The sequence below is a fragment of the Seriola dumerili genome, unplaced genomic scaffold (genome assembly GCF_002260705.1).
Source record: "Seriola dumerili isolate Sdu_G_001 unplaced genomic scaffold, Sdu_1.0 BDQW01002174.1, whole genome shotgun sequence".
Classification (NCBI taxonomy): Eukaryota; Metazoa; Chordata; class Actinopteri; order Carangiformes; family Carangidae; genus Seriola; species Seriola dumerili.
Genome location: NW_019176429.1, coordinates 151,989 through 296,167, shown reverse-complemented (window position 1 = coordinate 296,167; position 144,179 = coordinate 151,989). Strand labels below are relative to the sequence as shown.

Below are 144,179 nucleotides of genomic sequence, written 5' to 3'. Positions count from 1 at the left end.
GTTATCTCAGAACTAAGACTAAATCTAACAATAGAGGACAAATAACACTAGACACCACTTAATTAATCTTAATTTAAATGAACACTATTTAAATCCTGGATGCATATCATGCCACAGCAGCATTTGACAATACAACAATCTACAGTATGTACTTCTGTTAAAAGCTTCTTTTCTAATATTAAAATCATTAGTCATGTGCAATGAAATAAAAACATACTGATCACATAAAATAAAACGTCAAATCAATACAATAATATTTAAAGGTGTGCGTCAGTGGAGGTTATCAGCAAAATGCCTTTTTCCAGTCTGAGCTGAAACTGTTTTAGGGCCCAGTTTCTCCTGCAGCTTTATTAACGTAGGACATGAAATGATCGAATGAATTTCAGTATAAAAAAGTTAACATCAGTAGGATCTTCATGTTTACAGTCTCTTATGATCTATTTAATTGTCTTATTTTCAATGACTGGTTTTTCAATACAGCGATCCTCTGGTTCTGGATTATCAGCACTGACTGTCGTGCTGATAAAAACACCCACACACTGATTAATAACTGATTAATCATTAATAACTCAAAGCGTTTTTCACCTTCAATTTTTCTCAGAGGTTGTGTTTTTTGTTTTCCTGGTTGGTCATTAATGGTGACTAACTTTCTAAAGCTGAAGACTAAACTGAGATAGATTCAACAAGAGGTCTGAAAGGATTCTGATTAATAAGCAGATTGGATCATTTCAAAAGCTTGAAAGGAATGAACAGATTCTGTGCTGTGCAGAAATAACTGTGCTCCTTTGAGTTTTGTCTTTGCTCCAGTTTGTTTTCATTTAGAGGCGCTGGTGCCTCTAACAATAAATAAATCAATAAATAAATAAGTCCTGAAATATGAAAATTAGCTGCTTTTCCTGCTTGAGGAAAAGCAGTGGATTGTTGGTGGGACAAAACGAGCAGTTTTATGACGTCACCTTGGGCTTGAGGAGATTATGATGAGCATTATCAACCATTTTCTGATGTTACAGACAATTAACAATTAACTGAAAAAATAATGAACAGATGATTATAAAATGATAATAGGTTTCAGCCCTCGATATGTTACTGTATGTGGAGATGGAAACGCAGAGGAGGGAAGATTGTGCAGCACACAGTTATGAGTGAGAGAGGAAGAGGAGATTTTGTTGTGCCTCCTCCCAGGAAACAGCTGGACTCTGTTGTATGTTAACTGGCCTAATGACATTCTATACAGTCTGCTGCACAGTCAGCTCCACTCCAACAGTGTACTCACAGTCAACAGCAGAGATCCGATCTGATTATTTCAATTTGCGAATGTTTGCCATTTTCTCATATACTGTGTGCAGATGTATGAAAAAATTGTGATACAAAAATGATTTAATGTACTAATAATGTTTTACTTCCTGTGAACATGTTATTTCCCAGTATGCATTAGAAAAGGTTTTTACAGGTCATCTCAGGGCTGATGTGAACGCACCTGAGCCTCCTCCACACAGCTGTAGAAGGCCTTCGTCTCCGTAGAGCACACACCGTCCACAAAGTTGTTCTGCTTCCAGCAGGCCATCAGGACGGACATCTCTGTGACACAGGTGGCCTCTGCGGAGAGAAAAGCTTCACTTTAATCTTTAATCCACTTTGAGAACTTCCATAATTAACAGTGTGTTAACGAGCTGCAGGAGGTGAACGATTTAAACAGATGACTGCTGGTTTGAGACTGCAGGTGTGATACAACAGATTTATAGGTAATAAACTAAAAGTCCACAAAGCAGCCCTTTCTAAGCCATGTATTTAATTAAGTGTCACTAATTACTCATGTGTAGTTAATTAACATTCAATCTGCTGTTATCTGGCCAAAGATGGGTTTGTCAAGGAGACATACCACTCTCAGTAGGTTAATACACCACAAACACAGGCCTGCAGTTTCATTTATAGAACATAATCAATGTTTAAATGACAATAAGGGTCAGACAAGTTCATCTTCTGTTCAGCTTTACATGTTATTATAAGAAAACTAAATCCATGAGATGCTGACTCACACCTCTAGCCCAAATAAAACTCCAGTCACTGTCTGCCCCCCTCCTGTTGGAGGACCACTGGCTCTAGACAGCTCCAGTCAGAGGAAATGAAAAGTTGCTGTAGTGCAGGGCAGCTGAACCCAGGAAATGGGCAAATCCTGTTTATAACTGCCCAGGTCTAACAAGCTCTCTATTGGCTGTGTACATGAAATCCACCCCAGCTCATTCCTTTGTCAGGGAGATTGTATGGCGACATTTAAAGCTGTATTCTGATGATTCTGATGGACATCTTTTTTTTAGTTCACCCAAATCACTACTGGGCCTGATCCTGTGTACCTAATATACCACTGTAGTATGGCTGTTGTGAGATTATACTGTATCATGGGTCTCAAATTTGGAGGTTGAATTTGGGATCAGTGTGGTTGGGTCTTAGGCTGATTCAGTCAGAATCTGGAAGAATTTAACCTAAAAACTCCACCTGAACCAGACAGTTACGAAAACACTTGTGGCTGAGCTGTGTTCAGAAGAACACAAGAGGAACCGTCATGTGCACATCTCCTGACTGCACGAGGAGCCGAAGGACTACACAACTCACTGATGCATTCAAGCCCAAACTGACACCTCACACTTCAGGTGGGTAGGAAAAGAGGGGGCGTTTGTTTTCAGCTGTTGCAGCCTGTACAGGAGCTCCACACTCTCTTCAGTTAAAACGCATGTTGCCTTCCATATGCTGTTCCCTGTGTATCTCACATTCACAGTGTATGTGATCTCCATAATGTGTGTCCTATGATGCTGACAGGAGTGAACTCTGAAAAAAAGAGGTAGTGATGTTGGGGTGATGGTGGGGATAGTCGAATAGTTGGGACACATACCACATGGGCTCAAATGCCCTGAGCAGCGAAGCCCCCGGTTTGACCCCAGGCCAGCCGAACCATTTGCTGCATGCCATTCCCCTTGTCCCTCTGCCCTTTTCCTGTCTATCTCAACTGTTACCATCTAATAAAGGCAAAAAAGGGCCAAATAACTTGCTTTGAGCTTTTCCTGTTTCCCTGTCTGTCTTCATGTACTATTTCCTATTACCTAATGTGTTCATTCAGATCCAGGGCACCATGCACTGCACCTCTGACCTTCTTTAAAATTTGTTTGTAGGGACATCCCAGGATCTGATATCAGAGCCAATCAATGTACTCTAATCAACTTAACAACCCTTACTTCCTGTTCCTCTGTCCACACCAGAGGGAATACACTAGCCATAAAGTGATATTTCATATTTGCTATCTATCACAATGTCACAAATGTATGGGAAGATGTAATGTAAGATGAACAAACTGATGATCAATGCAATGAGCTGTGTTAGGGTTTCACCAAGTTACATTTTAATTTTTAATACCAAAGTATGAAGGATATCAATAAACCAGTCAGGATGATCAAGTATTATTTACCCAGTGTGAAACAAGTGTAAATTCATTGACATTTATTTAGATGGGTGAACCAATTAAAAATATAAGTAATTAATTTAAGGTCAAATGTCTGGAAAAACAGGACTGGAGATTTTGCAGACAGGTTTTACAACAATCACAAAACATTGTGTAACTAAAGTTATAAAGTTATATTATTGAGGAAATATTCAAGTCTAAAATGGTAAATTAAATATAACACTTGTTCTGAGGAAATGAAAGCTCTTTAACTTCCTGCAGACCCCCACTGTTAATTACATCAGAAAGGTAAACATGTTGGACCAGCATGGCTTCAGGGAAATACTGGACTCACAGGACCTTTGAGTCGACAGGTGTTCATTCACTATAACAGAAACATTCTTATGGGAGCCAGTTTCACAAAGACAGACTGTGGCTTAGATAGAACAAACAGTCAGACTTCAGATAAACTGAGTCTCAATTCCTCTGTCGCACAAAGCAGTTTAGTTGTTGACTATCTTAAACTGGTCGGTGGTACAATGAATTCTGGGTAAATTAAGACTTCTTTTTTTTTTTTTTTTTTTTTTTTTTTTTACAATAAAATAATGGCCGACCGAGAAACCGCATCCAACCACTGAGCTCTATTTACCCCGGCAGAAAATGTTGTCTTTAAAGGAATCAACAGTTACAAGGACGTTTTATTTTGGAAAGTCAGTACTGAGTGAAACACTAACACTCCTTCCCTTCGCACTGCTCTTTCCATAACAATGTTATCAAACCACTAATTATGAAACATTGTTTCCTGTTTTTTGTTGCTGTTTGGTGCTAGTGGTCAGCGCCGGTGTCAGTGATTGTTACCATGGTAACATTGGTCTTAGGTTTAAGTTAGTCTGGGGTTACGGTGTCTCTTTTTGGCCTTTATTTTTGTTAAACAGTCATACTTGCAGTCTTACTTACTTGATTACTTACTTAGACTAATGTATGAGCAGAATGAAGACTGGACCAACACTACAGACCAGTCAAAAACATCTTTGTGAAACAGGCCCCTGTTAAACTATGATAAACTGATAAACCACATCTATCTATGCATCGTGATACAACTGTATCTCACACAGTGTGTTTGTCTGACCGACTTATATAAACATATTCGTTCGTGGTGCATCTTTGTCTCTCTGCGGTCAACAGTGTGAATGAGAACAACAACAGGCTCTGAGGACACTGGCCTCTCCCTCTCTGTATTCCTACCTCCTTTCTTGAGTTTGCGGTTGGCTACTGCATCTCTCAGAGCCAGCGTCCTGTTGGGTTTCAGCACAGGTCTTCCGTCCTGTCTACTGAGAAGCCTGCTGACCTTCTCCTGGAACAAGATGCCTCCCTGCGCCGCCATGTTGCCTCCTGAACTGTCACCTGCTCCTCACGACCTGTGGCTGAGCGTGGAGGGAAGCTGAAGGAGGGAACAGCTGAGACTGTGAGCGAATAGAAAAGATGAAGAAGAAACCGACAGTCTTCACCTCAATGCCGCACTCCTTCACCGAGTTCATCTGGGCAGCGCCATGTTTCACCGTAAAAAGCAAGTCACTGTCGTAAAACCAACGTGCAGCCTGCTTCCTTCAGCCACTGCCGCATTCAGGTGCTGTCGTAATTCTCAACTCCAGTTAAGAGCAGCACCTGTAAAAGGAGAGAGGAATATGAGCAAAAAGATGGAAATCATTTAATATTGGAACATGCTACATCAAGACATCTTACCTGAGATTCCAAATTTCAATGCAGAACTTCATATGAAAAGGCATTATTTTAATCTGATTTAAACTTGTTTTATCCTAGTTTCAGTTTGGTAAAGCACAGATATGTCCCAGCTTTACTTTCACAGTGCTTATGTATCATCAACTTTAAATTCAACCCAAGACAAAATTCTTGTTTTCCATAATCCATAATTCCTCCTTTTGAATGAATTTAAATAATAAATAAATCATCACAGGTAATGAATTTGAAATGGATGACAGAAAAAAATAATAATGGAGGTTTTTTGATCTATGATTTTTTGATAATCTCTATTTGTGTTGATGTGAAGAAAAAGATACATATAATATCTGCAATATACAATATAGAATGATGTCTTTTAATTCAGGTATTGATGCAGTGTTGTCCTACAAAATCCCATTTTGTCATAATGAAAAATTAACATTGATCATTACAGTGCACAGCCCCATACAGAAATGTAATATATAACATATATGTCCCTATATCAAGAGTTATGTTGCCATATATGTCATTTATTAGGTGATATATTATTATCACATATATCCATTCTCTGGATATATGAAGATATAAATTTATAACATATATGATTGTTTGTAATTTGTATGTTGTACATGTATTAAAGATATTTATATGATTCATTTTTATATGGTACAACATGTTGTTAATGATATATAGCCTATGTCATTTATATATGCAAGTTCATTAAAACAACATACATATAAAAATTCTATATGCTTATATATACTGTTGTTCATAAAGTTGGAATAAAATATTTTTTACCTCTTTCCATGAAATGATTGTGACAATGTGATTTATTTCATTTCACCTGGGTAATTTGGACACATAATGTAATCATTGCACCTGGTCAGAAGTGATTACTGATGCATTTAAATAGGAACAAACAGAGGATTGTGTCTGAAAACAAAATTATTCCAACTTTATGTGCAACAGTGTATGTTTTTCTTTTTAATTTCTCATCATTTTAAACATGGCTATCTTCCCATCCTGGAAAAGTGGTCTCAGACTTTTGGACCCTCCTGTTCATAATATCAACATATATACTGACTGACAGGCTTTGGGATGAATACATATTTACATAACATACAGTATGTCTACAATATTAGTATATGTACATAAACATACATACATTTCTTGAACATCATACAACATAAGGACATAAATGCATTTCATCGTCCTTATTTTTGCAAATGTCACTTTTTTTACACAGGCCGAGATCTCACTGCAACAGACATTTATCAATTTGACATGACGCACACATCTTCATCTTCATCATTTAAAAAGGAGAGACTGTCTTAGCAATATATTTCATATCACTCCATGGTGTTAGAGTGCGTTATCATTGACAGCGATTGTGAAAAGATTGTGCACAGTTTCCTGTGGAAAGAGTCCTCTGCTCTATGTTCTTCTGGCACTTGGCCTATGGCTACATGACATTCAAGGAGAATGCAGGGCAAGTCATAACATCAGCCTGTGTCTGAGGGCATGTTCAACGTGGCTGCAGCGTCAGCATGTATTAGAGTTGGTGCCATGTCAAATGAGTTCAGGTTCGACTTTATAACATCTGAAGAAACAACACACCCACACTCTGACATCGTGGCGCTCACATTTCTGATGTTTCCAGTTCAGACAGATATGTATGGGCTAAAGTAACAAAACTGCTCTGTTACACTATGTACTGTAGATCACTGGCTTACAACTGTGACCGATTCAAACCATTCATAGAGATGAGTTATAATTAAATAATAAATAGACCAACTATCAAATATGGTAATGACACTTACTTTTACCTCTGTAAGAATACAGTGGAAGTCCCTGTTTCACCTGTGTTTTCACACACTGTTATCAAACAGTTTTTCATTTCCACATCCAGCAGTTACAGAGCAACAGGATCATTCATGTGGAGCAGTGTTTGTGTCGACCAGATGAATCTAAGTCTAATATTTCCTCTCTTTTAGCTCTGTGTTTGGTCTCCACCAGCTCCTCTTTAGCTGCTAAATGCTCCCCTCTGTTCACCAGCAGCTCTCTGACTGTTTGTCTGCTGTTTGCTGCTAAGCTGGTGGTGGACTGTGGCTTTTTTTTTACAGCCTGTTCTCTGAAAACAAAACTTATGCTATGAGAGTGGTGAGAGTGAACCCAAACAGTAAAATTGTGTCCACACAGATAAACTATGAGCCTCCATTAAGCTGTGTAAAGCCAAGGTGAGCTGCAGATTCATAATTCTCTTTAAACATTGATTATTGTCACTTTAATTGAATAATCAATGATAATAATAATTCATTCATTTGATTTGCTTTAGATGTCCTCTGAGAAAATCCTTTTTTCATCCAAAGCACAGTTTATTCTCTTGTGTTCACCTTCTGTCTTCGAGATTCCAGAGGTGGCACATTCCTGCCGCTGTTCTCTGTGTCTCTGCACGTTCTTCACCTGGAGGAAATCTGCTCTACACAGCTGTCTCTGCACTGCGAGAAATATGGGCTTGATACTGTGCCAGGATCAGTTTATCCACATTGATTTGACACTTCTGCCTTAGATTCACATCCAGGCACCAGTACAGCTGCCACAAATCAAGATCATTTCCTTTTCTTACCTTAATAATAATAACTTTATTTATATAGCACAGACACAAGGGAAATAGCTTTACAGAGACATATAAGCAATATGTTTATTTTTAAGGTTGACTATTTACATATTTATGTTTATTCAATTATTATTTACATATTTACACATTTAAATATTTACACGTGCATCTTTGAAATCAGTTACAGTAACCTGACTCAATCTCTCTAGTTTTCCTTGTATTTACCTCAGTCTAGGTCCTTCTAGCTTCTGATTGGTTAAATTAATGACATGTGACTTTCAAGACAGGAAGTGTTGTCGTATTGAAGTGGATGAAGTGTGACTGATCGCCTCCAGCAGCCAATGGGCCCTGAGTGCAAAAGCTCAGTCTCTCCTGGTTTCAGCCTGGACCTCAGAGTTATAGACCTCTGCTGGAGGATCTCAGGCTGCATTCAGGCTCTTAAGGGGATTAGAATATTGGAGATATAATTAGGCGCCAATCCTAGACACACTTTAAAAGTAATGAATTTTAAAAGAAATTCTAAGACGTAACTAACCAGTGGGTTAGGTATGCTAAAATTTGCTTTATATGGATTCTTTTATTGAATGTGGTGAGCACTCCTGCTGCAGCATTCTGGATCAGCTCAACAGGAATAAATGAGGCAGTCTCCAAGTTCTTTGTGAATAAAAAACATAACATTGTGTGAAATATTGTGAAGAAGCTGTACTGTCAAAAAGAGTTTTCAAGCAGGGTTGTCAAAAACAGGTTGCCACTAACAACGGTTAGTTGTTAAACTGATGTTATAAAACCAGTGGCTTGTGCAACATTGAGAGCAACCTGCCACTTCCCACATAATCTGATGTGGCAAAAACAATATTTAAATATATTCCATAGTCCTTGGTTGTCAAAAAGAGGTTTAATGCAGGAGGACAGAGAACCAAGGGGAGAAGTGAGGGGAGATGGGGTCATTGGAAGAGTCTGGACCTATGATATCAGCTTCTGATTTTTCTGAGTTTAACTAAGGAAGGTTTTGAGGAAACAAATTTTTAACACATGCTGTGTTGTTGTGTGGAGTCAGATCCGGGGCTTCATCCGCATAAAAATGGAATTTGATACGGTGCTTCTGATTTTGCCCTAGAGGTAACAAATAAATGGAGAATAATAAAAGGCCAAGGACGGAGCCTTGCTGCAGCAAGATCTAAAGGCAACAAAACAGATGTTTGGCCACAGTTGGCTGCTGAAAGAATATCATTAAGTACTGTAAGAAGTGCTGCCTCAGTGCTATGGCCTGCCCTGACTGAGATTTATCAAAGAGCCTGTTGACATTCATATAATCAATGAACGGCTCAACATCTACTTTTCTTGACATTGGCCAAGAGGGGGAGTTTAGATATTGGATATTGGAAAGAGATGACATCTTAAGAAGTGATTTAACTAAAGTTGAGTTAAAATATTCAGGCACTTGACCAGATGAGAGTCAGGAACTGATGATGGCTAGGATAAATGGAGAGAATGAATCAAATATTTATTTGAAGAAGTGAGATTTAAAAAACACTCTCAAACACGCTCAATTAAAAGTCAGGGAGGGTTTGGTGTGTGGCTAACAATATTGAAGAGTTGTCTGGAGCTCAGTGAAGATCAGAGAAATACTATTGTGTCAGTTGATGTATATCTCCATACCATATTTACATACATATATAGCTGTACTGTCAAGTACACACGTTTATATCTCCAAACACATAAACACATACACATACATACAGACCTGCACCTACATACATGCATACATACATTCATACATATCCATATCCATATCCATATTCATATCCATATCCATATCCATATCCATACACATATACAAAAAGGAAAAGAAAAAGTATTTAAAGAATAAAAGGCTTTAAAATTTTATTTTAGAAACAGACCTGCTGCTAGTTTTATGTTACAGCTTCATGTGTACTACTTGAACATGATCCGTCTGATGTTTCATTGACATTTGTGTCAAATATAATTAGTCAACTTCCTTTGCTTAATTTGAAGAAGGACCATCTTTTTTCCAGCTTCTTTTAGTTATTGTTGATTTTGTAAGTTACCATTTCCATATTATATATATCTTTTACTGTTTCTAGCCACGTGTTTACCCTGGGAGGTTCCATTTTTTGCAGCCCTTTGTTTCTTGTGTAAGAGCTGCGATTCTCATGATCCAAAACACATATCATTTTTTCTTTTGCAGGCTTGGTGTGTTCCTAAAAGAATATTTTGTTTTTCTATATGCCCTGAACGTCTGTTCTATTGTCTGTAAAATATGCATTTTATTGTTAAGGCAAAGCTGCGAGGATGTTTTACTCCTGTTAAGCCTCAAAGGAGCAACGTTCACTTTCGGAGTTAACAGAAGCAGAACAGAATAGTTGAGGTGTTCATTGAAGAGCTAAAATGGAGGTGAGAAGAAATGTACTCACTGATGATACATTAAAAATAAATGTAAACAAAGTGTGAGTGACTTGTGCTTTGCAGGTATTCGTATAGTGGAAAATGAGGTATTAAATGAAATAGGTTTATGGTCTGAAACCTCAAGTTTTCTACATGAGACTTTATTTAGTAAAGACCAGTAGATCAGAAAAGATCCAGATTGCAGCCCTTGTGTGTAGTTCAGATAGAGTCCAGCAAAATTAAAAGAATCCACCACACTTAAAGTGAAACCAGCAGTGGACTTGGATTGCCTGTTGGCTGTACGACAATACAAAGAGTTTAAGGGTTGAAATGAAGAAAATAAACCAAGATCAGATCTAAAACACCCAAATCAACACTGCTAAACCATACACCCCCACTACAGTTCCTCTGGGCTCATTAAACAGAGTGGTGGTGAACAGCATCTGCTACAGCCTTTCTTCGCTGTCGGACTTGGACCAGAAAAGCCACACTGTTTACAATACTGCAATCGTTTCCGCAAATAACTCAAAGTTCTGCTGAAGTTTTATAGATCGTGCCTGCACGTACAGGAGCAGTGTGGACAGTATAGGATGAAGTTCAGGACAGGAAGGATGTATTCAACAACGTCTAAAATTTCAACACCAGAAAAACAAGAGGTAATTCCACAGACCTAATTATTGAATCACCAGTTAAGAGGGACTCCTCCTGATTCTGATCTCCTTCCACTGGGGAGGCTGCACCACGGGGCTGTTTCCTCATAGGAGCCGTGGGGTCAAAGAGAACAAGAGAGACACCATGAGCTGTATGTGCATGTGACAGTAAAGCTTTTATTTTGACATGCTCAGCCACGTTGAGGATAAAAGATAGACAGAAGCATGAGTCACCACAGAACTATTCTTCTTCTCTTACTGCAGAGCATGAAATAGAAGCAGATAGACACGACTCAGAGCGTGTTGTGGGTTATCAGCAGTAATGATGGGGTGGTAAATCATTTCTGTCACTTCTTCTGCTGGCTGACTGCAGTGTAGGAACCACAAATGAATAGAGCAGGATGAGCCATTGTTTCAATCAGTACATTATCACCATTAACCTCAGGCTTTGTGAACTTCCAAACTAATTCTAAGTCTTTCTGATGTCTCAGTGCAGAGCTGCATACACACAAATGATACAGCGCTGTAGGTTTTCACATACTTTACACTCAAAGTCATATTGACAATAACACAAAGGAAAGCTTAAACAATAAAAATCAGTGAATACTTTAGTCTTTAGACCTTGGAAAAATTTGCAGGAAAAAGCTGCACGGTAACAGGACCGGATGATGGTGGATATGGAGAGAGGATGGGAGCCTGGGAGCATTTGTGAAGAGACATTTTACACCTGCTGTGTAAAACACTCAAGCATGTGGCTCAGTGTTTCCGACGTTTCCTCCGCTAATCATTGATACTCAACGCAATTTCACCTGTCAACTTAGCACAAGCAGGTGGTGGGCGGGGCATAAGGCTTGATCCAGATTTTTCAGTGAGAGAGTAAGAGGAGATGAGCTTCAGACACAGTTTTTATGTGTGAAAACCATGTTAAACAAAATATGAATCATAGCAGAGGATTTTTACAGAGTTTAAAACATGCCTGGAGGAACTTTAATATCAACAGAGAATTTCCAAAACTTTCCAAAACTGGCAGGATGAAGCACTGGAAAAAAGTCAGGAACACGAGAGGGAACAAAGCAGGAACATAAAAAATAACTCCAAACAGGTTGCAAAGTAAAACACTGGTGAACACTGGGGAGCACACCCGAACTGACAAAGAGTGAGGGAAATAAAGAGACTTTAAATCCACTAATGAGGGGAGACAGGTGGAACTAATTAGGGTGCAGCAAGCAATCACACAGGTGTACAGGAAGTAAAATCATTAGACACACAAGGAAGGTAATTACAAAATTAAACAGGAAATGATGACAGAGTTCAGGAAAAGTCACTCAAGTGGCAGACATATACACGGATAGAGAAACTGTACATCTGTGATAAGCTCTAATGAATGCTGATGTACTGTACTGTATCAGATGTCCTAAATATTACAAAGAAAGGCTCCTGTGAGAGTGTTAAATTATTGCTTTTAGACGCTGCCTGAATTTGTCATACAGGACTAACTTCCTGCCCCTCTGGATCAGGACCTGTTACATGCTGAAAACAGACAGAGCCGGGAGACTGAGGAATGCCTTTCAGCATCTCAGCACTGCCTTGTTTGTGTTTCTGTCTCTCCAGCTTTAACATGACCTTTGACCCCCCCCTTCTGTCTTGTTTGCCTTCAGCGCTGCAGAGCCTGATTCAACCCTGAAAGCCCTCTAAAGATCTGCATATTTACCCGTGCAGCCCGTGGAAGGCCGGGCTGGGTCACTGCTGCTTTGTTAGCTCTGACGAGTCTCAGATACTGCAGACAAAGATCTCAGAAGCTCTGTCTGCCCCAAACTAGAAACAAAAAGCAACTGTTTCATTTCATCATTTCAATCCTTTTTTTGTTGGCAATTACAGCCCTTTGTCACTGCAGGAACAAAACATTTTGTAACGTGTAATTATTTTTACAGCTTCTGCTTTTATGGCACTGTAACATCTGTGTGTGTTCCCAAAATGCATCAGCATAACAAATGAAGTGGTGAAATGCTTCTTTGAGCGCCTCTTTCCCAGTTCATTTGGGAATAGTATTGTTGTTTGAAGGCTGTGCAGTCGTACATGACTGATTGATTTTTGGTCTACAGTCACTCTCTGCCATTCATACCACTTTACATTTGGAAACATGTCAAAACAGATGCCAGAGTCCTTACAAACTCACACACACTCTCACACACTCCACTTACCATAGAACATGTGTGAGGGCACTATGAGCTAAAATGTTGTTTCACTGATTATAAGTGGGCCTGATACTTGGAGTTGAGCATACCTAGATATTAAATAGAATAAGACTAATTATTTAATTATTATAAGATTATAATCAGAGTCAAGATACTTTATTGATCCCTGCAGGGAAAACACTTTGTTACGATTGCACAAATCAGTTAGGACAGAGGAAGTAAATAAGTAAAAAAAGTAAAAGCTATTATAAAATAGTAATAATAATAGATATACAGCGAGTAAAGAAGATAGAAAAATGTGCGAATGCATATGTGCAAAAAATAATGTGTGAGGTTGAATCTCCAGCCCTCTTTGACATTAGCATACAGCAGGTCCAGAGTCCTGTCTCCTCTGGTAGTGCAGCCCATACACTGAGCGAGAGTGGAGACAGTGTTGTCCAGTTGTCCCCAGAGGAAAGGTCTGGGGTGCAGAGGTGGAGTCTCACGGTAACAGAATGGATGATGTCATATAATAATATGACAAAACGACAGGCCCATGTGGGCTGACCATATGAGTCAACTGTGCTGCATGAGGAGAGAGCTCCCTGCTGTGTGTGTGTGTGTTTGTGTGTGTGTGTGTGTGTGTGTGTGTGTGTGTGTGTGTTTGCCTGTCTTTGAATAATTAATGGGGGCACAGGGTCTGGGGAAAGCAACAGCTGGTATAGTGCAGAAAGGGAAAGGAGCAAGTTTGTGTGTGTGTGTGTTGGAGGTTGGAGGGTATTCACCTCGCCCTGCACCCCCCCCCCCCCCCGCTGAGTGCCAGTCCACAACCACAGCTGTTAGTAACAGAGAGAATGAATGGAGTAGCGTGTAAAGTGTGTGTTAAGGTGACAACACATGATGAGCAGTGATGAGCAGGGTGACAAGTCAGTGCTAAGAGCTCAGCCGACACTAATACATCAGTATAATCAGACAGCTGTCGGCTGTACTATTAGCAGTAATACAACACAGTCCAACAGGCTGCACTTTGTTGCATAAGCTCTAAGAAATCTTCATTTATTGACCTCAATGGAAATATTTCAAATTTTAAATGCACAGCTAATATTTCAAGAGTGAATACAACGTTATTTTATTTGAAAAAGACATAAAATCACCAGACCCAAATGAATGGATCGATCCGTTAATAATTTAAGTCCTGATGCAATGATGTTGTGACTTATTGTGTGCAGCTACAGTACTTAATTAACAGGTCACACAATGGACAGCTCTTGCTCCTGAAATGAGGTTTGATACACTTAAAGGGCGAGTGTCTGGGAGTTTTCCTGCATATGTGAGAAGAGTAGAATAAAGGTGATGTCACTTGAGGTTGGGGTTGAACACTACAAGTCTAAAAAGTAAAAAATCTAGAAGTGAGCTTACCAGACCTCTGGAGACTGTTCCTCATCTCTACTACAGGCTCCAGGATACATTAGCCCTGCATTAACCCTGCTAGCATTACACACTGACAATGCCACATCAGTGCAATGCTAACATGGTGGCATTTTAAAGGAACAGTTCAACACTTTACTTAAATTCTTTCTAAGAGTGAGATAAGAAAATGAATATCAGTCTCGGGTCTGTGTGTTAGGTTTAGAGCTGGGGTCAGGACATGGTTAGCCTAGCTTAGCATAAAGACAAAGCAGAGGTAAACAACTGTGTCTGTTTGGTTTAGACACACTAGATTCTTGATTAAAATCACATAATGTCTAAAAATGTGACGTCTTTTTTTTAACCATTAAGCAAACTCACATCCAGTATGAGCACAGGTGGATGATTTAAACAGTCATTGCTCCAATGAAGAGAGATCTCAGTTTGTTTGTATCAGTTAGCTCTGGTAAAATAACATCAGGGGAAGTAACATGCATCTCATAAATCTTTCTTAATAAACATCAATTTGACATAAACAATTTCAGTAACACTTAAAGTTATAATATGTAACTTTTCCACATTAAAATGCGTGTGTGGGGCTCTCCTCAGGACCTTCTGCGACTCTGTGGTGGCCTCAGCCATCTACTTCGCTGTGGTCTGCTGGAGAGGGGGCAGCACTGACAGGGATAGGCAGAGGCTCAACAAACTGATCCGGAAAGCGAGCTCTGTCCTGGGCTGCCCCCTAGACTCCATTGAGGAAGTAGGTGACAGGAGGATGTTAGCTAAGCTGACATCCATCATGAACAATAACTCTCACCCTCTGCATGACACTGTAGGGTCTCTGAGTAGCTTCTTCAGCAGCAGACTTTTACATCCTCGCTGTAAGAAGGAGAGGTTCCGCAGGTCCTTCATTCCAGCAGCTGTCAGACTCCACAACTCCTGCTCTTCCTGACCATGTGCAAACTTGCACTTTTTCATGTACATATCGTGTGTATTGTGTATATTGTATTTATTAGTGTATATTTGGTGTATTTTTGATGTATATTTCCATAGATGTTTATTCTATCGATGTTTATTTTTCTGCTGTGGTAAATGAATTTCCCAGTTGTGGGATTAATAAAATTAATCTAATATAATCTAATCTAAAGTCTAAAAATGACTCGATCTATGCTATATATTTTTTGAGTTGTGTACTTACATTTTCCCAATTGTTTCCAGTAATTCACAAACAAAGATAAATACGTAATTTTAATCATGGTAACACTCTGTGTCATTTGGTGTACTGTCAATGACATCATATCCTGTATGAGCATAGGTCAGTGTTGTAGTTTCCTGCCAGGAGCTCAAAATGCACTTTTATCAAGTTTTAAGCCACATACACTTTTGACACCTTGGTGGTTTTCAGCTCTATATTTGAACCAGATGAAGGATTTTAGTCGTCGGACGTCTGGATCTGAAGTTATCAGAGAAACAAGCTGAGGAAATGTTAGACAGCTCAGCTCCCAGCTGCTGGAGACGTCCTGTCCTGTGTCTCTGAAGAGCGTCAGTGATTCTCTGAGTTTTAAAGTCAAACTGCTTTGTTCAGTGTTTCTACTGGTTCTAATCTCCTGGTGTGTTTGTTATGGAGAGGAGGACACCTCTGTGGATAATTCAGCTGCTGCTAAAAACCTGCTGAACGTCTGCTTCATAAGTTATCAGAGAAACAATCAGAACAAAGGTTAGCATCAATCTCAGCTCCAGCTCTTCCCTGAGTCTCTGTCCTCCGTACAGCGTCGCTCAAACACTGACTGTAAATGTCAAACTGCTTCATTCAGTGTTTTTGACGGTTAGAATCACCAGGTCTGTTTGATTTCCTGAACCACTGACTGAAGGAATCCAAACCGGGAGGAGCTTACTGTAATGGTGGTGAAGACAACTGATCCCATGCGATTTCATGATGTCACCTAACACCGTCTTTTCTAATTGTTTTGATTGAGAGAGCGCTAGAGGCAGAAGACTGTGCATTTAACACACATTATATTACAGACACACAATAAGGTCTGTGGGCTTTAATATAATGCATGGCTGTTCTCCCCTCTTACTTTTTAATTACACAGTAAGAAATAGGTTATTGACACTATGTTTCCCCAAGCCACAGTTTTGTTTCCCAGTAGCCTGCTGTACCTGAAGTACCCATTAACTATCTACAAGAATACTTGGAATTTAATTTATTCCTCAATTCCTCTAAAATGTCCAGTTTGCACTCCCAGAATTCATTTTCTTCCTCTCTACTTACATTTAAGTAGCGGTAAGAAAACATCAGTATTTTATTTATATGTAATTCTTACAATGAAACTGTAGATCAACGGCTGTATTATAGAGTGTCACCATCATTTCAGATACATATGCTGCTTAACTGGATCTGCTTCCAGGGCATCTTGCTGACTAATCAAATCAGCTGCCAGGAATGTAGCTGCTGGCTCCACCTGCTGATGAAAATGATGAAACATGGTTAAAGCTTGAGAAGAAATGTTTTCTACATAGCTCCAAGGTCAAGAATGAACTTTCACACTTTATGGAAATGTGTTTTGCTGTTACTGCGGCTTCAGAGAACTGAATAAACTGGACCTGAATTAAGTTTGAAATGAGAGCAAGAACAGATAAACAGACCAGTAAGAAAGAAAGAAAGAAAGAAAGAAAGAAAGAAAGAAAGAAAGCAGAAAGAAGGAGAATAGTTGCCAGTACTTTTGGGGAAGTGAGTTGGAGCCAAAGGGAGGTGAAGGGCAGAGTGGTGGGAAAGCATCAGACTGTCTGACAGACTGAATTGATTATCCTGAGAGGAGCATTAGCTAATGAAGCGCGTGTCTGTCTGGAGAATACCAGAGTTTTCCTCTGAGAAATCTCCATCCTCCCCCCTCACGCACCAACAACTGCTGCATCACTGCTGCTTTACACAGGGGCAACAACATTCACCATCCACATTCATATGCAGATATAAGTAGCCATGAGGAAACACATTCGCTCAGAATAGACAGATGCAGTGATCTTGCATAAAATCACAGAATTTCTCTCTGAAATCTGCCTTAATGTCCCGTTCATGAATAAAACTGTTACTATAATGTGGATTAGTATGAGTTATGCTCCTGTGTGACAAAGAGGAGCTGTCTGAATACTAATAACTTGTGCCACCTGTTCAGGAGTCCTTGCACTCAGGTATTTGTGTAGTGATTTCTCAAATAGCTTTTCTTTGGCACAGAAGAAAACAATTTGGCATTTAACATTTTGGCAGATATTCTGTCTTTAAAGAAATGCCACCATTTGTTTTCTTTCTAAGAGTTAGATGGGAAGTCCATTATTAGTCTTAAGTGCAGAGCTGGAGTCAGGATGTGGTTAGCCTAGCTTAGCATAAAGAGTGGAAGCAGGGGGAAACAGCTAGCCTTGCTCTGCATAAATACACCTATCAACACCTCCACCACCAGCAGCTCATTAATTAATGTCTCATTTGGTTAATTAATCTGAACAAAAAGAGAAACAACGGTCGGTGGTATCTGGAAACATGTGCTGTAGACACTCCACACAATCACTGGACACATGGATCTAAGGTCTGCACATATTCAGGATCCACAGAGGATCATTACCACTGATGTTGGTGACCACCCGACCTTTGATGTATCCATCACCAGGCCCACAGTTTCACTTACATAACATGCATAAACCTCAAATGTTTCTTTGGTGTGTGCGAACATTCATGCTCCCCAGAGGACGATATTACTGACCACCTGATATTTTTTCTTTTGGTACCACAGCGTAATGTTTTTTTTCTCTGTCTTATCATGTAGGCTGTATGCAGTGAACAATACATTCTTCTAATTCCTAAGAGTGGTAAATACCTGGAATAGCATTTGGACTGAGACACAGGAGCGTCACTAAAGAGGCCAGGCAGCATGGGTAAACTGCCATAACTGACTATTTATCGAGAACATGTGGTGAAAAGAAAGAAACGCAGAGGAGAGGACATACAGTGTCATGTCTGAGATGCCTGTTGGACCACTGGGAGCATCCTACCTGTGGACAAGATAAAACAAACCATACTAAAAAAATGTCCCACCACAAATCACTGTCAATATGGCATCACCAGCTGTAGCACTACAAACAACAAGAGACTGAATGACTGTAAAAAGCTGCAAACTGTCTCTACTTCAACCTTAACGATATTATTTGTTACTATGATAGTCCAATGATGGCGCTCTTCATTATCTACTTAACTTCAAAATCCAAATGCTGAATTCTATATCCACAAACAGAAATTTGCCAAATCAACTCTTAAATGTTTTCCTCCCAGAACTGAATTCTCTGCTCGAGTCACTTGGTTTATTAAACAACAAAAAGCTTTTGGAAATTTATAAAACTCTTTCCCTGTTACCTCCGGCTGAATAAGTAAATATTTGTGTATTTATGTGCTTTTTTTCTTTTAAAGGAATTTATCTTTTTACATTTTCATTTTTTTTTATGTTCACCTGTTGTATTTATGTCATTTAAGCTCTGGTTTTATGTGCTACCTACAGCATAAACAGACCTTCTACCGAACCTTTGACCTTTGACCTTGGACCAAACAAGAGAGTATAGTATAGTACCGGAACGAGGAACTTTTTGAGGAACTATGCGCGTTTCCACCGCAGGTACCAGGGTCTCAATTTACTTCAGAGGTAATTGATCGACCCCCAAAAAAGTCCCTGGTCGAGGGGTTGTACTTTCCAAAGGTTCAGGAACTTTGGGGGGTGTGGTCTGCAGTGCCGAATATTCCTGACTGGTCGAGTACTCGCTGCATCTTATTTCACCTGCCACGACCACAACAACCAGAGTGGCTAGGGTTGCCACCCGTCACGTATAACACAGGATCATCACGTATTTGAAAATAAAATGCTGCGTCCTGTATTGAATATATACAGGACGCAATTTGTCCTGTATTTTCGTTCATGTTATGAAGTGCTGTGAATAATGTAATGTCAAGTAAAACTTAAGCTACTTAGGTTCTGCATTTCCACCACAGCCTACACACAGACAACAATGGACCACAGGAACCTTGTACTTCCTGAAGGAAAGTACCTGGAACTACATACGTACATTCCAGGTACTTTTTGGTTGAAACACGACTTATGAGGGAAGAGAGAAGAGGCAACATTATGGGTAATGGGTGTTCGGCCTGGAGCACTTCCATTGTTTTTGCTGATTTTGTTTTTGTTTTGTCTTCCTGTAGCTTTTTTGTATTTTTGCATGTGTTTTTGAATCTTCATCATTTCTGAATTTTCAGCTTGTTTTTCCTAATGGAAGTGTTTTGGGCCGTTGCAGCGCAAATCAGTGGAGTTCCCCTTTAAAAACGTGTGTGGAAAGGCTCATTCCCTCAGAATGAATCCCCAGTGCCTTCTGTTACTCCCCCTAGAATAAAAAGTGTGTGTAGAGAGTGTGTATAAATGTGTCAAAGGAGCTCTTCATGCAGTTCACTCATGGAATCTGAGCACAATTAGATTATCTGCTGTAATAATTTGGTTAGCCAGAGGGGAGCACACTCCCTTTAGTATAGGAAAACATCTCTACTGTGTTGCATTACATTATCAGACTGTGTTCCAACTATCCGCTAAATGTTTGACATCCATTAGATTATCCATCTTTATGCTTTGCCTCAGACGTCCACTTTTCCCAGCTCTACTGCTGCTGTGGTGCTGCTTCTTCATCTATGCACCTTTAGAAATGATTGATTGATGTATTTCAGGATTGATGCATATGGACAGGTGGACAACTGCTGCTGCTACAGGCACCAGTCCAGTGGTGCAGTATGATACACTGTGGTGGAAGATCATATTCATTTATTTAAGTAAAAATACCAATACAACAGTGTAAAAAGTGAAAGTACTACAATCATAATCCCAGTGCAGATGTATGATTTAACTTCAGAGTGATAGTTTTCAAAACTGATTCATCTGATCTAATTTAATCTACAAAAATGGATCATAATTTATTATTATAATTATAATAATTAATAATAGAATTAATATTATAATTTGATCATATGTTTTGTATGTTAAATCTTAATCTGCAAAGTAACTAGTAACCACAGTTTACAGATAAATGTAGTGAAGTAAAAAGTACACTAATTGCCTCTGATACGTGCCATAAGTACAAAGAATAAATGGTGTTACACAATAAAAAAAAGTTTGCCAACACTGTTTTCCCCCAAACTTCACTCAATATTTTATTAGTAGCTGATTCAACTGGCAGGCTGTATTATAAAGAGTTATTGTATAATCTTTAGTATTGAGTACTGTAAATAGGTTTTCTGGCTAGAGAGCATCTGTGGCCTGACACTGTCAATAAGATCTATAACTGAGGTTATGAACTTAAGTCAGGGTTCAATAAATTAAGCTCTTAACTGATGCTCTAATTGCATTTCCTCAGATTTTCTCACTGCTCTTAGTCACACGACTATCATGCTCTAGCATTTACAGCCAAAACATAACTAGCAAAGCTAATTATGGGAGCTTGTAAAAGGTCACATTATGTGCCACTTTAAGTGTAGCTTTTTTTTATAAACAAAAAAAAGAACATATTTATTCTGGTGCAGACAATGACGGAAAGACGTGTAAAATGAGTGGAGAAACAGATGACAACACCCCCATCCACAAGACACCAAATTAGGGAATATCTTCCAGAAGAATGCCACTCATCCCCTCAGTGATTTTGTGTATGTGCGTGTGTGTGTGTGTGTGTGTGTGTGTGTGTGTGTGTGTGTGTGTGTGCATTACCTCACCTGAGGTTTTCTCAGGCCGTTTAAAAGGAGGGTTACATCATGCCTTGTTTTCATACTGATATCCAGATGATGTAACTGGGTGTAAGCCAGGATGGGGTGGGGTTTTGTGATGGTGACCACCACATGTAGGACCAGTCCTGTTTACTGTCCTCCATGAGCAGATAAAGGCACAAGCACGCCCCCTGCTGTACAGAGAGCAGAAGAAGCAGAAATCCAGCCGTTAGCTTCCCTCTCTCTCAGCTTTCCCAGCTGTGGTTTTTGCCTCCTGTGAGAAACTTCACTACTGACTTTGTAAATGAACTTTTTTTTACTTTTAACTTTCTAACTGTTTTTTGATTTATTAGTTCTCAGTAAGCAATCTCAGGAAAAGGGGAGACAGAGGAAGAGGAAGGAGGGGGAAGAAGAGGAGAGGTCAATGTAAGACAAGACTGTAGACAAATGTGATGTCTCCACAGTTTTATGAAGAAGTTGTCAACCAAGCACACATGCTGTGTGCAGTACAGTCTTTAAAGCTGTACTAGTCAATATTTTCTACATTAACATGAGTCAAAAGTATGACATAAACAGTGACGAACCCACAGAGGACCAACACCAGCTCTGCAGAGCTTTTGGGCCTTTGAGCTCATGTACTTTTGAACACTATAAAATGCAAAACAAAGATCACATGACCAGTGAAGGTAGCTGATCTAGCATTAGTGCCAACAAGCTCCACTGGCTCTGATTACCTGTTTAAATCTATGTAACATGAGCTAAACAAGCTCGCCTGCAATAAGTAGCTTTCAGGTGTGTCCATCTGTCACGTGACCTTCACCTCAGTGGTCCCTCAAGAGGATCCACATTGCCTCACTTCTCCTGAAGCACACTGAGTCCACCGACCTGGCCCACCCAGTTTGCATAATGAGATCACAATCAAGATAGCAATGTTGCAGATTCAAGATAAGGCCTGTGATAAGATGTGATTATCCAGATACCACAGATATAGACAACTTGTTGATACCAGACGGAGATGGAGTCAGGGTGCCAGATGTGGTTTTATCTTGTGGTGGAGGTTCCTCTCTTCCCAAGGGGCCAAAAAAACAGAACAAAACAAAAACCAATAATGTGTTTAAGCATTAATATTATGACTATGCATGTTACCTGAAGTGAAGCTAAGCTAAGCTAAGATTGACCACTTACAGAGAAATGCTAATTATATACAGAGACAGAATGTCTTTTACTTTGAGTTTTAGTGAATACAGTATGTTCACCACCAGTGATATAAAGTGCATCAGGGATGATGTATTTTTAAAGGCCAACACTTAAGTTACCATAACCCTGGTTCCCTCGACAGAAAGCTTAGCATTATTGCAGAAAAGAAGATCTGTGGCAAACAACAGTTTATGATCCTGACAGCTTTTGTTGACTTTATGATGTTTGAAGCCTAAATACAATCAGTAGAAGTAAAAAGCTAATGTTAGGCTATAAACCAACTACATCACTGTCACATGATGAGGGAACAGGATGATAAAATGCAACTAATTTAGCTGTTTTAGGACTCATTCCTGCAGCACTCTACTCTACTCCACAGAGTGGCCACTAGTGGTACTCTACCTGCAGCCACTGTAGGAAGGCATCAGTCATGGTGGTGGTGTTTTGTTTCAAATGGAACTCTGTATTGGGATAAAGTCTATGTACACTACATATCCCCATGAGAACAGCTGACTGCTCACTTTAGGATAGACACTCCAGTTGACCCAGACATCCTCTTCTCCTACCCACACAGAAATAATACTGTTCTCCAGCTCTTCTATTCATTTACTGTGGTGCCTGCGTTGTGACACATTGTGACATTTTCCAGTCACAACCCCCAGCAGGAAGAAGTGTGTTTGTGTCACAACTCCCTGCTTTGTATCTCAGCCTCAGCTTCTCTCTGTGCAGCTGATAATCAACTGATGAGCTTTGAATAGACTTAGAGCGAATTAGGGAGAAGGGAGAGAAGGCAGCCTGCACCCGAGGGAGACAGAGACAGAGTGAGAGAAGTGAAGGTAGGAGGATGGAGAGGACTGAGATTCAGAGGCATGAGGTGAAACTGTTACTGTTGGAAAAAGAGATGAACTCTTGTACAGTAGCCGATTTAAATTCTGATTTTAAAAAAATTAAAAAAAATTAAAAAACATAGGTTGGTTGTGCAAGAACCTTTTTTACAACCCAGAGTTATATTTTATTTTAACATGTCACATGACACAGCATCAGTCTTTCAGCAGCACCTTCTAGTGGCCATTCTAATCATGATGGAAGGAAGTCAGATGATATTGTTATAGAGTGACATCGTCTGCACAGTGACGAAGTCCAGTCAACAAAACCCAGTTTCTCTTAACCACAACCTTAACCACATGTTAATCATTCTGTCCATGATGACAAATGTCCAACAGTGAGTCAGTCTCCATAGACTCCCATGTTAAAATGTCCAACTTTACGGCAGAAATAAACATGTTTACAGCCTGGTGCAAAAACAGTTTTGGTCTCTAGAGCTAATTGAGACAACAGGTGGTGAATATTTATGTAACTCACTCTTTTAAATCTTATTCAGGCTTAAAAAAATAATTGAGGGGGTGACAGATGGGTGCTGTCACAGTTGGCTAGCTGCTCAGTGTCTGGCTGCTAGCTGTCTGCTCGGCATTACATCATTTAATTTGAGTCGCTGAACGTGACATCTCGGCCATGTTTGTGCCTTCTGGAGGATTCTTCATGTAAATATCAGACAGATAATTTGTGCTGGTTAGTTGAACAGAATGTGAGGAAGTGTGTCCTCCTGTATTTTGAGGTGAGTAAAATTCTGCTCTTATTTTATTTATATGTTAGCTATAATTAGCAGGTATCAATGTCTGTGCTCATCATACCTGGCTTGTTAGCTTACCACGTTAGATAGCTAATTAGCCTTGGGTTAGCTGGTTGGTGAGCTTCGAGCAAGATGCCCAGCTCTGCTAACAATGCTAATGAGAGCGTTTGCTCCCAACATGCACTGAAGTCTCAGCTCCACACAGGCCCCTCCTCTTTGTCCAATTTTGTTTTAGATGGGAATTAGGGGCGGAGTCAGACACTGCCAAGATGGAGCAGCTCACTCTGAGCTTCAAAACTGCTCTTGAGAAATCTGTGAGTGACTTCACAGAGGCTACGTCCATCTTTAAGTACAGTCTACAGTCCAGAGTGGAGCTGAAAATAACCAATGACTTTTCAAGTCATTTTTTGTAGCTTGTAGTTTGTAAAGGCATCACAGTTCATCATTCTGATTCTACTGTCCTCAGTTCTGCAGTACATTCAGTGTGCTGCTAGTTCAAGCTGTTACGCTCAGTCCAGTACAAAACAAACAGTTTCTGAGTAGGTGGTCTTATCCATAGCTAAATATTATTCCATTAAATATTTCTGTAAAATAGAGGGTTTTTTTCTTTCAGTGTTGTAAAAAAAATGACAATGAGTGAGAAACATTATATTGCATTCAAAAAACATTCCAGATTTTAGGCCGTTTATTTGTCTTTATTTATTGTCTATCATGTTTTTATGTGCAGTAGATACTCTTATCTGAACAATGAAGCTTATCTGAATTTGTGAATTGAGAAAGAGAGAGAGAGAGGGCGAGAGAGAGAGAGAGAGAGAGAGAGAGAGGAAGATCAAGGTGGGAACAGAGAGCAAATGAGCAGAGAGAGAGAGCGCAAGCGCAGTGGGGGCAGGGAGGATGGAGAGAGAAAGAGGAAGAGAGAGAGAGAGATGGATAATGGGATCGAGGGAGTGAGAGTGAGGAGTAGAGAGAAACAGACAGAGTGAGAGACAGAGTTGGGGTACACCTGACCTTAAGAGGGGAGGGGAGGGGAGCTCCTTTGCTTGCCACACACCCAAACACACACACACACACACACACACACACACACACACACACACACAAACACACAAACACACATACACGCACACAAACGCACACACACATAGACAGTGCTAGCAGGCAGAGGCAGTGAGCCAGCCAGCAGAGAGCCTGCCGACCAGCAGCCATGACAGACACCGGTGAGTAGCCTCATATCGAACATCCACTGTGCAGTTGTATGATTTTAGGCATCACACAGCAGGGAATGTGTGTGTTTCAATGTGTGTATAAGGGGAATAGCAAAAGATAGATAGATAGATAGATAGATAGATAGATAGATAGATAGATAGAGTCAGTCTCTAATACACACCGCCTGTAACATCATTGTTTCCAAATAGTAAAGCAGGGGCTCCTCTCTCTGTTTTTTTTGTTTGTTTTTTTGCATTGCATTGCATTGAATTTCAAATATTTTCATCTGTGTTGGTGCAAGGCGTGGAGTTGCACCACTCCCCAGTGTCAGTCCAGACAACCCCAGCAACATCGAGCTGTTTGTGTCAGTGGCCAGTGAGAGTGCTCTGTTTAGCTCCAGAGTGGAGGAACAGGAACTATTCAGTTGCCTTTGGCTGTCACGCATTAGAAGCTGAAGACACACCACCACCCAACACCCCAGCCTCATCACAAACTACTGCTGCTGCCGACTGTTATTCGTCTTGCTAACTGCTGCCAGTGGAAGCATTGCACATTTATTTAAAATGATCACAGGGGTGAATCAACAGCTCCCTGACAGTCTGAGCACCACTAAACATAAGAAGCTTCATGGGATTTATTGCTGGACTGTTGTATTGGATTAGATTGTGCACTTGTTCCTTCTATTACATCCAAACTGCTACATATATGTGTGTTACAGTATGTAGACAAGCCTGTATGTTTGTATATGTGGAAACATGCAGAGTAGTTGAAGACGCTGTAATAAGCACCCTGGGGACTCCCTCACATCTCTCTGTGGGACTGATTAGTAAATTGCTCGCCTGCTCTCTTGTCAAACACACATGGACGCATGAACATAGTCTCGCTCTCGCTCTCTCTCTCTCTCTCTCTCTCCCTCTCTCAGACACTCACACATACACACTCACAAGGACGTGGGGGTTAGATCCCAACCTTGCAGGCTGTCTTAGCCTGATAGCCCCCTCCACTCAGGCTATTTTCATTCGACTTACAACGGATTAGCTGAGGTGATTACCATCTGCAGGTCTCTCCTCACTCTGTGTGTGTGTGTGTGTGTGTGTGTGTGTGTGTGTGTGTGTGTGTGTGTGTGTGTGTGTGTAATGCATTTTATTGTATGTACATTTGTGTATGCAGCTCCTGAAGCTTGCACCTGAGCTGCCAGCAATGGACCAAATGATTGAAGATGTCTCAGGTTGAAAGGCTGTAATCAGACTGAACTAACTAACTGAATTAACTAAAACCACAGATTACATTCACCAGCAATGTTGTTCTCACTTCCTGTTTCTGCCTATGGCATATAGGGTAAAGTTAAGGTCAGAAAAACAGAAGAGGTCGTGGAAAATAAATGAGGGTTAAGGTCAGGCGACTGAAACACTTGGCTAAGTTAACTGCAGGGCTGTGACAGGGGCAGTCTCCTGAATGAAAGTCAAGCGTGGTCATAGTCGACCTCCACACATTTACTTTGTGCCTTGTGACGTAACGGGTGCACTGCTTCCTGTAATGACACTGAATGTTTGTGATGTTTTTCCTCTGAGGGGCATGGATGTAGGGATATATGTATATTACGTTCTAATCTGCCCTTAAGAGTTTGATATTTCTTATAGTGATATGAGTTGATGGTGGAAAGGTCAGGAGGTCAAAATGAACATATCCCTTCATCCTCTGGGGGTGAGTATCCACAATAAATTTTGTGGTAGTCTAATCATTCATTTCAAGATATTTTTCATGTTGTATCTATATCAGGATGAAACTTTGAATGGTCAGGGTCAGCAGAATTATCCAGGATCATTCCCCGGGGTCAGTGAATATCTATACCAGATTTTATAATATCCTTTCTAGTAGCTGTTCGACCTCTTTTCCTGGACCAACCACTAAGTGCTGGACCACTAATATTGCAGAGACAGGGCGATTTCCAAACTACATTGATTCAGTTGTTATCATGAAGCTTGTCTTGTCATGCTAGTCTGTATGGTTTACATTTATTGGTGGGTTTTGCTCCGATATTATGATCTACGAATAGTTTTTTTTAATTATCCTCTGTGCTCAAACATATCTACTGTAACACATTAAGCTAATGTGTTACAGTAGATATCAGCTTTCCAACAATAAAGCAGACATGTTACAATCATGAATTCCACTGACTGATCATATTTCAACCACTGGTGATGAGCCACAGTCTATCGAGCTGCTCTGTTTTCCCGGCTGCTCAGCAACTGCAGGGAAGAGGAGGAGCACTTCCAATACACTGAGCCTTGCCTCCATTACAGCAAATAAACTACATTGATTCCATGTATCATTATTACTAAAGGAGGCAGAGGAATAACTAAACGTAAGACACAGCGAACAGAGAGAGCAGGAGAGAGGACATCAGTAACAAGGCTTCGTACTAACGACTATGACCAACTCTACATATTAAACAGAGGGAGGCAGACATAAAGACCTGCCTCTAATAAAAGTCTGTGACGTTCTGGAGCTGAAGTAAATAAAGATTAAACTATTGTGGATCCAGACGGAGGCTGTGCTCTGTGTGAGAGACTCAATAACAAAGATAATCTGTCTCTGGCCCCGGTGGTTCACCTGGTGGAGCATGTCATTTTTGCTTAGTCCTTGCCATGGTGGCCCAGGTTCAAGACCGGCCTGTGGCACTTTGTTGCATGTCATTCTCTCTATCTCTTTCTCTCTCTCTCTCTCTCTCTCTCTCTCTGGCTGTAATAAAGGGAAAAGCCTGAAAAATTAAGTAAAAAATAAGAAAGACAGTCCGTCTCTTCTAAGGTTCTCTCTGAGTGACCATGTTACAGTAAATCCATCTGAAATCACAGCTCAGTCTTTCTTTCATATATGTGTTTGGTGATTTTGTCAGACGATCTCACAGTTATAAAATCAGGATTTGACCATAGACAGTCCAGACATAACACTAGGTCTAGACCTAGTCTTGTTTATATTTGCCAATGTAGAGGTGTGGGGCATCACGTTGGTGCAGTGATGAGCACTGTTGTCTCACAGCAAGAAAGTTCTCGGTTCAATACACTCAGATATATGAGGACTAATACAGTATTTACAACTCATTCAACATGAGTGCAGGGTTGATGAAGAAATAACCACTGAACACTTTAGTAGTCCAAAGGTGGAGTATTTATTTGCACCAGGGGTTCCCAACCTTTTCCTTACCTTTTCATACTCCACTTGAAAATCTCAAAAATGTTTGTGATCCACATCCAACCAAATTACAATACGGAGGCCAAATAATATGTTGTCAGAACATTTGTTATTATAATGATGATGATCAAACATTCAGGATTGAACTGAAAGCAGGGAAACATGCAGGAAGCTCAATTTTTCTTTTTTGTTTGATGGGGAGAGATCACCATCTGTCTCTGTCTCTCTTTCCTCTTAACTCTTCCTGTTGCTGACAGCTGTCCATTTTGATCCTCCAGTTTTTGCCATAGATGCAATCTTTTAGTGCACAATCAGACTAGGATTGCAAACAAGTAGGACGTGCACAACGTAAAAGTTCCCATCATTGGCTTATCACAGTGATAGGCCTTAATATGAGAAAAAAAAACAATGAAAGAAGTTTTTAAACATTTTTTATGTTTTTAAAGATCATTACATTTTGAAACATTTAAAACATTATCTATAGTTTTATTTTTTATTATTAAATTTTGTCACCAAAATTGTACTGTTTGCAAATGCTTTGTTAGCCCACTTGCAATACCTTCATGGCCCACAGGTTGGGCATCAGTTGCTTCATTCATGCCTCACAATCACCAGCTGATTCACAGCTGAGTGGGCATCAGCTGACCAGTCCAGTCTCATAGGGTTCATGCAGCCAATGCTATTCTGACACTTCCAGTTATAACTCTAGTGATACACATATGCTCACACCATTTGCTGTACCTCATACACTTCCTGCTAATGTTTTGTTTTGTTATTGTTCATTTATGCAAAATTTAGTGTTCATGTGTTTTTGTAGGGGGATAAGGAAGTCTTTTAAAGCTGCCATATTGTTAACTTTTATTGTTGTTGTTGTTGTCTGGTGGTGGTGGTGGTGGTGGTGTGTGTGTGTGTGTGTGTGTGTGTGTGTGTGTGTGTGTTGCAGACTCTCTGAGTGAGGCACTAAAGGCTATCAGTGTGAGCACAGAGTTGATTGAAGAGGAGCTCAAGCCTCATTTGGACACGGTGCTGACTTCTCTGCTGGAAAAGAGTAAGTCATGTCACACACCTGCACCATCTCACACAGCTTAGCTCTGATGTGCAGGTTAGACTAAACAGGCCATGATGGTTTTTACTTTTCCTTCTGTCATCTGTAGCTCAGCCCTTTCATTCTGCAAGTGAAGAAAGTTGTGCATTACTAGAAATAAATATTCATGCTCCCCAGAGTGTTCTGGGGAAGATGAATGTGGAATAAGGAATATGAAACATTGCTGGCTTCATGTCAGCTCTCACTTCTCGATCTGCCCTGTAGTTTCTCTGATACATTCACTCATTGTCTTCATTTCCACTTTATAATAAGACCACCCTTATAAAGGATTTATAAATAGTTTATAATTAGGTTATTCATTTGGTTGTTAACACTTTAAAAAACATAAATAAACAATTATAAACAAGTTCTCACAGTTTTCATACATTGATGCAGGCTCACTATTTGGCAAGATCAAGTTAATGCTTTCTACTCATTAATTAGTAATTAATTACTCGAAACGCGTTGGCATCCATATTCAAATAAAGGATTTTTAGTTTCACATATACAATCGGAAGGGCCCAGATTTTTTTCTGACTGCCATAGTACAGTTTCAACTTTCACAATACTTATTACACTGGATAGTTGTTTTTTCTAGTTTATATGATTTTAGAGATGTTTGTAAGTTTATGGTTCAAAAAGCTAAAAAAAAAGGATGAAAAGGAGATATATCTGAAGGTTACAAGTGGGAATGATTTTCTTTTCTTTTAGTTACTGTATTGATAAGAATGTAGGCAGGCATATACAAGTCTGTTCAGTCACTACTTAGTACATAGGCCGATCACTTTATTTTTTGTTTTTGTTTTTTCTGTCTATATTGTTTATATTTACTGTATTATGTGTGATTACTTAATAAACAACGACTACTAAATCAATTAGGCTTCCTTTTACCAGTTATAAATTATAGTAATTCATTAATAAATGGGGATGTGTTTTACACTTTACAATACGACTCCTTTGCCAGTTAACAATGTTAGTAATTCATTCATAAATGGTTGTAAAGATGAGATACCAAGAAAAGTGTTGTGTTCTACCTGGAATGCTAAAGTAAAGAAGAGACCAACCAGCAAAAAGCATCTCCATGTTAATCTCCACTGTGCAGAAGAGTCTGATCAACAGCTGTGATTATAATGAGGACGGCTGCTGAGAGCATGTCAAGGTAAACAATACTGGCACGCCCTCAGAGGATGAATCTGGTCATGTGATATGATCATGTGATCTGCCATAATCTGATCTGTCAAATGAAACGATTTGACCATTAAGATGCTGATGGTGGTTCATTGATAGTAACTGAACAAAGGTGATGAAGCAGCAGCTACAAATGATGATGGAGAAAACGATATGAAAACAAAAGATATGAGGCTCAACAGTACAGATACATGTGTGCTCACTATTTGGCAAGCAACAGGTCACTGTCGCCCATTTTTATCTACTGTGTTATAACAGCTTATAAATCATTTATAAAGTGTTAGCAAGCTAATTAATTAACTAGTTGAAAACCTTTCACAAATCCTTTATAAGGGGAGTCTTATTGTGAAGTGGTATCATATATTCAAAATGAAGGCACCGCAGTCCAAAATGGCTCTACCCTAATGGCTTTTTGCTGTAGCCTTACAGAAACATTGCAGGTTTGACCTCATCAGACTGATTTTTAAAAGCGACTCAGGCGCTTCAGACATGTGACCTTCATCTAAAATTGACATGACATAGGCAGTAGTAGGTGTGTGACTGAAAGCCAGTGCTTTACATTAGCCTGGATTTTGTGTGCAAATTGAAAACTCGTTGTCAGGGTGATACAACTAACCAAATTAACTGCTTATTTTTGCTGAAAACAAGTATTAATATTATTATTTAATATGTTCTTAATGGAAAGATCCTCAAAACCACCAGCAAGACACACTTCACAGGAATAGGTGATCTTGGATCCTGAACTGCTTATAGAAAAAACTGTGTTTCATATTCTGTGGTAGAGGCGATGCATGTAGCTGCCCTGAGGCCTCAAAACTCCAGGGACCTTAAAGGCTCCAGGCTTTTGGTCAGCTGATTGAGCTAATTCAATTTGGGAATGTGTAACATGTCTGACATGTCTGGTCCTAGGTACCTATCTATAAAACATAAGACCTTCTTAAAGTACATGTTGCATCCGGCCTGTCACCTAAATAAAAGTGAAAGTGTGACGTTGGCAGTAGAGAAAAGGTGAGGAGGCCACCAAAACCATCTGTGACGGTGCCTTTTTTAATGCAAACACCTGCAGTCATCAAAGTCACATCAGAGCTTCACTGTGTAAACTCAAAACCCCACATATCTCTAGTACAGGCTGTGGTTTGAATTCCTGCTGTTGTGTGTCCACAGAGAAAGATGCTGCTGTTGACATTGCCAGAAGTGGGATTCTACCCACGCTGGCCCAGGCCTTACAGAGGAAAAGCAGCCTGACCTGCCAGGTGGCTCTGGTGGTGGCAGAGATGGCCCGTGAAGGTACAGTGGGACCCTGCTACACTGGTCATTAGCTGTTAGGTTTTTGGAGAATAGAAAACAAGATACTATACTGCAAATAGTGATAAAATACAGCAGGTTTAAGTATCTGCTGTACATTTAAGGGAAATACCAGAGTTGAAGAGGTAACGTCTCATGGTTGTGTGTGTTGTAGCTGCAGTCAGGGAGCCGTGCATTGAGGCGGGCCTGGTGAAGGTGCTGGTTCCCCATCTGAACAGCAATAACCCGGAGATGCTGCTGAACACTGGCCGGGCCATCGGGCGCATCTGCTTTGACAACTGTGAGTTGGTGTGACGGTGCTGGCTCAGTCACAAGGCTTTACTGATGATGAAGAGTGTGCTGATGAAGCAGAGGCTGTTCTGTTGAGGGTGACAGAGGCTGACAGTCTCTCTGCATCTTTAGGTGCTATGTATATGGCTTTCATTTTTTATTACCCTCCGTTAAATGTGATTAATTGTATACAATTGTCTTGGCCATAAATTGAAACACTGACCTTAAAGAAATGATTCTTTTTGTATTAAAAACAAATACCAGAATAAATCAGTCACTGTATTCTTCATCGCTTCCCCTGTCTCTCTCTCTGACCTCCCACCCAGCGTACCAACAGGACCAGTTAGTCCAGAGCGGTGTCATCCCCAGACTGGTGTCCATAATGAGGGAGTATCCAGAGAATGACCCACTGGTGAATGTCTGCCTGCTGGCCCTCTGTAACCTGGCTGACATGGGTGATTATTTAGATTTTATTCATTGTAGTAATTTATCATTATTTTCCATGGTTTGAATCACACTGTCTCAATATTTAGACATATCATCTCGCTCTCATGGGTTTCCCTTGTCACTCATATAAAACAGACTAAGTTGCTCACAGGTACAAGGGTGGAGTAAATGCTGGAACACACTGTCGGTCAGTGAGGTTTTTAAAGTGTTTGCGTACAGCGCTGAGAGAAAGCAGTGGGAAGAAGCAACACACAAACACAGATCTGATTCACTGCTTCTCCAACTCATCTCATCTCTGAAGATGTCAAACAATGAGTCTGAGTTACAGCTCACAGTGAAAACACCAGGATGAAGCAATAAAGCTTGTCTCAGAAGAACAGAGGTTTTAAATACACTGTTGTTTAACCCCAATCAAGAGGAGGGCAGGAAATCTGCTGCTGTGTTCAACTGGCAGTAGATGTCAGCTGTGTGATGACTGGCAGTCAGGATAATTAGTTACCTCCAACGCTGTCCATAGTTATAGACCCCTGTGTTTGCAGACTCTGCGAGAGAAGCCCTGGCAGAGCAGGACGTGGCAGATGTGCTGACGTTTCAGCTGAAACGGGCGCCTGATGCCGAACGCCGACATGTCATCCTGGAGATACTGGGCGCACTGGGCGAGAGTGGTAAGACCTTCGGGGAGGAGGACTCACTGATGAAACTCTGACTTGATATTTGATCTGAGATCCATATGAAAACCTCTCAAGTTGGGACTGATAAAGTCAGGCTTCATCAGAGATTTTCATTATTGTTTATACTGAGGTAGCCTTTACTTTCATATCTAAAGCGACTGGGGCTATGATTAAAAATCAAACCCCCACTTGACTTGACTTATATTTAATATAATATCAGTTAAATACTGTCCACTGTCCGCTCTGCAATAGAGGAATGCACAATTCAGATTATCAGGGATAAAAGAGAACAATAGCTGATAATATTCATTGATCAGAAGAACATAGGAGACGGGGGTCGGTTGAAACACAGATCAGGGACGGTTGCAACTAATTAAAAATACATTCGATTTCACTGAAAAACTTTTGCTTTTTGTCTCAATTTGTACAGTATTCTGAAAATATGCATAGTTGAACAATAATATTATAGTATTATTTATTTATTTAACAATATTTATCAAAGAACAGTTATTGAGTTTTGTTTTGTGTAGAACATGGAACCTACCTTCAGTCAAAATGGGCACAATTTATTTATTTTATTGCTTATGATGAAAAGAACAGGCAAATATATAAAAGACCATGTGAGGCTAACAAATAATAATTCAAATGAGCAATTATTGTTTCATCTGTTTTGCTGTGGGACAAAATTATCCTCCTATTTTCTCTATTTCTAACTAAAATGTTAAACACACTGTTGTGTGGGTCTGTGTTGATTTGGCTGCTGAGCTTGGAGACAGTTACAACCGTCTTTACCTGGTCAGCCATGACGGAACATATGTGCTAAACACACTGACACATGCTAACCGTGTCACTTACAAATCAAACAAAACAATGATTCAAAAGAATTGATAAAACGCTCAAGGACAGTTTGACAAAAATATAGCTAATGAAAAAAAAATTCCTTTCATTCCTCTGACCTTTTTTTTTTTTCAGTAAATGCAGCAGCAGATGTTGAATGTGTCTTCTGTCTTGCTGATGGAAGGAGGGTCTAACTGAGAATATTTAGTATGTGTGAGTAGCATGTTTCTGATTGGAGGAATAAGACTTGTTCCAACCGCCCCCAGTCTCCCGTAATTATCACAACAGACAACTGTTCTCCAGCTTCAACAGCAAGGACAATGGTTGCATCTGCACTGCTGCAGCTTTTCTTGATGTTGTATTTTTACTGGTAGACAGTGTTAGTTTTTAAAAATGCTTACAAAAGACAGTGGTAAAGCTGACCTGGTTGTCCTGCACCACCAGATGCACTGAAGCTGCAGTTTGCAGAGTCAGGAGTACCAGAGGCTTTATCAGAGATGATCCGGGGCCTGCAGGGAGGTTCTGACCCCCATGACCTCTGCAGCATCAAGATCGCCTCCAACCTCATAGTGTCCCTGCTTTTAGGAGGTGAGTGATGCAGGTCCTTGTCCTCATGGGACATCTGTGACAACAACACTGTCTCAGTGTAGGTATATCATTTACTATTTTTTCATGTGTTTCTGTCTTTCACCTCATTCAACCCGCACAGACAAAGAAATTTGTGATGTGATGAGTCTGGTTTAGGTAATCAGAAAATCCTGTGCATGTAATTTACTCTGTATTTTCAGCTTGTCAGTTGAAATAACACTGACTGTCATGTCTTGTCCTCTCTCACTGCATCCATGCATGTCTGTGTGAATGCACCATAAATGTAGTGTGGACTGAATTTCATTAGCTGTCATCTAAAGAAAGAGACGGAGGAGGAGACAGAGATAGAAAAGTGCAGAGGGTGTGGGCCGGGCATGACATAACAGACCAGCCAGGCAGGTTGTCTCCAGTATTATCACAGCTTTCTGCCCCATTTATCTGGACAGAGTGACCTTTCTGGGTGGTAGTGTGTCACAGGCTTTATACAGTCTTTGTATGTCTGAAAGCAGAAATCTCTGAAATCAGTGCACCACTGTTGTTTTATTACTGATCTGTTGCAGCAAATCATCCTCACATCATCCACCATATATTATTATTGTGTCTCTGCCAGATGAGTCCATGCAGAAGTGTTTTGGTGAGGGGTCAGGACTGGTGTATCAGGATGTGCTGTCCTGGCTGCAGAGCTCCAACACTCAGCTGCAGCTGTCCGGAGCCTTGGCCATCGCCAACTTCGCCAGAAATGGTGAGATGTTTATCACAGACTGCAAAGAGATTTGTATCTATGTTTGTCAGAGGAAAAAGCCGCAGCCCATTCCCTGCTCAGCAGCAAACACACTCATTCAGAGAGCAGCTGGTCAACATAGTGAAGCATTTAGCAGCTAAAGAGACCCAACACAGAGCTAACAGAGAGGGGACACTGGATTAAGATTCATCAGGTTGAAGTAAACACTGAATGATTTTGCTGTGTCAGCTTGATGTGTAAATAGATGTGTAATAGACTGTTTGCTAACAATTTCCCCATCTCAACTAAGGTGATGATATGTTCATTTTCAATTAACTGTTTATCTCCTGAAAACAAGTGGCCAAAAATCAGTTATTGCAGGTTTAAGATTTAATATCTTCTTAATGGAAAGATCCTCAAAACCACCAGCAAGACACACTTCACAGGAAGAAGCCATCAAAAACAACATTGATTGATTTGTATTGATTTCATATTCAGTGGGAGAGACAGTGCATGTTGCTGTCCAGGGACCTCAAAACTCCAAGGGCCTTACAGGCTCCAGGCTTTTGTTTTCATCAGCTGACTGAGCTAATTAAATTGTTTGGGAACGTGTTAACATGTCCCACATGTCTGGTCCTAAGTATCTATCTATAAATAATAAGACCTTTGTCCTTAAAGTACATGTTGCTAATTCTTGTTGATTTTTTCTTTTACTGATGTTTATTGATTTTTACTGATCTTTATTGATCTTTATTGATTGTAAACACACACACACACACACACATTTTGAAACAACTTTCCCCTCCTTCCCTCCCTCCCAAAATCAGCTTTTATGACAACAGTAATGATGCTTTACAAAATAATAATTAATATATGACTTAAACATATATCAACGTGTTTATGTGCGAACTTACATACTTGCAAATCTAAATAAATAAATAAAAGGGTACAGTCTCATTTGGTAAATGTCAAATTCAAGAAATTGGGTTGTCAGGTATTGATTCCAAGAAATTGAGAAATGAATCCCATATTTTATGAAAAATAGGAGTTTTTTGTTTGATGCATGTAAGCCTTTCAATCACTATGCAAGAAGAAAGCTATTGATCCAACGACCCCAAGATGGACAACAAACACTTTTCCATCTTATGGCAATAAGACGTTTCTCTCATGATGGCAGCGATTAACCAACTTACTGTCATGAGTTCTTAGGGACAATGCTTTTGGAAAAAGACAAAGAATAATCTCCGGGAGTACAGGGATCTTTCTGTGGATTATGTTGGACATTATGTTAATTATTTCTTTCCATTCTTAATTTAATGAGTGTCATGTGTGACAAGTTCCCCAAGTTTGAAACCAGCACCTAGTGGCTGTTAGAGGAACTGCTGCTATAGGCCATTCAACATCAACATGTTGCCTTAGACACCAACATCTTTAAAAGTAATACAATATTACTTCATTTGAGTTTGTGTTAATTAAACTGACCTTGTGTGAGTTGGGATTGCATGTCTACACTTTGATGTGGTGTACTGTAATGTCACACACTAATCAGGTTCTGAAAGTGTCGGTTTTGGCCTGTTGTGTCTCTGTCAGACAGTAACTGTGTGAAGATGCTGGACCTCGGCGTGGTTCCTCACATCCTGACTTTGCTGGAGCAACATGTCGATGAAGGAGATGTGTCTGTTCAACACGCTGGACTGAGCGCGCTGAGGAACCTGGCCATTCCTGGTACTGATCAGAGTAAAACAGTAGAGATATGGCACCACTCACCAAATGTCAAAGTAATTACTTGAAGATTAACACTGTAACTTATCTTTGAAAGGACAGAGTCATACATGCTCGCACCAAGAGTCAAAAAAATACCTGGGTCAGGCTGGACGCTAATGTCCTGAATGTGTTTTGTCATTATAAACCATACAAAGCAATACATGTAAACACACACACCGTCCACACTGAGACACTCAGGAAGTGCATCAGTACCACATGTGTGTGTTTCAGCCACTAACAAAGTGCGGATGCTGGAGGACGGGGTGACTGAGAGGATAAAGACCCTGCTGCGCTCTGACATGCCGCCGGTTCAGTTCAAACTGCTGGGGACACTGCGCATGATGGTGGACGGACAAGGTGAGATTAACTGTTAGTTTGAAGAGTTTTAAAATTCACATACGTCGTAGAGGTATGTAAGACAGGCTGTGACTGTTGCTGCTGTGGCACCATGCGTAGGCACCACTCGGTCGAGGCAGATTTCCACAATATTACATTTCAATAACTGACAGTTCAGGAGGTCCAGTGGAGCGTGTAACAGCGTGGTGTCAGTTCTGATGGGAGCCTCTGTGAATGACTGGGTCTGGGTTTGTGTGTGAGTAGGAGAAAACAAGAAGTGGCCAAGAAGTGGCCACAAGCCCTCTTCCCACCCCACAGCATCAGACTGTTGTTTGAGTTGAGACTTTAAGTCTTCACTTTTTTTTCACCTGTACAACTCAGTGGCAGCCTGTAGCCAGATTTCCTGGTTTGTTTTTGATTTTGTTCTCCTCTGTTAACGGTTTTCCTTCTCTCTGCTGTGTGTGTCAGAAGAGGCAGCCTTAGTGCTGGGGAGAGATGCTGTGCTGCTGGCTCGGGTCATGGAGTGGTGTGAGGCCAAAGACCACGCGGGAGTCCGAGGAGAAGCCAGTCGCTTACTGGCTGCCTTCATCAGACACAGTCGCAGCCCAGTGAGTCTGTTTATTTTGATCTAGGTTCAACTAACGCTCACCGTTGATTCATGGCAGTCACACCCAGTCTGTTGGAGTTTAATGTGATGACACTTTATGTATATGCGCGCACACACAGACACACACACACACACACACACACACACACACACACTAACTATCTGTAATGGACTGATTTCCTCTCTCTGACAGGAAGTTGTTTGTGCTGTGGCCAAAGCAGATGGGGTTCGGCACCTTATCTCCATGGCAACAAGTGAACATGTCATCATGCAGAACGAGGCCCTGGTGGCTCTGGCGATAGCATCTGCCATTGACCTTGGTAAAGCAATTTCAGATGTTTTATGTAAAGTCAAAGGGTCTGGGACTGAATTTATCAGGCGTGTCAGAGTCACTGCTAGAAAGAGACTTCATCTATATGTGAACTCTCAGCGAGGCTGAAGAGTGTGGCCGTGTCTGTCCTTTATAGCAGACCTGCCTGGAACAGGTAAGGGCAGCTCTGCAGTTCTCCTCAATCTTGTCAGAGGTTGGAAGTAGTTTGGACAGTTGAAATAGGTACACAAATGCCAATTAGAACAGATTTTACCAGATGCTTGCCAAATATGGGCCCTGATGTCATCAAGAATATGATGTTAATTATAGAGTTAAAAGTACAGGAAAATCTAAATTGTGAATTTGTAACTACATTGTGATGGTTGTCTTCCTAGCAGGTCATAGAAATGTCTATTCTATTCTATTTCCTTGTTCGCTACGTTTGTGAATAGTTGGACAGTATTTCATCACACAGACTAACACGGCTGGATCTCTGGATGTGTAGACTAACTAACATTTCCGGCTCCAGCTCCAAGACCGTAGTCAGAGAGCACAGGGGAGACTCATGTGCTAGTTAGCTAAACGGGTACTGTACCTGAAGGTTTAAGTTAGAAAATATACTGTAACTGAAGGTTAAAGTTGGGAACTAGCTAACATTACTGTTCCTCCAGGTAATAAGGATATATAAATATTTCAACCTCATTTGGGGGGTCAAAGTCTTAATCAAGGGGGTCTCTCCCATCATCCCCGTAATTCAACCCCTGGTGATGCTGCTCTATAGTGTTTTCAGTCGTGGTTGTTAATGGCTCATCTGGCTCAGACTTACAGTTTATGACTAATGTGACCTTTTCTCTGTGGACACTGTTTATATATTATAATACATCTGATCATCATTTGATGTCCCATACCGTCCTGCTGTTTAATCACTGTTGAGCAGTTATTTTAGGTTTTATATAACTTCACATGCTTTGCACAATACATCATATATACTGTGCATGTAAGAAGGCAGTTCTTCAGAACCAGCTGATGCTGATATGAGTCAGGCAAGTTTCTTAGTTGTTCGAAAAAGAAAAGAAAGACAAGCCTGTGCGTGAGGAGCAATCAGCACCACAGTGGTTGGACAGCTCCACCTCAGGCTAACCACGGTTTATTATTGGCCCAAGACTTAAAATAAACACTGACACGTGTGTATGTTCCACTATTGTAGCTAATGTACGAAGCAGAAGCAAATAACCACCCTGCACATAAATAAAGCAAACTGTTTGCTTGTATAGCATCAAGCACAAAAAACATTACAAGGGAATACAGAAGCTAATTAACAACTGAATACAACCATGGCTCTTTGGGGCCACTCCAGCAATGAAACTACAGCTAGAGATGACATACAAGTGTAGCCAGCTGCAATCAATGTGCTACACTTCCATCTACCAACTAGGGAGCAGAAAAATCAGTTAGAGTATATGATGTAACGTGTACATTTTGTTTACTCATATGTGTCTCTGTGTGTTTGTGTGATCACTGCAGAGTCGATGAAGGATCCCTTTGGGGAGGCGGAGCTGTTGCCCCTGCTAAAGAAGATGTTGGAGGATCCTGTGGGGGCGGTCGAAGTCAAGTTCAGTGCTTTAGGTCTCATCTGCAGTCTGGCTAACTCCAGTATGTGATCGATTTTTACACAGAATCTCTGTTCCACTGCATATCTCAACATGTGTCAGAGTGTGAGAACAATCTGACCACAGGAGCTGCACCATGCAAGTCTCATTTAAACTTTAATATGTAAATAAGGCTCTGATTTCAATCGAGAACCCAATATATTTCTTTGTATGTTAAGAGAGAAGTTGGTACTTTGTAAATACAATCACTGAGCACTTTATTAGGAATATCTGTACACCTGCTTATTCATGTAGTTATTCAATCAGCCAATCATGTGGCAGCAGTGAAGTGTATAAAACAACAAAATCATCCAGTGAGCAGCAGCAGTTTCTGTGAAACACCTTGTTGATGAGAGTGGTCTGAGGAGAATGGGCAGACTGGTTGGAGCTGACAGAAAGGCTACAGTCACTCAGATAACCACTTTTACAACTGTACTGAGCAGAAAAACTAAAAAAAAAACAAAAAACAAAAAAAACAAATCCTACACATCTCTGTCAGATCCAGATCATTTTCTGGATCAAGTCATAGATCTCAACAAAAGCTGGATCTGGCACTTTAACTGGATCAGCACCTGAATTTAATAAGTTCTTCCATTGGTCCATTCCCCATCCATCCACCAAGTTTGGTGAAAATCAGTTCAGTACTTTTTGCATGAAACCAATCAACAAACAAACACTGGTGAAAACATAACATTCTTGGAGGAGGTAACAACACGTCCAACCTGGAGGTGGATGGACTACAACAGCAGAAGACCATGTCAGGTTTCACTTCCTGTGGAATCCATGAATCCATGGAGCCAACCTGCCTTGTGTCAGCAGTCCAGGCTGGTGGTGGTGGTGTGATGGTGTGGAGATTTCGTCATGGCCACAGTTCACCATCTTCTAATGGCTATTTCCAGCAGGATAAACTGGTTACATCAACATGACAGTGTTGAGTGTCAGAGAACTTCAGTGCCCCCCCCTCCCAGTCTCCAGACCTGAATCCAGTAGAACACCTTTGGGATGTGGTAGAACAGGAAATTGGCAGCTTGAATGTGCAGCTGATGAATCTGCAGAAATGATCCATGACATGAGGAACCCAGGAACTACCCAGTGTTAGCGTGCTGTTCCTAATAAAGTGCTCGCTGAAGTCTCTTTAGAACCAGCACCCAGTGGCCGTAAGAAGACATACTGAAAGCAGCATACAGCAGTCAGCTCTCAGGTTGCCTCTTTAGGTTTAGATGTTCTTTCTAGAGTCTGTTGAACTAATGCATTAAATAATGATCATCAGTCCTGACTGTATGTCTTCATATCTGTTGTGCTGTCAAGGAAAAAGCAGCTCATCTTATGTTTCTCACTTTAAACGACAGGTGGAAAGGTTGTGCATGGGATACACAATCCACACATGAACACATGAAACAGCTTGAATACATCTGCACATTTTTACTTCTGCTGCTGTTTGCAACCCATCTCACATGAGACTCTCTTCTTCTTTCTCACCCCTGTCTGCTCTAGGTGTGATGAAGGAGGAGTTGAACTCTGTGAACATGAAGGAGAGCCTCAGTAAACTGACAGATCATAGCAGCAGTAAACTTGCCTCACAGGCCAGCTCCATACTGGCCACCCTCAGTGACACCAGCTAAACCAGCACACTGCAGCAACACAGGATCTCATCTGCTGTATGGATTTCTCCAGCTTATTCAATAACATGCTCTAATTCAAATGATCTTACTGCACAGATATTATTAAATATTCAATTGGCTTCTAAAAATGTCACCTGTTTTGTGGCAATAATTACTAATTAAATACGCATATGACTAACACTCTGTGCCCCCAATAACAGCCCCCGCAATCTGACAACATACTGTCAGATTTCCAGCTCTTAAACCCTGAACAGAAGGAGGGCTGAAGGTGTGAGTGCTGGCCTAAAGGAAAGTGCTTCATTCAATCAGCTTCATGGTAACCTGTCATCAGATTGTGATATTTCTCATATACAAATGTACAGTAAATGTAGCGGTGGTGGTGGCGGTAGAGGAAGGGTCAGTGGATTCACCTTCAGGGGACAATTATTATCCAAAGAAACTATGAAAAATTACAGTTCATAGATTCAGAACTGATAATTACATTTTCCTTTGAATGACAGTTGACACCTGAAACAGGAAGGTCAAAGAGGCAACTAAGATCTGGATGTGGCATCATTCAGATAGAGGGTCAAACATATTCGTACAAATTATTTCTACTTATTGGATGCAATAACAGTATACACTGAAGTTTGCACTGCTTCAATACTTCAAAGCAACTATCAGACTTTCAGTTATGGTATCTGTTCCTTAAGGAGCTTGTATCAGTTTGTTTGTTCAGTGTTGTGAACTAAAGATGATGTTCTGTGAGACTGAGACTCTGACCGCTACAACGTTCAGCTGCAAGTAAATCATTAAAAGTTCAAGAGTCTCAGGAGATTCAGAAATGTACTATGATATTTTGAAAACACACCCAGAATATGAACAAAGAAACAGCAAAAGGTTTAAAACAGTTTTAAAGTTGTGTTTTTGGACATTTTGCCTTTGTTCTGATTGTTGGGGTGAGAGAGAGACAGGAAAGTCAGGGAGAGAGAGAGGGAATAGGCAGCAAAGGGCCATGGGTCGGATCGTAGGTAGGACTAAGTCTTTGTGGTACTCGCTCTACCAAGTGAGCCACCGGGGCACCCCACAAAAAGTGAGTTGAGCTAACATAGTTCACTTACTACATTTCCTTCAGAGCTTTCAGCTACATCTGATGGCCTTCTGCAGTGGTTGGAGTTTGTCTGCTGTCATGGAAATTGTTCACTTGTCATCATATAACCTAAACATGGAAAACAAATGTGACTGTGTTAAGTTACTGAATACAAGGTGTCAACTGCTACAAAACAAGTGACACACTTTATAAAGTTTCAGGATTGTGCAGCAAAATTATTTGACTTAAAAAATTTTGAATGATTTTTTAATTTTAATGACTCCCGTCACAAATAAAATCATTGGCTGAGATTGTTGATATTAAAGTGAAGGGACGGTGCTTTGGGCTTGTTTTCTCACTCTCCTTCCAAATCAGTGGGGCCAAGTTTACTTTAAGACTGAAGTATCTTTGACCTGGTCCATCACCAGAATTTTTACAACACAACCAGCTCATCAACCACCATCAAAGCACTTTAAAGCAGACTGCCCGGTCTGTAATTAACCACTGTCATTCTGATGAGTAGAGCCCAACAAAATTAATGGAGCCACGTTAACAAGCAATAAATCTGCATGGCATGGCCTGCTGTAGTCCCTGAACCTTTATGGTATACTGGATGTTGTCTGTCAAAGGGTCCTGAGCTCCTACTGTAAGAACTGTAGGCTGCTGTGCATACGTTGGGGATGTCTATCTGAATGTTTGTATCATGTAACTGTGCAAGCAGGAGTAGAGCAATTTCAAACATAGTTTATGTGTAACAAAATCAATAATTGATAGCTCTAACTGAAGGTGCTTTTTGCATCTGTACATGTCAGACTGAAGTGCTCTGATGTCACAAACATTGCCATATGTGATGGATGGTAGAGATCAGATAGATTCACAAATTTAAGATGGCTGTGTGGATGTCATACTGGTGGTGTGACAAATAAGAAAACGGTTAACTGACAATGTTGCATCATATTCTTTAAATTTAGGTTTAGTTGAATTGAACAATGGACAACGGCTGACATGAAGCGTCCAAAGCTGTTTGCCTTTTCAGGCACTTCAGTAATATTAAAGGTGCTATATGTTTGTTTTTACTCTCGCTACATAGCCAGAACAGCTGTACAGCATTAACAGCTGTTTACTTAAGAGTCCAGAAGAAACGTTGTAGGTTCAGCTTCAAACTTCGTTCCTTTACGCACTTGCGGTGGAAAGCAACACCAGTTTTAATTCTAGTTTTGTTTCTTTTTCTAGCACTTCTTTTCTTCCTCTGAAGTTAGCATGCTAACCAGCTAGCCCCAACCTGTCCCATCTCATAATATTGTTTTTTTTTTTGAGTCACTGTAGCATCCAGCCTGCCCTTACACTCACTCAGTATGAGATGATTAAGAAATAACGCTAACTAAGGCATCGACGACTGAAGCTCTTTGCAGAGAAAACTTACATATTGCACCTTTAAGGGACAAGTCACATAAGTCAGAGCTTTCAGAAAATTCAGTTTGCTGGTTGTATTTGACATTCATGACATGAATGCATTAGGTTTTATCACACCAGAATATAATGGGTTTGATGGTGGCAGTACAATTAGTGCATACACTCGATCTGGCAAACCTGTGATGAGGTGAGCCACGAGCAAACAGTGTTAACTGACTGTGTTAATCTAAAAGTGGGGCAGCCTCACTGACCATGATGAATAAGCTGTGTGAAAATCATCTCATTTTAAACAGTTAATCTCTGGCATAAAAAAATCCTGCATGTCAGACCTGCATGTCAGCCAGTCCATCAAGACAACATTGTACGTCTGCATCTGCTAAATCAAAGTTACAGACCAGACGTTCATATTAGTATTTTCTCATCTTGGTTCGGTTCATGCACAAAAATGACTTTGTTAATGGTGAAACATATAAACAACCTGAGGTCGTGTTTATATTAAACCAGAAAAGCCTGGCTGCTGTGCTGCACATGCAGGATAACTGAGGAGTCTGTGGGAGACAAGTCTGATTGCAAACAGGCAATTTGCTAACACTTCGCATTAGTTTTGTCTTATTTGGAAATACTGTGACCTGTCATGAGCTGTTGTTATGAGCAGGTGAAATTACTTTTGCAAAGACCAACAGGCCACAGTGTCAGTTCTACAGCAGTTAGATCACCACTGACTCAGCCTGTGTGTTTATTTTGATCTGGATGTGATGATGATTTGTTGTTGTATTGTTCCATTCACAAGCACATCGTATCAGCTGTGGTTATTCTGCTAGCATTGCTGCAGTGATGTAGAAATGCACTTAGGTTAATGATAAACAGCTGGAACAGTTGGGTGTGGTTACAGGTGCTACACACCTGAAACTTTTAACCAGAACGGACAATCAAACACTGCTTTTCAACCTGATTTTAAGTTTGAGGATGATGTGAATGAGGGTAACAATGATAGGCCGGGAGGGTGGTGGGGCTAGAACCTTCACTCTAAAGGTAACTTCCTGTTGTATGTTATTTTCCATCTGACAGAGGAGTCCTATAGAAGCACAATGTGAAGAAGCCACACACACACACACACACGTAGAACTGCAACCATTAAACATTTGTATATACAATAATTCTACTACTACACCTGTACAACCGTGCCCTCAGCACTTCAGTGTGCGTTTATAGTTCAGTCATCAGGGGAGGGGAGAGCATGTTTGTTCTAGACAATATAATGTGAAAAAATCTGTCAATGGACAAATGGAAACAGCTTTGCTGTAATGTTTCATGTAATATCTGTATTGACATATATTCTGTGTACATAACTAGATATCATTTAACATTTGTGGACAAATCTGTATATTTTTCAGGGAGGGCAGGGAGTTTTGTTTTAGAGAGAGCAGAATAAAGTTAAGCAATGTCTTCCCCCAAACAGTGTCTGCAGTGTATTTTCTTTCATTCTCACATCTTAACTTACAGATCTTTTTTTGTCTTTTTTTTTTAAATGCCTTTGTCAGCTGTTTTAAATAGGGATAATCACTATAGGCCACACATTCATCAGACCATTCATTCAAAGTAACTCACACATAATCATCCACTGTGTTGGTTATTCCCAGGATAAAAGAAATATCTCTATATAAGGTGCTTCTCAGTATATTCAGTCATATTGAAATGAAACCATATTTGAAAGGTGCAAACACATCACTACTACTGAGGACAATTAAGTCTATTCATGAGTACCCATACAGAAATGTAATGTATGACATATACAGTATGTCCCTATGTCAAGAGTGATGTTGCCATAGATATCACCTTTAAGGAGATGTATTATTATCACATATATACATCCTCGGGATATATAAAGATATAAGTTCATAACATATATGAAATACCCATAGTAACATTTGTATATCTACATATATCAAAAATATCTACCATTATTTTTTTGTATGGTATAACATGTTATGACCCTACTGTATATAAACTAATATCAACATATACTGACAGGGGTATTTTTTTCTGGGAATTCTGGGGGTATACGAAGATTTTAAACCCACAAAAAAAAATTAGCACACAGTGGACATTTTATGAACTGATGCCAGTAGTTCAAGTGTGTCTACTTCACGGCCGATGAATATAGAATGATTTTCCCTCCCTAACTTTATTCGTGGCAGTGTGGAGATGGGATGTAGATGTTCATGTTGTGAAATAAAATAAACTGAACAGATGAATTGATAAATAAAGATAAAATGATTAAAAATAATTTAACAATTTTTGAGGCTTTGTTTTTGATGTCTTGAGCTGGGACAGAGAGAAGAAACCAGCATCTGTAAAATTCTGCTCTAAGTTGCCTGTCAGGCTGCACTGAGGGAATACTTTCCCCTCGCTTTAACGCGTCATCATTATAGGAAGTCGGATGATGACACGTCGAGATCCAAAGTCTCATGACTTAATAAGGTGTTTGCAGGTGAGAGACAGCGGAATAAACCAGAGCAGTTTCAGCTGTTGATATGTTTGTTTGAGTCGCTGATTTTATTGTGAAGAAGTTTGGGTTGCGATCAGTCACGTGGTTTCATGACAGCAGTCAGCAGGAAGTTCACTGCGCTGTGCACAAGTGTGTTGTTTGTTTGTGTACACGAAAAACACAATGTGTCTCCAAAGGCATTTTCACTATTTGGACGCTAGTGCATTTTTCATGCATGTAGGCTACCGATAAGCACAAATGTAGTGTATGCATAAATACACGTGCCGCCTATGGCCTCAATAACTCAGTAAGTCACACTGTACAGTCAGTTGTAACTGTGAGTAATGAGTTGTGGTCAGAAGTAACCCTGAAGCTGGAGGAAATGTAACTTTAGCAGCTTCAGAAAGTTTTCAGACCTCTTCACTTTATTGTTGTAGATTTAATGTAAAATGGAGAAAACTGCTATTTTATCCATCAATCTACACCCAGTAACCAATGATGACAAATCCATTAAGAAATAAATCTACAACACAATAAAGTGTGTAAAAAGTGGAGGGATCTGATTACTCTCTGTAAATCTTATAGAACAGTATTTTAACTTTGATGTTAAGGTGACTTCCTGTTCTGTTGTGGTTGTTGGAAGTGTCCACGATGACTGAGGTGAGCCATCAGCAGTGGGGAGAGGTGTCCAGCCAGGGCAGTGTGGACCTGTGGGTCCTCCAGTCCTCCCAGGTGCGGGTGGAGGTCCTCACCCTGGGTGCCATCATCAGGTCTGTGTCCAGCAGGAGGAAGGATGGTCAGATGGAGGACATAGTCTTGGGCTACGACAACCTGGAAGGTAGGAGGGAATATACCTGCTTGCACAATACATGAGACTTGATGAAGAATATTAAAGATGAATGAAAATGGTCAGATTACAGACTTAGACGATGATTGAAAATGGTGCTCACTGTAGCTCTCTGTTAGAGCAGAGCAGATTTCTGGGTCAGGGATTTGAAACAGTCTGTGGAGGTTCCCTGCCTGGGGAGGGAAATGCTGATCTTAGAGGTTCAACGTAGAAATAAAGTGACTTTTGTATTATTACAAGTATCTGGCGCAACTTCACCTACTGCCAAGGTGCATGGAGAAAGCAAAAAGTCCAAAGAGGTGAAAACTCCAGCAACACTCGCAGAATACAGAAGAACTATCTTATTAGACTGACACGTTTCAGCTTGTGGGCTTCAGGGTCATCACAAAATACATTAAAAGCAACAGTTTAACTGGGTAAGTATGACACACAAAAAATATCAAACAACCAATCGGATGCAAACACATAGACACACATCCAGTACATATCTGCCAATAGGGCTTCTACAGAGGTGGGTTGGGCATATGGCCATGTGGCTTTAGGCCAGTTGTTGTCTCAGGCTAGTAGAAAGGTAAGAGGAATGTCCAGTAGAGGACATGGGTGAAACCATATTTAGTTCATAACCTTTAGAAGTTCACCTAAAGGTTTTGGCACTGTTTGTACTAAACACCCACCCCAAATACACGAACTTTATAAAGTGCTATACATATAAAAGGTAACAAGATGGAACATAGAAAGTACATCATACAAAGTTCATCATAAAATGCATAAATAAACATCCATGGTTTGGATGTATTCATGTTTCTACCTGTACAACCATGCTCCAAGCTATGGAAGCTGAGAAAGGCCATACCCACAAATATTTTTTAATATATTTTTATTATTCTATTATCTTAAGATAGTGAAGATTTGTTATGTTGAGATCACTGAATAATTATCCCTTCATCTTGAGAAAACAAAGCTCCGCTGTCTGTTATCTTGAGATAACAGATAACGGAGCTTAATTATTCCGTTATCTTTATCCGGGATAAAAAAAATATTTGTGGGTATGGCCTTTCTGAGGCTTCCATTCTAAGCACTTCAGTGTACATTTATAGTTTAGTTTAAACTGCTGCATTATGTCACACACCATAACAACAGTATTTGCTTGGTCGCTTTGAATTTGATCAAAAACATTTTAGGCAGCACTTGAACAGGGGAACATGGTCCACCATATAAATTCTCTTCCACATAGTCTTTATAATAAAACTGTGTGAGCTGCATTTGATAGAACAGTAGTGGGACATACAGTGGAGGAAATAATTATTTGATCCCCTGCTGATTTTGTAAATTTACACCCTTACAAAGACATGAACAGTCCATCATTTTTATGGTAGGTTTATTTTAACAGAGAGAGACAGAATATCAACAAAAAATCCAGAAAAAAACATTAGATAAAGGTTATAAATTAATTTGTATTTGATTGAATGAAATAAGTATTTGATCCTCAAGCAAAACGTGACTTAGTACTTGGTGGAGAAACCCTTGTTGGCAAGCACAGAGGTCAGACGTTTCTTGTAGTTGGTCACCAGGTTTATGCACATCTCAGGAGGGATTTTGGTCCACTCCTCTTTACAGATACTCTCCAAATCCTGAAGGTTCCGAGGCTGTAGCTTAGCGACTCGAAGTTTCAGCTCCCTCCACAGATTTTCTATGGGATTAAGATCCAGAGACTGGCTAGGCCACTCCAGGATCTTAATGTGCTTCTTCTTGAGCCACTCCTTTGTTGCCTTGGCCGTATGTTTTGGTCATTGTCATGCTGGAAGACCCATCCACGACCGATCTTCAGTGTTCTGGCTGAGGCCAGGAGGTTCTCATCCAAGATTCCACGGTACATGGCTCCATTCATCGGCCCTTCAGTGCAGTGAAGTCTTCCTGTACCCTTAGCAGAGAAACAGCCCCAAAGCAGAATGTTTCCACCTCCATGTTTGACAGTGGGGATGGTGTTCTTGGGGTCATTCATTCATTCATTCATATTCTACCGCTTATCCTCTAGTAGGGTCGCGGGGGGGCTGAAGCCTATCCCAGCATCCTTTTCGGGCGAGAGGCGGGGTACACCCTGGACAGGTCGCCAGTCCATCGCAGGGCACACAGAGACAAACAACCATTCACTCTCACAGTCACACCTATGGTCAATTTAGAGTAACCAATCAGCCTAGTCCCCATTTGCATGTCTTTGGACTGTGGGAGGAAGCCGGAGTACCCGGAGAGAACCCACACAGGCACGGGGAGAACATGCAAACTCCACACAGAAAGACCCCGTGTCTGAGCTGGGACTTGAACCCGGAACCTTCCTGCTGTGGGGCGACAGCGCTAACCACTGCACCACCGTGCCGCCTTCTTAGGGTCATATTCAGCATTTTTCTGCCTCCAAACATGGGGAGTCGATTTGATGCCAAAGAGCTCAATTTTGGTCTCATCTGACCACATCACATTCTCCAGAGCCTTCTCTGAATCATTCAGGTGTTCATTGGCAAACTTCAGATGGGTCTGTACATGTGCCTTCTTGAGCAGGAGGACCTTGCAGACACTGCAGGATCTCAATCCATCACGGCGAAGTGTGTTACCAATGGTTTTCTTGGTGACTGTGGTCCCAGCTGCCTTGAGATCATTAACAAACTCCTCCCGTGTAATTCTGGCCGATCCCTCACCTTTCTCAGAATCATCCTTACCCCACGAGGTGAGATCTTGCATGGAGCTCCAGAGCGAGGGCAATTGACTTTTATCTTGTATTTCTTCCATCATGCCAACAGTGGTCTCTTTCTCATCAAGCTTCTTGCTGATGCTCTTGAAGCCCATTCCAGCCTTGTGCAGGTCTACAATCTTGTCCCTGACGTCCTTTGACAGCTCTTTGGCCCATGGTGGTGGAGAGGTTTGAATGGAAGAGATTGATTCTGTGATAGGTGTCTTTTATACACATAACGAGTTGAGATTAGGAGTACTTTCCTAACGGGACAGGACTAATTTGACTGCCTCATGGGCACACAGCCGCTCTGTGGGGGTCAGAATTCTTGCTGGTTGGTAGGGGATCAAATACTTCTTTCACTCAATCACATACAAATTAATTTATAACCTTTATTTAATGTTTTTTTTCTCTCTGTTACAATAAACCTACCATAAAAATTATGGACTGTTCATGTCTTTGTAAGGGGGTAAACTTACAAAATCAGCAGGGGATCAAATAATTATTTCCTCCACTGTATGTCCAGGGCTGAGGGAGTGTACGTGAAGTGAATGTTAGCCAGGCGTTAGTTTGGTGAAGGTGAAGAGGAGTAACCTGTGCTGTGTTGTCAGGTTATGTGTCAGATAAGCGGTACCTGGGAGCTGTGGTGGGCCGTGTGGCCAACAGGATCGCACGGGGGCGCTTCGTCGTGGAGGGAAAAGAGTTCCAGCTAGATATCAACAACGGGCCTAACGCACTGCATGGAGGGCTGCGGGGCTTCAACAAGGTAAGACTCAGAGAATGAGTTTGTGTCTCATCAGCTCCAATACATTTGTACAAATCTTCTATGTATCACTTCTCAGTTGCAGGTAAATGACTGAGGCATGACAGTCTGTCCTAACAGATGTACCAGTTTGTGTCTGTAATTGTTTTCATATTACTGTGAACACATAAAGGAATAAAGTGAAATGAGCGTCTGTCTAGAGAGATCAGTTTTTTATGCCAGGCATTTGCAAGCATTATGGATGGTCAGACATCATCTCCAAAATACCCGTAATCCCTTGCATTGTCAGGTTAGCGTGCTCTCACTGTGCTATGACTTATTGCTGCTAGTCTTAAAATGACATTTTTCTTACCTGCCTGAAGCAAACACTGCCTGGTGTAAACTCACTCAGTCACAGCTTCTTATTGTGCTAAACCACAGCACACTGACATCATACACATTCTGCTGGGTCTCTGATCTACACCCTTTTTAATAGATTTAGCCTCATAAACATCAAATCATTTATTTAAAGTTCCTCACCAGACATGTTTGAACTCTGCAAAAATCCTCTGCTATGATTCATATTTTGTTAAACATAGTTGTCACACATAAAAGTGAAGAAAACTCAAAAACTGGGTCTGAAGCTCATCTCCTCTTACTTCCTGATTGAGAAATGTGGATCAGGCCTTTAGCCCCGCCCATCACCTGCTGTCTCCAGGTGGACAGGTGAAAGAGCAGAGAGTATCAAGATGGTTAGAGGAGGAAACATCAGAGAGACTCAGCCTCATGTTTGAGCCTCAGTCAGACCCAGACTCAGAGGAGGAGTCTGAGACCAGAACCAGAGACTAGCAGACGGATCAGAACAGTTAGCATAGGTAGCATCTTTTATTTGTTTATGTTGTTTGTTAGCTAGTAGCTGACAGAGGTTAACACAGTGTTAGCGGTTGTGCTAATGCTAACTCTCTCTCTCTGTACTGACAAGGTTTGAGGTGTATTTAGCCCCGCCCCCCATCCCCACAAGTTGGCAGGATTGGTTCCTGAGGTTTGTGACATATGAAACCCTGGCTGTCTGAATCTGTGTTTATGAGACTGTCATTGGTTCACTGCAGTTCAAGGTGGAAACACTCAGTCATGGTGTTGATGATTATTTCACTCTTCATATGTCTTGTATTATATAAAACATCATATAGATGTTAACAAGGTTGAACACTGGATTTGGAAAAGAAAGAAGAGCTTTGGAAGACAACCTCTTGATTGCTCTAAGTCAGACTGATGAAGCCTCATATACGAGTTATAGCTGTGTATCCAGTGAATATCTGCAGCTGTTCTTCTCACACTATTACTCCACAACATGTAGCTACATTTGTGCTTCCTGTAAATGTAGATTTTTATTTTACATTACCTCTTGTAAAAATGACTACTTCTACTTTATGATCCTGTACAGTATATACTGCATAATACTCTGTACATGTTTGTCAGGCTGTCTGGCTTGCTACAGCAGTGGGAGGTGGTGTACAACTGAGTCTTACCAGTCCGGATGGAGACCAAGGTTATCCTGGAGAGGTTCAGGTCTCTGTCACCTACACCCTACAGGTAAATACACCTGCTTCGGACATTTTTCAGTTCATCAGTTGAGGTTTGCTTCTAGCTGAGGAGTTTTGTCTTATGAAGGATTCAGTTTAATGTTTAATTAAGAGATCAAAAAACTTTTGGTAAAACCAAACAACCTGGGATGAAAAAGGTATTTGAAAAACAGTATTTGTCACAGAAGGTGGAGAACTCAGAAACAAACATTTCCACAGTTTTACCAGACAGACATTTTATTGATTTTGAATATAAATAAATGGTTTGCAGATGTGAGTTCAGTAAGATCTGAGTTGTGTGTTCAGGGGGAAACACTTACTGCTGAATACCAAGCCAGGTCGACCAAAACCACCCCCATCAACCTGACCAACCACTCCTACTTCAACCTGGCTGGACAGGTAAGAGCACGTGATCAGCTGTGAGATCATCCAACGTGTCAGAGCTGTAGTTGTTGTAGGAGAGATGGAGGAAATACAGGGGGAGGAGAGAATACAGAGAGAGATGACGTTGTTTTAGTTACTAAAGGTAAACCATCAGCCCGTCAGTCAGTCAGTCAGTCAGTCAGTCAGTCAGTCAGTCAGTCAGTCAGTCAGTCAGTCTTAATCTATTCAGGACCTGAGCAGCAGGTGAGTGTGGAAGGTGACAAAGGTGACAGAGACCTCTGGTGGCCAGGTGGTGAAAGACAGGCGATGCAAAGGTTGTGCGTGCGTGCGTGCGTGCGTGCGTGCGTGCGTGTGTGCGTGCGTGTGTGTGTGTGTGAAGTGGGGAGTGTTTAAAAGGCAGGGGCAGACAGAGGAAACAGATTAGAAGGTGAGTTTGACCGACGTGTGTGTGTGTGTGCGTGCGCAGGGTGCAGCAGATATCTTTGACCATCATGTGTCCATCAGTGCTCAGTCCTACCTGCCTGTGGATGACACATCGATTCCTACAGGTACGACATTTACATCATGACACACAACACAGCAAAGGGAAGTGATTTATGTAAATGGAGTTTAAAGTGTGTGAAAGTCTGTTTATGTGAATGTATGTGGAAAGTGTGTGCTCCATGGTGCTTACAGATCACATTGAATCAGGGAACACCTGTTTAGTTGTGGCCTCATGTTGTAGTTGATTCTGTTTAAATACACCAACCACAAACCTGTGAAAGTCACCACAGACACCTGATGTAAAACTCCAGCACACTGTGAGTTACAGAGACATCAATGTGTAAACTCGTTTGGCTTGAATGCAACAGACGTTGATTTATATTTAAACGTCCTCTGTAAGAGACCGACTGAGTTTCTGACAGCAAGGCAGAAAACCATAAAGTAAAGATACAGTCCAGGTCAAGTATTTGAATAGTTCCACAGTTTTTTCTTCTTCAGACTCTGAGCTTCAGCACATTACATTGGAAATACAAAAGTGTGAAGACAGACTGAAATAGATGTCATACGGACAGAACAGAGATACATAGTATATTTACAAGTAAGAACAATCAAGATAACAACGTTTTAGATTATTACAAACATATATGAAGAATATGATCTGGGAGGAGATTAACCGACTTCCAGGTGCCACCAACAGACAGGACAGGGTGAACAGGAATGGAGCCAGAACAGTTCTCTGTGGAGACCCAGTGCTGCTCACCACTGTACCTGTCAGGTGATCCACTATCCAAGACGTGAAGCAGGGAACCACCCCCATCCCCTCCAGCATGCCTTTAAAAATGGCTGATCCAAGAAAAGCAAAAATTAAAGTTAAGTAAATTAACTTTGAAAACTCACTGGCATTATTGAATTCAAACCAGGAGGAACTGGCATCTGTATGTGACTCAGAGGGAAGTGAGGTCAACATATCCAGCCTCCACAAGATGTGCCCATCAAAATGTGTTAACATCAGCTCCTGAAAGCATGAGGTTCACTTCACCACATAATGTTTGGGATGACAAAAATCAGCTTCTGCCGGTACAACCGCTGGTTACCAGCTGTACAACAACAAGTTCAGTAGTGATATACACAGCCAGCAGCTGGTGAGCAGCTTCAGCTGAAACCCTCTACTATACTAGTAGTACTATACCTGGTTTTGATTTCTCTTTCTTTTTCAACTACACAGTACACATTCATTGACATTATGGTTCCTCTCAATCTTTACATTTTTCCTTTGACAGAAATCTTTTTTTTTCAGCTCCGCAGCAGAATGATCTTCTCCACTAGCCTCTCTGTGTCTGTGTCCAGAGATCAGGTCCTGTCGTCTTTGTTGCAGTTTTATATAACTGTGAAGTCCTCATTTACTTTGTGTGAATGACTCTGTGTGCTTGGTACAGTATAAACTTTAATTATGGTGTACGCTTGCTGTAATGCCTGTTCATACAGACATGTGGAAACATGAACACTTGTACTTTTGTGTGGGGGTGTGTTTCTTCATGCTCTGTCAGACAAACATTCATTACTCTGCAATTAGCTTTGGTTTCCCCTGGAGACAGAGGAGCTAATGACTGTCTATTTATATCACAGAATCAGTGTTACAATGGAAATCCACCTCAAAGGCTGAATTAGAGCATGGCTTTAAAATATGGATTAAATTCTGTGTCATGCACAGTTAAAATTAGTAGTCTGTACTCAGTACTTGACTCCCACCCTGTGCTTTCTGCCTGTTAAATCCCCAACAGGAGGAGATTTTGAGGGTGAGATGAAGTTATTTTCAAAGTAAATCTGTGTTTTTTCTTTCCATCTCAGCCCTCTGTTCAGACTCAAACACAAGCTTCTCTAAAGCTTCTGGAAAACAGTGATGTGAGCGACCCAGTGACGGCTGTGAGGCAGTGACGTTAAGACGGTTGTCTTTTGACCTTCATTGCCTGTAGCTGAACACACAGCACAGCTGCTGTCATTAACCTGGATTTATGTTGATTTTGTCACACGACACCACAACGTTTGAAAATCATTTTATCACTGCAGTGCAGCAGCTTGGGAATGATGGTGAGCATGTAGCATCACAGAGAGCAGGAGGCTGAACACAGGTGTGACAGGATGAAACCCTGCAGGGTTACATTGTTCTGTATCTGCTGAGTCAGGGTTGAATCTATGACAGCTAAGTTAAGAAAACAACTCCTTGTTGTCTCTAACTGCTTGTGATCACTAAATGTTGATTGTAGCAATTGCAGGAAAAAAGTGACGGACAATATCTTTCTTTTGCTGCATGAAGTCAACATAAATACAAAAGTGGGGAGTCATTCACCCCGAAAAACCTTCTTTCTTAAAGAGACAGTGTCACCCTCTCCACAGACCTGACACTGAAAGACATGTAGAGAACATACAGCACAGCAAGCTACCAATTATGGTGAATTCTGTTAATATACTACAGTACATCCTATGATACAGCACAGCTGTTCAGTATCTTGTATTTATGTTGATTGTTTCAGATAATGTAGTGACAATTAGACAATGATTTGTTCAGCAGGTGATTTTCACACGAAAGCAGTGTTTTTAAAAATGGATAGCATAATATAGACATAATCTACTATGTATAGCTACATAATATACTATGGACTGTATGTCTTACTGTCCTGGAAGACAACCAAGCAAAATGAGGCTTTTTAGAGCTGAGGCTACTCCTGATCCCTGGCCTGGGTCCTCATTGATCGAAACATGAATAGAGAATCTGTTTAGTGTTATAATAAAAATCCTATGGAGCTTGTGTCAGTGCTCGGTCATATGGAAGGAGAACATACTGATGTGGAAATCCGTACAATTGATAAAACCAGGCACACAGGTGAATGAACTGTGAGGTGAAATAATAATTGGAGGAGGACTTGGCGTTCATGGTAAGATTAGACCTGTGACCTTCAGAATAAAAGCAGCGCTCAGTCATGTTATAGATGGCTGTTAGTGTTCAGTTAATGTCATTTCTTATTTATAACCACTGAACAAAAGCACAGAGCAATAACCCTACCAGAAACACTTGAATCTGTGTCCTCTCCTGTCTGCTGCAGCAGTCAGGTGTGAAGTCGACACTGTGCATAATTAATGCATGATTTCTGTGTGAGGATAAAGTTAAGGCTGGAGGAGGTAGAACATGCTGTGACTTGCGTTTTTTCAGTCTACATAGAAAGTAGAGGATATTGCAGTGTTTTCACTAACATAAGTTACAGTTTGATCTTTCATTACCTGCACTGATAATTACATGCTGCGTCACATTTCTTAAATCTTGTGTGTCTGAAAGAAATCTAAATATGTGCTTGGATTCTGAATGCCAGATATGATATAAGATCCCAACCAATAACTTGATGCATCCACAGGAGAGATCAGAGCAGTAGAGGGCACGCCCTTTGACCTCAGAAAGCCTGTTCTGATTGGCTCTCGGCTGAAGGAAGTTCCAGGCCCAGGGTTTGACCACAACTTCTGTCTGTCATCCCCTGGAGACGGCTGGACAGAGAGACACGCTGCCAGGTCTGCTGCATATTCTCTCTCTCTCTCTCTCTCTCTCTCTCACACACACACACATATACACACACACACACACCACACACACACACACAAACACACACACACACACTTTATACACAACACACACACACACACTTATACACAACAAACAACACATACACACTTGCGTTTGTCTTGAATAACGTCTGACAGGAAACTTTCTTAACCTCAGAGTGTGTCACCCAGCCAGTGGGCGTGTCCTGGAAGTTTCTACCAGCCAACCAGGAGTCCAGTTCTACACCGCCAACTTCCTGGATGGCTCCATCGCAGGAAAGGGCGGGGCTAGGTATGGGAAGCACAGCTCCTTCTGCCTGGAGACACAGAATTGGCCTGACGCTGTCAACCAGGTATGATGATGATGATGATGATGATGATGATGATGACGATTATGATGATTGAGAGGAAGTCATAGTTGTTGTCTGGGGAGACGTGCTGTTAAAATCAACTATTATTTGGTTTTCTAATATTATTAAAGGTTCCGTAAACGATCGTCACGGCCACTAGATGTTGCACTACACCACCAGCATCTCAGACCAAAACTAGTGCTTCTTCTGCCACAATGTCCAGCCTCCTTTTGGCCACAGCCCCCCCTCACTTCCATTCACGTTCTCAGTCAGCAAGGTGTTACGGAGCACAGTGAAATCATCCAGTAAACACAACTAGAAGTAGCACAACTGAAGAAAGTTTCCCTGTCAACACGAGAGCCAAAAAAAACAATCACAAACAGAAAACCGTTAGCCCACGCTAGCATTGCTGTCATATGCTCCACAGCAATGCTGACTGTTAGCCAGCTGACGATAGCAACATTTGTCTGCTTTAAAACTCAAACTAAAACTTTCCGGATGTTTTGACGGTCCCCGGGCCGGCGAGGATTTGAGCTGGTAGTCCTGTGTTCTGGTCAGATCTCTCTCTCTTTGTTTTGGGCCTTTTAGGATAAAAAAAAAACGTGGTTTCTTCTTCAGTGAGGAAATTCTGGAATGTCACTTGTCAATGTCACCTGAACGCCTCATACTGCACTATACCGGCTCACCTGTGGGCGGAGCCTGTGTGTTTATAAACATGGGGAGGGTTTAACGGTTTAACAGGAGGGACTCAGATGTACTAACATGCACATGTACGTGCACTAACACGCAGCGCGTGACCAGACCGGCAACCAAAACAACGAGCAGAGAAACACACACAGAGGGGTGTGGCTTCGTTCTAAAATAGTCGTTTGCTGTTGTATTAATGTTTGAAATCTCGTTTATAGAACATTTATGACAGATTGAAATTGCAATTTTCTCTGTAAATGTATCTTAACTCATAATTTAATTCATGAAGAGCAATAATGAAAGCATTAGTTACAACTTTATTAGGGGTTTCACACAAAGTAAACTGGGTGGTGGTAAAATATACTAAACTCAAGGTTTACTTACACATGCTGAAAAAGCCTGTGGAATATGGTCGAAAGTTCCAGAACAAGCATGTGAGTAAATGAAGCTTTGTTTAGAATACTTTCCCATGGATATGCACCCTGTCACATACACGCTCAGTGAGTGTGACAATAAGTTCTACTGAAAAACAAGCAATTTATTATAATTAAAACATAAGACAAATAAGTAATGAGGTGTGGTATTCGCCAGTTTAGTCATGACAGCAGTGCATGTACGAGTAGTGCATGTGCTGTGGTGGTGTTGTATGTGCAAAAGCAAAACAAGAGGACAAGTGAACACACAGGCCAGCTTTTATACCCTGGAAGGCCCAGGTGAATAGCATCAACTGACGACCCTCCCATGCCAACCAACCGATTGCCTGCCAGTGTGGGCAAGGACAAACTCCAAGACAATGAGAGAGGTGTCACCCCCCCCACCCCCCACCCCCCCTCTTAAGATCAAGGTTCTTCCTTGACATCTGAAACAAAACAACACAAGTCAAAAGACAATACCATAAAGTCATACAAATGACATAGTCCTACATTCCCTCAGTTTAAACAGTCAACTACAATGGCCGTTACCCAAACCTATACAGCAACCACTGTTACCCAATCTTACCAGCTCTGATCCCCCACCCAGCCACCTTGGACCCAGAGCAGCACCTTAAGGATGAGAAACAGTTAGCAGAGCAGGGCAAGTGACAAGTATCTCATGTAAGTCGTGGAATAATAATAATAAGTAGAGTTGATCCGATAATGATGCTAGTATCAGAAAGGCCTCAGATACCACGTTATTTATTAATAATCTTGATAGTTTCACAGCCAGATATAAAATCGGGTTTCCTGGAAATCAGTTCTTCTATGGTGCTCTAAAACAGTGCACTGTGCAGTAACTGACAGCTACTGTTCTAGAGCGGCGAAGAAGAAATGATTGGTGGTAAATAGTGTAACATGAGCTATTACCAAAATGTCAGCAATTTGGCAACATGTCGCACTAGAAAAAGACCCACCAATAAAAAAGATAGCGTGTACAGTATGCAAGGCTTTAATTTCAAGGGGTACTACTGTCAGGACAGCTAGTGCAGGAAGCTTATTTATTCCTAAGTTTAATTATTTTCATGAGTGACAGTCAAATTAGATCAAAGAAAGATTCCATAGCGTTCATGTTTGAGCCCTGACATACAACAATATCAATCATATCACATCCATACAGGGTTAGGAGCATACAGCTGTTGACATTTCCTTTTAAAAGCAATGGTATCAGATCAGTTCTTGGTGTTGACAGATAAACAAGCTCAGGTATCAGAATTAGTATTGGGTGGAAAGAGGAAGGAAAAAATTATCAGAACATCTCTGTATTAAAGTCCATTTGTGTGTGTGTGTGTGTGTGTGTGTGTGTGTGTGTGTGTGTGTGTGCGTGTGCGTGTGCGTGTGCGTGTGTGTGTGCGTGTGTGTGTGTGTGTGTGTGTGTGTGTTGTCAGGTTTCATTTCCTGACTGTCTCCTGCGCCCCGGTGAGAACTACCAACATGTCACTCACTTCACCTTCACCACGGTGTGATCTGACCTCGACCTGCAGGGGGATACACAAGAAGAAAACTGGGTGTCTTGAAATAGAAAGTGAAGTCCAGTAATTCATTGTACTTTTTCAGGGCAATCTTAGTTCCTGTCTGTGTAACTGTAATTCAATGCTGATTATTTTTGAATGTGAAGAACTTTCTCAGTGCTGTGACGGGTTTTCCAGGCAGATTGATGGCAGCCTGTGCAGGTTTGGTGTGGGGCAATGACATGATGCTCTCATGGTGATGATCTGTGATGTGATGATCCGGTGCCATATTTCTTACATTAAACCAAAAAGTCATAAAGAGCCTCCTCATTCAAGCTGGTAACTGCCATTTCGTCCCCTTCTACCTGAAATTTTTGTTGAGGTGTTTTTTAAGTCGTATTTATTTTTGGACCTCTTAATGAGGAAACAAAAAGGTTATATCTCCAAAGTTGAAATCTTATTGGGTTTTATAAGGTTCTACTTCTGAGCAAATCAGCACTTAGAAATGCACACAAGACGACCTCTGTCAGGTCACCTCACTGCTCAGTGACGGCGGGAATAGGAGCAGACAAGACAGAGAACTAAGTGGAGATGAGAAAATGTCCTGTAACACGAGGTCTATAGGAACAAGAAGGACGGCAGTACAGAATAAAGTTCAGTCTCTTGTCAATTGTTTTACATCTTGCTGAGGAGTTTATTTTCACTGTAAACATGTTGGCACGCTAGGCACCTAATGCCTTAAAGGTAATTAAATAGTCTACATTTTAATTGATAGCTTTTTAATTGCACAATAAACCCAAATTTCATTCATTCATCCATCTGTTTTTCTTTCTTCCCCCACAATTAGACACAAGATATTTTGGTGCATCAGACTTGAACAAAACCTTCATCCTGAGCTGCTACACTTACCTGCTGTCTAACCTAAAGAAAACTTAAACTAGCGGTTGCTATATCTAATTGGCCTCTGCACTGGAAAAATATTGAGCACTGACCTTTACCCTTAACCTGCAATGCTTTTTTTGAATAAGAAAAAAATGATTCATCACAAAACAAGAAATAAATCATTGCATCTTTTCATGTTTTGCAAGATAGAACCTTATAATTCAAGGCAGAAAGTAAGTTCTCAAGATTACGAGGTTCTACATGACCTGTCCCAAAAAAACCCATTTAAATTTTTGATAGGATTTTGATATTGTATGTGTAGAATACATTTAACTGACCTGTTCCACATCAGTTTTGCTATTTGGAATGCAAAAACTTTCAAGCTCAATATCTCCAAACCACTCAGAACACAGAGAGAACCTTATAAAAAAAATAAGAGGATTTGTTACGATGTGTCAGATTCATCCCTGTCCATTGAATGATTGTCCATCTGTCCTATTGGTGCAGTATTAAGAATTAGAGAGCAGTCAGGCTGAGGCTGTTCAAATTATTTATGTTATGTAACACTGCACTGTGTGTGAGACTTCACCTGTGTGTGCTTAACATCTTCACACAAGCTCAACTATCCCTAGAGCATTGAGTGAAGAGGCTGTTTTGGGTGAGAGGGCATCCTACTACTCTGCCAAGAGATGTGTTGTGTTGCTATGGCAACCTCTCATCCATCACTCAGAGATGGGATTTCTATAAAACGTGGCACAAGTTGTGAGGCTCGCTGGGCCAGAGCTGCAGAAAAGAAGAGAAAGCTGATCTCTATCAAACAGTGGCTGTGCAGACTGTAGGAGGCGAGTGTGAGACTGACTTCACACTGAATTCCATGCAGGAAGGAGTGAGAGCTCGAATTCACGGCGGTAAGTGTTTCACAGACACAGAGGGAGGGACTGACATCACCACCCTCTCACTGTAGCTGCTTTATTTCCCCTCACAAACCGGCTCTTCTTTTGGACTCTCTTGCTGTTTTATTAACAGATAAGGACGACTGATGTCACCACAGTCTTGGCAGTGTTCATTTCTTAATCCCTAAAATCACTTCTACTACATTTGTCTTAAAGGACAGGTCCACAGTTGTTCAAGTGTGTCTGAAAACAATAGTCAGGTGCCTATATCAACTGTTCTTACTGTCTATGTAAAGACCCCTTCCTAATGACCTTCCAGTGTAAATGATGGGGGACAAAATCCACGGCAAATATATTCCAAAGTTTACATGAAGCTGATACGAGGCTTCAGCAATGTGAATGAATGAAATCAGTGTGGAGGGGATATTTTTTCAATGTGTTTTTACTGTTAAATTCCCTGGCTGTGTTTGTGTCAGGGTTTTCCCACTGGGCTGCATTACAGGGAGAGTAAGGGACATGTTGCCATATGGCATCACACACTTCTATGCAACTTATTGATATTTAAAAATGAATTTAAACACTGATTGGCCTTTACATAATATAGCTGCAGCATTAGAAAACTAGTGAAAGAATATTTAGCATGTTATGTCAATAGGAGATGCTGAAGGAGCCGCAGCACCCCCTATTGACAAGGAATGGAAACACACTGTGTAAATAGTTTGTTATATTATCATATCTAAGAGGCTGCATCTGAACATTTGTGTTGAATTTTGAACAGTATAGAGGTCTGAGAGGTGCCTGTCAGGAAATATATGAAAAAAAGATGTTTAAAATGTGCAAAGTTAATGAATTCACATCAGATCAAAGTGTCAGTCAGGGTCAGCTGAATGTTTCTAAAAGCCCAGAAGCAACCAGGACGTGGTGTCCAGTCACTGTGCGAGTGTGTCTGCTACACCTGCTAAATCTTCCTCCACCTCACCAAGCTGTTTCACTGCTGCAGCAGTTCAAGAGCAGGAGCACTGGCCTTCGTTAATGCAACTCAGTCTGCATCTAGATCACCCACTGCTGGATTTGAGAATCCATGTCAGCCAAACTCAAGCTTTCCAGAGAGGAGATTTGAGACGGACACTTTCAAACAATCACTGGAACCAGGCTGGTTTTCTAAGTGGCAGTGGCTGCACCATGTGTCAGAGAGAAACTGTGTTTGTTTACCGCAAGGCAAGAAGGAAAGGTTTCAGCCACATTGAAGGAAGGATCAGTCCCTTCACGAGTGGAGGATTTTTCAACTGGCCAGAAAATTGCTATGACAATTTTGGATCTGCCTTTTAGATCAATAAAGAGACACACACGAGACTTCCATTGGATGGAGTTGTCTGGCAGCTTATGATGGAGCAGACGTATGATTTATCCAGGGCAGGTGAGTGGCTTCAGCAAAGAGACATCTGGATCTCCGAAACCATTCAAAAATGAATCTTTGGTACATGCAGTCCAGAGAGAAATGATGTCAGAGGCGAGGGAACGCACATTCTTTGCACTAACAGCTGATGGAATCACAGATGTAGATGTGTCAGAGCAGTTTTTCTGTAGTTTACAGTTCAGGGACAAGAACTTCTAAGTCGCAAATGTTTTTCTCGTGTTCTACAATGCTCCTTATACCATTGGCAGAAACATGTTTTCCTGCATCAGATATATCTTTATGCATCTGAACTTGCTCATGGATCGCCTCCAAGCATTTTGTTTCAGTGGCACAAGCAGTCTGATTGTTTAGCAGATTTCGAGGCAAAACTGAAAGCAGTGCTGTATGTTCATTGCAGCGATCAAAGGGCTGGATTTGATTTTGCAACAGGCAAGGAAAGATGGCAAGACGCAGTTTCTGTCAGACGATATTGTCTGTGACTCCCTGTCATTGTGCCCAACGAGATGGGCTGTGCACACAAAGGCAATCAAGCTTGCCTGTTCATCAAATGCCGTGCATTTGGAGACACAAGTGCTGCAGCAAGACAAAACTATGAGAGATGATAAGCTAACTGGTCTGTACAGGCAAGCAGTGAAGGCCAGGACGTACTGTGGACTGTTGAGCTGTGTGCAGGCGTTTTCCCTGGAGTGTGTTAATGTACTCAGACAACGCATGTATGCCCTGAGAGAAGACACCAATAAAGAACTTGTAATACAGATGAATTTACACATGCCTGATCCACCAAGACCCAGCAGAGCGCCAACTCGTTTGAGCGAGTCACAGATAGTTCAGAATGTCGCAACGTGAATTCTCTCAGGCTGCGGACTTCGTAGCGTCAGAGCTGGACCGCCAACTGAAAGCTGCCGCGCAGAGAGAGAAAACTACAGCAGATGCTGAAGTTGGCCATCTCCCACTGAAACTTATTGGTCAGTTGAGTTTATATTTACATTTTTGTCACAGGGCTTTAAGGCATTAAAACTTTTTTTTTCTTTTTTTTTGCCAATTTTATTTTATTTCTTTTTAAATTTTGCAGGTGATTAGTCAGAGTCTTGATTAGAGGCAGCAAGAATCATCTTACCTACATGCTAATTAGCTTTCAAAGCTCCTCAGACCGTGACTTGTTGTGTTGTGTTTCCTCTCTGGTGCTCTCCTACTACGTCATATGAGAGACAGATGGTTCATTCAAACATTTCCTCTTACAAATACTTATGTGTCAGAATCGCAGACCAAACACCAAGCTAAACCCCAGTGAGAATGAAGAAAAGAGTCGTCACTGTAGTTGAGGAATGGTTTACTGGTTTACTTAACTCCTTCACACTGACATGGAGCGAAAACTTCAGGATGATAAAAACACAGAGAAGCTTGTTATTGTTCTACAAACTAAGAATTGTGCTTGAATTAGCATTGCAAAGGCATGGATTACCTTGTACATACATTTTCCTTGCTTTTTGAATCTTATTAACTTATTAAAGTACGTTCTAATCAAATAATCCTTAATATATAAATTTTAATATCGAGATAATGAAATTCAACAACTTCCTCCAGCGAACTATATGGCCTCCTTGAATTTGTGTATTTATCTCATCTGACTGACAGGACGTGATGAGTTAACTAACAGGATGTGATGTGCTTGAACTTATCGTTATATCGACATTTTATAGACAATCCAATCCAATACATTGCACAGACGCAGACATTGCAAAGCAGTAATGAACATTACAAAATTACAACTTCTGCCTTACAGTCAGTTCAAACACTAAAACAGTCACTTCTCCGTAGCTGCCTGCGGTTCCTCCCTCACAGTGTGCTGATTGGTCCAGATCACTGCGGTTCGGCCTCAAGCGAACAGCTTGGAGCAGAGAGCCTGGAAAGATGTGTTGCATTTTAATGTTTGTGTCCTTCAATCTTCCACGTAAAAAAGTTTCCAGACATATTGTTGAAGAACTTCCTTAAACTTTATTGGATCATGTTGGAGATTGGTTTTCACGACACATGTTGTTCTTATGAATAGCAAACCAGTTAATTGGTGTTACTTGTGCCATATGTCATGTCAGTATTGTAGGACACAACATAGTTCTGGAACCCTGTGAACAGACCAGAGTTCAGATAAAACAAACAGACTTCAGATGGACTGAGTCTAAACTCATCTGTTACACAATGCAGTTTAGTTCTTGACTAACTTTAACCGGACTGTGGTACAATGAATTCTGGGTAAATTAAGACTTTTTCAAAAAAAAAAAAAAAAAAAGCCAACCAAGGAGCCACATCCCACCACTGACCTCTGTTTACTCTCGCAGAAAATGTTTGTCTTTAGAAGAATTCAACAGTTACAAAGTGACAACGTTTTACTTTGGTAATTCAGTGAAGAGTGAAACGATAAAATGAAAAATCTGATTTGGTCTCTAAAAGCTCTTTCCCCTCTGTTTGCTCTCTTTAAAACAACGTTATCAAACCACAAATTATGAGCCATGTTTTTTGTTGTTGGGTGCTACTAGTCAGCACAGGTGTCATGGATTGTTACCATGGTAACATTGGTTTTATGCCTGAGTTAGTCTGGGGGTAAGGTGTCTAATATTTTTCTTAAAAGGAGTCAGTCTTCTTTGTCGTACAGTCTGACTGACATCAGACTGATCTGTGAGCAACATGAAGACTGGAGCAACACCACAGAGCAGTCTGACACATCTCTGTGAGACCAGCCCCTGGTCTGCAGTCACAGCACGACAATACGCTGGAATAACACTGACTGAAGCTGTAAAAGCTGCTAAAGCTGCTCCTGTGTGTGTGTGTGTGTGTGTGTGTGTGTGTGTGTGTGTGTGTGTGTGTGTGTGGTTGTTGTTGTTGTTGTTGATTAAAGTGTTGTGATGCTTTAAGTGGCTCTAGAATGATATGATAATCTACAACCATCAGTGTGTGTAAATGTATCCAGCCTTCAAGAAGAAAAGTTGAAAAGAAGGATTGATGTGCAGGAAGCGAGAGGCTGCAGCAGAGAACAGAGAACTGAGGAGGTGATGAGTGGGAGGGAGAACCTGGACTCCATAACAGTAAGAGAGAGAGAGGGGCTGAGTGGCTGTGTGCATGAATCATGTGAAACTGCTCCTGAAGCAAAAATGCAGTAAGCAAGATTTTCTGCTTGTTCATTACAAGTAGGCATGGTAGAAACCTATCATCTACAGTACGGAGATCACACTCGACTAAACAAGTTAATCCCACCATCTGACAGATGATTACATTCTTAATTACAGCTTTATTTTAAGGAGTTTGTCAACCAGTCTGTTGTTCAGTATCACCTAATTCTGTAGCTTTGATGAGTTTTCAGCTCAGCGTGTTGGTGTGTGAAACACCCACCCACATCACCAGCCTGTCCAGCAGCAGCTATGGTGCCAAGCGGAGGGTGAATGCAGAGGAGTATCTGGCAGCTCTGGAGCTGAATATTGATTTCAGAGTAAATACATGAGGTAAACAGAAACATGACTCCAAATGGATGCCATGAAGGGGGGTAATTATGTGCTAACAGGTCAGCAAACAGGTAACTGTGTTCCTGTGGCCTGTTATTATGACCTCTATTGTTACCTTCAAGCAGTAGTTGTTGTGTGATGGGAAGGATTAGGAGCGTTAATCCAGGTGGAGAATGATTTATTTTTACTATTTATCCTAATACATGCACGGCCTGGCTGATGAGCAGATCCGACTGTGGTTGTACTGGGCAGCTTCATATGTGGAACTGTTTTTTGTTTTGTTTTTTTATTATTAATCATTGAACAGGACATACAGAACAAGCCACAAAAGAAGGAGCCTAACATAACAGTGACAAAGACAGCACCAGGGGTTACATACAAAGTTTGACACAATCAAATACAAACTGAAAGTGGTACAGTAAAAAAAAAACATAATAAAAATGATATTAATATTTTATATTTCAGCACAAAGGGAAAGTTTTACAGCTTTTCTATTACATGAGGTAGATAATGTTCTAATGTTTCACTCTGCTTTCTTCTTAAAGGTACAAAAAGAGCGTTTAGTTTTTAACACCACACATTTATCTCACATTTATGGATATAAAACTTGGCCAGTAATATGATGAAGTTACACAGGAAAAATTCTTTTTCTAGCTCTGTTGTGTAATTTGTGAAGCCGAACAATACCTCCTTTAAACAAAGTACAAACGCATCATAGATAAAGTCCAAAATGAAGCGACAGCTGCCTTCAAATGTGATCACAAGTCCACAACAGATGGAAGACAGTCTCTGGCTGCATGTTACAAAAAGTGCAGGTTACATCAATGTCCCTCTTGAATCTTCCTAAAAATGACTTGACAGGAGAACGACCATCTTAAAAGAAATGGCTTTAACTTTGTTAACATTAGAAATCTGTTAGGAAGAGTCCATGTCTTGTCCCAGTCTGTGTCCTGAACAAGTCCATCCAAGTCACAGTTACATAAGGGACAGAGATACAGTTAGTTTGCAGTAAGCTGCAGATATTCTGTTGTTGTTACATTTACAGGAAGCAGGCATAAAACAGTTTTCCTGTAGGTGTGTGGACTGGATCAAGTGAAGGTGTCACATCAGAAGGTGGAGGGGCATCAAAAACAATGATGTGTGGACCTGTGTGAGTGTGATCGGATATTCCTGTCATGATCACAGTTTGTCATCTGTCACTCATTGTTTGCCAAGCCTCAAGAAAGTGGGTCTTATCTAATATGAGCCTGTCACAGGGCAGACGCCAAGGGAAGCAAGGAGAGAGAGAGATGGGAGGAAGACGAGAGCGGAGCGGCCTGTTCCTGAGAGCAAGGGACTCTGTTCAGAGGGTGGCGGAGTATAACCTCTTTCTTGAAGTGTCAGTCTGCATCTATTGGGTAATCTGTATGAACTGAAACCACCACTAAGCTCAGTGCACAGTCCAAGAAGATGGAGCAATTCGACCCAAACATGTGAAGCAATGAGCAAGTTGAACCCACTGATTAAATCTCCTGGTCGTATCAACAAGTTGTGTAAGTTATCAGTGTCAGTCCAGACCTCAAGCATGGGTGAATATGTCGTATTTCAGATGACTCCCTTTCTTCTATTGCCTGAACTGCAGCACATGTAACTTCAAGCTGTCAATACCAACAGGTTGTGGACCTTGTAGATATCATGTCACCAAAAAAAGAGACATCAGGGGCTTTTTGACCATCCAGGGCGTCAGTAGTAGCCAGAGTGGTTTAAAATGAAAACCTACTAGCTAGTCACCAGCTTTACATTATTCATTTGTACTGATGCAACCCTGGATTAGCAGCATTTCACTGTTGTAGCTGATCAAGCTGGAGCTGGTTTTAGGTGTGAAATCAAGGAGAAAAGGGGAACTGCAGCATTGGTACATCTACTGAATATAAACATGTTGATGTAGGAGGCAAAATATTGTTTGACTTTTCTCTTTTCCATTAACAAGTATTTTTAGTGTCTGATCTGTCTGATCTGTAACTGTGCATAGATTTTATTTAAATGTAAATACAGATCTTATATGTTCATAAACCATTTGGTTGACAGCATTAAAATAATTGTTGTGTCCCCACCAATATCAAGACCAAACCTACGCCCTTGACTTAAACCATGTGACATCTGCATCATCAGGCTGCATGGATGCACAAGGAGAAATCACTATACATTTTTGATGTTTTTGACGCACGTCATTCTCACTGTAAAATGGCTTAAGTTATTGACAGGAACCTACGGGTGCTTTACACTGGGTTTACTACAATTTTGGTTTAAATCAACCCTTCAGTTGTTGCATATTGTAGGATCTAATCAGTTTCAGAATCCATTTGAACTGGGCAGGAAAATGATTAGAATCAGGAAGTGTGTGTAGTCAGGTCCAGAGCACTGAATAAACTGTCAGGGAGGATTCATTATGAAGATCATGCACCAGTTTCATAAATTAGTAATGTGGTCATCTCCATGATGATGGGCTGTGCACAGTGCAGCAGTGCTTAAAGACAGTTGGCTCTGATGGGCTGCTACGCAATCTGCCTGCAACAGAAGCAGAAACATGAATATGAAATTCCTGAGTCACTGCATCCCTGTGGAGCACAGCCCGTCAACAAGGGTTCTCCGAGCATCCCGGTCCTGAGCCGCCCTCTCCATCTGTCCCCAGGTGTGGCTGACCCTTGTGGCATCTGCATCCATGTCTCGGGGCCATGTGATGGTGGTGACAGCCCTGGTTGAGATGATGGTGGTCAGGTGGCAGGGTAGTTTACTGCCAAGCGTCATTATGAAGGTCCATCTTTTTCAGTGGTGAGATTTCTTGGATTACTCCCATTGACACATTTGTATCTATTAGGGTAGAGCTAGCCCCTCACCCAACCCTCCTCTTTTCTCCTCTGGGATTGTCTAACCAGTCAGTGTCTAGCATTGTGGGATTTGTTTTTAATGAAGAGGCTCAGAGCAGGATTTTTTTGGAGGCGGCCTCCCGTTGAATCATACATAAGATGCAAAACGCAAAATCCTCAGTCAGTCGACTGTGATCATGTAACGTCGCCCCTACGCAAATTAAATAACACAATATCTTAACACAGCGTACTGCACAAAGAGTTTAAGCTGGCAATTGAACTCTTGAACGTACTTTGACAGAAAGGCTAAAACATGGATGATCATGATGCCGCTCACCTCTCCGATGGAGCACAACAATAAAAGGGGAGCGGTAAAGGTGGGAGACCCCCTCTATAGCAGGGACCCCACTGAACTGAATGGAGGAACACAGAAACTGAATCTCAAACGTTCCACACTTTAGAGGGCTAAAATGTCAAGATATAACTATATAACGAACTGACACAGATTTTGTGATAATAATACTGCATATTACTACCATTACTGCTGACTCAGTTACACTTGGGACCAGCAATGTCAGAGTTATGAATATGAACTACCTGGGCATTATGGCCTGATGAACGGGTACATGAAGTTAGTCATTTATTAGTGATAGGCTCAGAAAATTGGTTTATACTTCATGACCATAGTTTGGATTATTTTCTTATTCAAAGGACTTAATTTTATTCGCACACACTTGTATTGATGACATGTATCATATTATTGCATAACACTACATCCACATAAGAGAACAGCCAAGATTAACAGGTGCTGGGCTCAGTTGTTCCTGCAGGACCTGGCAGTAATCTCACACCACCTGGTAGGACAGGCAGTGTGGCTTTAGAATTTCCGGATGAGGAAAGACACTTTCCTGCGCTTGTGCAACATCCTGAACAAAACAAAGAGAGCATATCTGTGCAGGCTCACCACGAACAATGCCCACGGCTCTGCTGCCAACATGTGTGCTGTCAATTTGTGACCAGCCTTTGAAATAACTCAAGATCCTACAACTGCCTTCACATATTCATATATACACTCACTGAGCACTTTATTAGGAACATCATACTAATACTGGGTACTGGCTGCCAATCTCCTGTTCTACCACATCCCAAAGGTGTTCAGGTATGGAGACTTGGGGGGGGGGGGGGGGGGTACGGAAGTTCACTGAACTCACTGTCATGTTAATGAAACCAGTTTGAGATATGGACCATTGTCCCGCTGGAAGGAGCCATTACAAGATGGTGAACTGCGGCCATGAAGGGATGAACATGGCAACACTCTGAGGGACTGTGACATTCACTTCATGATTGATTGGTAATAAGAAGACAAGAGACAACAAGAAAACACTCCCCACACCCTCACACCACCACCACCAGCCTGGACTGTTGACATAAGGCAGGTTGGTCCATGGATTCAGACTCTGACTCTACCAGATCCATCAGACCAGGTCTTCAGCTGTCCAGTGTTGGCGAGTCTGTGTCCACTGCAGCCTCAGGGTTCTCTTCAAGGTCAAAGTCAAAGTCACTGAGTCAATTTGTTTCCTCATTCTGATGTTTGATGTTTGATGTTTGATTAACTGAAACTCCTGACCTGTATCTGCAGGATTTTATGCATGAATAAGCCGGTCTACAGGTGTTCCCAATAAAGTGCTTGGTGAGTGGATTTAGAAAAACTCCAAAGTCAGCACCCTCATTCATTCATGTGCTGCCAGAATCACAACTCCTTAACAGTAGGCTAATTACAAGTTCTCCGTTTTGTATGTACAGTATGCAAGCTCATATAATCTCTGATCATTATCCTCTCCACTCCCCACCCTTTATTCTTATTTATCCTTGAATATTCATCCCATTGAGATTCACAGTATCGGTGGTTGCAAAAACATCACAACAACAAACAGTTTTGCCTGATAAAAACAACAAAGAATATAATGGAAAATAACAAGAACAATAAGGAGAGTAAAAGAAGAGAAGGAATAAACAGGCCAGCGATCGATATCCATAACACAGTCCTTTTCATATGAAGTTAATTATTTCAAACAGTTGGTTACCCATATAAAACAGCAACATGTCTCTAAGAGTCCTTTAAATATATTTACAGAGGGCAATGCTTCTAAAGTAACTGTATGCTCCACTCAGGTAGGTAATACTGCTCCAGAGAATGAGCATATCTCATGAACACATAAAGTTGTTTTATGGGCTATTAACCTCTATTATACTATACTGAAGTCTTTATTGAGTGACATTTATTATTAGATTATTCAATAAACAAATAATCGTTAGGTGCAGATGAAAACTGTACCAAGCTCATACTGTAGTTCCCTTCCAATGCCAAGATTGTAGGATCTGCTACTTCTCTGTGTGTGTGTGTGTGTGTGTGTGTGTGTGTGTGTGTGTGTGTGTGTGTGTGTGTGTATAACACAGTATTGAAAGTATTAAGTGGGAGGATCATTTGAACGGTTACTGCAGTCTTGTCCAACAGGCCGTGCTGCCTGAAAGCTGATCTGATTCAGTGTGTGTGTGTGTGTGTGTGTGTGTGAAAACAGGTCATGTGGGGAAGAGCAGACAAAGAGGAAGATGAAGACTGTGTGCAGGGTTCGACAGAAAGTAACTGCTAACTGTTACAACACAACAGGCTTGTTCACACACTCTGACTTTGTGACACTGAGACCCCAGTCACACAAATGTGTGTCATTTGAACCACTGACTAACTTGTACAATGAAATGAATTGCACAATGAAATGTTGCATCACTGACACATTTTAAGCTTGCAAGATTTCTGCAAGGGTTGTGTCTCAGGATTTTCTTAAAGAGGCACATACCAGACCAGCAAGCTCAGCACCGTTCATCCTAACTCTTTAAAAACAACTCAGAAATATATTGTTTTTAAAAAGGCTCAGTCATTCCCTGAAACAACTGGTCACTGTAGTTCTTATCAAACGTTACTCAAACAGGAGGAAATAATGTAACCCTGTGTGATCATGGTAATGAAGGGTCATTAGCTGAACCATTAGAACATCACAGAAAACATTTAAGAGGATGCAGTAATTGCTGAATGCCACCAAACTGTTTTTCTTTTAAAGGTGTAATGTGTAAGATCTAGCCGAATCTTGCCAGAATTTTAGTTTAAAATGTTCAAAAAATGAACTAACACCATCAATAGTATGTGAAGGAGCCACAGTGATGATGTCATAACCAAGAGCACCATCTATTATATTTCAGTGATATCTACTGAAATGAGCATGCTAACCAACTAGCTGCGTCCCGGACCGTGTTGTAATACCACTTAGACACACTAGATGCTGTGTGAGTCAGTGTAGCGTCTAGTCTGCCCTCAGTCCCACGAATGAGAGCTTCCTCCTGAGTTTGAAGTTACGCTACAGATCCCGCCAAAAAAAACAAAAAAAAAAGGTGTCGACGAGCATCACAGAAACGCAGAGATGGTTTTAGTGATTTAGTAGAATTTAGCCTGTTCCGGCGGCTGCTGTCCAGCTAGATGCGTCTGTAACTTTTCTTTTACAAGAGACTGTTTGATCAGGATCCACTGCCAAATACTGTATTTCTTTTAGCATATTCATATCTATCCTCACTATTTATTATACACACACAACAGACCTAACATGTTTGAATATAAAGAACTTGTATGATCTAGACTAATTGTCCTATAACATGTTTGTCTGTATCAGGACCAGAATTCCAGTCCAGTCCTCCCCAGTGATGGACCAGCACCTGCCTCTTCTTCTGCAACTGGCCTCATCAACCATCAACAACCACATCACAGAGTTTTGTCAACACTTTTGTACATAGTTTTTTTCATTGATTTATTTTTTGAATATATGTATCTATTTATATTTATCTTTTTGACTGTTGCAGTACTTTACCTTTTTCTTACTATTTCCTGTTAATATGTTTATTGGATACTGCACCAAACACCAAGCCAAATATCTTGTAAGTAAAAACCTGATTCTGCATTTGTGATGATGTCATCATCCCTTCCTCATGCTGCTGTAGCCTGACACCCATGTGTCATGCAGTATCCATTTGCCTTCATATTTTTCATTCCAATGGCCACTGTGGTTAGGACTAATGTGGTACACGGTCTACCTGGTGAGCTACCAAGGCACCCCCACACCACCAAACTTTAACAGCCCTTTTTTTCTGACTCTTCAACTACACATTATCCCATTCTCTAAAGGCATTACCTCTGGTAGTAGTATTCGTATTGGAGCAATATGAAACAATGTTATATATTGTACTTATTTATAATACAGTTTCAAAATGACACAAAATCAATTGTACCATTTTTGCGGCTTCTATTCCACTACATTTGAAAGGGAAATATTATACTGTTTAGCTCCATTACATTTATTTTAGTAGTATAGTCACATGTTATTTTTCAGATTAACAGTCAATGTATACACATATTATATGTATATATCTATATAGAGATATATATAGATATATACCGTAAATCTATATATTGAATATAAAGAACTTGTATGATCTAGATCTAATTGTTATTATTTTAGCATGCCTTGAGGGTAAATCTTCAAATTTCATGTAAACGTCCACACAGATTCAAGTATTTCATGCACCAATAGGCCTACACCTCATTTGCTTACATGGGTAAAATGTAACTTACTGCAATACTATTTTATTGTGATTGTGGTTGTGCAGGACGTGCTATACGCTGGAAGGCTACTCCATTGACGCCAAACCTCGCAGAGTATCAGCATCAGGACGAAACTGATCTAGACAGACATGGCTGGACCCCACTAGACTATTTTGAACAGTACATAGATAGAGATCTGATGACACTGATTTCAGAATGTTCTAATGTCATGTCACTGTCTAAGAGTGGGGACCCACTCAACATGTCAGTCAATGAGGTTTACCACTTTTTTGGTGCCTGTATTTTGATGTCCTGCATCCGATACCCAACCATTAGGATGTATTGGTCCAAAGCCTTGAAAATCACTGCCATCACTGACAGATTCACGCGTGACAGATTCTTCAAACTGAGGGGAACAATAAAAGTGTTAATTGATGATGATGTGCCTGAAGACCTGAGGATGTCTGACAAATTCTGGAGGGTGAGGCCTTTTCTGGATCGGATTCTGCGAGGCTGCAAGTCTCTGAATCGACCTGATTGCGCATCTATTGAGGAGCAGATGATACCTTTCACAGGAGCCTGTCCGTACAGACAATATCTGCCAATGAAGCCAAACCCAGTTGGCATAAAGAACTTTGTTTGTGCTACAGCAGATTGCATTGTGCTTGACTTTGAGCTCTATCAAGGTACAAATTCACTGATTGAGAAGGTCGAAGAACCCGAGGGCCTGGGTTTGGGAAGCTTAGTCATTGAGCGTCTGTGTCAAACTCTGCAACGTGGCACAAAAGTGTATTGTGACCGGTTCTTCACCACCATCAAAGGTGCGCAACAAATGATGGAGAAGGAGCTGAACCTAACTGGTGCAATAATGAAGAACCGACTTGCTGGAGCGAACCACAAGTTACCCAGTGACAAAGCCATGAAAAGCACAGGAAGAGGTACTTCATCAGAAGTGTCCGCTGAAGATGGAAAGTTGTGTGTAGTGAAGTGGTACGACAACAAACCAGTATTGATGATGTCTGTTGTTCATGGTACACAGCCTGAAGACACCTGCCAGCGCTGGACAAAGAAGTTGAAACAATATGTCCATGCTCTTCGCGACCAAGCATTGTCCGTGAGTACAACACCAAGATGGGTGGAGTTGACTTGATGATAGAATGATCAGTGACTATCGCATGAGCACCCGTACTAAGAAGTGGACAATGCGTATGGTAATGCACTTCACGGATCTGGCTTTAAGCAACAGCTGGCTACTCTACCGCAAAGACCATGCAATATGTGCTGGAGCCAAAAGACAAGACCCATCCAGTTCCTCTCAGTTTCCGTATGGAAGTGGCAAAGATCCTCTGGCCCAGCATCACGGTGCAGATGCTGACCCTATCGGAACAATCAGAGGAAGAAGATTCAAATCAAGGGGAAAACGTCATGTGACAGAGTTGCCCATGTTCTCGGTCCGCAGGAGGGCTAATGCCCACCTCCCGAGATATTGGGCCTGAGAATGCGATGCGGCACGACAACCAGGCTGCACCGGAAGAACCCGAGTAGCTTGTGTGACCTGCCAAAGTGTTCTTGTGCTTGCAAACCGAACACAACTGTTTACTCAGCCTTTCACACTAGGTGATGGCAGTGATTTTCAAGTGTGTACATGTTCCTACAGTGTACATGTACTCTTTGTGACATTAGGTGTGTGGTGGGTGTGAGTGTGTGTGTGTGTGTGTGTGTGTGTGTGTGTGTGGTGTGTGTGTGTGTTGTGTTGGGTGGGTGTGAATGTGAGCGTGTGCGATTAGTCACATTCCTCCTCTAACTCCTCTCTTCTCAGATTCTGTGAAGGTCACCAGGTGACCCCTGGGCCTCCGTAAGCAGGGGTCCTTCTGTCCTCAATGATTGCACCCTTTACATATCCTTTGTTTTTACATTACAAATACAAAATTTCACATGAGCCATACGTGTAACTGTGACTGTCAAAAAGGGGCAACATCTTTGTTTTTTTTTTCACCTATGATGTTTTTTGCATATTTTTTTCACTATGACGTTCAAACACATTAGTAGCCTGATGCAACTGTGACAATTTAAACACTGATTTTGAATGTTTTATTTTTGTTACAGGTATACAATGTCATCCTGCAATTACTGTTTGCAGCTTTTCAAATGATCCATGCAGTAGTTTAAACTGTCCAAAAGGGCTAACAAATGCCATTTTCTTATCTAATTAGGGTCCAATAAGCCCAAATAGCAAAGAAAAATAAAAAATGCATGTAAAAAAACAGCCTGGGCCTTAGGAGGTTAATGTGCATATCCTTGGTGCAGGGAGCATAAAACCGTCTGTGTTCTGATGAGTCTTTGAGCCTTTGAGCCACTTTCTAATACAAGAAATGTCCATTAAATAATTTATTGTACCTTATTTTGTTTCTGTGTTTATTATCTAGCAACCCAACGTCCCGCTTGAATAACTTGAAAACAACACATTTAATAACATAAAATGACCATTGAGTTGCTCAGCTTTTTCTCACATTCTCTGCAGTGCACTGACACCACACACTCACACACTGTGCAGTGTCACATCAGCCATGTTGTGATTCCAACACTCTTGCCTCACGTCAGCTGTGTATGACGGCTACTTCACTGAACTGCTGCAAAAAGTGTGTCCACGCAATCGCGTATCCTATCTTTCTACACTGGCTGATCAAAATCAGATATCTAACATTGACTCATGCTGAAAAACTGTCTTTTTCCCATCATCAGCCGATCGATCAGTGCTTCTCTAGATAAAACTCTGTCTTAAGAAGTGATTTGAACAAAGTCAGTGATTCTATTGATCTGATTTTCTAAAGCAGCTCATTCCAGAGTTTCAGGGCTGATGCTCTTTCACTTCTGGTTTTTAGCTTTGCCTGTGGAATTAAAACATCTCAGGCTACGAACTGGTTCATATCCAACTAAGAGATCAAATATTAAACATTAGGCAAGGCCATTAAGAGCTTTAAAGTGAACAGTAAGATTTTAAAATCAAGAAAGAGGTGAAAACTGGTGTGAGGAGGTCAACTTCTCTTGGACCTTGTTAAAAGTCTGGCATCTGAGATTTTTGGTTGAGATAGGTGAGTTGCAATAATGGAGTCATGAGGACATGAAAGCATGTAAACTGGTCTTTGGGTCTCTGAATGATAAACATATAAAACCAAAACTATCTGCATGGGGATATATCACAAGAGGGAAGTGAGTATATCTGCTTTTTGTTGTTACTTAAGGGAAGTGACCCTTTAAATACACAATTAAATTAGAGAGCATTATTACATGCAGTTTTTGTACATGTAAGACAACAATTAAATTCATCATTAAAGTCTGTTTACAGCTGTGGGCGTTCAAAGGTGACGGCTCATCTGAGCCTGCAAATCCATCAAGTGTGTGTAGGGAGTATCTAACTGCACGCTGGCACTGCACCAGCAGGTCAGACGAGGAGTCAGAGGCAGGTTGAAGTACCATGATAATGGCAGAGCTCACTGTCCCTCAGAGGAAAGAATGGACATTTACCTAGTGAATAGGAGTACTGGAGGCTGATTTCTATGTAGTTTTAAAGGTTTATTCCATGGATTTACTACTTTCTGTCTTGTGGTTGCTCAGAGTTGCACGTTGGACGGTTTCTATAATGAGTATAATTAGGTAATTATCAGAGAAAATAAAGATGGAATCATGTGCTATGGCCTTTGCAATCACTAGATCTCAACCAGATATTTGAAAGGTTGGAGAGAGGGAAGACACAAGGAGGGCTCTGGACACATTCAAGATTATATACTGTATATACTGTATATATATCTTTTTATACAATAATAAACAATAACAATAACAAGGAAAGTTAAAGATCCTGCAAGTGTGTGCAACACCGACACGTGGAGGACACATGAAAGAACCTCAATGACTCCTGAGAGAGAGAGGGACAGAGAGAAAGAGAGAACAGAAATAACATGTTATAATACTAATTTAACACAAATTCCAAAAAAGGCTGCACATTCAGGACCACGGCTGTATTATTAATAATAATATATAATTTTATTATTATACATATGGTAGATATGGCTAAAAATAATAAAGTAATTAGTTTGCAACTCTTAATATATTTATAAGAGCTGTCATACTCACGACTGATTGTCGTCCATCTTCTTAGTGAAATGTGGCCCTGGTGTTAAATTCCTTAGGTGGCAGCATCACGAAAAACTAGAGTCCTGTAAATGTGGTCCTGAAACTGCAGCCTCCGGTTCTGCAGGAACACTCTACTTGCTAAATGAGCATTTGTAAATGTAAAATGTAAATCTATAAAAGTTCAAACATAGCTAGTTATTTTTATATATTTTTTTATCTATTTAAAATAGGCTAGTTTTAGCTATTAGCTGTATTGAATTAAGTGACAATTTTCCATGTGTCTTATATTACAGATGGCAGCAGCAGGAACCAAAGTGCACACAGTGTCAAATTTTCTTTCGTTGTTGGGGGCTGATAATGGCTAATTAATTAACTATTGTGAAATCCAGTGACCTCAGTCGACCTCTTGTCTCCAGGTGTGATTGAAGAGCTGATTATTTTTCATTTTTAACACTGACGTGCAATTACACCTGTATCTTTGTTTACTGTGGTTTGATATTAATGTGAGATGGAAAACTGACGTTAGAACTATGTACAAGGAGCTTTCACCAAGGTTGGTGTCTGTAGTGAGACCCACTGAACATAAAGGCAGGCATGATGGATGACAAAGAGAATTATCCCTTTAATAATGCAGCAGATAAACGCTCACACTGACACCGTCTCTCCCTCTCGCTGTCTTTTTCCTACGCTCTGCAATTTTTAAGTGTGTTTCCCTCTCCTCTGTTTTTATCAAGCCCACCATTCCCTTCTCTGCGTACTCCTCTGCAGAGCGTGGAGAGCTGTCTGTTGACGCACCGACACCGGCCAATCACACGCCGTATCTCCAAGGTGCAGGACGACACTGGCCAATGAGAGGGAAGCAAGGGGGCGGGACGTATCCAGTCCACTCACACCTCCACACAGAAAATCAGTGGTGTTGGAGAGCGACAGGGACCGATGGTGCAGTAGTGAGACAGGAGACAGGAGCAGATAAACAGCGAGACACAGACAGAGACGCGGAGCTGCTTATAACGAGGACACATTGCGACTCAGCTGCTGACATGGACGCGTCAGTCTGACCTGGTCCACACACGGTCCCCGCTCTCCAACAGGTCCACCGAGCATGTCGACGGTAGAAGGAGCCGGCCAGCGTGAGGAAGGGGAGTACGGAAGGGCGGCAAAGCGGCTGAAAACAGAGGAGAGGGAGGAGGGGGAAGAGGAGCTGGAGGAGGGGGAGGATTCGGACTCCGGCTCCCTGCCCGGTAACGGAGAGTCAGCGGCGGACAACCGGGCCCGGTGGAGCTCCGGCCAGTACGGAGCAGGACGGAGGGTAAGGAGAGAAAAAATATTATCTAACAACACCCTGCAGCACAGCATCGTGTGTGCGTGTGCGTGTGCGCGCGCGCGCGCGTGTGTGTGTGTGTCAGTCAGTCAGTGAGTGAGCTACCTCCTACCTGTCACACACACACACACACACACACACGCACACACTGTAAAATCCTGACTACATTTCCGTTAACGCATTAAAGCTTTTATCTTATATGAAAAATATTATACAATGACAAATACACAACATTGTCCTATGTGTTAGCTATGAAAATGTATTTTTTAATTGTCAATGGCACATCTGTTTACTCTTTAGTTTGGGTTCAGTTATTTGGTCTTAAAGTAAGACTCCTTGATTTTGATTGGCTGCAGTTACTAGTTACCAGTTGGAGGAACTGTGACCTAGTGGCTTGTCAGTGAAAGTGAGGATGAGCTGATTCCAGTCTCAGTTGCCAGCGTCACATTTCAAAAAATCATTGTTGCTTGAAAGTTGCAAAATGAGCGAAGGAGTTGCTGATGTGTTGAAACAGGCCTGTGGTCGATTTGGCTACAGCTGTGGCTACTGGTGGTAACAGCAAATCTGTTTTAATTATGGATGCCAAGCTGTGGATGATGAACCTGAGACAACACTGGTGTTACTGAGTAACACTGGACATTTTTACAAGAAAAGAGGTGTCAACTCGATATCTATAGCAGGGTTTTTCCTGCACAGAGAATTGTAAGGCGTGCTGCCTCCGCCTCCCGACAAAATTCTAGTACCTGTTTTGTCGGTACTCTGTGGATTTGACGTTTGTAACTGCAGTTGTGGCTGTATGCCACTACGGCAATGTATGGGCTCTGTATCGATATCAATATCGATATGCAAACGTGCTGGATTTTCTGCTTGCGGAAGGAGGCGGCGACCTGATTTCACGGCTCTTCAAACAGGTGACTATCCTGTATAATATGGGATTGTCCCATATTTGAAAATAAAATGATTCTAGTACTTGTTTTCTCGGTACTCGGTGGATTTGAATCAATACGGGACGCAATTTGTCCCATTTCTTTGTTCATGTTATGTCCTCAAAGTTCTGTGAATAATGTAATGTCAAGTAAAACCAAACCAGTTGCCACCTTCTTTCACATAAAAGGTGGCAACCCAACAGATGAATATTATCTAATTTACATCCCCATACATTTTTTTTTTTGCAGAAATGACTGACAAGATACAGTTAATTTGTCAGGACTGAAAGTAGGCCTAGTTCTCAGGCCTAGTAGGCCTAGCTCCCCCCTTAACTCTGCTCTGCTGCTGCACAGAGAAGACACTCTCAGATTATAATTGTAGCTCCCACTAAGTATTGATAACTAGTATTTTACAAATTAGAATTTTTTATTTGATGAACATGGGCACTACCACTGATTTGTGAAAATGAACTAGAGATGAAACAGTATACAAATTTGATGTCATGATTATAGTGACCAAAGTTATCAGTATTATCGTGGTATTGTTAAAATGTGCTGAAAATGTTCAAGAAGTTAAATCCTTTCACCAAGTTTTATTCTGGAAACCACAAATAACCCTGCAGCCCAGAAATAAGTTTCAAAGACACTCAATAACAGATCGAAGAGTCTCACACAGAGGCTCAGACTCCGGGCACCAACCTGGCTATGAGACACCATGGATCTGTTTTATCAGTTTGCATGGCGGCCAGCAGCTTACTGTTTCTCTGTGTGTGTGTGTGTGTGTGTGTGTGTGTGTGTGTGTGTGTGTGTGTGTGTGTGTGTGTGTGTGTGTGTGTGTGTGTGTGCGTGCTCTGAACAAAAAGGTTAAATGGAGTTAATGGCCTTTTTTAGCAGGTTTACCTGGGAGTAGCTCAACATTGTGTGAGATGAGAGTGAGATGGGGAGATGGAGTTAGGAAGCAGCTGGAAACAGCTGGCAGGGAGAAATCATTTGGCAAACAACAGCTGGGAACAGCAACATGAAGTCCATTTACAAAATCTTTGTACTGTTCCTTTGATACTGATTGCTTCCCAATGCCAAATTTGATCTGATATGTCTCTTTAATTATATGTTTATTTGTAGATTTATTTGTAGCTGTAGAGAGGACAGAGGCTGTTATCAGCAGCAGTATTTTAGAGACGTGGTGCACCTTCAAAATGCACAACAACTGTTTTTTTAAAAAGTGACTGTGCTTTTGTTGCTTGCAGTTACTTGCTGACATATCGGTACTTGAAACTGCTGGCTGCTCTTCTTCTATTCTGTGCTAATGTGCACTCACTCAAAAACACTGCGCATTAGGAGCCAGTTCCAGTATGGTACATGGTACAACAGGTGTTTAAGATAGTTATTTACTGTTTTCCAAGCTAAGGTTATAAAATGGTAAAACATGCCATTACCCTGTATACTGCATATGGTTCAGTGAGCACCAGGCTGAACACAGTACTCTAACACCATCAAAGGCGCATCAGACTGCAGTTGCTGATTTTATTGCTATTATCACAGATTTAAACTTAAGATTGAAATGAAGAGCAAAAATAGTAAATCTGAGATCTGTGCTGCTCTCATACTGGAGGCAGAAAGACAGTCTTATGAATAATGTCTATTTACTTTGTTTATTTTATCATGAACACTTCTCCCAGGTATTTTTCCTGTGTGCTCCTTCCACACTATTGGTGCCACATACCCATTTGATACATGAACATCTCTGGCTCATTGAGGAGATCTGTTACATGTATATATGTATGTATGTTGGAGCATGTGTCAGAATGACACACACACACACACACACAGCTCTATCTGCTATTCATGCTACTGCTGTTATGACTGCTAGCCCCAAGAGTACTACTGCTGTTACTACTGCTAACACATAAAACATAATAGTAGGTACAAATATTGAAGTGTGCACATACAGTTTTGCTGACTGAAGCTGAATGAAGAACACAGACAAAGTCACAGTCACTATTGGTTGCTGTCTCAGGCTGTAGTTATAACTTAACTAAAGTTTGTGACAAATGAAGCTACACAGTTTTCCTTTTTGCTTGTTCACCATTAGCTTAACGTTTGCACGCTACACCACACATGTTCATATCGCGATGACTAATTAATTGGTCAGCACTACCATACAGCATGTAAATTAAACATCACTGTGTGACGTATGAGTGACATTCAACTAATATGTTATTGTGTACCCTACTAACTCCCTAGCAACACTACCAATGATACTGTCGTTTTTGGCTGAGCCGCTACAGCGGGGCCAGCCCTATAAGAGAAAATGTCGCTGTCTGACTGACTGACTGACTGACTGACTGACTAATTGACTGACTGACTGACAGATGATATTTCCACTCCACATTCAGCCGAGTGCCAAGCCGCAGTCTACCGAGCCACTCTGGTTTCCAAGCTGTTCGGGAACTGCAGGGAAGAGGAGGAGCACTTCCAATACACTGAGCTTCGCATCCATTACAGCAAATAAACTACTTTGATTCCTTGTATCATTATTTCTAAAGGAGGCAGAGGAATAACTAAAAATAAGAAACAACAAAAATAAGGGCTGGGCAATATGGCCACAACTGCTCCCATATTAGTTGATATCGATATTTATCACGATAAATGCCACATCGTTATTTCTTTCAGGTTTAAAGGCTGATTTTTGCTCCTAAGTGAAAGTTGAAGAAACCAGATAGTCAAATGTGGTTTCAAACTGTTCTGTTTAGTCAGAACATGACAAACAACAAAAGACTTTCAAGATATAAACATTCAAAATATGATAAGATATGTATTGTTAAAATCAAAATCCTTTTCAGTCCTTTTTACTCAACAAAGTGAATAGAAAATGAAGTTCTGCAGTGTGATACAGCACACATGTAACATGATCAGACTGCAAAATAAAAAAAATAGACAAAGAAGATCTGCACTGGGTACTGGCCTGGTGCTCGTTGAGGGTCCACTAACACTCGTTTGGGCCTGTAATTTCTTATTTTCTGTGTGTTCTAATGAGTGATATTGTTTCAAATGATGAAACAGGTTTGTGGTGTTGCCTGTCTTTGATGGAACGTGTCTCCAGCACAGTGTGCAGTGTTTTTTGTCGGACTGTAAATAGCCAAAATATTTCCAAACTACTACTATTTTTCATGTCCCTATCGAGGAAAATAATTTTGCAATAATTAATGCTATAGTTTTATCACCCAGCCCTATAGGGAGAGAGAGAAATCATCAATAACGAGGCTTCATACTAACCGCTATGACCTACTCTACATATCAAACAGAGGGAAGTCAACATGAAGACCTGCTGCTAATAAAAGTCTGTTACATTCTGGAGTTGAAGTAAATAAAGACTAAACTACAGGGCTGCCACTAACAACTATTTTTCTAACCATTAATCTATCAACTATTTTATCAATTAGTTGGTTAACCCAAACGATCAATTTTCCTCCAGAAAATCTAAATGACACTGGCATGATCAATAAACCCAGATTCTGGGTTAGACATTTTCTCAAACACTTATTCAGTGTAAATTCTCGGGCAGTAGCAATGACTTTATGACTTTAGTATTTATCAGCTACAAGGACAAAAGATATTAAAAAGCTCTGTCTACTAATGAACAGACAACACCTACATGAAGTAATCTTTCACATTTGTGACTGATCTCACTGTGCGCCATGAAAAATAATAATCACAAAATAACACTGGTTAAACGAGACTTAGAGTGAAGGGATTTGAACTGTGATGTTCTCATCCTCCCAAAATCCGACATTAACCAGCTGATCTTATCTGTATCTTATCCATACACTTATTGATCCAGCTCAGACTGTTACTGGTTCTTTTTTAAAAAGAATAAATTCAGAACAGGATGTGAATTGATTGTTCTGGTTTGTTTCAGACAGTCGTTCAGTTTGCAACAATCTGCCACATTTTAAGATTCATGGTGAAGACAATCAGTTACAGACAGCTTTCATTTAGCCTTTCCTAACAGTCCATCATTAGCTTAACCAGCGCCATGTTGTTGTGTAAAAGACACTGGGAGTCGGTGAAGGAAACATGAAAATATCCTTGTTCTGTTTGTTGTTTGTTGAACAGGTGATTGGATAAAGTTCCTTTTGGCCTTTTACGTTTAAAGTTCAGTGATAGTTGTCGTCAACTCCAGTAATCTTCAGTTATCTTTCCTTCACCTGCTTCTGTGTCCGGCACAGCCTCTGCCGTGCTGTTTGCTCCGTGTGTGTGTGTGTGTGTGTTTGTGTGTGTGTGTGTGTGTGTGTGTGTGTGTGTGTGTGTGTGTGTGTGTGTGTGTGTGTGTGTGTGTGTGTGTGTGTGTGTGTGTGTGTGTGTGTGTGTGCGCGTGCACGCTTTGTACCTGCAGCCCCGCCTCTCCTGGAAACAGAGAGAGCAGGCCAGAGGACAGAGGAGCAGTGTGATGAACAGAGAGTAAATATATGGCGGTTAATAGTGACTGGTCACCCAAATAATTCAGTGTATGTATGGGAGATTCATGGCATTCATAGCATTTTCATAGCTTTTAGCTTTTAGCTTTAAGCTTTTATTCCTTGACCTGGCAGCCCAGGTTCGAATCCAGCCTGTGGCCCTTTGCTGTGTGTCATCCTCTTTCTCACTATGACTGAAATAAAGGCAAAAGACTTCAAAATAACATTAAAAAAGAAAGGCAGTCTGTCTCCTTTAACCTTCTCTGTGAATGACCATGTTACAGTAAATCCAGCTGTAATCACAGCTCACTCTTTGTCTTTCATTTATGTGTTTGCTGATTTTGTCAGATGATGTCACAGTCATAAAATCAGGATTTGACCAGAGGTCCAGACATACACTAGGTTCTGACTTAGTCTTGTTTCTGTATGATAAGTTTAGTGTTAGAAGAGTAACTGTGTACCTGGCAACACAGTATTCTTTTAATTCAATTTCCATATGCCGCAGGCTGTTAGTGGGTTAAGTTTTAATTAGACGCCATCTGTCTTACCTGTTGTCTTCATTTAATGCATGATGAAGATGCACTCTGGCTGCCACTCAGTAGTTTTCATTTTCATTTTTATGCCTCTGCGCCAGTGACAACCACGGCTGGAGGAAATGTGTTCTCAGGTTGTCCAAATGTACGTCAGTCATCCATCCGTCAACCCGTCCATCATCCCACCAAATATCGTATTTACAAATGAGTTATTTCAGGAGCACTGTGAGTATGAGAATTTCTTCATATTTGACACATTCGCTTTGACTCGAGGAAGCACTGATTAGAAATCAGTGGTCAAAGGTCAAAGGTCGCTGTGACCTCTTAAAACACATTTTTGGCTAATTATGACACAATTTAACAAAATGTCTAGTAGGATAAAGTAATGAAGAGGTGACGTTTTGTATCAACTTCACTGTGACATCATAATGTTCTGGAGAAACACTTTTCTGGTCATTTTCCCTGTAACTTTGGTTCAACACTGCTGGTGGAGGTTGTGAATCCAATTCATTTTCCAGCACTGACTTTCCATCGGACAGTATTAAGAGTCTGCTAAGATTATACACGTTGCAGTTAGCTATGCTGCATGAGGTGTGATCATGACCTGTACTTGTGTAACAGGCTCAGTACATTGAGAGTGAAGACAAAGCAGGTGAGGCAGGTCAGCTGGCAACAGTAACACACAGTAAGTCTCACTTTGCAAGTAGGAAAGGATTGGCAATGTTACAACTTCAGCAGTAATATAATATTTTCCTTTATATACAGTAATATACACATTCCTTATTGTTGCATATTTTTAAAAATTGACTGTAAAACAGTTAGTGCCTGTCTGTCATTAACAATACAGTAGTGGAAGTAGGAAAAAGTCCAAATGTGTCAGGCTGATTTTTATCTTGCTGGATTGGGCTGCAGGACATAGACAGGCCATACACTCACTGAGCACATTATTAGGAACCCCTGTACACCTGCTTGTTCCTGCGGTTATCTAATCAGCCAATCATATGGCAGCAGTGCACTGCATAAAATCCTGCAGACACAGGTCAGGAGCTTCAGTCCATGTTCACATCAAACATCAGAATGAGGAAGAACTGTGATCTGTGATTGAGACATGGTTTTTGGTGAAACTGATGAGCTCCTCAGATTTTCACACACGCTTTACTAAGAATGGTGTGAGCAGCTCTGTGGGGGAAACGCCCTGTTTGATGAGAGAGGCCAGAGGAGAGTGGTCAGACTGGTGAGCTGACAGAAAGGATGCTGTCACTCAGATAACACTGGACAGTTGAAGACCTGGTCTGATGGATCTGGATTTGTGCTGAGGCACAGTTTGTCACTCTAAAGTACACAAAAAGCTGGTGCAGTACTCAAATCTACATCAACGAGCGTCTAGCCTGTTGAAAAGCAAAAGAAGAAGAAGAAGAGGTCAGCCAATCATATCGCTGGTTTTGTTTCCCTTGCCAACACTTACCTACGAAAAGTGGGGATGACTGACCAATGTGTAATGTCATTTCAAGTATGTGTATGATGTCACGATCACTTCTTTTTGCCACCATTACAGTAAATCTAGAAGCATTAATTCCCATCTACCGGTGTCATATTTTTTAATTAAAATCGTCCGATAATGATCAGTGGCCGATCAATCGGGGCATCCCTAATTTCAGGAGACAGTAGCTGGGATCCACAAATTGACAGCAGCACTTTTGACCTTGGTCTTGTGTCTCTCGCTCCCCCTCCTCACTCCGGTTGGCTGGTTCCTCAAGTCAGGACTGTTCTTTGAACTCCTTTGCAAAGGTAAATGGAGCAGGGAGGATGTGGAAATTTGAGATTGTGAGTCATTTAAGGTGGCAGAGTAAATTATGTGTTCCAGATGGTTAAACATGACTTTTTATAGTATTCATTACATTAATTATTGGAGCCAAACCAGTAATGGTAATGAGTGGAGCAGATCATGGCACCAGCGAAAAAAAAAAGGTTCATGAGCCACAATGATGAGATGGCCATGACTTCCCCACCATGCATTCTGCACAGTCTTTGATACTGATATTTATATCAGTCATCAAGGATCAGCAGGTAATAAACTGAACATTGAATGATTTGCATTGTCAGAGCAATGTTTATGTATTGGCAATACTGTCAGTTAAAGGGGGTAAAATTACAAGAAAAGTGGAAATACGAGCTGCATGTAAGAATGAAAAGTGCTCATGTTGGCGTAACATGTTCTGACAGTAGCAATATGACATCAAATAAATACATTTACATATTTATAATTTGTGTATTAATAAACATTGGCTTTAATACACTCCTAAAGACTCGGTACTTTCACCTTGACTCCTCTCTCGCGCTCTGATCCTCTCCTCCCCCGGCACCTTCCACTAGGCCTACTGTCAGTCCTAACGAATGAACCATGTCTCGTCAGTAACATGAACTAACTTTTTTTCCCCATTTTAAAAGAACTAATGATTTTACTTGACATTACATTCACAGAACTTTGAGGACATAACATGAACGACAATACAGGACAAATTGCGTCCGGTATTGATTCAAATCCACTGAGTACCGAGAAAACAAGTACTAGAATCATTTTATTTTCAAATTCGGGACGATCCCGTATTATACAGGATGGGTGGCAACCCTATTCACTTTTCTGTTTGAACTGCTGCCAAATCAGGTCGCCTCCTCCTTCCGCAGGCAGAAAATCCAGCGCGTTCGCATTCTTCTTCTTTGGCAGTTTCGGATGGCTCTCCCTGTTGCATGGATTACGATACAGCGCCAATACATTGCCGTAGCGGCGTACAGCCGCAATTGTAGTTACAAACGTCAAATCCACCGAGTACCGAGAAAATAAGTACTAGAATTTTGTCGGGAGGTGGAGGCAGCACGCCTCACAATTCTCTGTGCAGGAAAAACCCTGCCAATCAATCATGGTCTGAATGTCTCTGTCTGAGTATTGTTGCTGACCATGTTCATCCTTCATGGCCACAGTTCAACATCTTCTAATGGCTCCTTCCAGCAGGACAATTCTCCATGTCACAAACTGGTTTCATCATTTCAGTGTTTCAACTTAAGTGCCCCCCCCCCCCACCACCACCTAAGTTTCAACATCTGGTGGATCCATAACATGAGGAGCTAAGGCTGTCCGAGAGCAGAAGAGGAACCACCCAGAGTTATTGTGGTGTTCCTAATAAAGTGCTCGCTGAGTGTATGTTTCTATTGCTCTTTCTGGCCCAGCATTATAACCCAAGCTGATCCACTGATCATGCAGACGGCAGTTGAAAAGTAAGGTGACATTAGTACCGTGTGCTGAGCCCATTAGTTCAAGACATCTCAATTTCCAGACGTGTTCATTCAGCATCTTTCATTGTAAACAAGGTTACAATGAAAACAATTCTGCACTTTCCACATCATCCGAGGTAAACAGAGTTTGTAGCCGCCCTCTCATTCTCTCTCTGTCAGCAGATTTCAGTGTGCTCAGTGTCGGAGCATTATCCACTGCAATCATAACACATAAAAATATTCATAAAGGCTACATTTCTGAAAAGGTACATTCGAATGAGTTTTCAGTTTCATTCCAGCTTTAACAGTTTATTGAAAGAGCAGTGGTCGGCAACTGGCAGCCCACAGGCCAGAGCTGGCCCACCACTAATAATATCTGGCCTGCCATTTTAATAATCAGATTTTCTTCTTTTTTTTTTATTTTGCAATATTGGACTGACAGTCCCACGTTTAGTTATAATGTGCACATAGAGAATCTACCCTCATCTGAAGGCAGAATCAGGCCGTGGTCGGACAGCAGCTGGTGCTAAAATACATATGTCATGGCCACAGTTACCTACAGAATGACTTCCTCTTTAGCTATAAAAGCGTGAGAAAGTTTATTTTTTTGCAGCAATGCTTAATTCGAACTATTGAGAGCTTTTATTATGAAAAGTTCTGACCATAGTTCAAAAAGAAGTAGCCATGACACAATGTGTGGTATGAAAAAAATAACATCACTTCAGTTAATTAGTCAAACTTATATGTGACTTCCCCACAAACAACAACAAAGCAAATTCCAGTTGCATTTTTTATCATTCAATTTTATAAATTAGCTTTTGATTATGTTCTGGCCGCCATCCAATGGATCAGAAAAAAAATTGAAGTTACTTGCTGAACCCTGGTCTAGAGAGTGTCGGTGTGTGTAGACATGCACTGTAAAACCTAAATCATATGCTTGTTTAACTTGCTTTCCAAAAAATGTGTTGACTCAGCATCTTGTCAGCATACATTATAGAAGACTATACACTCTATCAGTTTGTTCTGCAGAAACAATTCTTTATGTTTGTTGTAAAAATTGAGAAAGTTTATGTGTTAACAAAGTGCATTATGGGGAAATATGAGTTCACGTTTTTGTGTTTGACTCTGGGAAGGCTCTCACCACTTTTTATCAGTATATATCTTTCATTGTAAAATCCAGTGACTCTTGCCAAATTTGGAAGTGATAGAGAAGCACGACAGAGAAGTGAAAATGATGAAATCATTTGTGAGCTTGGATGATTAATAATTTTTTCAAGTGAGCTGGTAAACTCAAAGCTGATTGGGTGAGATGTGAGGTTTGATTTGTCACGTGGCTTTTTGTTTTTGTCACTTCTGTGTTTCGTTTAATGATGTAATTTTATACGTGTGTTAAAAATACTCGGCTGCATCTGAATATCTTAGTCTCATATCTCTAGTTCAACTTGACTGTTGTCATTGGAGTCCTTTCTGTCACCCTTCTTTTGGTCTCACCTTCCGCGATCATTTCAATAAACATGAGCATTTACATCATTTATTGTAGTGTTTATACAGTGTAGATGCAGTAATGGGTAGAGTTAACAGTCTGTACAGATGCACCAACACTTCATCAGACAGATGCAAAACAATTGATGCTTTGTTGAACATGAAGTTTGTGTCTGCTTTCTCCAAGAGAAACCAGAGCTTCCTGTTTCTCTTCCAGAAATAAGAAAAACTCAAAATCACAAAGGTAAATAACTCAATTCAGGCCTATAACATAGGTTTACTCGACAGTGTGTCGTGCAGCTGTGTGTCTACATGTCTCTGCATGAGAGAGCAACAGAGATAAATAACCAGCAGAGGAAACAGAGAAGTGTGGCTCCAGTAGAAGGATGTAACATATACGTGTGGCTATCACTGTCAACCACACTGTTAGCTGACTGCGTTTCCCTTCGCTTTGTCTCAGCGTTACAAGATACAGGGATACTGGAGTGGCACATTGTCTCTCTCTCTCTCTCTCTCTCTCTCTCACACACACACACACAGACACACAGAGTCCGGAGTGAAGGTGGTATCACCTTGCTATGTAATCAGCATTACACACACACACACACACACACACACACACGTCATCTGATCATTAGAGGGTGGTTGAGAAGATGGATGAGCTACTTAGGGATATTCATTCCTTCAACCATTATTTACAGTCGGAAAGATGCATCGAGCCGTGGCAGTGTTGAATTTACAATTTAAAACAGGGAAGAAACACACGAAGAAGAAACAACAGAAGAAATTTCAATGATTTAAAACACAAGGGTAGCACCAAAAAATCCATCAAAGATCTAATGATTTCTTCCTTGGCTGTTGGATCCTCCCCCTCACACCTATATCAAAGAGCCCCGCAGATCTGAGGCCTGCTACAGAGGGCTTGTTAGCTCCAATCATAATCCAGTGTTTAACCTTGTTAACATCCATATGACGTTTTTATATAATACAAGACATGAAGAGTGAAATAATCATCAGCACCATGACTGAGTGTTTCCACCTTGAACTGCAGTGAACCAGTTGTGAATCAATTCAACAGGCTTTACTGGCATGACCTCTTCAATGTGTTGCCAAAGCACAATTAAATTAACAAAAGAAAAAAATGCCAATAACAATATTACTTTGATTAGATACAGTATAATTATTGATATAATTGGTAGGGGGGGGGGCAATACAATTATATACATATACACATATAGATACATACATTAATACATATGCTAATATACACATACATATACACATACATACACAGAAGGAAAAGCAGTCTCAAAAGCAGATTCAGACAGCCAGGGTTTCATACGTCACAAACCTAAGGAACCAATCCTGTCAACTTGTGGGGACGGGGGGCGGGGCTAAATAAACCTGAAACCTTGTCAGTACAGAGAGAGAGCGTTAGCTATAAACTAAATATGAATCATAGCAGAGGATTTTTACAGAGTTTAAAACATGTCTGGAGAGGAAGTTTAAATTTGGTCTCACTGGTTCAACAGTAATTTGATTCACATTCAGACCTGTTGGAGATTCTGATTAGAGAAACCTAATTTCCACAGTTAGACTTCTGCTGGACAAAGCTGATTTCTCGGTCACTGAGGTTTCTACGCAGGAGGCGTCTAACCTGCCTCTGACAGCTTTGGCGGGAGCCTGTAGCATTCAAACGGTTCAAAAATATAAGTTTTATAATTTTTTCATGTCTGTGACATATTCAGGTAGAGCTTAGACATTGAAACTATAGTGAAAGGTGTCAGTTTTATGTTGCCAGTCTGATGTCAATATGACTAGCAACAGATGTTGTCTCTGTTTTTTGGCTGGGAACTCGTCACACGTGAAAAACAGGCCAGACACAGAATCTCTAGATGAAGTGCCACAGCTGTGAGAGGAAAATGTACCTAGGCCTATTTGTTCCATTATTTATTTCTCTTTATATTTCCACATGGATTTTCTTTTTTTTTCCAGATGTATTCTTTTTTATGGCACTCCTATGACTACATACAAAACTATGATGTTTACATCTGACTCAGCCGCACACTGTGTTTGGTACTAATTAGCATATGTTGTAATGCAAACACAGGAAACTAAAAACAGATTTTGAACATGGTGAACATATGAGTGCCATGTTAGCATTTGCATTGCACAGAGCAGCTAGAATGGCTGTAGACTCATGTGAGCAGATGCAACGCAAGGCCTCGTTCTTCATACGTGGATAACCAAGTTATCCAGATTAGATTATCCAGATGTTTATAATTTGCTACAAATTTGGATTTTTTTGGTTCTTCAAAGCTGGGGCTCTGGAGGTTATCTGGCTTCACTGAGCTTTAACATCAGCTGTCCTGGATAACCTGTATCAAGAAGCTGGTTATCGACTGGTTCTGTTCACTCTGGGTTTACTGATCCAGCTACGAGTTCACGTGAAAGAGAAGGAGTCGTTAACTACAGGCCACATCATCAGAACCATGAATGAAGTGATTAATATGCTATGAGATGAACAGTGATACCTGCAGGTAAATTCAGTTACACCAGCCGAAGGAAGTGATATTCAATGATGTGAAATGTAAACAACGCGATCACGTAACCAGAACAGAAGCTGCAAAGAAGAAATAGAATTCCATATATTAAAGTGAGGCTGAGGAGATGCTGTAAATAAGTGCAGGGATCAGGGGTGTTGTTCTGTTGTGAATATCTGATGCACGGTAGAAAGTTAAAATGAAGTGTTTCTGCTGCTAAAGCAGAAGTAGTTCCTATCTGTCTGACAGAGTTGTTGCATATTCAACAGTGTGTGGATTATTTTTCTAATAAAAGACAACAGGAGGTTCAGTTTTTATTTCCAGTTATCACAAAGTCTCCTCATGTTATTCTGAGCTGCAGCGATGGAATTAAAGAGTAACAATATTATCACTGTTGGAAATGAAATAATGTTTGTGCAGTTAAAATGCAGCTTTAATCATCATTATGTATTTAATTAGTGATTAACTCTCTGTGTTAGATGCTCTGTTTTAAAACCAGAGCCTGGAACAACAAAACTATTCTACTGATCTTTAAAAGTGTCTGACATATCTGGTGGTGGAGAACCCGCCAGTCACACACCAACATCACTCACAGTCTAACCACAGTCACTGGTCAGATCTAAAGTATCTGATGTTGAACAGTGATGAAAGTGTAGACATGGTGTGTGGAGCACAATGTAGAACAAATGACTCCAGTAACAACACAGGATCATACATAAAGTGAGACTTATGTCATTTAGCCTTTGTTTCAAGATGAGAGCACACAGTTGCTCAAAATAACTTCTTCCAGAATTCACAAATCAATACTCAAACTGTGTTTAAAGAATAAACAGGATGATTTCATCCTAACAACAGCAGGTTAGCCTAAAGTAATTTTACCACTACTGCTAGGCTTGATTGGACAGATCACAGCATATATTTAGATATTTAATTTTAAATAATAATAATGGTAATAATAATAAACTTTATTTACAGAGCACTTTTCACACAAGAGATGTAGCTGAAAGTGCTTTACAATAAAAAATTAAATAGGATATTAAAATTAGAAAATAGATAATAGAAACAGAAACCAAGTAAGAATAGTAAAATATGAGGGAATTAATTACAAGCCAAATTAGATAAATAGGTTTTCAGCTGTCCTTTAAAAAAGTTCACTGAGCTGTATCTCTCATAACTCTCTGCAGGGTATTCCATCTCTAAAAGCTAAATCGCTGCTAACCCTAACCCTGGAACTAGGGCTGCACCGAACGATTATTTGTTTATCGAACTCAATATTTTCATTCTTTAATACCTTTGTGTTTTTCCTGATAAAATAGTCATTTTTAACAGTTTCACCAAGTGCTGCACATATTCAGAATCAGCATAACCTCAGCTAATAATAAATGTCACTCAATAAAGACTTCACTATAGTATAATAGAGGTGAATAGTCCATTAAAAAAAGCTAACCTTGAATTGTTCCTTATTTTATAGATAAAAGAACTGTAAATCATAATAAAGATGAAAAAATTAAACTCAGAAAATTGTATTTATTTGTTTGAGTTGTTGTAGAGGTGATTTGAAGTTTCTATCTTTATGTGTTCATGAGATAAGCTCATTCTCTGGAGCAGTGTTTATGGGTGTTTTTTGTCTGCTCCTTGAAAAATCAGCTCCAAAGCCTCCGCTGCACTAAATATGTGACTGTCACATCCTTCTGTCTTTGTTCTCTCTCTTCAATAAACTCTAAACAACTTCTACTCACTTTGATATGAGAGTAAAACAGCACTGCTCCAATTCAGTCTGCTTATAAAGCCAAGGCGGGCCAAGACACTCTGATTGGCTGTGACCTCACCCACTGGAGCCAATAGGAATGTCTGATTAAGTCACGCGATGCTAAACGTCATCGGAATTGATCAATAAACACACAGGTAGGAAGCAGGAATGTGCCAGAAAAACGGTAAAACTGCTAGAAACAATTAGTAACTTTCAATGTTAGTGTCTCAATCTAAGTCAGTGATGACACATGGACGATCAGGGGCTTGGTTGAAAGCGCCAATTGTCCTGTTTAAGGAGAATAAAACGGCACGTCTCTTGTGCAAACGGTCGCAGAGCAATGACGTTCTACAGACAACCTGAAATTTGGACGCATATACGCTCCCACTGGGTTGAGAGGGTTCAAACAAACAAAGGCCTGAAGCAGGACAAGCTGCGGCTAGCTGGTTAGCAAGGACTGATCTTTCAAACTAAAGTCCTTACATATACAACCTCATCCATAAATGACATATTGGTTGGTAATACTGGTGACACAACTTGTAAGCAGAAGTCGGGATTGTAGGTGAAGGGTGGTGGTGAGCTGACAAACATCTGAAAGAAGCGTCAGAGCAGAAAGAGGATGCAGAAATTTGTCAGTTTGGCCTTGAGTTGACCATAACCTCAACTGATCATGTTATCACATGATTTCAACTGAATCTGTGGGGAGATCATGGATCCTGATTCGACCCAAAAAGATTGTTATGTGATCTTTTGGCCAGATCGCCCACCCCTAAATTATACCACCTTTGAAGAACGGGCTCTAAGACTCCTCAGACAGCTTTCAATTCATTTTAAAGCTTTGAAGACCTGAAAAATTCCTCAGTTAAATCATTATCAATCACATCAACCTCAGTGTGATATCCACACATGAAGGACAGGGGCCAGTTGCACAAAACACCTTAAGATAAGATTTTCCTTAAAGTCTGACAAAAACAGTTTTTGTGTCATCTTACTCAGTAAAGCGGCCTTGGGTACCTTGAAAGGCACTATAAAAATCTAAGTTATTGTTATTATTATTATTATTATTATTATTATTATTAGTTGCACAAAACACCCTTAAGTTTTCTCCTTAAGGTTTCCTTAAAATGTTCACTTAAGTATTTAAGGTTTTCTCCTTATCTTAGTCTTAAACTTCAGCATTCACTTATAGTCAGCTAAATTGTTGCACAAATACCTTAGTAACCATGGTGAAGTTCCTGTCAAAACAACAGGAGGATGAGATAAGAGGTATCACAAGTGCTAATGGCAGGAAATCAACGGTCTCCATGGAAACAGTCAAATATTACTGCTATGGTAATGTTTTGCTTTACTAAGGAAACCTTTTAAGAGATTTCTTTGCAACACCCTTAAGTAAATCCCTCAGCTGAGGAGAATTTAAACCTTAAGTATCTTGCTTAAATAGGAAACCTTGTGCAGTCGGCCCCAGAACCCAACCGTGTTCTGAATGAAACTCGTAGCAGCTACAGTTTCAATTCTCAATTACTATACAGTATACTGTATGTATGCAGCTGAGGAGAAACACAGCACTTGTGACGCTACATGAACAGTATGGTGGTTATAATGGGAATCTGTCAGTTTGTTTTGACTGTCATTGAAATTCTAAGGATTCCAGGACACAGTGGTAATACACGCGTCATTGATCTAATTTGTGTGTGTGACAAACAGAGGAATTCAATTCAATTCCTCATATGCCATGCACTCCAAACACACCAACAGTGTCACTGCCTCATGACCACTTAAGAATATATTGAATTTCCTCATAACCTTCATGGAGAAGTGAGTTTGACCTTTAATACAAATAAGTGGAATTTCAATCCTAACTATTGAACCGGAGCCCTGATGTTCAGCTGAAAGTGATGTGTTAGAAACAAGGCTTTCCCATGCCCTCCTTGTCTGTGCTCTATAGCTATGTATAATGCATAAGTAGATCTACTTAGTGCCTCTATAATTTAGATAATGTTCATATAACATTTAGGTTTATTAATAACTGAGCACGGTTGGCCTCTTCATTTCTAGTGCACATTTTCTGAAACCAGGGCTGGGTGTCATCTAAAATCATTTATTTCACAGTCCAACTAAAGTTTCAATCACAGCTCAAGCCAGTCTTAACTGACTGCAAATATAATGGTGCAAATTAGACCCTGCAGTATATCATGGACCCTGCAGTATATCATGGACTCTACAACTTTGTGTAAATTCTATAAAAGATTTTTATTCCTCTACGCCGAAACCAGCCAGAGCAGGAGGCATATACTACTAGTAATGTATATATATATATACATTACTCAAGACTTCACACTGCATTATGACAAAATTTCACGCAAATGGTTCATATTTTATATGATTATGTAATCTGAAACTAGTCTGAGTAGTGGAGGCAGACAGCCAGTAATTTTGGTTTAAATATATTTTTGATGCATCATCTTGTGGTATGGATGCTGTAGAATTTGTCATATTTAGTTTTTCTGCAACTTGATATCAATGACTTAATGTCTAAAGGTTTATCTGGTGCTTTGTTTTTGTCTTTTTCCCATAATGGTTTAGGCGACAAGTTAGCTAGAGTCCCTTTCACATCCTGTCACACACAATCAGACCTCAGGAAAAACACAGCACAGAACAGCATTACACTACACATCACAGCAGAATTTCTTACACTGCAGCCTGGCACAAAGCATGATAGGACATCTGTTTGGTTTTGACCTTGGTGGTCTGTGGTAGGGGTCAGCCAATCTGATATTCATCATTTTTACTTCCAGTTAATTGTGATTTTGTCTGAGCTGATTGCAAATTAAATAAATCAATAGGCTCCTTTTGCTCTGATGCAACCGCCTCTCTCCCTCTGAAAGGTTACTGCTTGTATCAGACTGGTTACTTGTCACGGGTAAATAGCCAGTCGACACTACACTCTGTATTTGTGGGAAAGGGGAATGCAGAGAGAGAGTTGGATGGCTGAGACGAGAGGCTGCAGAAGTTGCTGAAGTTACAATAAACATCAAAATCATAATCATCTATTTCTGTGACCCCAGATTCAGTTTTTTGTGGGCTAATATTACTCCACTGAAAACGCTTTTATTTTTTGGTTTAGCAAACCAGCAGAAAAAAATCTTTCCCCAACATAATGCACTTTTTTGCAGTGAAAAATAGCTAACACTATTATTCATTGAGTTTATTTATTCTGTGATGTTTTCGTGTAATGTTCTAAAGCAACTAGAGACAGCCGACATGTTACAGGTGTACAGGTGTTGTGTAGTCACTCTAGTGTATGTTTCTTCTTTTTTGTATTCTATTGCCCAAAAAACATTGTTCAATCTAATATAATCCAATACAACATAATGAGCAATGCTGATGTAACTAATCCAAGTGAAGACGAAGTGAGCCAGCTGACATGATCCTGTTAATGCTCATCAAACTGGTTTGGGTCTTTGAACACAGACGTATGATTGTTAATCTTGGATGAAGTTATTTTACCAACTTAATAACAGTGTTCTCTTACTGTGATGTAAGTAACATGAATCTAAACCATGATGTGCACTAATTTGACTGGAATACTGATAATATGATTGTTCCGATTGGTTGGCACTATAGCTACGGACGAGATGGTTTTGCTGCAGCTGGACAGTAATAGATCAATTTATTTTTCAGCACTCTGACCTCTCTAATCAGTCTTACTTATATAACTGACCCGTAATTGATGAAACAGACTTGAATTGAACTAAGAAAATTGAAAAGAAATTTAATAAATAACTGTCTGTCTGTTTTTCTCGTATCTTACCCAGCTTTTCCCTCTGAAAATGAGCTCATGTGTGGAGATAAACTGGAAAATCTTGGTCACAGTCTAGCTCAGTATGGGCCTGCACGTTGGCAGGTCTAGCCCTCAGGATTTATAGTGACAAACTGAGTCAGAAGAGGAGGGATACAGAGGGACTGGCAGATTCCATCACAGTTAATGGATGTTTTTAGGAATCAAGATTAAGCCCTTTGTGGTAACTTGTTCGTCACCTTTCTGAAACATAATTGTGACTTAATCAGCACTGTATGGTGTTATGTTGTTTTAGTTTCTTGCCCTAGCAACACCAAATATTTCACAACCTCTCAGCCTCTGTGTTTATTATTCATGAAAGGCAGACTCTCTGCTCCTCAGAGCCATGTAAACTCTGTTCTAAAACCTAAACCAGAAGCACTTTTATTTGGGGAATTAAAATGTTAGCTGTTTGTGAGCTGATGACTAACAGCATGACTTCATGTCAGATGGAGAGCAGTGAGAAGATGGCGGCTGTGGGTGTTCTGCAGGCTGCAGCACAGAGGGAGAGGTGATATTTTCAGACTGCGCTGCCGCTTTGAACATGAAGGAAAAGATGCAATAGTAGGAATGTCAGATAAAAACACCAGTGTTGAAAACTCAGCGATATCAGAGTCCCTGAAATAAAACAACATGAAATGACTCAGAGCTGAAAATAACAATAAACCATCAGTGATGACTGAATTTTCTTTTGAACACTTAGAAAGGTTTAGAGGGAAATAAACCCTCAGAACAAATCATTCCTACCTGCTCAGTATTCAATAGCGACACCCTCTTGAAATAATGGCATAAGTCATTTTTTCAGGTTTTTCAGGAAACACAAAAAACTTAACAAAATATTGAATATATAACATTTATTAATGATTTCACTCAAAAAGGTCATTACAACAGATGACTGTTGACATACTTATAACAGTGTATGCCAATTATGTAACACAAGAGCAATAAATGACTTAGGCAAATTTTTGAACATGCCTTTGTGACTTAGGCAAAATAACCTTTAACTCTGTCAACAATAAAGCTCAACTAACAAAGCAACTAAGAATTATGCTGAGGAGGCATGCACATCTCCTCACTCCTCCCTCTAGCCCCACTTTTCTGGATTCTCTACTGATGCCTATTAATGTGGCAAATTGTCAAAGAAGGGATGACACTCCACTGGCATCACATGTTTCATTGACTGGAGGTCCTGGAACTTTCTCTCCTTAATTGGCAGAGCACACGGAAACATTCTTATCCATGATATTGGTTCATTTGGCATCGTAACCCTCTGTGGCAATGCTTCCCACGCAGAGTCCTCTGAGAAGGACAGCTTGAACTGGATCCTGCCTTCACTGCTGAACTGAAGAGCCCGCAACTCATGCACAGTTGGATCTGCAGCTCTTTTGCCTGGTCTGATGCTACTGAAGTAAGATCCACTCATTTTCAGAAACGCATCATGCTTGAGCACCTTCACATGGTAAGGTGATGGCTTGGTTCTTGCAGTCTGAAGTATGACGACGTAGTCTCTCGGGGTGAAGATATCTGCAACTATTTTGCGTTCAATGGTACTATGCATGCTATCACACTCCATTTGTGTGTGCCCTGCAACAAGGTATTTCTGTGTTATTAGTACCCCACATTTCCTTGCAAGCTCAGAGAATGCATTTGACACACACACATTGCGGTTCTGATAACCACAGCCATCACTCCACACGATGATCTCCTTGAGTTCTGGATGGTTTTGGATCACACCTTCAAAATGGCAGTATTGAAGGTGGGAAAATACCTCTTCAACAACAGTCTCGTCAGTTTCAGTAAATGAGGCCTGACTAGTGTCAGCATTGTCAAGTGCATCTCCTACCAAAAAGATGTAGCTACTTTGCTGACAAAAATGCTGACTAAAAGACTGAATTAAAACACTAAATAACTGCAATATTTAAAGCGTAGCCTAAATTGTAGTAATCCTCATCACTTACCAGTAGGGGATGAGCCCTGAATGATCGAAAGGCTGAGTAGCGTTTCGTTTTTTTTTGAAGCAATCACCATTTTGAAAAGCTTGTAAAATTGCCTAAATCACATTGTCTTTTGACTTAGGCAAAAATAATACGGCCTAAGTCACACTTTTGACATAGGCCATTATACAACAGGGGTAGAATTGCATGTTCCCCTCAACTGAGGATTCAGGCAATTTTACCAGAGGTGGCCAGCATCATGAGGGGGTGATTTAGGCAAAAAAAACATTTTTGTCAAAAAATGACTTAGGCCATTATTTTAGGAAGGTGACCAAGTGCATTAGACTGTTTTGCACAACAGAGGCGTAGCTAATCCACCATCCTAAATCTATGCAACAAGCATGTTGCAGTTTTACTTGAATGCTGGTGAAGTAAACCAGCTACCCTCAGAAAGTGTCTTGACACAGGGGAATTTTGCTATGTGCCTAACCAACAGTACTGAATATGAAGAACTAACAACTTTATTTATATAGCACTTTTCTCATAAAAGTTATCGAAACTTAGGTTAACATCAAATATTACCCTCAGATTCCTGCAGCCCCTCTTGTATGACTGTAGCTGATGGGGTAAACCTGGCTACCCTCAGATGAACCTCCTGTATGAAGCAATGAGCATGTCTCTCTTTTCTTTGTAAAGTCTCACTGTCTGCCGGTTTGTTATTTGGAGTGAAAATTTACAGGTTGTTGGTTCTCCTTTGCACAATTTGCCAAAACTGAGAATTAACACGTGTTAATGTGTTGTGTGGTGCTAATGTGCATTTACCATGTAAGCCTATTGATACACATGGGTTTGGTAGCCTTTTTTTTTTTTCCAGACACAGATCCAACTGAGATCAAAATGTCATCATGGAACAGGGTGTCTGGTCCCATACGCAAATGTTATATATGTACATATATTGAATTTCCGTGATATGAAATGGGAAAAAATTATATATGAAACCTATTGTAATTTTTATATATTGACATTTACTGTATGTCTAGCCCATACAAATGTATGTATATGTATGTATGTATGCTTATATAGTAGACATATGTTACATAAATATATATCCATCACAAAGCCTGTCAATATACAGTATGTTGATATTATATACAGTGGGTTCCAAAAGTCTGAGATTTTTATATGTATGTTGTTTTAATAAACTTGCATTTATAAATCAAATATATGACGTTAACATATATCATTGCAACATACTATACCATATACAAATTCATCCTAGATATTTTTAATATATGTACAACATACAATTTTTACCATGGGTATTTCATATATGTTACTTATATTTACTTCTATCTTCATATATCCAGAGGTATATACATACTGTATATACAGTATGTGATAATGATAAAGGTGTCATATATGGCAACATCACTCCTGATGTAGGGATGTATATGTCATATGTTACATTTCTATATGGGGATGTCATGATACATCCAGGGCCCACATTCCCTGGACATGCCTGGTGTATTGGTTAATGGATAGGCCACAGCTTAGATCAAATGGGTCTGGATGTAAGGAATCAGGATGATTCAATGACAGTAGAAATGTATCAATAAAAAATCATGATAAATATGATAACCTCTGACATTACAATTGTTTATATTGTCCTATTTACTATATCAGGGCTACATAAATCTGTATCCAGGAAATGTCAATCAACCCTGTATCAAAGTACCCAGCCATGGACAGAACTCACTGATTTATAAATGAATGTACAGAAATAGTGCTAATGTGTCTGAAGTAGACAAGCTAGCAGCTTGGTCAGCAGAGAGAAAAGTTAGTCTCATGCCCTGTTTTTCCTCTACGAACACTCAGAAGAGCCATCTGCCTCTATAAATAGACTAAAAGGAATGTCAATGTGAAAGAGAAGGACAAAAAGAGGGAAGATGGGGGAAGGGATAGATCATAGACAGAGAAAGAGATAAGCAGAAGAAGGGAAGAGATTAAAGTTTAAAAGAGACAGAGTATGTGAGGGGATAAACAAGATGAGAAGACAAGATTAGAGAGAAGTGTGAGGATTTGACTGGAACTCTCACACATCTACTCTCTCTCTTAAGAATACTCCATATTCATGACTGACTGTCAAAAAGAGGCTGATTGTGTTGGAACATGGGCTTTTGCCAGCACTGCTGCTCTTTGGTTACCACTGATTTCCTGCTTGTCATCAGTCTTATATTCATGATGAAACACTGGGAGATGTGGAACTACTTCAAACTTGCACTGATTTATTTTCCTACTGAAAGAAGTCAATTGTTCTGCTCGGCAAGCTGACGAGCTGGACGTGCAGCAGCTGCCTGGTAAAATAAGTTACATCACTTTCAAACTAGTCATGGAGGCATTTCACTGGTAGAACCCGTCCTGAGCCTGAAGGTCCACTGACACACTGGCTCTTAGGGTTTCCAGCAGTTGCCAACCGCTTCCCAGGATTGTTCTCTTTTTTCTGTCCGTGAAAATGAATAGCCTATTATTTCCCGGTTTTTGGGAAGATGCACTTGTAATTTAGAATATCCTAGTTTCTAATGAAACCTCATTTGTTTCCTTCTACTGCTTTTTTACAGTATTTTCTTCCTGGTTATGTCCAATCCTGTGCCCGTAAATGTAGGTACAGTGATGATGTCTATGCTTTCATTTGATTGGTAGCAGAAATACAAAAGTTTACCTTATTACCTAGCAACTGCCACATACACTTTTGACACCTTGGTTGTTTTCAACTAGGAGTCCATGGTAACGTTAATAAAGACAACAACTCCCATGATCCCTCGTTATTTCGTGATGTCAGACCCTCTAGAGGCAGAGGTTACAGACGTCAGGGGACTGTCTTGGGTCCTGGTGAGAAGATCAAATATGAACAAGACAGTCCGGTGTCAGTAACAGATGACTGTGTTTGAGCTTGATCAGCTGCTGACTCTATGCAGCAGTGTATAATACAGTGAGACAGCAGTTTACAACTCCAGTGAGTTTATCATTGTGACATTCATTTTACGTCCCATTGACAGTTACAACAGTACAAACAGTGAAATAATGATGTTCATGTTCCAGTGATGTACCATGGATGTTCACATGTGGACTCGTATGTATTTGACTGGCAGTGGAGTGTCTTTCTGTACAGCGTCATATTTCATTGTGGCTAAAGTTGTGCAAGGTTCAACGTTTCTGCCACGTGACCCTGCATCTTTAGACCAGAGAGGCCTGTGGACTCTGGAGAGTAAAATGCAGCAGATCAGCCTGATGTGAACTGTGTGTAACTGTGTGTGTTGCAGGATAATGGCGAGGACTCCCATCGTATCTCTCCCAGTCCTGTGGTCCATGTCAGGGGCCTGTGTGAGGCTGTGGTGGAAGCAGACCTGATAGATGCCCTGGAGAAGTTTGGACCCATATGGTGAGACAACAACCACAGGATGCGTGGTGTGTGTGTGTGTGTGTGTGTGTGTGTGTGTGAGAGAGAGAGAGAGAGAGAGAGAGTTTGAGTGGGAGAAACAGAGGAGCTGAGTCTTGTATCTGTCCATCTAATCTCTAAACAGCTTATCCTGTCTCTGAGTTGTGGGGGTCTGGAACTTACAGCAGGGATTTGATGTAAGGTGTTGTTCACTCTGTGGTGACAGGTCAGTGGTCAGTCACAGAGCCGACACATCTGGACAACAAAGGGAGAATATTTTCAGGGTTGTAAGTTCCCCCGTACCTGGGTTATAGCTGAGCCACTGCTCAGTTATCACCTAGAGTCATGTCAGGGCAAAGACAGAGCCACGCCTCCCTCGTTCATTCAGCAGGCCCCCGTGATCCAGCCTACTGATACAGAGGTAAGATCACAGACAGAGTCTCTGTGAACTTTCCGCAGAAAGATTCCAGCAGGGCTCTGAGCATTTCACTTCCATATGAAAGTGAAAAAATATTCATGTGTGTGTGAGTGAATTGTGATTCTTAGATTGACAGAAAACACCTGACAAATTAGTTAATCTTTTAACTTTAATTAAAGTTATTTTGGGGGCATTTTTGTTTTTACTTGAGAGCGACAGTGTAAATAGACAGGAAACACGGGGAGAGAGAGAATGGGGGAGGCCGGCAGGGAGTCAAACCTGCTGCTCAGGGCTTGAGTTATCAAGTCTTTTATCTCCCTTCCCTCCTGTCCAGGGCTTACCCCAGCCTCACCCAAGGTCAGCTGGGATTGGCTCCAGCCCCCTTATCGATCACTCAAATCGTTGCTGATCAGCATTAATTTAATCAATAATTTGACTTGATGTCTCTGTAAGCCATTGTCTGTACTCAAAGATTGTTTGTGAGGAAAAACATGGTAGCATTTTCTTTTTCCTCACTTAGTATGATCAGGAGTGTTTTTGTTGCAGCATGTTTACTCAGGAGAAATAATCAGGGCCTGTATTCACAAAGCATCTAAAGCCATCTATTCACCAATCAATGAATGTCTCTGTAGACCCACACCATAGAACAATTTCATACCAGTTCCTTTAGATTCTCAACAGCTACAGAGGAATAAAGCAGCTTCATGGTCAGTATACCCGTCGTGATGATGTTATCGGTGCCAGAGATGGAACGCATGTAAAAATGATTGCACCATCACAAGACGAGGAGGTGTTTGTAAACAGGAAAACAAAATCACACCATCAACACACAGGCTGTGTTGATGCTGCCTGTACAGCTGTAGACATTGTTGTACAGTGTTGCACAGATCTACGCAAGAGTCATGCATCTTAATGTGGAGTGACCTGATCAGCTGTTTGAAAGGATCATGTTCCAGCTGGATGTCACCTGGTGGGGGACAGGGGGAAATCTTCTCACACCTCAACCCACAGCCGGGACCACAGCTACATTACAACAGGTGTAGCTACAACAGACTGTGGCTAATAGGCTGCCAGTTAGCTGAACTGAATATTGAAGTTGAAGTTGAAGTTTTTAGAGTAAAATGAATTCTCTCAGGTCGACACAAACCTGATTATACTGATGCATTTGGGAGAACGCACTGCTTTAGTAACAGAATCCAATCTGTTATTATTTCATTTGTATTCGTTTATTTCTCTGTGTTTTTTTATTATTAATGCGGGATGTTGCGCTTGGGTTTTCACTGGCACAGACGGTCTCTCATCGACCAATCACTGTGGTTCCTGCAAGGGAGCTTGTCCATGAAAATTGACATAACATATGCCATAGCAAGCCATAGAAGTGGAGTCGCACTCTTAGCTCAGGAGTTTTAGCTTTACCTTAGTAAAAGTTGGTCTCAGCAGCTTTGTGAAGAAATTTTTAGTTAGAAACTTTTATCATGACTTATGAGAATTATCTTAGTGGTAATGTAAAATGCTATGTGACTACGGGCCCAGGTGAGTAGGTGACCTCATACTACCTGCAAATAATACACAATAAATACCTCATCAATAAAATCAGTTAGAATCAAACATCAAAGACTGCACAATAAAAAAAAAATCACAATTTATAACTTGGATGAAAGTTTCCCATGAGCACCCTACTCGTCACTCATTCACCACCCTCATCAATACGTTTCATGCCTCCACTTCAGCAACAGTTTTGGGTGGTCCGTCCGTCCCATTCTCGTGGACATGATATCTCAGTAACACCTTGACAGAAATTCTTTAAATTTGGTTCAAACATTCACTTGGACTCAAGAATGAACTGACATTGGTGGCTAAAGGTCAAAGGTTAACGTCACAGTGACCTCATAAAACATGATTTTGTCCTTGTGAACACAATCAGAATCAGAATCAGAATCAGAATGCTTTATTGATCTCCAGGGGGAAATTAGGTATCTAGAGAACTCAAGGGAATCCCTTCAAATTTTGCACAAATTTTCTTCACTTGGACTCAAGGACAAACTGATTAGACTTTGGTGGTGAAAGGTCAAAGGTCAAGGTCAGTGTGACCTCAGAAAACACTTTTTAGCCATTATATATGACTTCATAGCATTATGACAAAATTTCACACGAATGGTTGATATTTTCTCTGACTCTGGATAAACAGGGATGTGACCTGAAATTAGTCTGAGTGGAGGAGGCAGACGACCACCAGGAGGTGATCCCAGTCTATTTGTGTTTGTTTTGTTTTGTTTCTCAATATTCTGTTTATACTAACTTTTTTAAACATCTAATAACATGAACATCTGAACAGGAGTGAACATTTACAGGAACACCTCAGGTAAAAAGTCACCTCCATGTAATGAACTACAGTGAGCTTCAGTAGCTTTAGTGTAAAGATAGTTACAGATGTTGAATAATTGAAGGAAACATTTTGTGATGCTGCAGTTTCCACTCTAAATGACTCCTGCTCCATTATTAACACACCCTGCATGATGCAGTATTCATTAAACCTCTCATTCACCTGGACGGAGCAGAAAGGAAAAGCACACTGTGAAACACACAAACACACACACATACACACACACACACAAAAAGAGTGGAGGAGCTGCTGGCAGAGAAGCTGATGTGCCTAGAGAAAAGCCATTAGGTGGAAAAAAATTAGACTTAGCAGCATGTGTGTGTGTACTGTCTTAATGCGCGTATGTGTGTGTGTGTGTGTGTTCTCAGTTATGTGATGATGATGCCATTCAAGCGTCAGGCCCTGGTGGAGTTCTCTGCAGTGGAGAGCGCTGACCGCTGTGTGTCCTGTGGAGCCAAGGAGCCTGTTTACATCGCAGGTTTGATTCTCAGACTTTTCATGGTGAAGACTTCCTGTTGAGACTGATTAGCTACACATGCTTGTATGTAGCATAGTGTGTGTGTTCATATGTGTTTCATCCGTGTGTTCATCAGGCCAGCAGGCGTACTTTAATTACTCCACCTCCAAGAGAATTACTAGGCCGACCAACGCTGACAACCCCAACAGTGGCAACAAGGTCCTGCTGCTGTCCATACAGAACCCCCTGTACCCTATAACCACGGTAAACATGCACACATTTGCATTTATGTGAACTTATTTCTATCATATTGTTAGTGGATATATAATATTAGGTCATATATGTCAAAGTTTTGGTGATACAGCTGATTATCAGCACAATCTCAATATCAAAATTGCCTTTTCATCTCTTACTCCAACCAAGATGGCAGTAAAACCTGGGTGTCATGACCAGCTCTCCTTCTCTGACCATGTTGCATCTGTCTCCCCGTCATGTCTCTTTGCTCTATACAACATCAGAAACATCAGGTCTTACCTGACTCAGTACTCCACCCAGCTCTTAGTCCAGGCCATGGTTGTCTCTCACCTCGGCTACTACACTGCTCTTCTTACGGGCCTCCTGTCACACCCAGTGAATCCCTTACAGATGGTCCAAAATGCAGCAGCCTGTCTGGTCTTTAATCATCCTAAAAGCCAAACCCATGACCGCCTGAATCACATTCAGTCTCTAATGCTGCCTTCAGAGAGACTTCTGGGTCTGCTCCATCTACTTGAACTTAATCAATCAGCCTTGTGCTCCTTCTCAGCCACTGTGTTCCTCTAATGAATGTGGTCTCTCATCACCATCTTGCACACAATACAGTCTCAGTAAAGACTGTTCTGGTCTGTTCTGGTCTGGTTTGGTCTACCACAATCTATCAGAGCAGGAGCATCCCTCTCTATCTTCAAGAATCTGTTGAAGACTCATCTCTTCAGAGAGCATGTGTCTAACGAGCTCTTACTGTGAACTTTCAGTTCACTTCTTTACTTGATCTCCTTCACTTATTAAATAGATGCAGCGCTTCTTACACCAAGATCTCCTACTGCATTGAAGCTTTACTCATGTCCCTCACTTGTAATCACTTGTAAGTTGCTTAAGTCGCTATACACTTATAAATATACACTCACCGGCCACTTATTATGTACACCTGTTCAACTGCTCGTTAATGCAAATATGTAATAGGCCAATCACATGGCAGCAGCTCATTGCATTTAGGCATGTAGACATGGTAATGATGATCTGCTGAAGTTCAAACCGAGCGTCAGAATGGGAAAGAAATGTGATTTAAGTGACTTTGAACGTAGCATGGTTGTTGGTGTCAAATGGGCTGGTCTGAGGATTTCAGAAACTGCTGATCTACTGGGATTTTCACGCACAACCATCTCTAGGGTTTACAGAGAATAGTCTGAAAAAGAGGACATATCCAGTGAGCGGCAGTTCTCTGGGTGAAAATGCCTTGTTGATGGCAGAGGTCAGAAGTGAATGGCCAGACTCGTTCGAGCTGATAGAAAGGCAACAGTAACTCAAATAACCACTCGTTACAACCGAGGTATGCAGAAGAGCATCTCTGAACGCACAACACGTGGAACCTTGAAGCGGATGGGCGAAAGCAGCAGAAGACCACAACGGGAGCCAATCCTGTCGGCTGAGAACAGGAAACTGAGGCTACAATTCGCACGGGCTCACCAATATTGGACAACAGAAGATTGGCAAAATGTTGCCTGGTCTGATGAGTCTCGATTTCTGCTGCAACATTCGGATGGCAGGGTCAGAATCTAGCGAAAATAACATGACAGCATGGATCCATCCTGCCTTGTATCAATGGTTCAGGCTGGTGGTGGTGGTTTATTGGTGCAGGGGATATTTTCTCGGCACACTTTGGGCCCCTTAGTAACAACTGAACATCGTTTAAACGCCACAGCCTACCTGAGTATTGTTGCTGACCATGTCCATCCCTTTATGATCACAGTGTACCCATCTTCTGATGGCTACTTCCAGCAGGATAACGCGCCATGTCACAAAGCTCAAATCATCTCATACTGGTTTCTTGAACATGACAATGAGTTCACTGTACTCAAATGGCCTCCACAGTCACCAGATCTCAATCCGATAGAGCACCTTTGGGATGTGGTAGGACGGGAGATTTGCATCATGGATGTGCAGCCGACAAATCTGCAGCAGCTGTGCGATGCTATCATGTCAATATGGACCAAAACGTCTGAGGAATGTTTCCAGCACCTTGTTGAATCTATGCCATGAGGAATTAAGGCAGTTCCGAAGGCAAAAGGGGCTAGCTAGCAAGGTGTACCTAATAAAGTGGCCGGTGAGTGTATATATAAATAATTTTTATTGTAATGGATTGATCTTGAACTAGTTTCAAGTCCCTCTCAGTTGATTTTCAATGGCTGCCCAGAATGTGTGAAAACGCATTGAAAAGTGTAAAAAACTGAAACGTGCTTTATGATCCTTTCAGGCAGTTTCTGATCCTACCTACAAACATTTCATTTTCAGTGTGTAGTATGTAATATTAAATGCATCTGCCTGCCTGACAGCCTCTCTCTCTAAACTGGATTTATTAAGCTTCTATTAAAAGCAGTAACTGTGTGTCTAGACTCCTCTGAGGTTTTTCCTCATCTCATTCTCTTCCATCATGAACTCTGCCTCTGTAAACATCTGTGTCCAGATCACTGCAGAGGAAATGTTGCAAATGTGAAATATCAATTATATCATCAATGTGGCCTCAGTGAATGTTTATATCTAACATAGTGGTTTTGTGAGGACATTGGACCAATGCAGTAGACTCAGCTGACAAGTTCTCACATTTTCTTAAAAGTAAACCCATCAGCCAGTCATGAATATATTAAACAGGTACACAGACAATAATAATTTGAATAAGATGGAAACTTGAACGGCTGATTTCTCACCATGATTTTCAACCATCAACCTGACATAAATCATACAACAACGTTTGTCCATGATTCTGCAATCCACGTTTTCAAGCAAATAGTTTAATAGCATCTACATTTTGTCTGTTGTGGCAGCCTTATGGGTTCACTTTAATTAACTTTCATTAGCAAGCTACACTACAGTAGCCTTTTGATTAGATGAGCAAAGATTCATTGATGTCATCTTTAGGTTCACAAATTTTAATTCATCATCTTGTGATATCAAGAATTAAGGCAAATTCAAGCACTCACTGCTTTATTCAGTTGATTTTTCACTATGAGCTTCATGAGTTTTTAACTTATAACAATAGGAATCAGGAACACTTGCTGTCAAATTTGAGGGAGACTGGACTGTACAAAAATGTTTTAGGAAATCCAAAATGATGCAAATATAATTTGGCAGAACTTCCTGACTGACACAATGATTGACACAATGCTTTTTTATCAGTCTATCAGAAAGTATTATATATATATATATTAAAATACGAGGTTACTTATTAAAGGATAATCATCTTCTCCGGAGGTAAAGGTTTTTTTGGATTGAAATTTTCAACCTTTGTTGAGGTATGGCTGATATGAATGTTGAGTCGAATGTCTGAGGAACATTTTGGCAGGACCTTAGCAGTGGGGCCAACCCTACGATCTGGAATGTCCCTGACTGACTGACTGACTAACTGATCATATTTCCACCACTGGTCAGCAAAGTGCTTCACTGAGTTGGAGCTGCTGGTGCAAACAGGTTCTATTAGGGGGGTGTTTACAGCTGCAGTGTTGACAACTCAGCTCATTGTCTCTGGGTATAAACCTGGTTCAGGTCTGGACTGTGTATGGATGCAGAGGCTTAGAGCTACACCTCTTGTTACAGGCAGTCTTCTGAGCTGCTCTGGTTTCCCGGCTGTTCGGGAACTGCAGGGAAGAGGGGGAGCACTTCTAATACACTGAGCCTTGCCGCCATTACAGAAAATAAACTAATTTCATAACATGTTTCATTATTACTAAAGAAACTAGCAGATGTGAATAGTATGTTAAAAACAGAAACACCAACAACCGGAAATGAGACAATACTCTTACTGCAGCAAATCAATAACAAAATACACAGTTCAGTCTTCTGTGTGTGTCTTTCTGTGTTTGATGAGTTTGTTAGACGACGTCACAGTTACGTACATCAGGATTTTAGCAGCAGAGCAGCAGCTTGGGAGTTAACATGTAGTCTTAATGGGCTGCGATTCTTGAAACTCTCTTGAGTTGTGTTTGCATTGTTTGTGACAGACTGAATCATTAATTTATTGAATGCCAAACAAACAGCTGTCACCAAAAAGAGTTTTGAGTCTTGGAAAAGAATTCACCAAATCCCCCAAAAAGTCCTGAAAAAAAAGTCCTTTATAGTATTTATGAGATGTTCAGTGGCCCGCGGCCTGTGTGTCATGCATATTAAACACACTGCAGAATTAGAAACTTTCAGACTGTCAGTGTTGAATGTTGAATCTGTCTTTTTTTTCCATGTTGGTCCAGGATGTTCTGTACACGGTGTGTAATCCCATCGGTAGCGTGCTCAGGATCGTCATCTTTAAACGAAATGGAATCCAGGCCATGGTGGAGTATCCTTACTGAGTGTGTGTCTTAAGTTCTGTGTGGATCTATGTGTTGGAGTGTGTAGGTGACCTCTCCTTAACACCAATCCTCCAGATTTGAGTCGGTTCAGTGTGCCCAGAAGGCCAAAGCTGCACTTAACGGAGCTGACATCTATGCCGGTTGCTGTACACTCAAGATTGAATATGCTAGGGTAAGACATGAAGAAGACATCAGCTGTCACAAGCCTGGTGTCAGTCTGTGATGTTGATATTATCACTGATGTGCTGTGATTAAAAGGTTTTCTCCAGAAAGTCACATAAATAAATTAAAATCTAGGTTCTTACTGCTGTTGTCATAGGAACGCCAGTTATCCCACAAGAAAGATGGTGTTACTTTGACAATGCAGGTGAGGGGTGTGTCCAATAAGGGGTGACACCATATATGGGCACAGGAGATGTGCATCTAAAGGGCAGTACTGAAGCACTCATTATTGGACACATCCCTCACCTCCCTGCCAGTCTCAGAATGACCTGAAGTCACATGACCATATATCCAACCCAACCTCATTGGCTGATATGTGCGTGTATGTATATGACTGGTTATCTTATTTAAATATTCCTTGGCCCTGATGAAGGCCACAAGCCGAAATTGAGAAACTGAAGGTGAGATATACATCTGTCTTACATTTCACTGGATCCTGAACAATTCTTTCATCTTTGCGTCAACAGCCAACTCGTCTGAACGTGATTAAGAACGATAACGAGAGCTGGGACTACACTAAACCATACTTAGTCAGACGAGGTAAGACACACAGTCTCGATCTTTCTCTCTTTCTCTTTTATCTCTACTTCATACTTCCACTGAAGTCATACTATGAGCAATGGACCGTGTGGGGTGATCCTCCTTTTTTACAATGCAGGAGACCCTGTGATGTGGAAGGTAGGACTGTTTTCAGTCTGAATTCTCTTTAGCAGCACATTTCCCTCCACTGCCGCCTTCCTCGATTCACATTACACCAATAGTCTCCGACTGTGGATTAAGCCAGTAGTCATAAACAGTTTGGACCGTAGACCTCCATCACACCAAGACTCCTCTGCCTCCCGTCTCTCCATCTCCAATCTAAACACTCTCACACCAGCCAATCACCGGCCTCTCACAAGCCTGCACCTCCGCTTACCACGGGGAGAGAGAGAGAAAAACATTGAGGGAGAGAGAGAGAACAGAGAAAGAGGGATGGACGTCAGGCTGACCATGCACAGCAGCTTTCTTCCATCTTCACCTTCTGCAACCCAGCAAAAAGAGAGAGAAAGAGAGGGAGAAACAAAGATGGATCTCACTCCTGCTGACCGCCATGCAGCTGCTGCTTCAACATGCCCAGGAGGCCTCAGCCCCACCTCTGTCTGCAGGACTCCTTCTATCTATCTACTCCACCCCTCCTCTGTCTGGAGAAGTAGTGTTGCATGGTCTGATGTCTGGTCCACACAGTGTGATAAGCTCCTCAAGACCTCCAGATTCCAGATTTTACTCTCAGTGCTTCTTTATTGACGACCATGCAGGTCTTCCAGCAAACAGATGAAGATTTACTGTAGGAGCGAAACCATTTTTTCACAGCAAAATCTGATTAACACAACTTCCTGGTTAACAGCAGTCAACAGTGTGGACCAGACATACGTATATGTTGGTAATCAGAAGTCTACAGTATAGAAGTCTGGCCTAATCTCTGCTCTCTGTCACTTTACTCCATCTAAATTAGGGCTGTCACGATATCAACGTTTCATCATCACAATAATGGTAACATCTCCATAGAATGAATAAATACCATAATAATGTTAAGAATTATCATTAAAACATTATTGAAGATTAACAATTAACAGTAACAATCATTTTATCATTTCAGTCCAAATTCAAAAGGACGTTGTGTTGAAAAACTATTTATACTATAAAGATACAGATACAGCAGTGTGTGTGTGTGTGTGTGTGTGTGTGTGTGTGTGTGTGTGTGTGTGTGTGTGTGTGTGTGTGTGTGTGTGGGGTCGGGGTGGGGGGTAAGATGCTCAAACCTGCACTCGTGATTATTTATCAAAAACCTCATGTGTGGGGCGCCCCAGTGGTTTATGCTCAGTCCTTACCACAGTGGCTGGGGTTCAGATCCGACTCAGGCCCTTTGCTGCATGTCATAATCTCTCCTGCCTAACTTTCCTGTCTCTCTCTCACTGTCCCTGTCATAATGGTGCCAAAAATGGTAAATTTCTATATGAGCAGTTTCTCCTTCAGTTCATTAAATCCCTGCTGCATCTGAACAAACGCACGGCTGTTCACTGTGTTAACTTGCATTAGTTCGCCTGAAAATGACACCAGGTTGTGATATAACCACACATAAGATTAGATAGTTATAACTGGATTTTCTGCTTTTTTAAGATCCTATGATGAGCCCTGGTAACCAGCTGTCTCCTTAAAAACACACCAGACTCCAACTGACAAAAACAAAAATTCTATCTTGCAGAAAAAGGAATTACTGGCCTGCTGCCTCCTTCACTTGTTACAGTCTTTCTACACCAGAATTAGTGCTTATAAATGGATTTTTGAAATGCCGCTGAAAACAGGCGTGCGACTCCTTTCACGCTGCCAGATGAGTTTGCCTTTCTGTTCAGGCAGAGAGGACACCGACAACTGCAGGGAGCAATGTCATCATTTGCAGTTACATAGCAGAGGCACAGGGGACTGATAAAGCTGATGTGTTGTGTCTCGTCCCCCGGGTGGTGCTGCTGTAAGTGTTGCAGCCTCTGTGTGAGACGCTTCAGAGAGTCATTGTACGTTTTTAAAACTTATCTCAGGGCTCTGCTCATTCTTTGCGGCCTTGAGGGCAGCCGACTCTCAGGGGAAGGTGTAGCCGTGGTGTTTCTGCTTGAACAGCATCGTGCTGGGCAGGTGACAGGTCTGTCTACGGTGTTAGTGCTCTGAAAGACGTTACAGCAGGAAAAGACGAAGATTAACGTGTTCGCCTGGGTGTTGTGTGTACATCACTGCCATTTGGAGCTGGAGCCGACAAATACCTGTTTTTCATTTCACCTGGGACAGAATGCTGATTGCACCCTTTCACATTACTGACAGGAAGTTTTTTGTCTCATGTAAAAGGGGCTTAAGTTTAGTTTGTGAGGTGGAATTACTGTTTTTGTCAATGGAGTCTGGTGGCTTTCAACAGGATCTTACTCTCTAACGAAAAGGTCTAATTCTGTATGAATCATTGTATCAATCTAGTTTGACATGACTTGACTGACAAGTGTCTGACAACATTATGGAAGGATTCCTACAGAGGCTGACCTTTTTGTTAAAGAGTAAGGTCTTTTTCGTTTAACCAGGTCGAAGCCACCTCGATCGGTGTATTTGTGTTATTGTGTCGTACTTTTACTCATGTGAAGGATCTGAATACTCCACCACCACTGAAAGTCACGCAATAACAGAAACAAACGAACCAATCGAGGCAACAGTAGGTCAGCAACTCCTGTGTGCCGTGAGATAAAACGACGATGTTTGATGTTTTCGTCAATGGAGTCTGGTTCTTTTTTTGAGAGAGAGAGTTTCAGTCACCAGGGCTCACCATAGGCTCATAATGAAGTGGAATATCTTGTTACAACTGATTAATCCTATGTGTGTAGAGGTCTGTGTGGTTATATCACAGCCTGGTGTCATTTTCATCCAATCTAATGAAAGTAAACACAGTGAACAGCACACAGTGTGTTCGTTCGAGTGCTGCGCAGAGAAACGGTTCATTTATTATAAAGCAGCTGTGAACAGCAGATACTGTAAGAGTCGCCCACATTCATTCCATTCATTCACAGATCAAAGCAGACTGACTCACTTTCCTGCTTTAACCACATTTTACCTTTATACTCTGAAGGCTGATCGTCAAGACTCACACGTGCAGTGTTAGGATGCACATATATGCACACACATGCACAACTGTGTCACAATCACACATGCACGTGCATGGCTGAGTTCTATTAATCACACACGCACTGATTGAATTACTTAACTCTGTCCTCTTCATAGAATCCAAACTAATCCAACAACATTGAAACTTTTGCCCGTTTCACGATGTTATTTATGTGACCGACATGTTGTTGGCAATGACTAACTTGTTGTCCTAAGTAATGAAAGCCGGGGGCGCCCCATTGGCTGGTAGAGCACATACCATTTAGGCTCAGTCCTTACCACAGCGACCTGGGTTCAACTCCAACCCAAGACCCTGTGCTGCATGCTAACTTTGGCTGAAAAATGGCCAAAATAATAATAATTTTAAAAAAAGTAGTAGTGATACCCAGAATGCTCAGGGCCACTGTGTGTGTGACTGAGTAAGGGCTGATTTTTGAGAAAAATAAAACACAAATGCAAGCAAGTTTGAAAAGCCAGGTCTATTTTCTGCACTGTTTGACTTCATACTTTTAGAAATACTGTGTTAATGGTGAAATCCAGTATATGGTGACAGCCCTGATCTAGTCCCCAGACTACAGTAGCTGTATCTTCAGACTCGTGCATGGATGTGTCGTTCACACACTGTAGCTCATAGAAAATGCTGATTGGTATATTTCTGAGAGGATTGGAATGAGTCAGTGACTTGTTAAAAACAAGGCCAAACAAAGGTCCTTCTGTAACATGAGCAGTGACAGTCTATGTTATCTATGCACGGCCCTGTGTACAGTGAACAACCACAGATGCTGCATTCTCTGTACTGTATGTGGTGTGTAGCTGAGGATTCTCCCTGGAAATTCTTAAACTGTGCCGAGATCAATCCTGGGGTCAGTTCATTCTCGATTCAATCAATTCAGGAAATGAGATTAACAACAGACAACATGAACAAAAAGATCTGTGACATCTAACGCTTCTTTAAAAACCGGTGTTTAATCATAAATGCGCCACTTTTTTTTTCACATTTTTGAACCACTAACGCTGAGGCCGAGGATGAAGATGATGATGATGCTCAGTCTCTTTTAAACTAGCACTGTTCCAGAGGAAGATATCTACCACCTTCACGCCCAATGTTTCCACTGTTCACAATTAATGTCAGTAATTAATGAGCAATCTCATTTATTTAATAGTATAAATCTTTTACATTCTCATCCCCTCAGAACAAACTTTACATATTCAGCTGGAGTGACGTTGTGGGGTGCGTGATGAACAGTGGAGTCACTGCTGCAGCCTCAGACTGGTTTGATTCAAAACGATTCATGAAATGATTGATTAACGTTGTGAACTGATCCCAACTCTGTTATTGATGAAATATCCATTAAATAAATGCATATCTACAATGTTATATGTTGTCACTGGAGGCACATTGCAAAGACACAGACAGGGACAAGTCATGGCTGAACATTGTCTAAGAATAGAGATGAGATTGAGTCTTCACACACGTCTGTTAAAAAGATGAAGAGCTTCTGCCTCTAGGGGTCTCTCAATCAAAACAATAACAAAAGACAGAGTTTGCTGATGTTGTGAAGTAGCATAGCATCATGGGAGTTGTTGTCTTCAACACCATTACCGTAAGCTCCTCCCGGTTTGGATTCCTTCAGTGTCAGTGGTTCAGGAGCTTTCTACCATCAGTTTGATTGTTTCTCTGATAACTTATGAAGCAGACGTTCAGCAGGTTTTTACCAGCAGCTGAATTATCCACAGAGGTGTCCTCCTCTCCACAACAAACACACCAGGGGATTAGAACCAGGAGAAACACCCAGAAAGCAGTTTACCATTAAAATTCAGAGATTCACCGACTCTGTCTGGCGGACACAGGACGTCAGGGAAGAGCTGGGAGCTGAGCTGTCTAACATTTGCTTGGCTTTTTTTTTCCTTTTATCATATCATATATCAACCCTTCATATCTGCGTAGGGAGTGGGTCCTCTGTGTTGCAATGCCAGGTTGCTACAGTAGCTCTGAAGGGACAAACCAAACGCTGTCTCAAACCAAACGCTGCAGCCTTGTTGCTACATGCCACCATATCCTGCGCACTAGTCCTTTAAGTTGAGCGTTGTATATGCAGGTGCTTATGGGATGTGAAGTTTCTTCCTCGTGCAGATTCTAGCTCCTTGAATGGTGTTTGGCAGTATGGACTTCTAATTCAGATTCTTCTATAAAGTGTCTGAAAGTAAACAGAGAGCCATGTTGGACACAGACGTGGAGTGTCAGAATGTAGAGTTAATGTATATGTAAAGGTGTGGACATATTTACAGTGTAATGTAAACAACAAAAATATTCCCTTTCTATTTCATGTTTTTAAGACTTTCCAGGAGGATTATATCAGGGAGTTCAGAGACATCCATGCTGCGATACTCACAGTGTGAACTCAGAGCTCTGCTCTTTTCATACTCATCTCTTTCCCTGTCACTCTTCTTGTCTTCACCCTCCTCTTCTTCTTTCAGCCCATCCACCTCCACATCTCTGTTTACTCTGTCACGCTGTTGCTGCCTCTCTGTTCTCACCCTCTTCATTTTCCACACTTTCATCATCTTGTTCCTGCCAATCCTCCTTTCCACCCCTCTCTTCCTCCTGTCATCTTCTTCTTGTCTTTTCTTCAGCATAGTTCTCCTCCCACTTCTCCCTCCTACTCCTCGACAGTACTTTTATTTTCTTTCCTCCATCCAAATCTTGTCTCCTATTCACTTCTTCAGTTTTCCCCTCCTTTTCTCTCTTTTATCCTTTTGCTTTTCAGCCATCATCCATTTTTTCTGCACCCTTTGCCCCCCACAGCTTCCTTCCTTCATTTTGTCTAAGCCTACATTATGTGTGTGTGTGTGTGTGTGTGTGTGTGTGTGTGTGTGTGTGTGTGTGTGTGTGTGATTGTGTGTGTGTGTGTGTGTGTGTGTGTGTGTGTGTGTGTTGAGGCTTGTGTGTGTTGGCTTGTATTGCTTCAGATCAGCTGGCACAAGGTCACAGTCAGGGACGTAGATGAGGCCAACCATCCTGACATCATGTAAACACTGTGCTGCTGTGTGTTTGTGCTGCAGTCAGAGAAGTGTCTACAGGTAGAGTTGAACGTCCGGGTTGACTGGAGTTACTAAGTTACTGTAGGCTGCTGTAGACCTTCATTTGGTTCTTGTGTACTGTGCTTAATTGAGCAGCTGGTAATGAATCAAACCTCCAGGGTTTGTGGTCTGAGGAGGATTTGCTTTGTTTTTGAAGATAGAAGAAGTGGATTGATGTACGTAATGTTACTATCAATGCCAACAGGAGACCGTACATAGTAACAGGAAATAGTACCTCGTGCGCGTCAACACTGAATACTGGTTCCAGTTTTAGTGAAAACATCACAAATAGTGATAGTTTATACTTCACTTGTGATTTTTTTTATCTTCCCGCTGGTATTGCTGCACCACTGACCAGACTCCTGTCGCTTTCAACTGTTACCACCTCTTTATGTTTATGGCCTCATGCCAGCAACAGTCAGGGCTGGAGGGATTATATTTTTGGGTCGCCGTCCATCTCATTCTTGTGAATGTGAACTTCTTCAAATTTGGCATAAACATTCACCTGGACTACTGGACCGATTAGATTTTGGTGGTCAAAGGTCATAACTCAAGAATTCATACACCCATTATGAAACAATTTAGCACAAATATCTAATAGGATGAAATGATGAAGTGATGACATTTTATATCCAAAAGGTCAAAGGTCAACTTCACTGTGACATCATAATGTTCTGCAAAAACACTTGTGGTCATTATTCAACACTACCTGTATACCAATTCAGGGGCCGCATCCTTCAGAGGCTGCATTTAAAGACTGATTGCATCACAGACAAGGCTCCTTCAAATGTGTCCTTCTTTTCCTGGGCAGGATCCACTCGTTGGATCCTTTGTTGCCCGACCGATTAATTAATGAAAGCAAACAACACAGACAGAGAGCCTGAGGATCACACTGTTAAATGAAAGTATTGAGTTTCAGCTCAGTTCAACAGCTAACGATACAACTGTTAAAACCATGGACCTTAAAACCTCAAGTTTTATATTAAAAAAAGTTATGTTGATGGTTGCTAGTTTGCGAGGAGCCACGCTTTGCAACGCAACAGTAAGGGCGGGCACAGCTGGTGACGCAAGGCGAAAATCCTCTGTAGACCAGAGCGTCTCATTTCGGTTCAGCCTTCGTGGTCTATGACGGCAGTGAAGGACCACATCTCCATAGACCGTGTCCTCTAAAGGATTCAGCCCCTGAATAGGGACACAGGTTGTAACTGAGGAAGGGGAGATTGTGACCATATTTCCGGTTGGCGGAGGCATACAACTGCGAGGAAGTAGTTCTAGTCCACCTCTGTTGTAACAGCATTTTTTCAGTGTGAACTCAAAACATGGTTAGAATGAGTAGAAAGTTTGCACCTGGGACAAAACTAAAGACAACAGTGACAGAACCAGCACTTGTGAGTGATGCTGATATAACAATGATGAGATCGACCCTCTGGGTAAAGATGGTCATTGAGCTCATTATCTCCCTACCTCCCTATCACTTCTCAGAATGATATAGATGCTTAAATAAACCAGCAGACCAAGACGGCAACATTTATTACAAAGCAAATAAAGTTTGTCTTGCTGGAGTCTTGCTGGAGTTGAACCTGATTAGCACAGATTGATTATTTCAGTTCTGGCCTTTGAAATGAGACACCAGTGCTGCTGGAGCCCAGGTGGCATCCGGGGGCAAATCTCAGTTGGAGCTCAAGGCTCATACTGAGGACGACAGCTGTACTCCAAATGACCTCATTGCATGAATGTGGAATCATGGAACAGCTCAGCAGTGTGAAGTAAAGAAGGTCAATCACTGTTAGATCCTTGATAATATATTTTATTTTAAGATGAATAATTACTTAAGATACCCATGCTCTGTTAGCTCTGTGTTAATTAGATGAAATGCAAATGCTGCTGCTGGATACAAGTACTAATCAACAGAAAATAGAGGACTTGTTTTTGTCTCAGCTGGTTCATTGCAGTGAAGATCAAATGGTAACGTCACATGAAGAGGCTGATGCTCACAATAACTGGGCTCAGCTGCCTCTGTGACTAAGCAGATTCTGCGATGGTGCTGACTATGTGCTGCTAATCTGTGGTGTGAAGGTCAGTGCAGAAGGCCGTCCTGCCGTGTGGATTATCTCCAGGCCGTCTCACTTTTCATTGCTCTAGTACATTTCCTCTGTGTGTGTGTGTGTGTGTGTGTGTGTGTGTGTGTGTGTGTGTGTGTGTGTGTCTGTCTGTCTGTCTGTCTTCAGGATACAACACAGCAATGCATCAGCACTCTGCCACTTAATGTTGCCCAGTGTGTGCGTGGTGGTGGGGAGGGACTAACTCAGGCTCTTAGAAAAAAAAAAAAAGTCATTTCAATGTGCCTCCAATGTAGTTTATGGCTTGTGTGTAGTATATACACTGCAGTATGTAATGCATTCTCTGCTGTGGATGAGAATGTGTGTAAATGTGTTTGATAGGCATGGTGACCAAGGTGATGTTTTTGTCATTATGATGATAATGTAACACAGGTTGATGTTCTTTCGTGCTGAGGGAGAAAAAAGAGAAAGCTTGATGCCTCACAGGTACTGTCTCTTTCATATCTCTGTTCACATGACCTCTGTATCATTATACCTGCCTCTCTGAATAAAACCGCATTAAAGCTGTTTATTTCTTATTTACTCACCTGCATCATTGTTGTAAAATGTATTGAAGTTTTATTTTTCTGTAGACGCATTACCCATGATTTCTGAATGTACTTTGTACGACGGAGTAATAGGGCCACATTGAGGGAAAAAAATCGGAACTTTTGAGAATAAAGTTTTAATTTTACAAGAAAAAAGTCATAATATAATGAGAATGAAGTGGTCATTTTATTTATTATTATTAATGTTAGGTTCCATGTTGTTTTAGAGGGGAAATATCAGAAGCTTTGAAATGAGGAATGTAGAGCATCTTCAGCAACCACATTGTTTGGTTCATCAGCATCATCACCATCAGCATCATCATCAGGACATTGAAGAGATTGTGAAGAATTATGTTTTTTTCTCTTGAAATTTTTAATTTTTAATTCTCATTAAATAATTACTTTATTCTCATATTATGACTTTATTCTCGAAATTTATGATTTCTTTTTTTTTCTCAATGTGGCCCCAATACTCCGTCGTAACTTTGAAATCTACTCACATACTTTCAAATCACAAAAATGAGGAAACAATGCATAGTGTTTGTGAATACAGCAGCTGCTCTTCTATCTGACCTTCTTACCTCACACTCCTGGAGCATTTGTTTTTGTAATTCTAATCTCTGAATGACAGGAGACAACACTGAGGCAGAAATGACACGCTGTTCAAGTCCCATGATGTATTATGTTTTATATGAGTGAGTAAAGAAGGCCATCTCTGTCCAGGTAGTATTTCAGGGTCAACCATGTATTTTGTGTGTTTTTTTTTTTTTTAACCAAAATATTCTTAAGTATGTCAAACAAAATGCAGAACTAAATGGGTTCTTCAATAACTGCATGGAATACATGCTGTGGTCAGCTAGCTTCATTGCTGTTGTAACGGATTCTATTGTGATAAGTTTTCAAATTATGAAAACATCCAGAAAAAATGTTCAAACCACTCCTGCCGCATCCTCCTCTGCCGTCCGTCCCTACTCCTCTACACTTCATGTTTGAAATGCGTGAGATTTCATGCACTCAGAGGCTTCCGTTTATGGGATGCTGTATGGCAGAGATTGGTGCCACAACAGTGGCAAGTTATTGTGTCTCAGATCTCAGCTATTAGTTAGGTGAGAACATTGACAGAGGCCACTGGGCTCTGCCAGGATTGTGCCCTGTTCTGTTTCATGGACAGAGTCTTGTGGTGCAGCAGGGTCTGGAGAACGTCCTGTGGCCTCCTGTTGGTTTTATCGACCTGTCATCTCCATGTACCGGGGCAGCTTGCAGGCGAGCGTGAAGGGGCAGGGCCGCCGAGACCTCCATACTGGTGGTACTCTGCAGGGCAAATACGTCAGGGCTCTTGCTCAGGAGTGATAGAACGATCAAACGGCTTCAGCAGTAATGTGGGTGTTGCGACCGCTTTGGTGAAGACAGACCTGAGCCTGAAGGCAAAGCTCCAACCCTCACCTGTAGTCATGAGCTTTGGGTAGTGACCAAATGAAGGACATCGTGGACAGAAGCACAGGAAATCAGTTTCCTTTGTGGGGTAGCTGTGCTCTCCCAGGAGCTGAGACTTGTGCAAACAACTCAGAGTAGAGTCACTGCTTCTTCGCTTCAAAAGGGGCCAGTTGAAGTGATTTGGGCATCTGATTGGGATGCCTCCTGGAAGCCTCTCTCTTGAGGTTTTCCATGTTTTCGTGTCCAGGTGTGAGATTACCCCAGGGCTGACCGAGAACCTGCTATAGGTAGTACATCTTCTATTGGACTAGAGAATGTCCTGGGATGCTCAGAGTTTGTAGCTTGGATGGAAGGATGTATAGACTACCTTGCTTAGCCTGTTGCCAAGGTGATGGCTGAAAATGGGTGATGATGGATGGACAGAAATAAAATAAGAAGTTGTGTTATGTGTAATACGAATTTCCCTTTAAGGTTCTGTATTTTTTCATGTTGCTCCAGGACTACGTCTCCAGGTGTGCAGCCATTGTACCTTGTACCTCTGGCTGGAAGTGCACCTTTGACTGTGCTGTGCACTCAAACCCCTGGAAGCGTTGTTGTACGATAATCTGATTACAGTTGATAAGATGGATCCATGGTTTGTTGATAGGAATGGCCCATTGGTAGTCCTGACAGCTTCCGCTCCACATTATGCTCATAGTTTCTGTTCAAGATTCAACCTCAAACATGACGTGGTGTTATACTACTCTGTGGCTGTCTGTTAAAGGATATGCTGAAGGATATTTTTACAGCTAGAGTCTTATTGCTGTTGTTTATGTGTAAATGTAACCTTGTAATCACCAAGTTAATTGCTGAGATCTGAGATCACATCAACAGAACAGATTATAAACAAACCCCCCGAGTGAGTGAGTCAGAACAAAGAGAAAACAAAGGTGACCAGTAAAATGATCACACAAACCGTCTGTGGTTAGCCCAGTCCACGACTAGCAGCCATCCAAATGCAGTTTCATGCAGTCACACTGGGTTCAGTTCACCTCCTCCACTTCTACTGTGGAGTTGTCTGAAGTAGTGACTGTAAAGTCTACAGCTGTTACTGAAGCCCGCTTTATTAAATTACTGTGTGTGTGTGTGTGTGTGTGTGTGTGTGTGTGTGTGTGTGTGTGTGTGTGTGTGTGTGTGTGTGTGCGTGTTTCAGACCGTGGAAAGGGCAGGCAGAGACAGGCCATTTTAGGAGAACACCCTTCATCCTACAGTGAGAACGGCTATGGTAAGACTAAGACACACACACACACACACACACACACACACACACACACAAACATAGAATTAAAGTGGTAACTGAATCAACTGCCTTACACAATGCTGCTACTTCATCTACAGTTCCCATACCTCAGAGGTGAAACCTGACACTCTCCCACACACACACACACACACACACACATACACACATTCACTCAGGGTAGGTGCAGATTTCCAGTCCTGTGTAATGGTCAGAGGTGCAGCAGTAGGTATACCTTCACCTGCATGGAAACAGATCCCTGTCAATTACACTGTCTTTACTTTAAGCTGTCTCACAACACACACACACACACACACACACACACACACACACACACACACACACACACACTACATCAGGTGATACAAGTACCACATGCGTGTATTATTGCAGCATGAAATTCCTCTACCACATCACACACACGTGTTTGTCCTCCTCTATACAGGCTTGTGATTCTTCAAACATACAAACAACATACACAGAATATGTAAATGATAAGTTAGGATTGTCTCAATGCAATAGTTACACACCATCTGTACTTTGAAAGACTAATGGGTGGTTGTGGTTGTTCCTCATAAAGGAATGTGGAAGGGAACTCTTCCTAGAGTGTTCGGCTGAAGTTAAATTGAGGGTCAACCAGCCAAATTCAGTGGGGAATTCCCTTTTTGTGTTTCTATTCTCTGCTGCAGGTCAGCAAGGAATCACAGTCTGGAGACAATTTGTCTCAAAGATCCATAGCTCCATATTTTCCTCTCCTCCTGTGTTTTATTTGAAGTGTTGATCCATAAGAAGATATATTTGTAGTTTTAAGAACCAAAAACCATCTCAGTGTAGTTTTACATCTCCTCTCTCAGGCTTCTCTCTGGAGCTCTAGTAACAACAGGTCGGTGAGCCAATCAGAAGAGAGGAGGCTCTGATAGTCTTTGAACAAAATGGAAATTACAACAGGTCTCATTTATTGGTGTGTACAGGGGTGGATGGTCACTAGGGGGCAATGTTGGACAATGTTGGCCAGAGAAAGGAATTTAACATAGTGCAGTTAATTTAGTATATGTGAGGTAGTAACAGAGAAACAAAGTAAAGAATCATCATCTCTTTCTTTGAATCAATCATTTCTGTCTGCTCTACTGGAGTTTTAACTGAGTGAATCTATAAAATGAGAGTCATCAGAACACAGTTACATCCAACAACAACAACAACAACAACAACAGATAAAAGCATTACGGTTCTCATGACATTCATTTCACTAAACCTTACTGAACTGTCCTGAGAGTCTCAGCTCCTGCTGTCTCTGCCTCCTCAGGTCCACCCTGCCCCCTGCTGCCTCTGCCCAGCAACAGCAGGTACAAGCTCACCTCAGTGGACGTTCCGGACATGGTGTCCTACCCTCTGCCCCAGTCGTCCTCTTCATACTCTGGCCACGCTCCTAGCTCTGTTGCCATGGTGAGTGGCCTCCATCCATCCAAGATGAACTGCACCCGCATCTTCAACCTCTTCTGTCTGTACGGCAACATTGAGAAGGTAGGCTGTGTGTGTGTGTGTGTGTGTGTGTGTGTTTTCATATCTTCATATCTTATAATAAAGCGTTTTCATAAAAATGAAATGGGCCTAAAAGGTGAAGCTTTAGTTTCCCTGTACTCTTCTTTTTAGTTTACTCCATTTCACATCTTAACAGTTTCAACCATTTTTGTAATAAACAACCTCACCACATCTTTACAGTTTAACATCTTTAGCACCTCCTTTTCTCTTTCTGTCCCTCTTATATCCCACTTTCCCCATTTATTGTCAGCATCAGCATCAGGACATTGAGAAGCTTGTAAAGAATCTGTTCTGTTGTTAGACAGACAAACAGCTCAGACTGACACTGACTGTCCTTTCACCTGTTTGATTGATTGTTGTAATATTCCTAAAAAGTATGTTTTTTTCTCTCAAAAATTTTACATTTTTAATTCTTGTAATATTACGACTTTTTTCTTGTAATTTCAAACTCCTTTTTTTCCCTCATTGTGGCCTTAACACTCCATTGTAGATTAAAGTCCAGGTCTGGAAAGGACGGTATCTGCGTTTGGTGACCAGTGACCTCTGATCTATGGTGTGAAAACCTCACATTTCCACACAGTCAGAGAAATAAAAAGTGTGTCCTGGTCATAGTTCAGTTATAAAATCCTAGAGCACCACGGAGCGTCTCTCCTGTCAGACTGCTGACTGCCATTAGCCGAATATTGAGGTAGAGGAGCTTGTACCAACATCTGGTTCAAAGCACTTTAGGTGACTGTACTGACAGTCACCACTGGAGTTGAGAGCATCAGAGCAGCCAACAGACACAAGTCACACTGTCCACCTATTCCACCACCAGTCTTGAACATTTTGAGACAAAACACCAGGGGCCATATGCATAAATGATGCGTACACACAAAAACCATGCATACGCAACGCCATTTACCACACATGAATTGATATTTATTAACACAGAATGGGTCAACTCACACATTCCTTTGACCATGTGTTTTCCTAAGTGATCCAAGTTACAGCGAGGGGAATATACAAAATAAACTGAGACATGTATAAAACAAAATAACCCACCTCAGATTGCATTCTTTATCATTATTATAAGTTTTTCCCATTTATAAAGCAATAAGAATTTTACAATTCATAAACAGAAATCATTTTTATTGCATCATTTAATATCCTGATTATTCATTGTGAGTCATTCTGTAACTGTTTGATACTATTTGAATATTTACAGATCACAGTGTTAGAGCCTGTGGAGCCTCGTTCAGACTCTCCTTCTCTCTCGTCTTTTCTTCTCTGTGTCTGATCACTTGTGGCACAGACTGTGTTTTTATACAAACTGATTGATTAAGGGAGAGTCTTCATCCATTTATGGCCAATTGTGGGAGTGGAAATGAGGCTCGTGCACATGTGCCCTATTTCTCAATGAGTGAGATTTATAAAGCAAAACCATGTGAACGCACGGCTTTATAATTCTGATGAGAAGAATGGGTATGAATATTTCTGGCTTTGTGCGTACACATAGCTTTAGTCATTAATCCATACAGAGTTTTATGCATCTGGCATCTTTTAGACTGACATGACTGACCCCCACCCTGATGATAATAGCCTAGACCTCCGTACACTATCATCAGCGGCATTAATACACCTGCACTGAAAGAGCTGAGCAGTCAAATCCACAGAGGAACTTTCTGTAACTTTGGTTAGAAATGCTGCAATGCACCATAGAACTGGCCACAGATCTGATCACAGTTAAACATACATTCTGTCATACAGACTTTGGATTTCATCCAGGCTACTTACTTACAATGGAAGCACACTGGGTTCTTTTAATGGCCAGTATAAGGAAATAATTACAGCAGGTAAATGTTTCAGTCTTGACTTGTAAACGTGTCCTTTATGGAATCATTCCAGATACGTTTATGAGAGTTACATCTGAACATCATAATGTGTGCTCCCACATTATGTTGATTTGGTGTGTGTGTGTGTCTGTGTGTCTGTGTCTGTGTGTCTGTGTGTCTGTGTGTCTGTGTGTGTAGGTAAAGTTCATGAAGAGTGTTCCTGGTACAGCGCTGGTGGAGATGGGAGATGAGTATGCTGTGGACAGAGCCATCACACACCTCAACAGCATCAAGGTGTTTGGCAAGAGACTCAACGTCTGGTGAGAAGTCGATCGCCACACACACACATGCACACATTTTTTATTTCATGTCTTTCACAGTAAAAACTGATGAAAGACTTGACTTTGACTTGGTGTTCATGACTTGAGACTTGACGTAGACAGATGACTCAAATGGACTTTAAGTATTTGCATTTTTCTAGATATTGAGAAGTTACTTTTGGTTTTTGAAACCTGATTGTGTCATTTCTACTTGTCTTGTCTTGCTTGATTCTCACCACAGTAACTTGAGACTTGCTTGTGACTTGTACATGTGTGACTTGCTCACACCTCTGCTATGAACTATATAAAAGATCTAACCAATCAAATCATAGCTGTACAGTGAGGCCGACTCCTACTGCAGATTTCTGTAGGTTAATCAACTGTATTTATTACTAATACTTTCATGCCCTCATCATCATGTTAGACCTGTATGAATTTGTAACAGGGAGTTTGTTGGAAAGCTCTAGTAAATGAACACTGCTTTGAGTGATGACATCACTGCATATAAACCTGATTTGTGACATGTTGGCGATATGTTAATGGTATTTGTGTTGTCATGACGTGATCAGGCACCTTTTGGTCACATTGGTGTTTTGTCATGTGTACAGTGTGTCTAAGCAGCATGCAGTGATCCCCAGTCAGGTGTTTGAGTTGGAGGATGGCAGCAGCAGCTATAAGGACTTCGCCATGACCAGGAACAATCGCTTCAGCAGCGCTGGACAGGCCTCCAAAAACATCATCCAGCCTCCATCTGCAGTGCTGCACTATTACAACGTCCCTCCATGCATATCACAGGACCACTTACTCAGGGTACGGTACTTCTGTCTGATTGATGTCCTGTTTGTTTCTATGACATTTGAGTTTAAAATACAGTGAAAGTGCTTCCCTCCAAGAGGCCCGTCCTGTTCTTCTGTCTCTTTAGTGAACTGACATCAGCTTTCGCTACATGACAACTGTCTTCAGCAAAACCATTTGTGATATTATATCAACAGCAAATATTGGATTAAAGTATATGTGTTTATATGTAAACAAACAATGTTCAACAGCTGTTCATTTTTAGTATCATCCCAGATTTATCATCAAACCAAACAGTTTTAAGCTGATATCAGAAATAACATGATGCTGGGAGGAGCAGTGTCTAAATGTCTTTCAGTGAGTGGAAACATATGGAGATGTGTCTGTGTTGAAACCCACCTCCAGATCAGGCCATATGGTGATTGTAGTTTCACATTAAGCCTTGTCTAATGCAGCTTTACACTAACTGCTGTGTGTTTGTTTTGGCAGCTGTGTACGGAGCATGACGTGCCCGGCTTTGTCAAATTCAAGATGTTTGATGCCAAACGTGAGTAGAATGTTTAATGTGTAACTTTTTATTGTTTTTTTTTTTTAATTAAGCTGATTTTTCCTTTTGTAGTCAGTCTGTGAAAAGATGTCTATCTTCCCTTTCTCTGCTGCTGTTTTCACTCATCTTCTCCTCTCTTTCTCCCAGCCTCCTCTAAGACCATCTCTGGCTTGTTGGAGTTTGACAACAAGACGGAGGCTGTGGAGGTTCTTACTGTTCTCAATCATTACCAGATCAGGATACCCAGTAAGTCCACTCTGTCAAGATTTCATCCAGATCAACTATATTTACACCTGGAAATAAAATCTATGTATTTATACCCAATATACACTTTTCTCTTTCTATGATGCTGACTGGCACATCTTTGTTTTCACATGTAAGACATCAGGGAAGACATACTGCACAATAATCCAACTAAATGGATATTGTGAAAGGGATATGTGTTGTATGTTGTGCACTTAGCTAACCAGTGTTAAAGGTCCCATACAGTATAAAGGTCTCTGTCCATGTGTAGTTTGATTATAGATCAGGTCTAGGTTTTATATTAATACTGTGAAAGTATCAAAGCCTCAGTCCACAGAGAAATGCACACAGCCTGTATTCAGAAACTGAGCCTTAAAACCAGCCGTCAGGACTTCTTTGTGATGTCACAACAAAGCAGTCACCGCTCTCAGCCATGCCCCAAGCCCCCAAGCTAATTGAATTAGTATTAATAATTACTATTAAAAAAACATCATAACTATAAGCTATATATTGTCATCACTGAATAAAGTAGAGAAGACTGCATCAGGAGGGAGAAATGAATATGTGACATAAACGTGTTAATACCCTGTCATTGATACAATTTTATGAATTCATTGATACTTGATTGATACTTGGTTTAGCTGTTCTCATTTAGCATTTCTCATTTCTTATCAGTCAATATGTACTCTGATTACATCTGTGTGTGTGTGTGTGTGTGTGTGTGTGTGTGTGTGTGTGTGTGTGTGTGTGTGTGTGTGTGCGTGCGTGCGTGCGCGTGTGCATGGTTTCAGATGGATCCAACCCTTACACCCTGAAACTATGTTTCTCCACCTCCTCTCATCTATAAAAAGCTGCAAAGCACAAGGAGAGGCTGCTGAGCCTGGTGACAGTGGTGATGGCTGAACTCTGACCTCTGACCTAAGAGAGGGACGGGGACCATGAGGGAGTGGAGGAGAGATAAACTGTGAAACAAGAAGAGAGTGAGAGAGACGGCCTTTAAAGGAAATAAAGAAGATGGAAAGAAAAGAGTTAACACTCCGAACACCAAACATCCGCCCATCATCCAACCGTCCAATCAAAAGCTGACAGACTAGTGACTGTCTGAAATCATGTCTTTATATTGTCATGAGGGATGTCTGTAGGACACTGCTCATGTGTTTGTCCCAGAAGTCTTCACTGCATGGTGTCTTCAAGACAGACAGAGACTGACTCTGAGAAATCTACTGTACAAACCTGAGTCCACTCCAGCTTCAGTCAGTCATCTCTAAATCATGAGCTTCACACGTAGAAGATTTAGACTGAAATCATATTTTAATGTTTAAAAACTGATGAGTACAGTGTGTTGCTTTGAATTGTCATTGAACGTATGTAGTAAATATGGATATGATTTTCTAAGTTCTCATTTAGGGTTTATTAGAACTACATGAACTTCTCTGCCTCAGCAGCAGCAGCAGCAGCAGCTGCAGTGAGGCCTAAGGACACAAGTGTCACTCACACTTTGGCCCAGAGTCATCTCAACCACTGATATGTTGTTAAGTTTGCTGGCTATTCATGGTCCTCAGAGGAAGATGTGGTGTTTTGGTGACCCTCTGACCTGACTTTTCTCATACGGTCAGAATCTTCAGCCAGCTCCTGGTATGTGGAAAATTAAAGGCAGGATTCCCATGAATATTTGTGTTTCCCAGCGGATGAACTTTAATGTTTTCAAAAAACTTCTGTTATTTCTTTTAGCTCCATCATCAGCTTTACCACCATCACCAAACCCATACATAAGAAATATAATGGGCTCGGATTTTCTGAGCACATTCATTCTGCTCAGATAATAACCTCTTTGCATTTTGGACGTTCCATGATCTTCCCATTAGTGCCACCTTCAGGCAAAAACATCAACTTTGCATACAACATGTCTAATAATGCAACTGGCAGATTGATGAAACACTCATGTTTCCATGGAGATGAACCCTCTTGATTGCAAAGCTTCAATCACCTTTTCTCTAGAACCACCCCCAGGACAAAAGGTACATTTTAAACCGCAATGGTGAGACTCGAGAATAACTAAGTTATTATCATGCACTTTGTTCTGTCTTTCAGATTGTGAGGTGTAATGAAATTACAGCCTACAACTCTTTAATGTCGCTTTAATATTTTAAAATAATCCCATGGTCTGAAAACTTGTTGGTGTTGTATATATACAATCTTCTCTTTATTCTCACATGGTACCAGTGTAATATTACAGGGACTGCCCATGAGTCTGTGCATTGTGTTTATGGGTGTGTTTTGTGCATTTGTCAAAATTAAATTTAGTCAGCAGAACATTCCTAATGCACCCTCACCAGGAAACACATCGGTGCCATGTGGCATTTCCTGTACCGTCTGAGTGAACACACAGAGCTGCAGCCGATTGTGTCAGTTCAGAGTCTTGATTGTGATTTCGGAAGGTAAATGACTGGAGGAGAGCTGCAACAGTGTAATGAACGTGTTCATAGAAGTGTTGCCCTACTCTCTGTGTTGTACACTGATGGGTTTTCCCTAAACACAACAGATAAATGCTGGTTTATCTTAGTGGGTGTTGAGCCAAAAACAATATTAGACAAGTAGCAATTCTGCCTGCATGTGAACACAGTGCTTGTTCGATGCTTTGACTAAGAGATTGGACCTAATGCATTAACATCATCTGACCTTTAAAAAACAGTCCTGCTTTTTATCCTTATGTCCTTAATGTGATGTATTTCCTCTGTAAACAGGATTTTGTTGTTTGTTGTGACTGAGGAGTTAATCAGTGTAAACCAATGGGACATAATTGATAAGATTTGAATACACCTGAAATATGTATTACACATATGCACTGCTTTTTAAAATGCGATGAGTGCACAACTACAGTAAGACAAGTGTGTCAAAGTGGAACTGTGATAAATAGAATGATTTTACATCAAAACTCTGGAATTACATATATTGAAGGACATTTTTTGCTTTGTCATGTTAAACAGCATTTCATTTTTTCTTGTAGTATTTTCATTTTTATAATCTAATGCTAAAATAAGATTTTATGTGGATTTTGCATGAAATGTGTGAATTAACAGGCTACCTAAAATCTGTAAAATGCACAGGCATAGATGGATTACTGACCAGGCACAAGATAGGTCTGCTGGTCCCTGGGCAAGAGCCCAGTGACTGTTTGAAAGTCATACTGCTCAGTTAAAGGACAGTCAAAATGACTATATAGGAGGAGTGGGGAGCCTTTTGCCTATCTGTGATCACAGGGCCATTTTCTCATAATCCGTCCATGTCCAGGCCCAAAGTAATCGGATACAACGGGCTTCTGAGGCAAGTGTAGTAACAGAAAGCATAGTGTCTCTGTTCCATCCTGCATCTCATACAGGACATGCAGATTTCACTGCTCCAAGCCTCTTTTTTTTTTATAGTACACCACGATCCATCACACTTGAATTAAGGCATGCTTTTTTATATGACAATAAGGAAATGGTGTGAAAAGTCTCCACAGACGAATCCCGTTTAGTCTGCAGTTAAATTATTACTCCTTTAGATGCTGTGAAACAGTTTCATTAAACAGACACCGGGGGGTTAGTATGCGTCTTACAGCACTTAAATCTTACTGTATTTATAAGGAGGTTTTATGTATTCTAAGCTTTTGAAGCCTTGAAGGTGGTTTGATAAGCGGGGACTGTTGTCACTCTGACAGATTCACAGGTTTCATGATTTTAGGCTGTAAAGGTTTAATGTTGTTAATAGTCTGTAATCACTGACAAAACATTTAGAAAAATACATAGAACTATATTGTGCCATTCATTTAAGAATCCCTGTGGTTGTAACTTACATGTACATGTTCAAGCTGAATAAAGTCAAGTCTGGGGCTGTAAGGTCTATACACACAGCTCAAGTCAGCCATCTCCCATGTGTTTTCATTCACAGCTTAACTGTATTCACATAAAAAGGATTTTTAACACATTCAAGGTCACTGGGATTTTTGACACTCATCAGCAGAGACAAATGCTGTCATGTAAAAGTGATAAGATATTCCTTTATTAGTCCCACTGTGGGGAATTGCAGTGTTACAGCAGCAAAGTGACAGTACAAAGGAAAAAAAATGTCAGTACCAAGTACTTAAAAAAGATAAATAATATAATACGTATAATTAGACATTAAATTTAACAAAACACAAGACAATAGCAGCTGATAAGTAATGATACTTGAACTTCTTTAGGCAGGTTACATTTAAAGCAAATGACAGACATTTAGCAGACATTGTGAATTTAGTGCTGTTTTCTACACTCGCCAAGCGCTTTATTAGCACCCCGTACAAATACTGGATAGTTCCTCTCTTTGTTCTTGAAACAGCATCAGTTCTTGGTGGCATGGATTCAACAACATGTTGGAAACTTTCCTTTGAGATTTTTCTGCTCCGGTGTTGGTGAGTCTGTGTCCACCGCAGCCTCAGGTTTCTGTTCTTGGTGGAACCAGACATGGTCGTCTGCTGTTATAGTCCATCCACCTCAAGGTTGGATGTGTTGCTCATTGTGATGCTTTTCTGCTCACCAGTTGTAAGGAGTGGTTATCTGAGTTCCTGTAGCCTTAAAATAGAATGAACCAGGTTCAAAGACAACACGTGGAAATTGCAGAGAAATAGGAGAGTCAGCTGAACAGATATACAGTCTATGGTAGTACCACTATGACACAGAACAATCTGGCAAAGAGTGGGGTTTATGTACTGCAGGCTTCGGGTGCAGTTGATGAGTGTATTGGCAGCAGGTGGAAACATACACACACACACACACACACACACAGAGACAAACTGGGGACAAACGGGACAGGAAACAGGAACGGGAAAACATGTATATGACATGTATAATGGAGGTCAGACAACAAATGTTTGTCCCTGTGGCAGGTAAAAATCAGCCATGATACCAACCATTCATATATGATATGAATTTACTTATTCCACAACACTCACTGAAATACTGCATGTGCAAACATACACCCCATCATATTACACACAGAGCTGTGTGAATCTTATGCCCAGCTTTCAATGAGAAAATGTAACACTTGTTCACCTCCTCCAGCTGAGCTCTTCAAGACACATCTAACTCTCCATTCAGTATTATATAGGGTATATTCTGTCCGACAAGCCTTACTGTGTATTTTCTGTTTCTTCCGTTAACCTGAAACATGCTGCTTTGCTTCTCTGTGCATATTCTGAAATGACTGGCTAATACTGCATTGGTGAGTAAAAGCAGCACTACATCAAGACAAAACAACTATTATTTTGTTGTAGCCATAAACAAAAACTTAGGTTACAAGTCTCTGCCATAGCCTCCTAGTGGCTGTAGTTCCCCAAAATAATAAAGTTTTGATTTTACCTAAATCAATGAGGTGTCCCAGTTTTCTAGTAGAGTAGATATATGTGTATTTGGCTATGAGGAAAGAAAAAACACTGTTATGGTGACAGAAGTTCAACCTCTGGGACAAGCCTAGGCATAGGCTAACCCTGGGTAAGGGCATCATTTTAATAAAGATAAATACACGACTGTACATGTATACATACATCTGTGTCATGCCTGACATAATTAGGTCTACAGTTACAACTATACTGACAGAATTAATGCACATAAAACGCACAATAGATTGGAGAGAGGAAGGTGGCCCCTGCCTGAAAGACGAAACTCTGGGCAGGAACATAATCATCTACGTCGGCGCGTTCTCTCCCGCTCAACTCATGTGACAGCGTCCTCTTCCCTGATTGGCGGTTTTGAAATACACAGCTCAAGCTCATTGGGTAGTTTTGAACCGCTGCAGAACTGTGGTGAATTCAAAAGAGTGTGTGAGCATTCCAGCGGCAGTCTGTACAGAGAGAGTACAAACCGCAGCGAGCCAGGCAGTCAGGTAATTATTATTATATTTTACACTGGTCAAAACAGGAGCTGAACAATCTATCAAGATAGTTGAAGACGTGGACAGAAATAATGTGGACAGAAGTTGGTCACATCTTCGGCTAGAAAGTAAATGGAAGATACGCTGGGCGATTTAGCATTAGCTAAGCTAACGTTGGTGACCTTATCTTGTTCAGCTAGCTTGAAGAAAACGGTAAACGTTAATCGTAACCTGTTTATATCATGGCCGTCGCATCAGTAATATTACTTAACAAATAGCGAATGCAAAAAAAAAAAACACCGAAAAAATATTATTCAGGCAACATAACTCCAACGTTAATGTGCTAACAGTTTGAATAACTGACCGAGTCTTTGTATGGTAAAAAGTCTATGATTCTCTCCTGTAAATTGTTGGATTAACAGTTAACACAATGATGTGCCGATTTCACGCTGATGATAATGTTTCTGCAAATTACATCAGCCTCTCTCAGCCTTGTTTCGCGCAAAAGCTCTTTTTACACTGCAAGTAAAACAGTCACCATAACCCAGTGTCACTAGCAGATATGTCCTTGTAGTAAAATTTGAGTATGTAATGAGATGGTAAGTATTGGCTGAACGTACTGGGAACTAATGATAGTTGCTGAAGTATGACAACAAGTTGTTTTTTCTTTCAGGCAATAATGGAAGACTACTTGAAAATAGAGAAAATTGGAGAAGGTTGGTCTAAATGTTTCCTTTTTATTTGTCCAAATTATTCAAAGTGCTATTAATGTTGTGCTGCTGAAATTTACATTGACAAATGTTTTCAGCATTCTTCCATTACCCTTTTACGTATTTTAATCAACAATGTCATGATTGTAAAGTTTATTCAGTGTCAGTTTTGCTGCATTTGATCAGAATTACATTGGTAACTTGTTCTTGCAGGCACCTATGGCGTGGTGTATAAGGGCAGGCACAAGGTCACAGGACAGGTTGTGGCCATGAAGAAGATCCGTCTGGAGAGTGAGGAGGAGGGTGTTCCCAGCACTGCTGTTAGGGAGGTCTGTCTGCTTCAAGAGCTGAAGCATCCCAACGTTGTACGGTATGCTCACTTTGTGTGGAGTAGATGGTGTATCTGCAAATTCTGTCAGGTTAAAAGAATTTAAAGATCAAATAAATTTTCCATTCTATGAAATGCCAGTGGTATCTGAAGACACTTGTAGAAAACAGCTGTGGCTGATTGTCTGCCACTGTTGTTGTTGTAACCTATGTTGGTTGTGAGTGGTATGTCACTGACAGTTTTCGGTATGCCGCTGCTGTTTTACTGTCTTATGTGCTAATAAATAGTATGCCACTCATGTTCCACTGTCAAATACCACTTCACACAGACCAGTGCAACTGCCACTAGAACAACAGTGGCAATCCCTCAACCCCTTTTGGATCTGTGTCTCTCAAAATAATGCCACCATGTGGGTTACAAATCACAAAAACACCTCACCATGAGAAGCATCATGTATTGCCATCTGGTAATATGTTACTATGTCAGCAAGGTGTTGACTCAACTCTTAGTATAAGTGGAGTTTAGGGCTGCCCCCTAAAAGTTGAAATGAGTGAAAGTTGACTCTCATTTCCAGTTCACTCATGGCACTTTTTTTTTTTTTTAACCTCCCTCACAGTACAAAGTAATGCAGGATCAATAGTGTGGCAGGCTGTAAACTAAACAAACCAAGTCTTAATGACTTGATCACAAAACTAATTATGATAGAAGTAGAGACGGGTAATGAAAATGGAGAGCAGTACAATGCCTGACAGCGTGAGGCAGAGGAGCGGAATCGTCTCTGTTGACTCCTCAGGTACTTTCAGCCGCAGTGTAATAATTAAAAATTAAAAAAAATTCAGTGAAAATGCACAAATGGCTATTCCAACTGAAATTGCAATATCTGCCAAAATAACCGTTATAATGATTTTTTTTGCCTGTCATGTAGCTCTAATAATAATTTTGAGTGAGTTTAAAAATGAAAAATATAAATAAGAAAAAGAGTGAAGCAACAAGCCGCAAGACCCTGACCAATTAATACTAGTGCATCCTCTGTCTTGGCTGTGAAAATATAGATTATAGAATTATGCTATTCATGTGACAGAATAATTCACCCAGATTTTGTTGTTGGACATGTTTGATCACCCAGCCCAGTGTGTTGCCAGATGATGATTTCATTCATGGCAGCTGCCTACAGTACATCCAGTCAAACCATTCACATACAGTATGTGAGCAAAGAGGAATCATAAGAGTCACAATGTATGGGGGAAAAAATTAAATACAGTGAACTAAGCCAGAATATGTGTGTTTGTGTATATCCCAGACTCCTTGATGTCCTGATGCAGGAGTCTCGTCTCTACCTCATCTTTGAGTTCCTGTCCATGGACCTGAAGAAGTACCTGGACTCTATCCCCTCTGGCCAGTACATGGAACCTATGCTGGTCAAGGTAATTGTGTGTTTGTGATGAATAAACTGTCAGTGCAGTTGACCTGAGGGATCTTCAGACTATTTATGTGCAGCAGTAGCGTGACAGTTTTGTTATTGCAACATGGTGACCTAAAATGCTAACATCAGTCACGTGCTTTAAATTTCTGGCCTCATTAATTGCTTTGTAACAGTTTGTCTCATTGCTGTCTAACTGGTTATATAGACAAGCTGACTATAGTCAGTCATTTTAAAACTCATAAGGGCTTTACATTCAAGTTACAGGGGGGAGTTCTCTGTTTTGCTAATAATGCTTGTCCAGATTTTCTTTTCATCTGGACTGAGGGAACAAACCATTAGCATCACAGTTAGAGAACGTTAAAGTGATAGTTCAGGTTATTTTACATGGGGTTGTGTGAAGTATTTGTCCATAGTCAGTGTATTACCTGCAGATGATTTGGGATAGCCAGTTTGGAGAATTGGGAAGGAGCACCGGGAACAGAAGCTGAGTGATATGCTGCTGTGGACAGGGGGAGTGGAAAATGTGTTTTAATCATTGGGGAACACTGCTCAGGGTTCAAACAGTTTGGGAACCACTGGTCTTCAAACAGATTAATGTATGATCTGTCCATTCAGTTTCATGGCTGTAAATATGTGTCCATCTCCATGTTCTCTCTCCTCCCCTCACCTCATCACCTTTTAGAGCTACCTTTACCAGATCTTGGAGGGCATTTATTTCTGTCACTGTCGTCGAGTCCTCCACCGGGACCTGAAACCCCAGAACCTCCTGATCGACAACAAGGGAGTTATCAAACTGGCAGACTTTGGCCTTGCTCGGGCCTTTGGTGTCCCTGTCAGGGTCTACACCCATGAGGTAAGTATCCATTCACACACCGCTGCATAAGGGGATATTTGGTTAACAACATCAACAAACAGAAAGCCTCTAAAATGACACACACAACCCATATGTGTGTTCTCAGGTTGTAACTCTTTGGTACCGGGCTCCAGAGGTCCTTCTGGGTTCACCCAGATATTCAACCCCTGTTGACGTGTGGAGCACTGGAACTATCTTTGCTGAACTTGCCACCAAGAAGCCTCTGTTCCATGGAGACTCTGAGATAGACCAGCTCTTCAGGATCTTCAGGTAGACCCACCAGACAACATCTACGTCTGTTTAGTAAAACCCTCATCAGCTGTTCAACACAGATGTGAATTCAAACATGTAAAGTAGTTGCTGAAGTCAGCAGTAAGTCATTCATAGTATTATACTGTTTCTACATCTGCCACAATATTTACAGCCACTACATTTTCTTCCATTTGAGTGAAGCTGCTGCTGCCATCAGAGTTGAGTTTTTTATTTATGTATTTAAAGCAGCATTATATGTTATTACATGGATGTTCAGATTGGGTAAACGTGGCTTACACAAGACACACACCTTTAAATTCACTATGTTAACAAACTAGGGTTCCCATGGGTCCTTGTTATCCTTGAAAGTTTTTGAAAATGGACATGAATAGATGGTTCTATTCATGTCATTTAAGTTTTTTTCTTTTTACCTAACGTAAGTAAATAGGATTAGTGTTGCCGTCTACATGTGTGCAAGAGACCACACAGTCTGCCATCACTGTAACATAAAAAGTGTTCACATTCAAGTCTTCTCTGCGAGCTTCTGTAAACTGCTCGTTCTCATCATAAAAATTCTTAGGCCGGGAACACACTGAATGCGTGGAGGCTGCGGAATGTCTTGATTTTGATCTCAGCGCACATGTTAACGGACATGCGTCTCACAACCTGTTGATGTCATATTGACATCATAACAGCAACATTACATAAAACTTACTCCGTCCACTATAGTTGTCTATGTCTAGACAGAAGCTGAATATGATCACACATGAAAAAAATTGAATATATTTTTTTTAACCATTTCAGCAGCTTCATGTGGAGAGAGACATTTTACTGATGTTTTCTGTCAAAAATAAATCAGAAATTAATGTACAGTGAAAAGAATTCCAACATTCCAACAACCTGCAAACTCCTATGTCGAGAGTTAGAGCTGCAGCAGCAGAGACGCAGCCAGTGTGAACACAAACACGTGATTCTCCACAGCAGCTCAGCGATATCAGCTGCAATGCAATGCAGTGCAGGCAGTGTGTTCCCAGTGTTAGTGTTGTAACAAGAATTACACTTGATCTCTCTATCAGCAGATAAATCTATGTTGTTTATTTTTTTGTTCTGTCACCTCTCTATCTCTCTATCTATATATCTATTCCTCACTCTTCTTTTCAACAAGTTGGGAAGCCGACAGCAGCCTAACTTTGTTTTTGAACTTCAATAAACATCAAGAAATGTCTGGCCATCATCCTAATATTAATAATAATGGCATTATTTGAATGAAATGGTACATAAGTTGTATTTGCTGCAGCATTTGACTAATCACTAACATTAAGCCCTGCAAGCCCCTCCCTAAAAGTTCCTGAAGTATAATAAAGTACTGTCACTGGAGCAGGTACAGGTGGGTTTAGTACCTGGTTCCCCCAGTTAAACTTAGGTTTACTTCCTGAGGTTCTTGTAGCTGTCCTTCTCTATTTGAATACTTCTGTCTGTTTGTTCTTTCCAGGACTCTGGGAACCCCAAACAATGATGTGTGGCCTGATGTAGAGAGTCTACCTGACTACAAAAACACTTTCCCCAAATGGAAGTCTGGGAACCTGTCATCAATGGTGAAAAACCTGGATAAGAATGGCCTGGACCTCCTGGCAGTAAGGACTACTTTGTGATGTCTTAAACGTCAGGCCTTTATTGTTTGTCTGCGCAGTAACAAACATGTAGTTGAATTACAAACATCATCTTACCTTGTGAGCTTAACACTGGTCCTTCAGGGTTTCTCCTCTTTCAACCAGCCCCATAGTCTCAAACCCCAAAACTTTAAGTGCAATCACCGCATCGTTTGATACTGTGCAGCACAGCACTACAGTTGTGTGGCTAGTCCATCACTCAGTCAAAACATTGAGTAAATAAGTAAGTAAATTAATTAATCAACGAGTTCACCTGTGACATCAAAATGAAATGTCTCTTTATCATTTCTTGATCAAATGTCTGCCACAGTTTCTCTCAGCAGGCCCTGAGAGACTGTGGCACACCTTTAGATATCCAGTTTACTAAGAATGGCGCAAATAAAATCATTAAATCAATAAATTTGAGATGCTGAAACCATAAAATATTTTTGGTAATTTTACTTGCAAAAACAACTAAAACATTCATTGATAGTCAGAATAGTCACTGATTAGTTTCCTGTTTATAGACTAATTGTTGATCGGACTAATGGTTTAAGACCTGAAACTGAAATACAGGAATGTTCATTTTGTTAATTCGTTTTTTAAAGCACTTTTTTAATCAATACCTAACAACTATTGTTGGTCAAGTGAACTAGCAGGGGAGGTTGCAATTAAACAGCTAACCTTTCCTATATAATCATGAGACAAACATGTCAGTTTTCTTCAACATGTAGAGGCTGTGAGATCTCATTGGCCGTCCTCGCTGTGAAGACATTAAACTGACTCCTCTTCTTCTCTGCTTTAGAAAATGTTGATCTACAATCCTCCGAAGAGGATCTCAGCGCGGGAAGCCATGACTCACCCGTACTTTGATGACTTGGACAAATCCACCTTGCCCGCTGCCAGCATCAACAAGATCTGAAACGCATACTGACTTTACATACAAACACACCCATTGTGAATTATCATTCTGTAAATACTTGTGTGTGAAAATTGTTGTAGACCTTTAGTAATGTTTTGTCTTTCAACAACGTCTTTTCAATAAAACTGCACTTTCTGTGATTCTCAAAACTTTAATCTTCTCGCTTCATCTAAAAAAAATTTCTCAACATTTGCCTGAAGCAGGAACAAGGTTGAAATGTCTCAATTACTAAAATGGTTTACAGCTTAAAGAGTACATGACATGTCGGAGCATTTGAGTTCTTTACGATCCAGGATCTCATAGTGGTAGATCAGTCCATGGTACAAATGTAGACTGGATCCATTCAGCGTAGGTCAGAGACTCGGAAAATGCAAACTCCACAAACATTTTCAGCTACAGGTTTTAAAAACTAAACATTTTAATATAGTCCACATGGATTTCCCTCCACTTTGATTTCACAGCCTTGATGACTGACTATAGATGCTAAAAGTTTGTGACCTAAAACCTAGATACTATCTCAGAGAGAAACCTGAGTCTGTTAATGAGCACAGCATCATAATGTCATATTTTACCTCATAAATGAATGAATGGGTTGAAAGTGATTATTTAATGCAGTTATGCTCGTTCAAAGAAGAGGCCTCACCTCAGCTTTGAAGCAATAATAGCTGAGTTCAGGACAGTTGACACATGAGTACAGATGTCATCAATCTTCCAAATTTTTTTTTATTCTACTTCTAAATATCACTTTAAATAGCATTTCCCATGAGCCTCAGCATTTTATCCTCTCACATACCAAATACTCCACTCCTTATCTATTCATGTTGACTGGCTTGTAATGAGTAAAGTTGAGTCTTCCATGTGAACATGTTCATAGCTGAAAGTAAACTCAGAGTAAACTGATCAGCTGACCAGGATCAGTGACACTGACGATCCCAGGGAGAGTCTGACTGAACTGAAGTGTCTTCATGTTAAACTATCAATACAGTGTTAAACTACTTTAGTGCAAGTTAAAGCTCTATTCAAAATCTTACTGACAATTTTATTTCTTTCTGTTTTATTGAGAACCATAGACTTTGAATGAAAAACAAGGGCCACCATGTTGTCAGGAGGTGAAAAGAAAAGAAATCTAAGGAATAAAAAAAAATGTTTTCATTAAACATGACAGATGTAATTTCATGTATTAATAGTCTAACGTAAGATTTTGTCTGGCCTGAATATGTTTTAGAATAACATGTTTGGGCGAGTAAACCTGTTTTATAAAACAGTCATATTTGTCACATATTGAGAGTAGAAGTTGGTTTTTCCACAGTGAATGCTGCGTGAACAACCTGCTGCTGTGACACAGGTGAACTGAGCTCAGACAAAAGGTGCATTCGACTTTATGTGGCGCTGCCAGCACTGACTTGATGTGACGCATGCTGGACATTTTTCATGTCAACACATTGTTGTATTGTTCCATGTTTACAGAACCTAATAACTCTGAAACAACCTGCTGACGGACTGACTGACTGACTGACTGACTGACTGACTGACTGTAGAATCTGGAGAATAAAAGCTTGTAGAATATGATACAAAGACTTTAGACATGGACATAAAAACAACTGATCAACAAAAGGAGCCTTTGTTTTCGTATTTTTATTTAGTCAGTGATGGAGTCTGGTCGTGATAAACACAGCAAACATTTCAAACTAAATGAATCTTTTTTTTTAAACCTTCAAACTCAGACCTTGGTCTCTGCTGAAGAATCTTCTGCCTCATCTTTATCTAACATCTCCATGGTTAGGACACTGACAGGTTCACACATGACTGACAGTGGAGGAGTTGGCTGTGATTGGTTTTTCTCCTGTGGTGAACACAGTGTATGGTCTATCACATTTGCCAAAACAGAATAAAATTCATTTAACTGACTAAAATGAGTCAAGGACTCAAGGACTACAGGACTCAAGTAAATGTACTTTAGTTACTGTCCACCCCTGCTCTTATATGGTTATCTCTATCTAAGGGACAGCCCTTTTTTCATATGGGCATCAACACTATAGTTTTCATTTCCAGCAGAAAGCTGTAAAACAGTTCAGATCAGAGTTTGTTACTGTAAAAGAAGTGATGTTCTTATAGGCCATCTATGTCATTCTCTAGTTTTCTTGTCTTTTCATCTCCTGACAACATGGTGGGCCTTCTTTTGTATTCTCAAGTCTATGGTTCTCAATAAAACAGAAAATACAAACAGAAATAAAATTGTTATCTCTCTATAAGAGTTGCTCTAGCAGGTATTTCATGTGTGACTTTTCCCTCCACACACCTTAACCCATCACCCTCCATGTTTTCATAAAACACTACTGAGATTTAATTTCATGTGTCAAAAGTCTAATGTAAACTTGTGTCTGGTCTGAACATTGTTTGGGGGAGTAAACAGTGTGAATAGATGTAGCAAAATAGTCATGTTTGTCACATATAGTAACATATTCAGGGGAACTCTCATCATTTCTAAATTTGAGTTTAAATTACATTAGATTAAAGTTTGACACTCTGCCCCTTAAGTCACCGGCAGCTCATGTTGACCCTCGAGCGTCTCCTCTATACAGAAGGTGACGCAATTTCATACCACTGGCACTGCCTGTAATTCGTCAGTAGTATGAAGCACAGAGTTGAGTATGTATAAATAATGGTATATATGCAATTGTCTCTGGTTAAGTCGCGCTACGGGAAGTAGACTGTGTCCCACGTGACTGCAGTCCTTCAATACCCCCTCCCCTGAAGTCAGCGATGTTGTGTAAAAAAGTGATTGTCAGCCAAAATGTGATTGCTGTCCGCG

General features: G+C 40.8%; 5 protein-coding genes across 6 annotated transcripts in view; 4 read left to right on the top strand and 1 right to left on the bottom strand.

The window, feature by feature from the left end:
* chchd1 (coiled-coil-helix-coiled-coil-helix domain containing 1) overlaps positions 1–4,982 on the bottom strand; it is a 6,859-nt gene extending 1,877 nt beyond the window's left edge. The window contains exons 1-2 of the mRNA XM_022769048.1: positions 4,676–4,982; positions 1,478–1,596 (exon numbers count right to left, since the gene is read on the bottom strand). Coding sequence (XP_022624769.1) covers positions 1,478–1,596; positions 4,676–4,814 — 258 coding nt within the window. The 5' untranslated portion in view covers positions 4,815–4,982. The remainder of the gene's footprint in view (positions 1–1,477; positions 1,597–4,675) is intronic.
* Positions 4,983–25,156: 20,174 nt separating this feature from the next.
* LOC111239225 (rap1 GTPase-GDP dissociation stimulator 1-like) lies at positions 25,157–42,762 on the top strand. The gene is made up of 14 exons (XM_022769057.1): positions 25,157–25,243; positions 29,368–29,472; positions 31,861–31,983; positions 32,156–32,281; positions 32,598–32,726; positions 33,258–33,383; positions 34,671–34,814; positions 35,425–35,556; positions 37,126–37,260; positions 37,531–37,656; positions 38,104–38,243; positions 38,436–38,562; positions 40,077–40,205; positions 41,696–42,762. The coding sequence occupies exons 1-14, from the start codon at positions 25,231–25,233 to the stop codon at positions 41,821–41,823; spliced, it is 1,683 nt and encodes a 560-aa protein (XP_022624778.1). The 5' UTR covers positions 25,157–25,230; the 3' UTR covers positions 41,824–42,762.
* A 3,959-nt stretch (positions 42,763–46,721) lies between these two features.
* On the top strand, positions 46,722–60,542 carry galm (galactose mutarotase). Of its 2 annotated transcripts, none has more exons than XM_022769045.1 (9): positions 46,722–46,796; positions 47,437–47,631; positions 50,974–51,128; positions 52,584–52,697; positions 52,994–53,086; positions 53,538–53,619; positions 56,962–57,112; positions 57,321–57,434; positions 60,041–60,542. In XM_022769045.1, exons 2-9 carry the CDS (start codon positions 47,445–47,447, stop codon positions 60,189–60,191), a joined length of 1,047 nt encoding a protein of 348 aa, XP_022624766.1. In that variant the 5' UTR covers positions 46,722–46,796; positions 47,437–47,444; the 3' UTR covers positions 60,192–60,542. The 2 variants fall into 2 exon arrangements, with proteins under 2 accessions (XP_022624766.1, XP_022624767.1); XM_022769046.1 differs by having other exon boundaries at positions 57,321–57,495.
* Positions 60,543–79,345: 18,803 nt separating this feature from the next.
* hnrnpll (heterogeneous nuclear ribonucleoprotein L like) lies at positions 79,346–133,246 on the top strand. Its single transcript, XM_022769040.1, has 14 exons — positions 79,346–79,720; positions 103,786–103,904; positions 107,071–107,180; positions 107,296–107,423; positions 111,656–111,741; positions 111,830–111,926; positions 112,444–112,516; positions 124,003–124,074; positions 125,390–125,607; positions 127,638–127,759; positions 128,368–128,569; positions 129,044–129,101; positions 129,249–129,347; positions 130,136–133,246. Exons 1-14 carry the CDS (start codon positions 79,514–79,516, stop codon positions 130,189–130,191), a joined length of 1,647 nt encoding a protein of 548 aa, XP_022624761.1. The 5' UTR covers positions 79,346–79,513; the 3' UTR covers positions 130,192–133,246.
* A 1,928-nt stretch (positions 133,247–135,174) lies between these two features.
* cdk1 (cyclin dependent kinase 1) lies at positions 135,175–141,516 on the top strand. Its single transcript, XM_022769027.1, has 8 exons — positions 135,175–135,242; positions 135,904–135,946; positions 136,154–136,310; positions 137,569–137,692; positions 138,374–138,544; positions 138,651–138,814; positions 140,289–140,430; positions 141,251–141,516. Exons 2-8 carry the CDS (start codon positions 135,910–135,912, stop codon positions 141,365–141,367), a joined length of 912 nt encoding a protein of 303 aa, XP_022624748.1. The 5' UTR covers positions 135,175–135,242; positions 135,904–135,909; the 3' UTR covers positions 141,368–141,516.
* The last annotated feature ends 2,663 nt before the right edge of the window (positions 141,517–144,179 follow it).

Coding starts and splice junctions, on each gene's coding strand:
- LOC111239225 (XM_022769057.1), top strand. Junction 34,815..35,424: donor AGTGTCCCTGCTTTTAGGAG/GTGAGTGATGCA, acceptor TGTCTCTGCCAG/ATGAGTCCATGCAGAAGTGT. Junction 37,657..38,103: donor CATGATGGTGGACGGACAAG/GTGAGATTAACT, acceptor TGTGTGTGTCAG/AAGAGGCAGCCTTAGTGCTG.
- hnrnpll (XM_022769040.1), top strand. CDS start 79,514: ATGTCGACGGTAGAAGGAGCCGGCCAGCGTGAGGAAGGGGAGTACGGA. Junction 79,721..103,785: donor AGTACGGAGCAGGACGGAGG/GTAAGGAGAGAA, acceptor TGTGTGTTGCAG/GATAATGGCGAGGACTCCCA. Junction 111,927..112,443: donor TCAAGATTGAATATGCTAGG/GTAAGACATGAA, acceptor TTGCGTCAACAG/CCAACTCGTCTGAACGTGAT.
- cdk1 (XM_022769027.1), top strand. CDS start 135,910: ATGGAAGACTACTTGAAAATAGAGAAAATTGGAGAAG. Junction 136,311..137,568: donor AAGCATCCCAACGTTGTACG/GTATGCTCACTT, acceptor TGTATATCCCAG/ACTCCTTGATGTCCTGATGC. Junction 140,431..141,250: donor ATGGCCTGGACCTCCTGGCA/GTAAGGACTACT, acceptor TCTCTGCTTTAG/AAAATGTTGATCTACAATCC.
- galm (XM_022769045.1), top strand. CDS start 47,445: ATGACTGAGGTGAGCCATCAGCAGTGGGGAGAGGTGTCCAGCCAGGGC. Junction 47,632..50,973: donor GGGCTACGACAACCTGGAAG/GTAGGAGGGAAT, acceptor CTGTGTTGTCAG/GTTATGTGTCAGATAAGCGG. Junction 53,620..56,961: donor TGACACATCGATTCCTACAG/GTACGACATTTA, acceptor ATGCATCCACAG/GAGAGATCAGAGCAGTAGAG.